General features: G+C 42.2%; 5 protein-coding genes across 10 annotated transcripts in view; 2 read left to right on the forward strand and 3 right to left on the reverse strand.

The window, feature by feature from the left end:
* The window catches only part of LOC116311536, a 39,456-nt gene extending 20,613 nt beyond the window's left edge, over positions 1–18,843 (forward strand). The window contains exons 14-18 of the mRNA XM_039610929.1: positions 16,225–16,322; positions 17,264–17,335; positions 17,619–17,743; positions 17,830–17,998; positions 18,417–18,843. Of these exons, the coding sequence (XP_039466863.1) occupies positions 16,225–16,322; positions 17,264–17,335; positions 17,619–17,657 (209 nt within the window). The 3' untranslated portion in view covers positions 17,658–17,743; positions 17,830–17,998; positions 18,417–18,843. The remainder of the gene's footprint in view (positions 1–16,224; positions 16,323–17,263; positions 17,336–17,618; positions 17,744–17,829; positions 17,999–18,416) is intronic.
* A 3,989-nt stretch (positions 18,844–22,832) lies between these two features.
* LOC120439759 (jupiter microtubule associated homolog 2-like) lies at positions 22,833–28,516 on the reverse strand. Its single transcript, XM_039610770.1, has 2 exons — positions 28,303–28,516; positions 22,833–24,986 (listed from the first exon to the last, which is right to left on the reverse strand). The coding sequence occupies exons 1-2, from the start codon at positions 28,328–28,330 to the stop codon at positions 24,733–24,735; spliced, it is 282 nt and encodes a 93-aa protein (XP_039466704.1). The 5' UTR covers positions 28,331–28,516; the 3' UTR covers positions 22,833–24,732.
* Positions 28,517–43,296: 14,780 nt separating this feature from the next.
* LOC116327144 (RNA binding protein fox-1 homolog 2-like) lies at positions 43,297–96,599 on the forward strand. Of its 6 annotated transcripts, XM_031748644.2 has the most exons (14): positions 43,297–44,091; positions 44,194–44,404; positions 55,376–55,426; positions 69,829–70,032; positions 72,307–72,480; positions 72,878–72,931; positions 73,180–73,272; positions 83,540–83,627; positions 85,138–85,194; positions 85,515–85,662; positions 86,762–86,804; positions 90,944–91,044; positions 91,987–92,062; positions 93,118–96,599. In XM_031748644.2, the coding sequence occupies exons 2-14, from the start codon at positions 44,204–44,206 to the stop codon at positions 93,160–93,162; spliced, it is 1,335 nt and encodes a 444-aa protein (XP_031604504.2). In that variant the 5' UTR covers positions 43,297–44,091; positions 44,194–44,203; the 3' UTR covers positions 93,163–96,599. The 6 variants fall into 6 exon arrangements, 5 of the variants coding, with proteins under 5 accessions (XP_031604504.2, XP_031604503.2, XP_039466868.1 ...); XR_005612786.1 differs by lacking the exon at positions 93,118–96,599 and adding an exon at positions 87,245–87,287 and having other exon boundaries at positions 43,297–44,404; positions 91,987–92,014; XM_031748643.2 differs by having other exon boundaries at positions 43,297–44,404.
* A 2,520-nt stretch (positions 96,600–99,119) lies between these two features.
* On the reverse strand, positions 99,120–103,764 carry LOC116327147 (retinoic acid-induced protein 3). The gene is made up of 4 exons (XM_031748649.2): positions 103,444–103,764; positions 101,578–102,778; positions 100,560–100,615; positions 99,120–100,417 (listed from the first exon to the last, which is right to left on the reverse strand). Exons 2-4 carry the CDS (start codon positions 102,707–102,709, stop codon positions 100,328–100,330), a joined length of 1,278 nt encoding a protein of 425 aa, XP_031604509.2. The 5' UTR covers positions 102,710–102,778; positions 103,444–103,764; the 3' UTR covers positions 99,120–100,327.
* A 3,753-nt stretch (positions 103,765–107,517) lies between these two features.
* Positions 107,518–109,814, reverse strand: LOC116327151 (retinal cone rhodopsin-sensitive cGMP 3',5'-cyclic phosphodiesterase subunit gamma-like). Its single transcript, XM_031748655.2, has 3 exons — positions 109,743–109,814; positions 108,527–108,684; positions 107,518–108,435 (listed from the first exon to the last, which is right to left on the reverse strand). Exons 2-3 carry the CDS (start codon positions 108,667–108,669, stop codon positions 108,318–108,320), a joined length of 261 nt encoding a protein of 86 aa, XP_031604515.1. The 5' UTR covers positions 108,670–108,684; positions 109,743–109,814; the 3' UTR covers positions 107,518–108,317.
* Positions 109,815–114,086: the final 4,272 nt, after the last annotated feature.

A 114,086-nucleotide genomic window follows, 5' to 3' on the forward strand; every position in this document is an offset into this window, starting at 1 on the left:
GACACATGCTGTGACCTATGAGAAGGTGCAGTAACGGATCTTTTTTAGGAAAAGAAGAAAGCGGGGGAAAAGAAACTTAAGGAGAAACGAGAGCTAAAAAGACAGTGATAGTGTGATTTACGCATACCAGCAGACAGACGGTGACTGTTTGCGTCATTTAAAATGTTCTAATTTTGCATAAACATAAAAAACGAAGAATAGGGATCTAAGCTTTTTTGTCTATTACAGTTATAATCTTTCTTGTTTCTTTCTTTCTTTCTTTTGTTGTTTTTTTTGTTTTTGGTTTGGGGGGTTTGAGGGGAGGAGGAGGAGTTGTTTTTACTTTTTTGCTTTTTTGTAAGCTTCAAACAGGAAATGAGGAAATGTAAGAAGACAAAGTATTATTTCTTTGAACAGAAAGTGATCCATGCTGCACACGTGTGGTTTCCGTTCTGTGCGCACAGCAAAATACAAAAGTAATACCGAATATTTGACAATTGTGTACTCCAGATTTTATTGCTCTGTGCCTCCCGTGTCAGTTCGCAGTTATCCAGTAACAAAGCTTGGCATATGGCTCTGTTACATTTGTCCTAGTCTAAAGAAATCTCAACCTGCTTCATTAAAGAGGACATGAAAGGCTACACATATAAAGCACTTTATAAATGAGGACTGTGAGGAGGAGAGCCTGTTTGAGACAGGTGGTTCATTGTGTGGAGGAGTCCTCCACACAATGAACTTCATACAATGTAAGTCTATTACCCACAACCAACCAACCACATGACATATCAGTGACTACATCGGTGCCAGTTTATGAGAGGAGGTCTCCATGATGTAAATTAGCCTTTATATGTGTAGCATTTCATGTTCTCTTCTTCTGAACCACTTTGATGCCATCTGATATGTTCTGTGCTGGTTTGAGCACATTAAGCAAGCCTTTCTAAACTCTAGGACCAGGTCAATCAGGTCTTTGTTTTTTTTTTTTTTGCCTGTCCCATTTGGATCTTTAGCCATCACAACTGTTGTCTGAAGGCCAAGAAAGATGCCAAGCGGCTTTACTTTACCAATTGGATCATCATGGCCTTGCCATATTGGTCCATTTGATTGACCTTTATTATAATTATGTATTTATTTGATTTGATTTTTCGGTTGTTACAGACAGGACAGAGATGACTGGGGGATAGGACAGGGAGAAAAAATGAAAGAAAGAGAGGGAGAGAAAGAAAAATAGAGGGGAGAAGAGATGGTGAGAAAGGGGAGAAGAGAGGGAAAAAAGAAAGAAAAACAAACAAAACACCTGGATCACCTGTATGGGGATAAGAAAAAACAGATGAGAAAACAAACAAAACAGAGCAACATAATAAATACAACACCATCACAATAAACTAGCTAACAGTAGATAACAGTAGATACTAAATATTACATGTTATTGTGCAGTAAGCAAGATCGACAGCGCACAATGTGCTTTTGAGGTAGCAGCCAAGAAAGGTGTAGCTTGTGTCTGTGAACACCTGTGTGTACACCTGTGGATCAGCACGCTTGTATTCAAAAGGTTTCTCCATGTAATGATCTGCTAGGGAGTGTGGGGAGCCATAGCCCCGTCCCCCAGGGCATGAAGCAGGTATGGAGGAGATCCAGGCCCCAGACATCCAGAGGCCCCAGAATATGAGGACCCAAGGAGGACCACCGGCGGGCAACCGTGCCACCCTCCTGGGAAGAGCTGAGGAGAGCCGCAAACGAGAGGTCACCCAGCAGCCATGGAGCAGAGGCCAGAGGGGGTTGTAGTGATGTGCCCGCGGGCTCTGCCGGCAGCCAGCTGTGCCAGAGAGGACCAGGCCTCAGGCCCAGAGGCCAGACGCCTGAGGGCACCCCACACCCCGGAAGGGGCCCAGCTGGGCCACAGGTGCCAGGCCCCGCCAATCGGCCACCGCGAGTGAGCCGGTACATACATGAGCGCCCAGCCCCAGAGACACCAAGAACCACCAACACACCAACGTCTGAGGCCATCAGCCACCGGCAGGGAGTGTGGTGAGGGGAGACAGGCCTCCATACCTTGGAGAGCCTGAGATGTTCCCAGAGAGGTGAAGTCTAAGACCCAAGCTGACATATAGACACAGACGAACAGGTGCACGGAGACACAAACGTGCATTCCCACCCCCATATACACAAACAAATACTCGGCACTCACCTGGCATGGAGACAGACACAAATAGACACTGTACACACATTCACACTCCCCAAACATACTCTATATCCCAGGTCCGGGTACCCCTGCCTCCAGAGGGGCAAACCGTACCCGGACCCAGGAGATGTAACCCTTCTCTCTGGGGTGGAGGAAAGCAGACCACCTCATTATCTGCAGTAGCAGGGAGGCCCCGCATCCCAGACCCCAATCCGATCAATCAGGTCTTTTAGAGAAGCCCAGAGGTTCTAGACTTGAGCCTATCCTTTGTTTACCTACCTGAGAGCCACATACTGTAGCAGCTAGCTCTGTGGAGGTTGTACAGACATTCGGGGATCAGTACGCCCATGTAGACTTTCTCAGTTCAGAATCCACAACAAATGGCCCTCTAAGACAGTCAGATCACAGGGTCCTCTTACTGCCAAGTGGCAGTCAGTGATCTGGTTTTCCACTCTTCTCTGTCTGCTGAATGGAGACCCAGAGAAGAATGGACTTTTTGTACTAGCTGGCTGGAAAAGTATCACAGCTGTTACTGACTGATTTTAATACCCTGTAAAATGCAAGGACTTTGAAGTCCTTGAAGCTGTTGAGCTTGATTCCCTTCATGGTACAGGGGAAGTCTCTTCCCCTTCGCATGACATACTGTGGCATTTGAGGGAACCCTGTTGAGGCCAGCCGAGCAACTTCAACACTAAAGATGTATGTGATAGCTGTATTTGTATTTTTACCAAACTGATGACAAGTTAGTCAATGCACATTTCTTGGTGACACAGATTGTATGAGGCTCAGGGTGAGGCGTGCTGCAACATGTGGCCTCCCATTGGTTTAGCAAGCCTTAGAAAAGCCACCCTTTGAGACCAGGACAGGAATGCCCCAGAGAGAGAGGTCCAAGCATAGTGCTTTTCTTTTAGCAGTTATGGATAAAAGCTGGTGAATGAGCTGTGTGTCGTCTTTGTCAGCCGTATGTGGACAAAAGTTGTTTTCCCCAAGGCCTTGTCGGGAAATGAGCCCATAGAGCATCCGTTTCAATCAGAGTGGTACAAAAGGGCTCATTTGCTGGTCGGATCACTGCGGCTGCACATAACGGCAATACAGAGCTTCAGGCGCTCAGAGCAGCTCCTTGGGTAGAACAAGGGAAACGCTCTCCAAACAACAGCGTCCTCTCTGAATTGTTGACACGATAATACTAATGTATGAAACAGCAGCTGTGCCCGCACCCTCAGATATTATTTGTCCCTCTGTCGGGGCTGTGGCCACATCCTGGGTGGGAATGAGGGCTGTCCCACCATGGGTAACCTGTGCAGTGGCATCCTGGTCAGTCAGTCAGTCACTCTGGTCAATCAGAACATCTCAGTGTAAGAAGATTCTGGGATGGATGGATGGATGGATGGATGGATGGATGGATGGATGGATATAGGCAAATATATCACACATGTGAGTTTATTTATGCAAGATCTCAACCTCTGCAGAGCGCAAGGAGACACGTGCACTTTATTTGCTGCTGCTGGAAGTCATCCAGATATTTACAGAACTGATAGTTATCTTCAAAATGTCAGAAAACAGGGGGGAGGACGATCCTCTCCTTCCTTCTGTTTTCCTGCACCTGTGTTTAGCTTTTTAGAATGACTTTTCTGCCGTGAGAATGGCACTAAAATGATCAAGACAAACTGGAAGGAGTTTTTTTCATCTGTCCTGGGTGGGGAAGGAGATACAGATGAAAAAAAACTCTTTCCAGTTTGTCTTGATCATTTTAGTGCCATTCTCACAGCAGAAAAGCCATTCTCACTACTCTTAAGTTCTCGAATCAGTCACACATTTCCCACCCTGCACTTCTCAGCTGAATGTGAAAACTCAGAAAAACAGTTTGTACTTTTATCAAACACAACTCTTAACCAGCCCCCTTGCTGAATAGTGTCCAACATTGCATTTGTGTTTTAAATCAAATCACTTCAAACTTTTTTCAAATATGGATGAAAGAGTAAATACATTAACATGCTGTCAGAGGTTTATTATTTTTGACAATGTCTATCCTGTAATGCTTTGAGTTTCTGACTCATGATTGGCTAATTTAATATTTGCATTACTGTAGCGAGCAGTGGAAAAGGCTGTGCCTAATAAAGTGGTTACTGAATGTATACATGCGACTATACTGGACTATACAGTAGGTGGTGCTATGGTCTCAGACTGTATGCAGTTTTGTTGTCTGTTTTCTGATGCGTAGTGTTTCACAAGTATCATTTCACTTTCTCCATTAAGGAAATTTTGTAAAGTTTCCAAAAAATTCCTTCACATTTCATTTTTGTGTCTGAACACTTTTTAATCTACATTAGGTCTTCATTTTTTCAAGAACTCTTTCCCAAGTCAGTAAGTTTTTGAGAAAAACACTAAATATTTTGATGACTCCACGAGTCTTTAAAGGGTGCTGAAAAGTTTCTATTCATTCATCCCAGAGTTGAATTATTGACTGACTACTCATGTTTTGCCAAATGTGAAAAAGGCTTTGATTGTTGTTGTGTCTTTTGCACAAGTGAGTCTGTGTTAACTGATTCGAGAACTGCATTAAGTGCGGTGAGAGTGACTTTTCTGCTGTAAGAAGTGTGCCAAAGTGATTAAAAAAACAACTTAAAAGTTCAATTCAATTTTATTTATATAGCGCCAAATCACAACAACAGTCGCCTCAAGGCGCTTTATATTGTAAGGTAGACCCTACAATAATACATACAGAGAAAAACCCAACAATCATATGACCCCTATGAGCAAGCACTCTGGCGACAGTGGGAGGGAAAAACTCCCTTTTAACAGGAAGAAACCTCCAGCAGAACCCGGCTCAGGGACGGGCGGGGCCATCTGCTGCGAGCGGGGCAGATCAAATCAAAAGCCTGCCAGCTGAAAGGGCCACCGTGTGTAGCGACCTGTACGACAATAAGGTGACAGGTGAAGAAGTCACCAAGGTCGCAGCGTCCTACAAAGAGGAACTTGATAAGTTCAGAGCAATGAAAGAAACTGAATAGTGAAAGAAGGATATTAGAAGTGCAGCAAAGATGGAAATCCAAAAAGCACTGGTAGAAGATTAAAACAAACAGCTGGAAAAGAAGGAAAGTGAAATTGCAAAGAAGGAAGGGAGCACTGCAGGAGGAGAAGGCGGAAGAGGAGAAAACAAAGGCAGAAAAGGGAAGATCCTGAGCAGACAGGAAGAGTGTAAAAAAAAAGGAAAGAAGAGGAAGTGGAAAAGCAAGAAGAGGAAGCAAAGAAGTCATGGGAGGAGGAGAAGAAAGCAAAGAAGAAGAGAGAAAAATGTGCCAGTGACAGAGGAGGAGGAGACATCTGCTTCAGCTCAGGCTGAGCACTAATCTCCTCTTCCTCCCCACTCTCCCCACTTTTTTTTCCATCACTGCCTTCATCATCCATTTATATCTCCTGCCCTGCCTTTCCTTAATAAACCACTCCTTAAAAATCCAAATATTAATAAAAAAAAACCCTATCCCTGCCTCTGTGATGCTCTGCATTGTTGCTGATGGTTGCAGTGTAAACACCAGTGGTTATGACTTAAAAAGGACTAAAACAACAAAGGATAATTATTACTTTAATTATTTCTGTTTCATATTCAAATGCTAACATTAAATGGTGATTTTAAAGTTTAAAAATGAAAAAGCTATTTATTTAAATCTTGAAGACATCTTCACGGCACGCAGGGCTCGATTAAAAGACCAACAGGTCCAAGCTCCTCTAATAAAGGTTGGCGTCTGGGCTGTTGTGGAAAATTTTGAATACAACTGCAACCAGGTGAGCGTGTCTTTTGAAGTGAAGTTTATCAAAAATAGTGCAGAGGAGAAAACATTCAGGTCAAACACCAAAATGGTTTCCTGAGGAAGGACACCGCCCTGAACTCCTTTATACTCCCACAAACCCTCTCAAACAGAGAACATTCCACAGCACATCATATATCCCTATACCTTCAGTCCTGCTCATCTTTGACCCCCTCCCACTCTAAGAAAAGTTACGACCACCTGTCACCTCTCTTGAACGGGCTGCCCTGATGTCAACTCTACAATAGGCCTTCTGTGAAAGTGCAATAAACATGGGGCCCACTTGTGATAACATTCATGCATACTACTAAGTGAGAAAGTGATATATTACTCATGTGACATGGTTAAAATATGTGATTAATACATCAGAAAAGAAATCTGCCAGTACAGCTTTCATTCTTGTAGATGAGCTCAGAGTGCTGCTGCTAGGCGACTGAAGGCACCTCCCCTTTGAGGTCATCTGGGCACGCCCAGTTAGAAGGAGACCCAGAACTCGCTGCAGATTATACAGTCGCACACAAAAAAGAAAGTTTTATATGTAGTTTATATGCTGTGAAAAACTAAGTACACCTCCTGATTGGAGAACCACCTTTGTTAGCTGTAACTTCAAGTAAGCATTCTGTCTCTCACATTGTTGTGGAGGAATTTGGACCCACTCTTCTGCACAGGTACACAGTTACCTTGAGCTCCAATAAGAAGCCCCAAGGAGTACATGTAAAGTGAACCTTTTCACTATACCGTAGGGCAGGGGTCTCAAACTCCACTCCTCAAGGGCCGGTGTCCTGCAGCTTTTCCATGTGTCCGTGTTGCAACACAACTGAATAAAATGAGTAGGTAGGTCATTAGCAAGAGTACAGAACTTGACTGCATGCTGAAGTGGCAACCCATAACCCTACTCAAGTAAGTTTAAGTAAATGTAAGTGTTTGGAAAAATTTACTTCTGAAAGTACTTTTATTGCACCATGTTCATTCAGTCATGAGCTGCTGTAGCATGAATTAAATGGCTGAATTGTCACCTCAGCATGCAGTCAAGTTCTAGAGAGTCTTGCTAATTACCTACTAATTGTATTCAGGTGTGTTGCAAAAAGGACAACATCGTTTGAAGGTTGACTCACTGAGTTATGTTAAATCATTGGGAAATTCCATCCATCCATCCATTTTCTTCCACTTATCCAGTTATTTATTTTTTATTCATCTATTTTTTAATCTTAATGATTGTAGGTTAACAAGAACTGATGAAGAATAACACTGAGCCTCAGCTGGGGTAAAAGGCCTTAGAAAAAGGCTCATCATAGAGATCAGTGTTTTCTGGTCTTATCAAAACTTCTGAATTATCAGCACCGAGTTGTAAAAACTATTTATTGTAGTCCACTCCCTAATGACACTGATAACATATAACATTCTTATGTTTTAAATAACAAGCATGCACTGCCACTTTATCAGGTATCCCTTGCTGTGTTAGAACCCCATATTTTAGATTAATTTGAGTCTCATTAGTGTTGTTTTTTATATTTCTGTGTTCAGCTGATGTAATAAAATATAACTGTAAGGCTTTTACATGAGCAGTGTTCAAGTCAAATGAGCACCGCAGTCAAGTGAGCCCTCACATACGAAGTCACAGTCAAGCTGGCCGCACCTAAAACTGCACTATTCTAACGCATATTAAGGTTCGGATGCCGAATGGCTTAGAAACACGAGTCCTCTGTAAACAGGATTTCCCTATTTTACTACTCAATCCACTTCGAGTTTTGAAATATTAGCTGTTGATATATAACATATTAATTTATGATTCTCACACTACACATTGAAAATAACACAAAAATGTTACATATTCTGTAACAGTTGATCATATGTTTTCAAGATTTTTATTTGCCATTTGCGCACAGGACCAAATTCTTGGAATTCTTGTGCACAGCTCTCCAGGTCAAGTTACACTTTTTCCAAGATAAAAACAAAACAACTTAAAAAAGGAAAATAGGAATAAAGCAAGGAATGGAGCAATCATAGTATTTACTATATACAAAAACACTGTAGAGAGAGGGTGGTAATACACTTCCTAGTATTGCACGCATAATATTACACATTAGTCAGTGATTTATCACATTGTGCATGCGAAGCAAGGTGAGGTAGTGCTGTGTTAATTTAAGTGTTTTTGTGTTTTGCCATCAGTCTGACAGTTGCGGGGAAGAAGCTGTTGAAAAACTTTGTTCTGTGTGTGATGATGCTGTCCGCTCTGTTGTGTCTCAGGTTGTATGTGCAGTTTTTGTGTCTGAGCAGAGGGTGAGCTGGGTGGTGTGAGTCCCTGATAATTCTCTCTGCTCTTTTTCGGCAGCGGTGTGCGTACAGAGAGTCCATGGAAGGAAGTTTTGTTGCTATGATCCTCTCCAGAGACTTTATGACTCTTTGCAGAGCCTTCCTCTCTGCCTGTGTGGTGTTTCCATACCAGACAGTAATGCCTGCAGTGAGGATGCTCTCTATCAGTCCTCTGTAGGCCTGGGTGAGAGGGAGGTGGTTCATGCCGGCTTTCCTGAGCAGTCAAATGAAATAAAGCCTTTTCTGGGCTTTTTTCACTGTTGCTGTGGTGTTAAGAGTCCAGCTCAGGTCTGATCCCCATCTTATCTTAATGACCTTGTAGTACCACATCACCCTATTAGAGCACTTCGCTCTCGCACTGCAGGCCTACTTGTTGTTCCTAGAGTATTTAAAAGTAGAATGGGAGGGAGAGCCTTCAGGTTTCAGGCCCCTCTTCTGTGGAACCAGCTCACAGTTATGATTCGGGAGACAGACACTATCTCTACTTTCAAGATTAGGCTGAAAACTTTCCTTTTTGGTAAAGCATATAGTTAGGGCTGGACCAGGTGACCCTGAATCCTCCCTTAGTTATGCTGCAATAGACGTAGGCTGCCGGGGGATTCCCATGATGCATTGAGTTTTCCTTTCCAGTCACCTTTCTCACTCACTATGTGTTAACAGACCTCTCTGCATTCAATCATACCTCTTATTAATCTCTGGCTCTCTTCCACAGCATGTCTTTATCCTGTCTTCCTTCTCTCACCCCAACCGGTCGCAGCAGATGGCCGTTAAAAGGGAGTTTTTCCTTCCCGCTGTCGCCAAAGTGCTTGCTCATTTTTTTTCTGTTTTTTTTTCCCGATCACTTTTTCCTGTTGTGCCAAAAAGCGATTGTCTGCCAGAAAGTGATTGCCGTCCGCGGGAGCGCGTGCAGCTGCTTAACTCTGTAGCGCCCAGATTACTTACTAGTCAGCTACTTCCGTGCAACTGATATAAGATGCGGTAAGCTGAAGACAGCTTCAACTGTCTGTTTGTTGAAAAATAGTAACGCGACCGCACTGCATTTTCATGTTAGTAACGGTAGCGGCGTTGTAACGATAGGAATAGTAATTAGTTTACTCGTTACTGAAAAAAGTAACGCCATTAGTTACGCCGTTACTTGTAACGCCGTTATTCCCATCACTGGTAAGTAATGCACACAGCCATCATATTTTAAAAAAGGTGAGCTCAACAGTGAAGGTACGGTCCCCCATACAGTCCATACACACTTTGTCATAGATGTAAGAGCACTGAAAAAAGGTGTAATAATAAATAAAACCTTAAATGTTAATTGAGTCATTTTATTTTTTTCTAAATTCAAAAATTACTTTCTGTCCACCATTTGTGTGACTAACGGTCTCACTACCATGTGACTGTTGTTGTAATTTGGTGATGTATAGATAAAAGTGAATTGAGACTTCTGCTGTACAGGGGTCCTGTGATGGGCCATGTGCAATCACACAAAAGAACAACTTAAATTTCACCATAACCCTGACTGGAGAAAAGGGCAGTTTGGAATTCTAATTGACATTACAACTGTTGCACATTGCTCTAAAATCAGTGCTGTGAGAGTGACTTTAAGATCACAACCTGATTTTAAACAGTATCTAACATCAACATTCTTGCCCCTGGAAATAGCTCTAAGATATTAAGAGAATATGGCAAATGATATCACAGGATGGCCAAAAAATGGACTTTAAAATGAGATCTTCTTGTTTCATTGGAACAGTAAAGTACTGTAACAAAGAATAAGTGCACCTATGTAAGAACAAATATCACTGCTATGGAGTTTCCATGCTTTACATACAGACTCAGGGCTGCTAGTCTCCTCTTAGCATTTTCTTATTTAAATGTTGGTGACTTAGAACCTCAAAGTTTAGCAGCACAACACTTGTTTCCATTTTCCATCAAACATTTATTTTAGGCATCTGTGTTTATCTGTGCAATATGTCACCAATTTTTTATTCAATAACCACAAAGTAAACAAATACAAGATTAAATATTTTATTTATCAAAGATACATAATTACACATTAATACAATGAACAACCTTCTATAAAAATTACACACGGTGTAAGAAAAACATTATAACATACAAATAAGTGTTTTATGAAAATCTGACATACTTTCAAAGCACAAGAATAAAAAATTTTTAAAAATCATGTTCTATGATGATCACATTGCATGTATCACATTTTCAAAGCATAATATAGGCAGCAAATTGTTCACAAAAACAGCTGTAGAGAACTTACACACCTTTACTTTTTTCCACAGTGCCTGTATGCCTCTTCCAAAACTTGGTGCTTGTCATCAGCAGACACAATAACTCACAATTATCTAAGACGTGCAAATGTCCGTCGCTTCTTCACAATCATTTATCCCCGTTGCTCTCCTCAGATCCAGATGCAGAGTCTTCTGAACTGGGAGGTAAAATGGTTCTGGTGGTTCATCAAAAATATCTCAAAAAGCGATGTTTTAAGTGAAAAAAAGCCTGAATGTGGTGAGGGGACTAGAAACACTGGGTTGCAGAGCAGTTGGTAAGGACTTGTGTATTTCTGGAGAGTCTGCAAAGTCCACAAAACTGTCTTGGTTGATTTCAAAAACTTCCCTCGTGGGAAGGCTGTAAATTCGACTCATTGGTCAGATCAAAGCCATCCCCCTATGTTTCAGTGGTCGAAGCCAGAGCCTGCCTCTCTGAAATTGGTTTATTGATCCGTGTTTTTTCTTATTGGTAAAATCTAGGGCCACCTCTATTTTAAGTAATATGTCTCGAGTAAGACAGATTGTCATTTTACCCACACTGGCTGCTGTGTCAAGAAGCATTTTTAAATTTCTAGGGGATCATGAATCCTGTAAGACCGTATCTGTAGGAGTTTGGAGAATCTGGGCTACATCTATTTATAATTGGTTAATCTAGAGTCGCACTGACTGCCATAAACTTATTTCCGTTATTACTTCCTGGGTCATAAATCATTTTACTGGGGGTCATAAACCACTCATTTTGACATAAGGTGTGTAATCTGTCTACAACATTAACAACCAGCAGCTGAAACCAGCGAAGTCATATGTGTGTGTGTGTGTGTGTGTGTGTGTGTGTGTGTCGGTCGCAGTTGACACAGTGTCACTAGTTAGGTCATCATGTTTATGCTGATTGAGTCCAAAATTATTTAGGCCAAATATTTAAAGCAGTGAAATTGCATACACATTTTCAATTTATTTCAGTCACACAAATGCAGAAAATGCAGAAATATTTATTTGCAGCATTTTCTCTAATTTATTATGAGAATGCCTGATCACTTATGTTTGGTGCTTAACTTAAATATATCAGAAGTGATAATATGTTTTCTCTATCCACATTCACTCTGACCCACATACTCAATACATAAAAGTGATGAGCAAACTGTATGCCTCGACACATTTACATTTACACGTTTAATTCAGTTAGCTGGAAGGCTCAGATGAGCACAGACCTTTTAGATATTACATTCCTATTACTTGAGTACTATATTCGGGCACAGCTTCCACCTGGGCAGCCTGCATCTCTATTTTCTGTAGTTCTATAATATGACAACCTGTCCAAGTATCTTTGTCACCAGTTTGCTTGCAGTTATTTTAATTCATTCAATCAAACAAAAAAGGTTGTTTTCTTCACCCTTCATTTTATATCCTTTTTTGATTTTATATCCATTCAGATGGAGCCAGCCAGGGCAGAGGATCTGCCAGCCGATCCTCTGCCCCGCTTTCTGGTGTTTTCAGCTCTTCTTTGACTGGTGATGTAAGCTACCCGCTGTCCTTTCCCCCTGTTGGATGTGTCAGCAAGTCGCTCTCCTCTGCCCTGGCTGGTGATTTCAGTTTTGGCCTGACTGGTGATGTCATCAAGCCACTCTCCTCTGCCCTGACAAGTGATGTCAGCAAGTCGCTCTCCTCTGCCCTTTCTGGTGATGTTAGCAAGCCACTGTACCTTTGCCCTGGTTGGTTATGTCAGCAAGTCGCTCCCCTCTGGCTTGGCTGGTGATGTCAGCAAGTCGCTTTCCGCTGCGCTTTCTGGTGTTTTCTGCTTTTCCTTGACTGATGATTTCAACAAGCCACTCTCCTCTGACCCACTCGTGATGTCAGCAAGTTGCTCTCCTCTGTTTGGCTGGTGATATCAGCAAACCAGTGTCCTCAACCTTGGTTGGTGATTTCAGTTTTGGTCTTACTGGCTACTATCCTCTGCCCTGGCTCAGGCAATTCAAACTTTATGATGTTTTTATGAAATTAAATGTGTTTTACTAATACACAGACTTTTACATAATCGCTGCTCAGTGACTTCGTGGTTCCTCTTACATGTCAGGTTCAGTAGCGGGTGGAGGATCTATTGGAAATCCTCTCCCCAGCCCTCTGCATGACCTCTTTCACTACATCCATGAATCTTCTCTGAGGTCTTCCTCTTTCCCTCCAGCCTGGCAGCTCCATCATTCACCACATCATTGGCCAATGTGTCCACTATAACTGAGTACAATATTTCATCTCCAGGTGGCAACAGACTGAAGAAAACGCTCAAACTTTATCTAAAATAACAAACATAAAATACTCACTTCAGAAAACAGTAATATGAAGATCAGTCATCAAATCATCAAAAAGGTTTCACCCTCTAATTGTCCTGTGAGCGGTCCAGATGACAAACGCGCCTCGTTTGCTTTGACAGGGACCTCCGCGGCCACCGTACAGAGGACGTGAACAAAGATGGTGCTGGACAGGGGCGATTTTAGCCCAATGAATCAAAGCACCCCCAAAGATTTCTTACTTTTTTTGGACAATATTTGCTGTCTGTGTGACACACTGCTAAAAATATAAAAACCATACAGTACAGTACTTGGTTGAGACATAACATTTTAACAACAAAAGTATAGATAACACCCCCCCCCCCCAAAAATGGTTTGTTCCAGCTCGGCTCTCCCCTACTCTGGCTCAAGCTCCATTGCTGCCAGAGCGGCAGCAGACGCAGCAGAGCGGTACCTGGCTTAAAACGGGACATGTTAGCTGCATTTAACCTTCAGTTACTCTTTATAAAGTTAGGTAGGAGTCATAACATGTTTCTTTTTAGCTGAAAAACATTACACCAGGTAACCTGCAGTGTTGAAAACATGTTTTCCGACGATGTTTGCTACCCTACAATCGGTCCTGCTCTGTAGTAAAATCAGCGACATTTGACCGTCCTGTTGCTCCCACTGAAATGTATACAGCCAATTTAAAATCTAAAACTTAAAATTGTCCGTAGCCTGCTGTTGTTACCACTGTCCTGTTTGAAGTGGATACTAACTAGCTAACTGACTGAATGCCCATAAACCTTAAAACTCCGGTTGTGTGTGTGTTTGTGTACAGAGAAACAGCCAGGTTCATAAGGGATATAAGGAAGTTTTTTCAAAAAAAGGAGCCACATTCAGGTAAAAGTGTAAAATCAAATGATCCGTCAATCAAAAATAATGTTGGATCAGTGTTTCAATATTTATATCTTTTATTAGATGTTCATGTGGTTTGGTTATTTGCCTTTTGGTTGAAAGTAGACTGAGAGTGGACTTTTTGTTAGTGATCTTAATGTTATTATTACTGTTTTTATAGAGCTGCAGGGTTTTATTCTAACATATACATGTTAAAAAGAAATACAGTGGCTTGCAAAAGTATTCGGCCCCCTTGAACTTTTCCACATTTTGTCACATTACAGCCACAAACATGAATCAATTTTATTGGAATATGTCTCTACCAGCTTTGCACATCTAGAGACTGAAATCCTTGCCCATTCTTCTTTGCAAAACAGCTCCAGCTCAGTCAGATTAGATGGACAGCGTTTGTGAACAGCAGTTTTCAGATCTTGCCACAGATTCTTGATTGGATTTAGATCTGGACTTTGACTGGGCCATTCTAACACATGGATATGTTTTGTTTTAAACCATTCCAGTGTTGCCCTGGCTTTATGTTTAGGGTCGTCGTCCTGCTGGAAGGTGAACCTCCGCCCCAGTCTCAAGTCTTTTGCAGACTCCAAGAGGTTTTCTTCCAAGATTGCCCTGTATTTGGCTCCATCCATCTTCCCATCAACTCTGACCAGCTTCCCTGTCCCTGCTGAAGAGAAGCACCCCCAGAGCATGATGCTGCCACCACCATATTTGACAGTGGGGATGGTGTGTTCAGAGTGATGAGCAGTGTGTTTTCCGCCACACATAGCGTTTTGCATTTTAGCCAAAAAGTTCCATTTTGGTCTCATCTGACCAGAGCACCTTCTTCCACATGTTTGCTGTGTCCCCCACATGGCTTGTGGCAAACTGCAAACGGGACTTCTTATGGTTTTCTGTTAACAATGGCTTTCTTCTTGCCACTCTTCCATAAAGGCCAACTTTGTGCAGTGCACGACTAATAGTTGTCCGATGGACAGATTCCCCCACCTGAGCTGTAGATCTCTGCAGCTCGTCCAGAGTCACCATGGGCCTCTTGGCTGCATTTCTGATCAGCGCTCTCCTTGTTCGGCCTGTGAGTTTAGGTGGACGGCCTTGTCTTGGTAGGTTTACAGTTGTGCCATACTCCTTCCATTTCTGAATGATCGCTTGAACAGTGCTCCGTGGGATGTTCAAGGCTTGGGAAATCTTTTTGTAGCCTAAGCCTGCTTTAAATTTCTCAATAACTTTATCCCTGACCTGCCTGGTGTCTAAATCCAATCGAGAATCTGTGGCAAGATCTGAAAACTGCTGTTCACAAACGCTGTCCATCTAATCTGACTGAGCTGGAGCTGTTTTGCAAAGAAGAATGGGCAAGGATTTCAGTCTCTAGATGTGCAAAGCTGGTAGAGACATTCCCTAAAAGACTGGCAGCTGTAATTGCAGCAAAAGGTGGTTCTACAAAGTATTGACTCAGGGGGCTGAATAATTACGCACACCCCACTTTTCAGTTATTTATTTGTAAAAAATGTTTGGAATCATGTATGATTTTGGTTCCACTTCTCACGTGTACACCACTTTGTATTGGTCTTTCACGTGGAATTCCAATAAAATTGATTCATGTTTGTGGCTGTAATGTGACAAAATGTGGAAAAGTTCAAGGGGGCCGAATACTTTTGCAAGCCACTGTAGTCCAGTTATTAAAAAAAAAATCCAACTTAAAGGAGAGGATCGACCGTAGGTGATGTTACTTTGTGGTTTATTTAACCAGGACCACCTGAAGGATTTTGGGTGTTTTACTGAAGTAAAAGATGTTTTTTTGGCTCCAGCTGTGAAGCGAATTTAAGTTAAGTATTTAGCTGGTTCAGATCCTGTTTGATGATCTTTCAGACAATAATACGAGAACAGAATGAGATAAATTTAATGTTTTCACAGCGTGATTTGGTTTGATTGAAAGGAAACACTAAAACTACTATTAAAGGCCAATTCAGGGACACAACATCCAACTTTTTCCAGGCCTAAATTGATAGCAGGCTTTTCTGCTACTTTCTCCTTTCCCTGCTCTCTGTCTCACTGTGAGTGGACCCCCTCACACATGGAGAGGAGCAGAGAGATATTGTGAACATTATGTTGTTGTAAGTGCATCGAAAGCTTCCTCCCAGGAGTCCCACTGAGCATGAAGAGACAATGAAGCCGACAGGGAAAACATCACCATCAGTGGAGCTTTTCATGGTCACACTCTGTGTTTAAAACTTTTGCAGACCTGTAAGCTGTTACTGTGGCAGGTTTGAAATCCCTTAAACTGCTGAGCCTTTGAGCTTTCAGCTGTTTTCTCCTGCTCAGAATGAACCTCTGTGAGGCGACTGTGTGCTGAATCACGATTAGCAGTCCTGATGATTTCCCTTTGGTTTACATGCTGGAAAAACTACACAGAACTTTATAGAAATTAGCTGAGTCCATGGGACTTTTGTCACTGATACCAACTGTTGACCGACTGATGGAAACTGTGTGTTTGTATCCAACAGCTCGGGTGGAGGCCGGTCAGCGCAGAGTTTTGGATGAAGCCACCAGACAGAGGAGGCTGGCCCGTCAGCTGGAGGCTCTGGAAAAAGACAACTTCCAGGTCCGTGTCTGTGATTTAAGTTGACTGACAGCTTTTCTGCTCTCACTGAACTCTAACATCCACACAGAGCTTCACTCTGTACACTGGGTTCACTTCATCCATCTCACATTCACATAGAAACAAGCACAGGTGGAGATTTTAAGCGGGACTTCTTTAGAAATCCTCTAACATTGAATTGTGCAGTTCAGGCGACTAATCAGAAGAAAGCTTAGAGCTCTCTCTGTGTATGTCACACATTACAGTAACCTGTAAGGCGCATGAGCTGCTAGATCACTGATGTTCTGCTTCTGTCAGGGTCAGAGGTCACGACCCTCTAACCCTCTTTCACCATCTCCAGCTGCTCCCTGTGGTCTTACAGAAACTAGAAGTGGTGAATGAATATACATAAACGTGCTGTTGGTATAATGAAATACAAAGATTTTAAATATGTCCACCTGTTAGTGATGCTGATTGGCTCATGTATGTCTGACGGGCTGCTCCACAGACGGCTCTTCAATAGTGAAGATTTCATTTCTGTTGATCTCTAATCTGAAACTTAACCTGGTCCGCAGCACATTAAGTTCAGAGCATAAGTTATAAGTTGCCATGGTGATTTACCCGGGGAAGTAGTGACCCACCTTCATAGTACAAAAAACCCAGGATTATCCCTGAAGTCACCTGGATAAGATGAAAGCCTGCTTCACTGGAGGTCTCTGGAAATAATAACTTCTTCACTCATGTTGACTTTTAGTGAGTTACTGCCAGCTTTGGTGCGCTGGGATTTAACAGGAAGTGAACAAGCTCTCTGTTGTTTAGAAACAGGAAGTGACAAAGGTGAAATCCTCTCCTTCCCCAGCCCCCTGCTGGTCATGACAAAGAATGAAGATTTACAACACTGCCCCCATCTTTAATAAACAGTCTGTAATGTTGCTCAGCGATGACATCTTGTTTTGTGTTTCCAGGATGACCCTCTGTCCTCCCTCCCCCAGGTCCTACTGCCTGCCTACCTGCCTTCAGTAAGTCTGAAGAACCAGGTGAGTTTTTCACCCTCTGATCTGCACATGAAACCTACACTTTTGACAAAAGGGCATCTTCCTGACCATCCCTTTCACAATAAAAGCTCTTTAGATATCTCTACTGTGTTCTTGTACTAGCAGAAAGTCTTACAGAGGTACACGGTAGCAGCTGAAATCATTATTCCTTGAAACTTGAGTAGCTGTATATAGGCTGGTACTTATAAAGTACTTTTCTACTCTAATTAAGTATTCAAAGAACTTTTCACATTGTTCACACAGCTTTGACATTTCTTGTATTCAGAGGCATCTGGAGCAATTCGGGTTTCATCATCCTTCCTAATGATACTTTGGTATTCAAACTGGAGGAGCTGAGACCACTTCAAGCAGAGTTTCAGGAAGAACTTCACCACACTGCTGGAGGAGGTGGTGAGTCACACGCCCTCTCTCCTCTCTCTGATTGGCTGAAAGATGGTCGTCAGCTGACCCACTGTCCCCTCTCCTTTGATTGGTAGAATCTCTCAGAGAAGCCGGAGCCTAACTACCTGTCAGTGGCAGCCCGCCATTCTCGCTAACTGCACATCACTTCTGCTGCGTCTGCGGGTTCCCGTCGCACTACACCTGCACCACCTGCGGGGGGCGGTACTGCAGCACCAAGTGTCTGTGCACACACAGAGAGACGAGGTAAACATACCACATGTTTGTAAGAGATCTGGTTGCTCAGGTTAGATAGATGTTCAGCACCAGTTACCATGACGATGTACCAGGTCAGAAGTTTACCTCATGTCAGCGAGCAACTTCTCCAAAAAGGGCCGCCTCTTGTGACTGGATGGACACTTTGGCGGTCTTGGTTCAGTTTTGCAGGGTCGCTGTAAGAACTTGAACCACTACAAGCAGAACGAGGACCACCATCTCTAAGAGTCGGAGGTTATCTGCAGGATCAGGCTCACTGAAAAGGGAGCTGCAGGTCTAAACAGACTTTAAACGCTCTCTGACCTCACAGCTGGAGGTGCTGTGATGTCACCATCTAAAGAAACTGGAAAATCTCCTGACCAGAGTTCATGCTTAACAACATCTTTTTTTCTCCTGTGTGTCTCTGCAGGTGTTTGAAGTGGACGCTCTAACTCCCACCACCTTGTTGCCATGGTGATGGAGGTGAGGGTTGCATATGGGATGCATGAAGCTGCATCATAAAGAGAGTTTGAACCCTTTCTGGCTCCGCTGGCTGCTGTGAGAGCAGCTGGACAGAGACTCACCTGTGCAGGTGGACAGGAGGCTGCTTGTGATGTCACAGGACTGCAGATTCACTCAGGAGTTTTGGCTGCTTCAGTATTTCTGTATATTTTTCTTTACACTGTCAGTTCTTTGTTTACCTGTCAAAACTTAGCTCAGGGTGCAAATGAAGAGACATGCCTGGGTTTGTTGCATCATCATCATCATCTGAGTGGACAGAATCAGATTAATTGTAAATATCTGTGTATCTGTAACTTTAATGTTTTCTTTATATTTCAATAAATCAGATCTGACTTCACACAAAGTCTCCTGATCCAGGACTGGAAATATCAGCGACTCGATCTACTGCATCCATCTGCAGTCATGTTTCTGTCTCTACGAGCCGCTCACATCACTTGAGATTTTTCTAAGTACAAGTCATTCCACATTATTTCATCAAACACCTCCCACCTGACCATCAAACATCTGACTGAAAAAATTCCAGCAGAAAGTTTTAAACATTTCTTACAAACTCAAATTGATTATACTTTGCTTCAGAGAATAAAGAGGCGGACTTAAAGTCAAAGGTTAAATTCCATCTAAGCTGTTGTTTGTGTCAGAGTTTGATGCTGGTGTTGGTCTGATGGAAGAGTTACAGTAACAGGGGGTGGGCAACTCCAGGCCTCAAGGGCGGTGTCCTGCAGGTTTTAGATGTGTCCTTGATCCAACACAGCTGATTTAAACGGATAAATTACCTCCTCAACATGTCCTGAAGTTCTCCAGAGGCCTGGTAATGAACTAGTCATTTGATTCAGGTGTGTTGACCCAGGGAGATGTCTAAAACCTGCAGGACACCAGTCCTTGAGGCCTGGAGTTGCCCAGCCCTGCAGTAACTGCTGGTTGTTTAGTGAGAGGAGCCAAAAACACACGTTTACAATCTATTTCACTTTTATAGATCTGTAACAAAGTGAATCCATCTAAACACCACCTGTTTTTGCGTGACTGGATAACACTCCCACTATTGGGGAAACTGACAAATAACCAGAACAAAGTCTGAAACAAAAGCTGCCCAACAGCTGCAACACTGAGTCACACTTTATGTTCTGAGCTTCAGGAAAGGTTTTTTGACCTGCAACAAACATCTGCACTCTGCTGTGACACTCACACATTTTTGGAGATAAAATATCTTAATTTCAGGAGCAGGCGCACTCCTCCAAACATGCCCTTTCCGGTTCTTATCTATGTATATGATCCCTCAGTTCTACAAGCTGTTCATTCTCGTTTTCCTGGCTTTAAAGAACCTGTGTGAGTCGTTCTTACAGGAGAAAGATCAGAGAGCTTCAGAGGCTCTCTGCAGTCTGCACTTTGAGAAACTCAAACTGTTCTGTCTGGACCATCAGCAGCCAGTGTGTCTCGTCTGCAGAGACTCAGAAAAACACACCAAGCACAGATTCAGACCCATCGATGAAGCTGCACAACAACACAAGAAGGAACTTCAGGAAACTCTGGAGGCCTTAAAGAAGAAGTTAAAGGTTTGTGAAGAAGTTCAAGTGAAGTTTGATCAAACAGCAGAACACATTAAGGTCCAGGCCCAGCACACAGAGAAGCAGATTAAGGAGCAGTTTAAGAAGCTTCACCAGTTTCTAGCAGAGGAAGAGGAGGCCAGGCTGGCCGCACTGAGGGAGGAAGAGGAGCAGAAGAGTGGGATGATGAAGGAGAAGATGGAGTCTCTGGACAGAGAGATAGCAGCTCTTTCAGACACAGTCAGAGCCACAGAAGAGGAGCTGAGAGCTGAAGGAGTCTCATTCCTGCACAACTACAAGGCTGCAGTGACAAAAGTCCAGCGCTGCCCCCTGCTGGATGATCCACAGCTGCCCTCAGGAGCTCTGATAGACTGAGCCAAACACCTGGGCAACCTGACCTTCAACATCTGGAACAACATGAAGGACATGGTCTCCTACACTCCTCTCATTCTGGACCCAAACACTGCTCATCCAGACCTTATCCTGTCTGAAGATCTGACCAGCGTGAGAGAAGGAGAGAGGCAGCGGCTTCCTGATAATCCAGAGAGGTTTGATTGGTTCTATTCTGTCCTGGGCTCTGAGGGCTTTAACTCAGGGACTCACAGCTGGATGTCGAGGTTGGAGACGGTACAAGCTGGATGCTTGGTGTGTAAGAGTCTATCAAGAGGAAGGGAAACACAGAGTCTGGATTTTGGGGAGTAATGTTCTGTTTAGGTAAATACTCAACACGCTCACCATCAGCTGGATTCACTGCTCTCTCAGTTCAGAAGAAGCTCCAGAGGATCAGAGTTAATCTGGACTGGAACAGAGGAAAGCTGTCGTTCTCTGATCCCGACACTAACACACACATACACACCTTCACACACACTTTCGCTCACAGGATGTTTCCATTTATTCAAACTGGGGATGATGTGAAGGTGTTGCCATTGAAGGTGTCAGTGTCAGTGGAGCAGATGAGTTGAGGATGATGATATTTCTCATGTTGTTTCCTGTCAGTGAATTGAAGCTGTTAAACTGCAGCTGTCCTTCTGCTGCCTCGTGGTTCCAAAGCCCTTTGTTTCTTTTTTAGTTCTCACTGTTCCTGCTGTCCACCTTTTCACATTGAAAATCATTTCACTGTTTCTCACTGAATGACTCCCCAAACCAGATTTAAAATTCTGTCAAGTTTTTAATCATTACAAGTGGCTCATGTTTCGATTTGATGTGTGTAAATGGAGATGATTTAGTTTGCTGGGATATGGACTGACATGTGTTGAATGGGAGGAGCAGATTGTTGTTGTCTTTTGTCTGTTTATGAAAACAATAGATATATTGTTGAAACAATGATTCATTTTTAACTCAACATATGAAATGTTTCTGATATTTGAATTCTGTTTGATTAAAGACTTTTATCATAACACAAATGAGATTTTAGTGTTTTACAGTTTTTCTCGATTGCTTAAACACATTTCTTGAAACTATGCCTCATATTCTCAAAACAATAAACAGAAATCCACCCAGTCTCACCCAACATCGTATTCATCCGTTCACTTCCGCTTATCCTTTTCAGGGTCGCGGGGGGTGCTGGAGCCTATCCCAGCTGTCATAGGGCGAGGGGTACACCCTGGACAGGTCACCAGTCTGTCGCAGGGCTAACACATAGAGACAGACAACCATTCGCACTCACACCTATGGGCAATTTAGATTTTTCAATTAACCTAAAAAATCTTGCATTAACTTTGCATTAAAGTTTGCAAATTTGCATTAAATTATTAGCAGCAAATGACTGCTTCTTACCCATTTAATTCCTTTGGAAACAGTAAGAGTATAGTTTTTCACATACTGCTTCTGCTTTTTGACTCAACTTTTGCTAAATAAACTTAGATGTAGTGCAATATGTGATAATCTGAGGCGGTATTTACTCATTTTACAACCAGATCACTGATACTAACTCCAGAGCTGACTGTATATCAACATGCGCCACAAATAAGGGTCATATCTGGATTTAAAACAATCAACGAGAAGCTTCCACTGAATGCTACTTTCCCCTGCGTGACACTGAAATCATTAACACATACTAACCCTCCATACCCTGTAGGAAACTCACTTCCTTGGAATAACATTTCAACAGGGAAAGAGTTGAGAGCAAATGTCCTTCTCTTGAACCTTCTGTCAGTCAGACAAGTGTAGCTTGGGCTTTTGTTTGCACAGGAGAGGATTAACAATGCAGACAAAAACAAGCTAACGAAGCATAGAAACTGCAGAAAGGGCGTATGGCTCCTGTGTCAAGTGAATCCAAACTACCTCTATATTTGAACAAATCCAGTTACACAGCTCAAGAAAATATTACTCTAACGCAGGGACGTCGAACTCCAGGCCTCGAGGACCGGTGTCCTGCAGGTTTTAGATGCATCCTTGATCCAACACAGCTGATTCAAATGGCTAAATGACCTCCTCAACATGTCTTGAAGTTCTCCAGAGGCCTGGTAATGAACTAATCATTTGATTCAGGTGTGTTGGCCCAGGATGAGATCTAAAACCTGCGGGACACCGGCCCTCAAGGCCTGGAGTTCGACACCCCTGCTCTAACAGAAGAAAAAGGTAGTAATTAATTAACGATATGTGTATCAGTAGTACTAAAAAGCTATTATATCAAACTGTAAATGGAAAACAATCTGATGAGCTGTATGGTGAACTGAAACTGAAACAAAACGAAGCCTATCATTAGGAATACTGACTTTGTTGTAATGTCTGTTTGCTTTTTACAGCTTCAGTTCTTTTTTCACCCAGTAGGTGGAAGCAAACAACAAACAATGGTTGCATTTTACACTCATCCGTTTTCATTAGAGGTAGAACCCAGAAGCACATCCAGGTTTAGGTCTACTGCTTGGTGCTACACAAAAACAGGCTGAACAGACTGAAACTTACATGAATTTGGATAAATCCAAGTAAGAAGACACAATGTCACTTCTGCTCTTCAGTTTTCTCAGAAATGGATTAAACCTACACCTAAACCTACGGATATGTTCACTGACTTTTTCTCTTAGTTTGGAAATAGACTTAGTCAGCCCATTACTCAGTTGAATTGATTATTATGACCCTCACTAATAGCCACTTAATAAGTTAAGAGTAATGTGCAAAACCCATTAGCCAAAGCAGTATAAATATTTTAACTTTTAGCAAATCCAGCAGATTAATTGATTTCACATCATATGTTCAAACAGCTTGTCAGTTTTTAATATATCCCACATAGAAGAAGAGCAGTCATGGAGTTATTGCTCCTCATGTTTTTTTTAACAAGTCCAATGACCTGATAGATGTTTGCTGAACATTGTGGTTTACATCAGCACTTACATTAAAACATAAAGACCCTGTTTTGTGTGGGCTGCTCGATACCATGAAGCAAGACCTCTGAACATCTGTTTTTACACACACACACACACACACACAGTTTTATGTGCTGTCATCTAAAATATTATAAAATAAAATTGCCTAAAATAGAAATGTTTAAAACTTCCATACAGATCCTGTGTGGCTGCAAAGCAAAAATAAAAAACTCCCTCCAGGCAGAAGCGGCCATTTTTGTATGTGGGGGGAAAAAAAACAAACAAAAAACCCCCACAAAAAACGGAGGGGACAGGCTGGCACCAGAACACCACGGATGTGCCCCGAGAGGAGTGTGAAAATGTGATTATCATCCAGCCCACCTGGACATCAGGTAGGCCGCACGCTTGTCCAGAGTTCACTTTGTCTTCAAGCATTTTAATTTAAAACATAAACTGAGGCCTACCTGAAGCTAAAAGAAGGCAGATGTTCTCAGATAAAGCAAGCAGTGAGGGCAAAGCAGAGAAAGTACCTGCACAATACATTCACATAAATCAAAATGGAATTTCTTTGAGGACACAGAAACATCTGGGGAGTAAACAGCTGTTTCAATTCCTAATCACAGATTGTGCTCTCTGTTGTACACGTTTTTAGTAAGGCATAATTAACTAAAAGGCTAGAGAGATGAAAGGATGCCAAGCTGATGGATTGTTTCTTAAATTCTGAAATTAAGTGGACATGCAATAAAGATCTGGCACTTCATATATTAAACTGATGAGAAGCTGTGTTGACCCCAGAAAGCTCCCAGAAATTTGGGCAAATGTCTACTGTGAAGTTTTTAGCCAAACCAAATTGCAGCTCAGTTTAAAGCGGAAAATTGTGCAAGTAGTCCAAACTCTAAACCGTTCTTGAGATGCAGAACATTTCTGCATCTCAAGAACGGTTTAATGTTTAATGTTCTCACACACGCAAAAATCAGACGATTCTGCCTCCAAACAAATTGCACTTACAAATGCTTGTAACATAAATGATGAAAACGGTAACTGCAAAGTTGAGACTGAACAGTGTTACAGTTAAAGTGATAAGCTAGCCATTCAGCTGACTCATCGGTGATTGTAATGAATGCAGGTTTCATTATAGAAGAATTTCAAGGAGAAGACAGACGGGAGGGAGTCAGAAACGGGGGATGAAAATGCAAGATGTTGAGGACAACTTATGAGCCCAGGCATCAGGTGTGAACAACAACAATAACTGGGCTGCATTTAGGTGTACAGATCACATGACCATCAAAAAAGCAGTGTAGGAATGAGAGAAGATTAACAGGGGAGCAGACAAAGAGGTTAATGGACACAAACTGGGAGAGGTGGCACGCTCAGCAGATCAGTAGAACACCACACTAGACTTTCCTCCAGGAGGGTTGAGGACCCTGTTGTGGGTGCGAGGCTTGGGTCCCAGATGAGGCTCGTGGTTCTTCAGCGAAGTGTCATCAGGAAATGAGGAAGGCGTGGGCTCAGGCTCCGAGGGTGCCGAGACGGCAGTGGCAGCGGGTGGCTCTTCCTTGGCTGGTGTATCGGCTGGGGGTGTTTGTTCTTTCGCCTCAGGCTGGCTGGCTTTGGCTTCAGGAGCTTGAGGAACTGAAACAAACACGCTGACATGTGATATCAAATTGGACACAGCCACTGTGACCTCACCCCCTGGTTATTGCACTCTGTGTTGTGTGTAGTGTGATGGACACTACCATGTTGATTTTTTTGGATCCAGAAGTGATCATAATTAGACAAGAGCATGGAGTAGCCATTTATCATCTAAAGCTAGAAAGCTTGAGTTTATGTAAGACACCACAAGCCCTGCCATTTTCAAGTCCAGTTCACTAACTGGAGGAGGGTTAAATCACGTATTTGTTACATTTGAGATCTAAGTGGAACTAATAAGCATTTTAAAAAAAAAATGCAGAGATGGGGGACAATTTATAGAGACTATCTCACATTTTCATTGTTTGCATGGAGCTATATGCAGTAAAGCAGAGGAAATGCACAACTGTGAACATAAATAGACCGAAAATTTGTTTTTTTTCTCTCATTAACTGACTCATTAACTAACTTCCTAAACAACTAAATGCCATGTTGTCATATCATTTTTTGATTGGTCGACATTGTACATTTTTCCACCAATAGGAAAGGGTGGGGTTTTTTTGGTTTTGTTTTTGCTAAACAACGATAGTATTCAGGAAAAAAAACAAACACTGCATATATTTTTTATCATAACTCTGGATTTACGTGGCCTATCAACACAATTTAAAAACTGCTATAAAGTCCACACGTTTTCCGTCAATTGTTCCGTCTGTCCTGCTCACATCTCCAATGGTTGTACACGTCGTCATTGACGTGGCTTCTCTCCCCATCAGCCACGCCGCTTTGCTAGCTAAAACACCGGTGTCGGCAAATAAGGACGCTGTCATAGCCTGTCAACGACGTTGATTAGCTGCGTTTATACGAATGTGAATCGCATCATTGGCTGGAGCAGCCAGTCATCGGTCACTTACTGACTCACGCTGCAAAACAGAATAAATTGGTAACGTATTTATTTTAATTTCAATTCAGGTTAGATTTTTTTTCGTGCGCAACGCAGATTTTCTGTGCCCGCAGCTTAGAGCAGCGGTCCCCAACCTTTTTTGCGCCACGGACCGGTTTATGCCCGACAAGGTGTCGCGGATAAATACAACAAAATAAAACTAGTGCCGGTACCAAAAAAAAGAAGATTTATTCATAACACACGTGAAAAGACCCAGGAAAACCGAGTTCACGATAAAAACGATAACAAAATAACGCTGAAAACCGATAAAAACCCTGAAAACCATACATTTCACACCTGAGCCTCAACTCTCGCGGCCCGGTACCAAACGACTCACGGACCGGTACCGGTCCGAGGCACGGGGGTTGGGGACCGCTGGCTTAGAGGGAACATTGTTTATCAACCAACCTTGAGGAAGCAGGCAGAGTTGTTGGTCGAATCTGTTGTTTAAAAAAACGCAAGAAATCGATTACGTCACGGAACGTGGTGACGTTTAATGACAGTCCTTTGATCCTTTGATCCTTTGATATTCAAAAACCCTTAAATAGGGGGCAACTATGAAAGTTTAGTGAACATTCATGGTGGTTATTGTTAGTGTTAGAGAGATACAGCAGTTAAAAAGCAGAAATGAGCTCAAACCCTAAGAAAGGCAGAGATGCTAATATCTGGAACAAAATGGTTAACCGTTATCAAGGCAAAAGTCAAAAAGAAGAAGAAACACATGCCAGCCAGGTCGACCAAGTTCGACCAGCCAGTTCGACCAAACTCCATCCAATGACTAGTGAAGTTGAAAAGCTTAAAAGAGAGCTTGAACACTGCAAAAAACAACTTGAACACTGCAAAAAACAACTTACAATCAATAAGAGACGGGTCGAGGATCTAACTCAAGAAAACAAGGACGTTTGGCAGAATAATAAGATGCTGTCTTTGGTCATGGACGACAGGACAGTTATCGCTGACAGGTTAAACTCCATAACCGATGACCAGGAAGCTCTCATAAAGTTCCGCGCAGAGACGGAGAAAACTCTGGCTGAACTTAAACAGAAACATGAAGAAGAGGTGGAGGTACTGCAAGGACTGCTCGAAACTGAAAGAGAAAAGTTTGCGCGTCAGGAATTTCACAACAGCCAAGTTGTTGAATTACTATTGAAACGCCACAAAGAGCAGAAAGATGAGATGCAGCAATTGTATGACGAAAACACACAAAAACTCGAACACAAAGCTTATGCTGCAGAAACAAAGTTAAAAACGGTCATTGGAATTTATGATCACTACATAGAAAAGCTTGAAAGTAAGATAGACGTTAGTAAAGGTGTGACTGTCAGTGCAGTTAAAGACCGCGAGGACGAACATAAATCCTCGCAGTATTGGATCGAGGGCCTTTATGAACAAAATACAAACCTAAGGGACGAAAACAAACTAAAGGATGAAACTGTGAAAGAGTTAACAGACGAGAAAGATGAAATGAGCAAAGTCATAGACGAACAAAGGGCCCAGCATATGGAGATGAAACGCAAATGTCAGAGAAATATTAGGGCTCTTGCATTTGAAAAGAAAATGAAGGCTGTGGTCGAAGATGAACTTGTTTCTTTGAAAAAGAAAAATGAAGACCTAAAAAAGGCCCTAAGCAAAGAAAAGGAAGAACACAGAAAGACAGCAATGGACAGGCATAAAGTGAAAACGGCACACAATCAGGCACTGAGTGAAAAGGTGGTGCTGGAGGACAAAATGCGCAACATAATAAAACAAAGGGAAAAATTTATACACAAGACGAATTGGCTGGAGAAGAAAGAGCGCTACTTCCAAGAGGAGTTGTACCAGTGCGTTTTGTCCTTTGGAAAGGCATTTCCGCATGCAACTCACTTCCGAGAAAAAGAAAAGGTGGAATTTAGGCATATGTTCCTCAACATGAAAAAGAAATACGTAGACGGTGTGGAAGGCATCCCCTTTGTTGGAATAACGAAGGAGATTCTTGAGAAAGAGCTGAGCGGTCTACGTACCAGATGCAAGGGTCTAGAGACAGCTTTACTAGATAAAAAACGGGAGCTGGAATCGTTTGAAAAGAAGTACAATGATATGGTAAAGACTTTCGAACACGCTTTATTCAAAGAAAGACAGGAGCTCATTGGACCAATGAACGAGATTATCAAAAAGGCTTACGATGGAGAAAAAGAGATAGGTCATCTAAAATCTATAGTGAAAGACGTTCAACTCAAGCTTAAATTAGAAAAACAGAAAGGAGAAAAGCTCGCATTGTTGGTCCGTAGAAGTGAGATGGGGAGATGTTGTGGGGAGACTAAACCTCGTCCACCTCCAGTGCAAACTAAATCTACTCAAGTGCTTCCAAAACACCCTGGCAGACATGTAGGAATGTCTTACCCAGTGTATCCCCCTGTAGAGTCTCCATCAACACCACGATTCATCAGTTCTGACGATGGATTACCACCAGTTGATTGTTAAAAATTAACTGCTAAAAATTCAAAAGGGGGTATTTAATAATTTAATCAAAAATAATCTAACAGGCCAGGGGTGGCCAACTCCAGGCCTCGAGAGCCGATGTCCTGCAGGCTTTAGATAACACCCTGGGTCAACACACCTGAATCAAATGATCAGTTCATTACCAGGCCTCTGGAGAACTTCAAGAAATGTTGAGGGGGTAATTTAGTCATTTAAATCAGCTGTGTTGGATCAAGGACGCATCTAAAACTTGCAGGACAACGGGTCTTGAGGCCTGGAGTTGGCCACCCCTGTAACAGGCCATTAGAAGTATACTTCATCTTGTCTCCCTATATTCTCTTTCCATCACCCCCAACCGGTCGCAGCAGATGGCTGCCCCTTCTTGAGCCTGGTTCTGCTGGAGGTTTCTTCCTAAAGGGAGTTTTTCCTCCCCACTGTCGCCTAGTGCTTGCTCAAAGGGGATCATTGTATTGTTGGGGTTTTCTGGCTTTTACTGTAGTATTTTCACCTTACAGTATAAAGCAGCTTGAGGAGACTGTTGTTTTGCCATGATGCTATATAATATTAAATATAACTGAATTTTAAAAACATCTATTATAGCATCAAAGTAAAACAAAAAAAACTAAAGTATACTTCAATGAAATTAATCAAAATGTCTAACCTGACAAAAAAAGAAAAGAAAAAAAGGATTCACCTTTAAATAAAAATCCAAATCACAAACACATTCTGATTTTTGTTGTGTGGTTTTTTTTGTGTTGTCAAGTATAAAATTTTTGCACTCTGTCATGGTCCCGGTGTCTGGCCGGCTCCCCAAGGCTACATATGTTTATTGTTTTGCTGCTTTCTTCCGCTCATCATTCTGCCTGGGCGGAGCTCAGGCCCATGCACCTGTCTGCAATTACGCTGCAACGTGTCCTGTCTGTATGGAGACTGAGAGCTGCCAGATTAATAATGTAGAACATGTATGTTCAGTGTGAGACAAAGGTATCTTTACGAAAACAGCAATGCACATATTGTACAAGCTGCTTATGTTCGACATTTTTAATAATTTTAGCTAGTTTTGATTAGTGTTTAGATGAAGTCGTTTATCTGTGCATTAAATTAATTAATTATAAATGTGCAGTTTACACGAAATAAAAACACACACATACACACACACACACATAGGATGACCATATTTTGATTTCCAAAAAGAGAGGACACTCGGCCCAGTCATGATAAACTTTAATAATACTGTTTTCGTAAAGAAAATAAGAAAATTTTAAACATTTAAACGATGCCTTCTCTGTGCGGTTAATAGATGGTGAAACGTGCAGAGAGCTGTGCTACAGATCAGAGGTTTAGTGAGATATCCTGAGGGTTAATCTGGATTTACAGGTTTGCAGAGGGGTTTCACATCAACACGGTTATGTGCCCCACACCTAATCTGTCTTTCAGCAGGTTATGGTTAGGATAAGTAATGATGTGTACAAAACTGCTACCTACCTACTGGCCAGTCATTTGCATGGAAAAAAGTATCACCAATTATTATTGTGTCCCTTTAAGTTGTGTGCATATAACAGGTTACATGAATACATTTGTTGTTTTATTGGTGTCAATAGAACAAAAATTTTCTGTGTCACTTTAATCTGTGTCACTAGTTGAAATTCCAATGATGACCAGGAGATGGAGACATTACAACAGGAATACTGTTTGCTCAGAGTCAGATCATATGTCTCCTTTTATTGCAGAATAAGAAGAACAAATTGTTACCCTTGTACTCGTTAGTGTGAGCTCCCCCGTTAATGTAGTGCAAGTCAGTCTGTTTATCAGTGGCGTGTTTTGTGTGTCTCTTCACAGTGGAGAAGTACAAAAACTGGCAGCCCCTGGCAGCTTCCAGTAACAGTGATAAAGCCGTGGACCCTCTGGTTAACCTCGACAGTAAGTAAAACTTTGACTTGAGCTTCCTCCGTTCTGCCATTCTTTCTTCTTTCCCTCTTTAAATCTTCGCAGGATAAGAGTTAAAACCGCAATGTGTTTGTTTTTCCAGGTTTCTCCAGATTTCAAAGCAGGAGTTACAGCTTTGTCAAACATTCTCAAGATACAGCGGCATGACGACTACCTGGTTATGCTTAAGGTGAGAGCGCTCTTAAGGGCGCTTTAATACTGTAGCAAAGCTCAGCTTGGCACAGAGAAAGAAAAGGTTGGTCAATAATCGGTATGGTTGGTGAAGTTTGTGTTTGCGTCACGATAAACGCCCTTAAAATGCGTTTTATGTGAGCTGGCAACACGAGTAAAGCCCTAATTTGTTCTTTGAATGCAGATTAATGGTCAGATTGATAACAGAGACAAAAGTTGGTATTCTGATCCAAGAGAGACTTTCTCCAGAAGCCATCGCTAAAGTCAGCAACAATAGAGAGGTAAACTGAAAACATCCATCCATCCATCTTCTTCCGCTTATCCAGGACCGGGTCGCAGGGGCAGCAGCCTAAGCAGAGAAGCCCAGACCTCCCTCTCCCCAGCCACCTCCACCAAGGTGTTTCCAGGCCAGCCTAGAGATATAGGCCGTTTCTCAATATGCGTACTTGTGCATACTTGCGTTCTCGTGTACTCGTGATACGTCATCAGTCGGAGACCAAGTACTGTTCCAATTCGAAGTACGCATCAAACCGAGAACGCGAAAAAGTCCCGGATGTGTTCTTGCTCCGCCCGTTTTATCGAGCATGCATCGGTGGTGACTTGTGTGGACTTGGTACAGCTAAATATCCCAGAATGCATTTCGTCCGAAACTCAGAAAGGCCGTTTCTCAATTCTCAAGCACGTGAGTACGCACTCGCGTTCTCGGCGAGTCCGTACTCCCGTGCGTTCTCGGCCAGTACGTACTCGCCGAGAATGCGAGTACGTACTCACGTACTTGAGAATTGAGAAACGGCAATAATCTCTCCAGCGTGTCCTTAAATACACTGGGAAATATCGAGGGGAATGAGACACAGAAGGGGAGCACAGGTGGGAGCAATCAGAGATAACGAGAGCCAAGGGAAGCGAAACACAATATATTCACGTAGGACACAGACCTTTAAAGTAAAACAGGAAATGTAACACAGAGACGTGGACTGCACTAGGAGATACAGCTGACAGGGGAGACAGAGCAACAAAGAAACACAGAGATCAACATAAAGGAGGCACAGAGGGCAGCTACTAATTACTCAGAAAACTAAACAGAATACAAGAAACCCAAGACACTAGACTATAGAATAAACTGGGGCAACAAAGAGAACTTAGAACATACATCATAGCACAAAAACACTGAGACACAAGAAACTCAACACTGGGTCAGACCCAGGATCCTGACACTTCAAAGTGAATAATACTAAGCGATCACTCTTCATGACACCATTTAAACAATTAGAATTCCAACTGTGCGTCTAAGAGGGCACTGCCAAATGTGGGTGTGCTTTGTTGAACATCAAAACACATGTTTACCACGTCGTCCTATGCTGAAAGCTTTGTTAATCAAACGTGACATGTTTCTTGTGATCGGTTCAGTGGAAAATTTCATTTTTCCTTCTGTGATCCATCCATTTAGAGTTAAACTGTTCTAGTAAGCCTGTTGCATTTGTCAGAAATCAGCAGCTGTCATGAGGCATCTAACTGGTGAATAATTTGAGGCATACTGCTAGAATGTATGTACATCTGCCCCAGATAATGCAAAAAAATTCAAAGACTAGACAAAGATACTGGCAGAGTCAATACAAAATATGCTTTTTAAATGATGATTAATTTATTAATTAAGCAAAAAAAGATTTCCAAACCTGCCTGGCCCTGTGGGAAAATGTCATTGTCTGCTAAACCTAATAAGTTAATGACTGGTTATACCACCTTTGGCAGCATCAAGTATAATAAGGCATTTGTGATACCTGGCAGTGAGCCTTCAAGTTTCGTCTTTGCAGAATTGTTTTAATTCAGAAACAATGGAGGCTTTTCAAGCATGAGCATGAGTTGTTTAAGGTCATGCCAAAGAATTGCAATCTGATTTAAGTCCTAGGCCACTCTAAAACTTCCATTTCATGAACTCTGACCTTAAATGAGGCAAGTGGAACCTGAAATGTTGTTGTGGGGTTTTTTGCCACCTCCTGAATGAATCTTCAATGAAGTCTTGGAGAAACAGATTGGGCCTTAGCTCTATACTAAACAGTGGTGTTCACTGCTAACTTACTTGAGTACACCAGTTTGAATCCTTCTCCTGTGTTTTCTGCATCGCTGTAGAATTCCAACCAGAGGTGGTTTGAAGTGGAAATGAGCGTCAACCCCAACATGGATGAGCCAGTAAATGGGAAAATGGGCTGTGTTGTCTTTGCCGTCGTCAATCTGTAACAACAGCAAAATGCACACTGGGTGCATCACATGCAGCATGAACTGATTTAATTAATTTATTTTGCTGATCTGTGTTTGGCACTGATATCTGTCAAGGGCAAAGACCAAATGTGTGCATGTGTGAGCGAGTTTATCGCCCTGGGCAAGATGAAAGGTTCTTGCAGAGATGTTGATTCCTTTCCCAGCTTGAACCTGAGATCAAATCAAAATTAGCACTAATGACCCACATAGCAGGTGACAAGCCCTCACAAAGGTTTGAAGACATTTGACATCTCTTAAATACTTCCAATGATCAATACCATTATTTTTCTCAATAAAAACTCATGTCATGCATATTCTGAAGCGTTAAGATCTATGACCTTGATGCTGTAGATGCACTTGTGGTTGTTATAGTTCATTGGGTAGTTTGGAGAGAGCAGTATCCCTTCATTATTTATGACTGAAGAACCACACTCCGCTGGAGACAGAGGATAGAAAGGAGACAATTAAAAAATGCAGAATATTGAGACATTAGTTTAATTCTTAAGAGGCTTATAAGGATGTGGAGTGGTCATGTGAACCGGTTTTTGTTGTGCCACAAATTGACCTGCATTTAAAGCTTTGATGATAAACAAAAGCTATGTTTTGCAGCTTACTAAAGAGGCTTGTGGCTTTTTAAAGTTGTTTGGTCCTACCAGATAAAAGTTTTTGCCCATTTTCTGTGCAGCTAGGGGGAACGCAGGCTGTCCTCAGAGTAATAATCAGTAAAATTCATTTGTTATTAATATGAATACAAAAATATTTTAACTAAAGGCTTCTGCTAGAGGAATTTAATTTGGAAAAAAACCCTCTTATATCAGTTGATGCGAATGATAAGATTGCAAACGTCACCTGAAGTTATCTATTCTTTGTACTTCTTACGCGTGCCCTCCATGTACAGCAGGGGTGTCGAAGTCCAGGCCTCGAGGGCCAGTGTCCTGCAGGTTTTAGATAACACCCTGGGTGAACACACCTGAATCAAATGAGTAGTTCATTACCAGGCCTCTGGAGAACTACAAGACATGTTGAGGAGGTCATTTAGCCATTTGAATCAGCTGTGTTGGATCAAGGTCACATCCAAAACCTGCAGGACACCGGCCCTCGAGGCCTGGAGTTCGACACCTGTGATGTACAGTATCCATGTCCCTTTCCTCTCCTTTTCATTCGCTCTCCCTAATGTTCTCCCCCTCTCTGTGTCTCCACTGGTGTAATGGTTGTATTACAGCTGCCATATAGTCAATAAATCACACCGCTATAGTTTCCACTTAGAAAATTACCTCTTCACCCTCTGGTCCGTCTGGAGACAATAACCCGATGGACCACTTGCAGGAACCATAATAAGCCAAGAATTGCCCTGGGAGACACTTAACAGAAGTGGAGGATCTATTGGTTTTGTGAGCAAAGAAAAGATGAGCGGTAAGTGTCTTAGCCTAACTATTAGCCTAAAAATCCGCCATCAGTATTATATGAATCTTGATAAAACACACCTACCCTGTTTTGGCTTCCTGCAACTGGTCGGTCGGGTTATTTTCTCCCCAGAAACACTTCCCTTGTGCCTTTGAAAATCTGTTTTTTTCCTATTTCCGTTGTCGTTTTTCCTATTTCCGTTGTGTTTTGTGTGCTTTTGCAGCGTTTTTCTTAGGTTGCAGTCCGTTTGGCCTCTTAGGGCCACCCTACGACCCTATCCTTTTTTTTAATCGACTTCTCGTTCTGCATGATATCATTGATGTAGGATGTTCCTAATATTGCGCCTATCGCACTCTTAAGTAATTTAGATTTGAGCACACCAGTTCCTTTGGTTGAGTTACTCATATGTGGCCCAAGAAGACACATTTTCTTTAAAAAGTCAATAACAACAGATTATGCTTTGTCACTGTACATGTTACTTGACTGAGTATATGTAGTCTGTAGTTTAAAGGTACTATGTGAGTTTGAACCACTGATAAAAGAAGGCTCATTATTCTCAATATTAAACTTGTGGCCAGAAAAAGCTGTCATTTAGCATGGTACAATGTTTGACATGGGCTGGAGTAGCACATGCAGGAATGATGCTGTCTTTACAGTTATGGACTGCCAGGACTGCCAAAATGAATTAATTAAATACACAATTAAAAAATTAATTAAATGGGTCAATTAATTAATTAAATACATATTTATGCTGTAAATAATTAATTATTGACACATCTAATTAATTATTTATTTATTTCACATTTTAATTAAACATTGACATAATGAATTAATTAAATACTGTCACGGCTGGGGCAGCAGTCGTGTGGTGTAGTGAGAAAAGGGTCCAAAATGCAGGTACTGGCTGGGGTGCGACTGAGTGTTTATTTGTAACGAAAGTGAAGTACAAAACAGGAAATAAGGAACAGGGAGCAACTAAAGCCTAAACTGGGAAAGCTAATAAACAAACCTGAAAACATGAGGACATGCAGGGAAAGGACAGTAGAGAGACACGAGGAATACCAAAATACACAGAGTAAAGCAGACGACGCGACAAGGAACATAGGCAGACACGCACTATAAATACACACAAGGTAATGAGGGGAAATGAGACGCAGGGGTGGACATAGCTGGAGCGGCCATCTGCTGGGAACAATGCAGATCAAATCAAAAGCCTGCCAGCTGAAAGGGCCACCGTGTGCGGCAACCTGTACGACAATAAGGTGACAGGTGAAGAACTCACCAAGGTTGCAGCGTCCTACAAAGAGGAACTTGGTAAGTTCAGAGCAATGAAAGAAACTGAATAGTGAAAGAAGGATATTAGAAGTGCAGCAAAGCTGATGGAAATCCAGAAAGCACTGGTAGAAGATTAAAACAAACAGCTGGAAAAGAAGGAAAGTGAAATTGCAAAGAAGGAAGGGAGCACTGCAGGAGGAGAAGGCGGAAGAGGAGAAAACAAAGGCAGAAAAGGGAAGATCCTGAGCAGACAGGAAGAGTGTAAAAAAAAAAAAAAAAAAGCAAAAAAAAGAGGAAGCAGAAAGGCCGGTGTCCTGCAACTTTTCCATGTGTCCGTGTTGCAACACAACTGAATAAAATTAGTAGGTCATTAGCAAGAGTACAGAACTTGACTGCATGCTGAAGTGACAACCCACAACCCTACTCAAGTGAGTGACTCACTGAGTTATGTTAAATCCTTGGGAAATTCCATCCATACATTTTCTTCCACTTATCCAATTATTTATTCTTTTATTAATCTATTTTATAATCTTAATGATTGTAGGTTAACAAGAACTGATGAAGAATAACACTGAGCCTCAGCTGGGGTAAAAGGCCTTAGAAAAAGGCTCATCATAGAGATCAGTGTTTTCTGGTCTTATCAAAACTTCTGAATTATCAGCACCGAGTTGTAAAAACTATTTATTGTAGTCAACTGCCTAATGACACTGATAACATATAACATTCTTATGTTTTAAATAACAAGCATGCACTCACCTGCCACTTTATCAGGTATCCCTTGCTGTGTTAGAACCCCATTTTTTAGATTAAGTTGAGCCTCAGTAGGGTTGGTTTTGAAAATTGAAAATAACAAAAAATGTTACATATTCTGTAACAGTTGATCATATGTTTTCAAGATTTTTATTTGCCATTTGTGCACAGGACCAAATTCTTGGAATTCTTGTGCACAGCTCTCCAGGTCAAGTTACATTTTTTCCAAGATAAAAACAAAACAACTTAAAAAAGGAAAATAGGAATAAAGCAAGGAATGGAGCAATCATAGTATTTACTATATACAAAAACACTGTAGAGAGAGGGTGGTAATACACTTCCTAGTATTGCACGCATAATATTACACATTAGTCAGTGATTTATCACATTGCACATGCGAAGCAAGGTGAGGTAGTGCTGTGTTAATTTAAGTGTTTTTGTGTTTTGCCATCAGTCTGACAGTTGCGGGGAAGAAGCTGTTGAAAAACCTTGTTCTGTGTGTGATGATGCTGTCCGCTCTGTTGTGTCTCAGGTTGTATGTGCAGTTTTTGTGTCTGAGCAGAGGGTGAGCTGGGTGGTGTGAGTCCCTGATAATTCTCTCTGCTCTTTTTCGGCAGCGGTGTGCGTACAGAGAGTCCATGGAAGGAAGTTTTGTTGCTATGATCCTCTCCAGAGACTTTATGACTCTTTACAGAGCCTTCCTCTCTGCCTGTGTGGTGTTTCCATACCAGACAGTAATGCCTGCAGTGAGGATGCTCTCTATCAGTCCTCTGTGGGCCTGGGTGAGAGGGAGGTGGTTCATGCCCGCTTTCCTGAGCAGTCAAATGAAATAAAGCCTTTTCTGGGCTTTTTTCACTGTTGCTGTGGTGTTAAGAGTCCAGCTCAGGTCTGATCCCCATCTTATCTTAATGACCTTGTAGTACCACATCACCCTATTAGAGCACTTCGCTCTCGCTCTGCAGGCCTACTTGTTGTTCCTAGAGTATTTAAAAGTAGAATGGGAGGGAGAGCCTTCAGTTTTCAGGCCCCTCTTCTGTGGAACCAGCTCACAGTTATGATTTGGGAGACAGACACTATCTCTACTTTTAAGATTAGGCTGAAAACTTTCCTTTTTGCTAAAGCATATAGTTAGGGCTGGACCAGGTGACCCTGAATCCTCCCTTAGTTATGCTGCAATAGGTATAGGCTGCCGGGGGATTCCCATGATGCATTGAGTTTTCCTTTCCAGTCACCTTTCTCACTCACTATGTGTTAATAGACCTCTCTGCATTGAATCATATCTGTTATTAATCTCTGGCTCTCTTCCACAGCAAGTCTTTATCCTGTCTTCCTTCTCTCACCCCAACCGGTCGCAGCAGATGGCCGTTAAAAGGGAGTTTTTCCTTCCCGCTGTCGCCAAAGTGCTTGCTCATAGGGGGTCATATGATTGTTGGGTTTTTCTCTGTATCTATTATTGTACGATCTACTGTACAATATAAAGCGCCTTGAGGCGACTGTTGTTGTGATTTGGCGCTATATAAATAAAACTGAATTGAATTGAATTGAATTGAATTGAATTGAATTGAATTGAATTGATGTAACCTGCAGTCCCAGGAATCTGTGGCCTTTGGCCCTCTCCACCTCCGTCCCTTTGATGATAATAGGCTGCAGGGGAGGGGGGTTCTTCCTGACGTCCAGTATTAATTCCTTGGTCTTGTCCGTGTTGATGGATGAGGTCGTTTTCCTCGCCATAGACTAAAACGTTCTCTACCAAAGCATTGTCTTCTCACTATACTGTACATTTCTGTTCAACCTGACCTTATCCCCAAGTAAAAATAAAATTGCTGTACTGTATTTTTGAAATTGTGTATTTTTAAGATTTTATTACAAGAAAATTGTTTCAGGTGATGCTAATATTTCACTGGATTCTTACTCTGGGTTACCTCCACTCAGTCAGAATGTGAGGTTACATTCTGACTGTGACAGCTTAGGACACTACCTCTGCTCAATAATCAGACACAATAACAGTACTTTCATTGCAGTAAATATATATGGTTACAATAATAAAACTGAAAATGATAAATTACTTGACTCCTTAGAAGAAAGAATTACTTTCTGGCTCTCCAAATACCCAAATTCAGTTCTCTTAAATGGTGGAGACTTTAACATTGCTTTAGATAATACGGTTGATAGGTGGCCTCCAGGGCAGCAGTCTTCATACAGTACAAACTTTAAAAAATTTATGGGAAAATTTGATGTTGTGGATATTTGGAGAGAAAAATTTCCAGACGATAGACTCTTTACTTGGAGCAATAAGACAGGATCCAGGCAATCACGTATTGACTTTTGGCTTGTTTCTGACTGTATTGATAAAGATAATATTAGTGTTAATATACTTGCCACCCCCCTCACTGATCATAGAGCAATTCACATTAGCGTCCAAATGTTTACACTGGATAATATACCTCATAAATTCTCTTATTGGAAGTTAAATAATTCTTTACTAAAAGATAAGATGGTTAACATGCAGATTAATAAATTAATTGTTTATTATTGGAATAAAGCTAACAGAGAGAAGTCCTTTTGTACCAATTGGGAACTTTTTAAATTTGAAGCATGCAAATTCTTGAGAAGATATGGGAGTCAAATGACTAAATTAAGGTACATTATTTTGATATGGAGCCTGAAGACACTGATACAGAAATGCATCTTCTCAGAGTAACTGTGATATGATGGTATCACAGCTAAAAAAAAGATTTTTGTTGTCGATGCTTTGTTAAAATTTGTATATACAGTATATGCAGTATAATTGATAATAATTACAGGGATATAGAAGATCTTAAAACTGAGAGATTCAATTGTTTTGTTTGTTTTAAAAGGAAAAAAAATATATTTAATTATCTGAGCATTTTATTTTTCCATGTCAATTATTTTCATGCTCCTTACATGCTTTTTAATATATTATATGTTTGAAATAAATATATACATAAATATCATTGTCAGTATTTGGATTACTTTGCATTACTTTCAGCTATACAGTATATAGGCTTAGCAATGATTTGCATTCCAGGAGTTATGTATCTGTTTGGTGTGATAATGAAAGTTTATATTCTTAATAAGGTGTACTTTCTTGTGTCGGTGACTGAAATGAGACATTTCAGTCTCATTGTAAAGAAATTCAGATGAAATAATCTGGATCTGATTCGACAGACTTTCCTGTCGTTTGGTCATAAACTCAGAATTGAAGTTGAAGATCAGAACTTCTTGAAATTACAGTCGCATGTTTCTATCTCAGTACTGATAAAGACATCAACCGTAGTTTAATTTTTGTAAATATTTTTATTGCACCTCTGCAGATATGAAAGCCACAATTCTTCACATAGCAAGATCAAAATAGCAAATGCATCAAACAAAATGAAAAACTGGGATTCTAAAATAATCAATGCTGAAAAGATACATAGAAAAATAATGAAAAATAAATACCAGAGATTAAAAATGATAAAAGACAATTCCTAACAATAAAGTATGAAAGTTATTAAATATTTATCCAATTAAAAATGTGCAACGTAAAATGAATGACAGCGTGTTATTCTGATATAAGAATCATTGGTTTCCAGTTTTGTAGTCTATTCCTTGTACCTACTAAGAAAGCTCAATGCTCAAATACTGTATCGAATCATTGGTTTACTTTGTGGGCTATACGTAGCTGCTATGATACTGGGCTACAACTGTGCAAATGAATGCAAAATGAGTGCTGATGTTGGTATGATGCCACATCTCTCTTTGTCTCTTTGTCCTCTGCTATAAGAGAGAACAGTGAATGTTTGATGAAAAAATTGGGCATCTGTTAACTCCAAATGTTTAAAAAGTTAATTTACCTGTAATATTTTGTGTTGTTAGCATACATTTGTCACTTCAAGTTTACAGTACACAATAACTTTATTTCAGTTTTCCCCATGAACTCAAATCATTAAAGTACACAATGTCATGTGCACCAGTCAGATGTGCACAAGCTTACTCTTTGCTGCAGTCAAGCGAGGTGGCCATGTTTGTTGTTTTTGCTGTTGCTAGACAGAGACAAGTGCTTCTGAACATTGTGGTTAAATTTTGTTAGTTATTTGGTATTTACCGTTTGAAAATCCTTGTGAGGGAGCGCATTCTTGTTGGTGAGTGGTGCTACTTCTTTGCCAGACACTTTAGTGTATTTCCCACTTTTTAGCATGATGCTTGACAAAAAAGATACTTAAAGGTTCTGTCACCTTTGTTGAAAGAGTTAACAGACAGATACTGGTATACGCATTGTGTCAACAACAAAAAAAAAAGGTACATGAGATGGTTCCCATCATTTAAGCAAGCCTTGAGCGGAACCTCGAATGTTAAAGTCCACTTCCTGTCTGTGTGCTGATTGTATTTTTATTACCTGAGCTAATGCTGCTGTAAAAGCACCCTGCCTTAAAAAGAAGTATATGTAAATTTGGAGAAACTGGGCTGAAACTTCACATATTGTGAAATTTTCTGTCTTTTCTTTGAGAAAAGAAAAACAGATAAGTCATAAATTCCTTTCTATGCTGACATTATATAAGTAATGCACACAGACATCATATGTAAAAAAGGTGAGCTTAACAGTTAAGGTACGGTCCTCCATACAGCCTGTCCACACTTTGTGATAGATGTAAGAGGACTGAAAAAAGAAGGTGTAATAGTAAATAAAACCATAAATGTTAATTGAGTCATTTGATTTATTCTAAACTGGCAAATTACTTTCTGCACACACTTTGTGTGACTAACAGTCTCACTTCCAGGTGACTGTTGTTGTAATCTGGTGATGTATTGATAAAACTGAATTGAAACTTCTGCTGAACATCTTACTAGGAGGTCCTCACGTGGCCGGTGTGCAATCACACAAAAGAACAACTTAAATTTCACCGTAACCCTTACTGGAGAAAAGGTAGTTTTAAAATTGAAATGACGTTACAATTGTTGCACATTACGTGTCCAGGCATCAACTGGTCTTTCCATCCACTGGCTGGACCCTCAGCTTCTTCTGGGATCTGCCACACAACCTCACACTGACCCCAGGGTTAGGGTTAGGGTTGTTATTGTCTCTAAACATTAAGATCCATAAAATATTCAGTTTCATTAACAGAGGACATAAAACGAGCAAAGCTGACAGTTGCACGCTCTCAGCTCACAAGTTGGCCTGCGTTTTCCCAGAAAAACAGAAAGGCCACACAGTTAAAACCTGTAAAAATTATGATTTTAAGAAAATAGTCGCACTATGTTTAACCAAGTTAAAAACAAATCCAACAAAGCTGCTCCTAACACACACGTTTACCTTTTAGATCAGTGTCTAAAAACAAGTAGGTCTTTCTATAAGGCTTAATTCTCCAAAGTGTTAGGATAAAACAAAAAGTATAAAAGATGAAAGTGATTCCTTGCTTATACAAGTTCACACTGAAAATCAAAATACAGACCAAGGTTTGATAAACCTAATTAAACCTAATTAATTATTGAGAAAACAAACTTTTTGTTACACGGTCAAAAGAAAGAAGTGTAGAAGATGAAAGCTGTGCTCCTTTCTGTGTGGTAGGAAATTTGTGGCGGCAATTGGTCACGCTTCTCACACCTGACAAGCTTCCAGAAAGGTCAAAAGGTCAAAGGGAAAGTCCCGAGATCAAAGGTCACCATCAATCAAACTCACATTCTTGAGTGACATAATGTACTCACCTGTTTAAATGTTTAAATGCATTGAAATGCTGCCATGTGACTGGCTGCGCAGGTACTCGTGTTAACAAACAGTTGAACAGATGTACCTAATAAAGTGGCCAGTAAGTGTAGCTGGAAATCTGCAAAAAATTATGCCTACTGCTACCCTCAGCAAGTGACATCAATATAAAATAAATAGCAGTAGGCAGGAATCAGACAAACTCAAACAAAAAACTCTTATCTGTTAAATGAGTAACGAATCCTCCTCCTGAAATGCCCTGTGATCTCTTAACCAGCTGGAGGTCACAGGGCAGAGAAAATCAAAAGATCAAGAAGAATGATTTCAGGAAAGTGTCATTTCCCGTAACAGATATTTTGGTCTATTTTTCCACAACCCGTGAGGTCTCTGTCGGTAGTAATAGCTGAGTAATGGCTCCCTCTGCCTCTGATAGGAAACAAGCAGCAGGGAGGAGTGATGTGACCTCACTGCCGTCAATCACTGCAGGTTCAGTAGGTGGCAGGGAGACAGGTAGAGACAAAGGTGTCGTTAGAGTGAGTCACAGAGATGAAGGGAAACACACACACACATAAACATACAATACCTCCATCATGACACACATTTAGACACAGACAGCTGGGCAGAAAGTGACTGCGATCATCTGATTTAAGGCAGTCAGGTGAAGTGAGGAGCTAGTGCAGGATTTATGGCTCAAGTATTTTTATTTATTTTTTCTGTTGGTTGGTCACTGTAAACATTTCCTCACATCAGCAACTGTATTTGATAAGTGTTACATTTTGTCTGAATTATATAACATCAAAGCCCAGGAGTCAGGATGAAAGCTGTTTCCCTTCGGACGCTGTGTGACTGAAGACCCACAAGGGGGCGCAACAACATTAAGAAACACGACTGTGCTGTGAAGCGTTGCTTAAAAACAGAAAGTGGAAAGGCCGGTTTTGGGCTCCTTTGATTGATTGATTTGTTTAATCTTTTTTTTCCCATTTTATTTAAGTACTTTAGGCCTTTGGCTATTAGCTGCGTGTTTTCATTTATGTGGTTATGCAGGTTTCCTTTCTGCAAATATTGGAGGCGTATTTTGCTACAAAACTGTTACAATGGAAGTAGCTGACTCCCAATAACAATAAATAAATAAATAAATGAATAAATAATATTAATAATGCGTTCTTCAATAGTAAAATGTGGCTTTTGTGTTTTTGAGATATTTCATTATTATTTATATATTTTATTATTATTCATTATTATTATGATTATTTATTTTCTGCTTAACATTTTAGGTAATTTTAGGCGCAAAAAAAAAATAGTTTTTTGGCATCGTCACGACCTGCAAAATAGTGCAATTTTCATATTAACTGGGAAAAAAATAAATAAATAACTGAGGGCAGAGGAGGAGGGAGCTGTGAGGTGGTGGGATCAGGAGGGAAAAAAGGAGGAGAAGGAGACCGAGGAAAGGCAGACCTCAGACCAGCCCGCCTTACCTCACTCCCCCCTGTCCGCGAGCCCGGTGTTCACGGGCAAATCTGACCGCAGATCAGCGCACTCGCGCTCCCTCCACACTACGAGTTACACCAACTGGGACTGAGACCAGAGGAAATCGTGTTCGTCGGTAGCCAAGGTACGCACGCCAAGACTCATCCACAGCAGACCGAGGCGAGGGAACGGACAAGAAGGGAGAGAATTCAAGGGGAAAGCTGGTAGGAACCACAGAGGAGTTCACTGCAAAAGAAAAAACCCCACACGTTTAGGGGCGAGAGGAGAGGGTGACTGGCTGGCCCCGCAGAAGGAGTAGTATTACTCGAAGCTAATTTCCAACATTTTCTATTCTTGGCAGCGAGAGTGTGCTCTCCGAGCCACATTTATAAAGAGAGCTAGCGGAATGTAATGCTAGCAGGCTAGCCGATGTTAGCTAGCTAATTAGCTTGTCAGGCATCCGAGAGTCGGACGTGTGATCTTTATTAAAATAGGACACTGTCGTCGTTTTTCTTTTTTCAGGGGGGAAAAAGAGAGGGACAACTGTACTTAATGTCCTTTTTGCTTGATTCTGCCATGGTTTTAAAGGTTTGTCTCGCATAGCTAAGGCTAAGTTAGACAATAAACAGTGTAAGCTTGTGTATATTGATGAAAATCCGTTCAATATTATCCGTCTGGGAAAAGCCAAATCCATTGTGAATATCGAGCCGTTGACAAACCCAAAGGAGAAGGCAAAGGTAACAAAAGAAAAGAAAAAGCCAAAGAGACTTTTGACTGGTGACTGTCTCCCGTCCAATGTTAATGTCGACCGACGTTGCATCTATTATGCTACCCGTTAGTCGGGGAATAATGGACCGGGAAAGGGACATTGATACAGCAGCCGGACCCCATGCAAACGCGGCCGGGGGTCCAGCCGTGGTCCGAGGGATGAAGAGAGGCGATCCGGAGCCCGACGCTCAGACTGCCGCTGCCCTCACTGACTTGTCCGGGGCGGAGTGCAAAAGACCAAGGATAGACGGGACCGGGAGTGTTGTTGGTGACATTGGCCAGGTATGAATGCAGTGTAAACACAAAGGATATGTTTCTCACATCTGTGTCGTTTTGTTTCCATCTGTTACAAATGCTGCTCACTGAACTCAGTATCATCCGCCCTCCTTTTCCTTCTTCGCTGTTTTTTCTGTTTGTTTCTAAGCATCAGCTAGGAAGGATGATGATGTTTTTGACAGCCCCCCCCCCCCACGCATTTCCCCCTCTAGATAATCATGCATGGGTGCAACAGCAAATCCTTTAATTAAAACAAGCCAAACGCAGGAAAAGTGTCTCAGTAGTAAACGCGTTGCTTGCTGTGATTATCGAGGCTTGCTGTTTGTTCCTCTTGGTGCTGCTCTGACCAAACCAGACAAAGGTAATATGATCCAGGCTCCATTGCTATGACAGTCCCAGACACCACGGCAAAGATCAGAGCCATTCATCATGCCTGCCTCACAGAAGGTAAACCAATGCTTTGTCACATGTTGCGAGGGATTTTGTATTTTTATACTTATGTGGATGAAATTACTTTGAAATGTGCGGATAATTTGTCAGTGAGTCCTGACACACACATGGAGGGCATTTAATGGCTCCGTGTCCCCCCCCCCAGATTGTCGCTAGGTGTTAAAAGAGAGAGGCAGACAAGGATTGGGGGAGGGGTCACCACAGAGAAAGACAAAGAACAGAGCCTTTTTTTGAGCTTGAAGGAGCGAAGGGTCTCTGGGGGGCCTCCTTAACACGGGTCTTCCCTTGCTTTTATGACTCAAATGCTGAGACAGCAAAGCATCAGCGACCGTTCCTGCCTCCCCGGACCAACCTGTGTACGTTACAGTAAACTAAAGAACTGCCGAGGCGAAGGGTGCACCTCTCACTTGTTCTGCCTGGATCTCTTGCTATTTATTTCTCTCTTGCAAACACACAGCACGCATCATTCCTACACCTACACACACATGCTTTGAAGTGCCCCCGTAATGCAATAGTACAAGAGAAAAATTTCAGCTGATGTCTGTTTTTTTTTTTTTTTTTTTTTTTTTTAAAGACCAGGAAAACTGCTCTAACGGTAGTCGAAGGGCAGGCGGAAACGACTTGAGGTCGTCTGCAGGTAATTGAATCCCGGGGAAACTGGTAAAATGCTTCAATGGGCTGTGCAGCTGACCCACTGCAAAGACAGAAAGGTCCAAGTGTGATGCTGTGATGCTCAGTGAGCCTCACAGAGGATGGATGTTGATGATGGCAAAAGGTTATAGCCCGCTGGCAAAGATGATGTGACAATGAGCAGGGCGGCATGTTGTGGATTCTCGCTGCCCATCGGTTGTATTGATTGTTGGGGTCGGGGTGGGGTCGTGTAAATGGAATAAAAGGGAGGATGAGGCTACAGCAAGAGAAAGAGAGTGCACCGAAGGTTGCACGTGGAGGATAAAGAGAGGAAAGCAAGGATCGTGGTTTAATTGGGCATAGTGTGCGAGTGGATTAGAGGAGAGGGAAAGAGGTGTGACTGGGGACTGATAGATGGATAGATGTGGGGATTTTGGGGTGGGGGTGTGGAGGTGGGATAAAGGAGACGGAGGGCAGAGTGAAAATCTGAGCCGTTAGTTTGCATCCATCAGGCGGCATGATAAAGTATGCGAGGGAAGTGATGGATGGCAGGCATGACACCATCAGTTGTGGAAGAGATAAGCATGAGGACAGGGCCTGAATGATGATAATCAGCCCAGTGACACTTTATGCAAAGGATAAATAAATCGGAAAATGACATTGAGGGGATGTATCGAGTAGCTCTCGGGCGCTGCATGGCTGCTCGCGATGGAGATGATGACTCCAGTGGATGTCCCTTGAACTAAATGCACCCAGCAATTACTGTAGGGCTCCCGCAGTGAGCTCGAGCTGGTATACTTCTGACCTTCCAGGCTGACTGTAAATCAGGACTGTAATAATAAATGAGAGTGCAGCCTCCTCTCTTTTGTTGTTGCTGCTCTCCTCCCCCGCTCCACCTCATACAAACTGCACCCCTTCCCACCCCCACCCTTATCTGTCCTCTGATTTGTCCCCCTCCTGCCTCCCCCCAGGCATATTTCCAGATTGCTAATTGACTCCTGGTTCGCAGGCTTTCAGCGTGCCAGTGAGGCAAGCAAACCCCCCCACCCCCGATTCACTCTTTCCTCTGCGCTACCCCATCTATCTCCCCCGCTGCCATCTTTGATAATGTCTTCATTTCTCAGCCTGTCTCCCATCACTCAAATCGGTGGAATATCCATTTCTTTTTCCCAGCTGTGTTGTCTTATTTTCCTCTCTCCCCTTTCCCTTTTCCCCCTTTCCCCTCAGCTTCATCTCCACCTGTACGCTCTTTCTTTGTATTTTTGGTACGCTCTGTTGGTCTTATTGATGCTTCCCCTTGAGGCAGCACTGTGGTCTGCGCTGAGGTAGTGGGAGTACAGTATCCAACTCTCCCTCTTTCCGCGTTTCTCGGAGAGCCGATTTGTCCTATCGTTGGCAGTAAAGAGGCTTTGTGTCGCGCTAACGAGATCAAAGCTCATTTAGGAGAGGGCATTAACCAGAGCGATCGCTTTAATGGGGCCAGGGTGGAGTTGGGGTGGGGGGTGTGGGCGGTATGTATGAACAGATCACTGAAAAAGATTATAACTGATAGCACACGGTTTTTTGCTTCATAATGTTCACCACAAGCAGCATCCAAAGCACTGAGAATCATTACTTCCTGTGGAACAAGTGAAGGTAAAGTTAAGTCTGCTGAGCAGCTGCGAACATGAGAGCTGATGGTTGCCTGAGAAAAGAGACATTAAGGAATACCCTCGCAGCCCAGGCAAGAAAGTAAATTGCAACAAGAACTTTAAAGTCTCATGAACCTTGGATATCACGACAATATTACATATACCCACTGTTATTGCACCTCCTTTTTTTTCCCCTTAGGCCCTCAAAGCCACAGGACAAAAACAATAAAAATGCATAAATATCTTAAAAATATGTAAACCTGAGCATTTAACAATTTGTTTAAGTAGTTTAATAAGCCCTTGTTTCATTTTAGCGCAGTGTAAAATTTTGCTGCATCTGTTATTTCTGCCGGCGGTAGTTTCTGTGCTTCTCTCTGCATGTGTGAGGAGTTTTGATCAGAGCTTACTGTAAGGCCTGCTTTAGACTGCCGCGGGGGGTCTTTGTCAAGTCTGCAACGTAAATCATGTAAGTGGCTAACGTTGTTGCTCGCATTTATGCTTGTGTTGGTTCATTATGTGTTAATTAAAGTGTGGTTGTGGACTTTATTCGCTCCTGGGTCCCCGTGCTTGTTGTTGTTGGGTTTTTTTTTTCTTTCTTTTTTTTTTTGTGTATCATGGGCAAAAATATTGGTCTTTGTGTATTTCCCTCATGTCCATTCCAATAGTTTCGGTGATCTTCTCTCCTTTGCTGACATTTGTGAGTCCATATATTATGATGTGCTATGATTATTATTTCTTATAGTGAGACGATGATTGTTATTTTCTCACTGAAAAATTCATAAACTGCATTGAAAGACTAGCTGAAAATGCACAAGATGAATCAATTGTGCTGAACAGGCCAATCACAATAATGGGCCGATCCAATCTGTAGTGACATTTCTGGGCAGGTACGCTTCAGATTGCGCTGTAGGTTATGGAGGGGTTTGTGGTTGTGACGTAGCTACAGCAAAATCTTCCGGCTGAAGCTTTCCCCAGCGAGTCGAGTAAAAGCTGATCAACCCCAAATCTTTTAGCTATTAAAATCTATTAAAAGTGCTGCCAAGTTACATGTGTGTTGCATGTATCCAAAGGTCTGCCTGTGTCCATGTGATTACATTGTTGTCATAATGTGGTAAACACGAGGCTCCATGTGCACATCTGCGTGCCCTCAAATTTGTCGCATACACGCTGCAGGCACTACTAAGACACCCTCTGTGCATGCATCCCCAAAGTGTGCAATAAGAACAACTATTCATCCCTGCGTGTTTGCACGTGAGCATAATCCCAGGATTTAACACTGACTTCGTTTGACTGGCACACCTAGACTTATTAGTGGTTAGTAAAAGTGATGAAAAAAGAAATGCAAAGACAGGGAACAGTGTCAGTGAGCCAATAGGAAACCCTGTATGGAAGAAACAAAATGATTAGTTGGCAAGTAATAAGCAAAGAGAAGATTAATCTGCGTTTTTGTTTGATCATGATTTATCAGTAGTTTCCTCTTTTTTCCATCCTTCCAATTGGGTTGATTTGCTGCCTTTCTCTGCCATGCATTATTGTAAACTGAAAGGGACTGAGTGTTTTTGTTAAATTGCGATGCACATTTTTCAATTTTAAGACTATTAAAGCCTTAAAAGATGACTTGAGATAACAATAACACTCAGATTCAATGATAATGAAAAAAATCATTAGTCACAAGCAGCCAGAAGTCAGCAGCTGCCATTATGCTAAGAAGAAATATCCCCAGAAGTGGAAAGTGTTAGGAGGACGGGGAGGTGTGGGACCAGTTGTGTGTTCGGCACATACTAATGTGCTAACATGTGTTGCGGAGGGTCACACACAGTCCTAACCTGGTCTCGCATTAGGCGCTGTGCAGCTGTTAATGATTGCTGCTAAACTTTGAGCCACAGCACAGCACAGTGGACTCACCCTTGACTTTTGAACCAGCCATGATAAGCTAAAATTCCCCATACGCAGTTGCTCAACTCCTCTTTTCTCCCTCCCTTCTTGTGTTCAGCTCAGCTCACTACGCAACAGCATTATTACCCAAGCATCGACAGCAGACAAAAGAAGGACGCCACCATTCATAAAAAGATCAGAATAGGTTTGAGATCCCTTTCTCTCTCACTTGATTTCCTGATTTCAGCTCCTTCACATGGCACTTTCATGCTAGTGCTCCCTTTATAGTCATCATGCCACTGCTCCCCCACCCAGCATAACTCCTCCCCAAGGCTGCCCCCAAACTGTCACATGTGCTCCCATCTCCTCCCACACATACAGCCAAATGTCAATTCAGTGCTTCCCTTACATGGGGGTCATGTGCGATGTGCTGCCACAATACCCATCACAGCTGTCTATGAATGATACCCTAGTTTGCTATGTGAGCTTTCCCAACTTCAGCTGAATGCACTGCAATAGTTTTGTATTTCTTTGATTTTTATTTAATTCTTTTAAAGCTTTTATTAATGAGGCCTTACAGCATAAAGCATGTCCACAGTGCACTAAAAGCTCTGCCTCGGCAGACTGAAACAATAATTAGATCTGACAGAGAAGAGTGAAGCAACCTGTGCAGGTTATTGGTGGAATTTATGGTGCGAAACATAATTGATCACTTTTCAGATAAATTATTTGCATTTAGGTACTTTTACTCACAGTAAAAGATGCTTATGCATGATTAAAAGTATATGCATGTAATGGTCAAATACAGGTGCTACTGTTTGCTTAAAGACATTTTTAATATTTTCCACATTCCATATGAATAAAAGTTGAAGAGCTCAGATGGAGGTGCTCTGTAAAATGGACTGACTGCATGTATGAGAATTCTGTTTGGCGTTTTTTTTGTTTATATGGACTTTGGTTTTGCTAGAATTGCGTTTAACTTGGTGGCTTAGTCCAGTACCAGTTAATTCACAGTTTGACCTTTGAAGTTGTGCCACATTAACAGTTGGATCCTTTTGCTATTGTGTTATGTTATTTACAACATTCATAAAGTCTTTTTTAAATTCTCGGCTTTACTTTGTGATAAAGGCAACAAGGAGTTCACATCTGTTAAATCACTAACTGGAGGACATTTGTCCAGCAAACACTTTTGGCACTTGCAATATTTAGATAGTTACACAACTGCCTTGTCTGTCCAAACTTGACATTTGACCTTTCAAATAAATTGTAAATGCCTTTAGAAGGTTATTTTAAACACCACCATTTTGTCCCAATAGATGTTTGATTGTAATCTCATCATAATTTGGAATGAATGGATAAACAGTTGTGAGGTAGAGGAGTGTAGGACCATTGAGCAGTAAAATCAAATCAGTTCATTCTTGAGTTCAAAGGTGACGCTTGTTCCAGATGTAGTGAAATTTCCTTCACGTGTTCTTGATGCTGTGCAAAAGTCTTGAGCCATTTCTTTATATTTCGCTTCCAAAGGGCCAGACTTTTTTGTAATTTAAAAAAAAAAGGTAGTCTTGAGTAGTTAGCATGGGTCTATACACTTACATGACAAGTCCTGAGCCAAATCCAAAAAAAGAAAAGTTGAAGAGGAAAATGGAGAATTTAACAGTATGTGCACAGATTTGTTTGTTTTCACCGCCAACGCTGCACCGGTATACTCGAGCTGCGGCTGGTCTTTAGCCAAAATTAAACTGAAACTGGCCTCTCTCACTTTTTTTTTTTTTTTAACTTTTGCTATTCTTAAAACTTTGAGGCTCCTAAATGTTTTGTTTATTATCAAGGTAGCCCACTTTTTTGATTCATTTGCATAAAAACAGGATAATGAATCATACGTTCTCAGTGTGGTTTTTAAAGCGGACTCAAAGCTGGCCTGCAGAGCTTTAGAGCTACTCTGTTTCAAAGGAGGCTTAAACATGCTAATGGAATTTTTCTTCCTCCACTTTGTAGTAGTTTTATAAGTGAAACAAGGCCAGTATTCTTTGTAGTATTGTAATGAGCACCAAATAATGATAAGATTTTTCTTTGGTCAAAAATGATCTCCTATGGTGGTAAAGTTTGCAGATCCTTTCTTAACCTTTAACCACCCAAATCTGACTGGTTTCTCCCCGAGTTTAAACGTGCAGGTGTGCCAGCGTTTAAGAGAGATCACGTTTACAAGATTAGGACTGTTTTATCGACAGATGGGCAAACAGATAATATAACTCAGTGAAATAACAATGTGGTCCAGCTATAGATGAGTGTTTTCTTGTGCAGGAACCTTCATGTGGAGACTTACAGGGACCTGCATAATTCCTAACTCCAGGTCATCTGTTTTTATTAGCAATCCACACAGTCGGTACAGAGGAAACAGTCATCAATAAATCCACCCAGTAAAGTGCCCTCAAGCTTTGTATTTTATTAAAGTCGGAACCACCAAAAAACAAAAAACAAAAACGTGTCCAGTTCACATCAGAGGTGTCGAAGACTCCTACTCTTTTAGAAAATACATCGCTTAAAAGAGAGAAACTCGGGTAGTTGTAGCGGTGCCATTGTGTGGGCACATTTTGGTCTGTAAAGTGAAAAAGATGCCGTTGTGATAAATGAGCCTTCAGTTCTTGGGAAAGCTTGTGTTTCATCTTGTCTTTCTGCGCTTCCTCTCGGTCTTTGTCCTTATGTCCTCACATATTGACTACCTCCAATGCATTTGTCATTCTGAGCTTCGTCTCTCAGCTTTAATATACCCGTCTCGAGTCCAACATATCCATCACTTTGTGCGCTTTTCTCCACATCATCTTCTGTGTGTTCCTTCTTTTTCAGTTTCTATATTACAGTATGCTGGTGTCTCCGTTTCCTCCTCCACGGTTGGGTTTTGTTGACTTGATAGAGCTGGTTGTGGAGCTGATCAGATGTTAGCATAGCTCTGACATTTGAGCAATGTCAAATCACCCGTCCTAGATTATTTTGCCACACCTTCTACAAAGGACTGTGTCAGACCATAGGCATGCAGCAGCAGATATATCAGAAAAGTCTTTTTCATGATGATTTAGAGGGAGCAGGTGTTTTTGTTTTTTTTTTTCCCTTACATTTGGTGATATGAGACCACAAAGCCACCTCCTCGGGCTGTTCTGTTTGGGACCGCTGGAAGCCTGCAGCGGACTGCCTAATTACCCCTCTCCCCTCAGTCTCCCTCCCCTCTCACCATCTGTTGACCTCATGTCATTTTGTCTTCCTTCACCACTGCTGCTCCTTTTTTTTCCCCTTCCTCCCTTGCTCCTACCCATTTGCTCCAGCAACTTCCCAACTTCTTTCCTTCTCTTAAAATAGCAAGTCAGAGACAGAGAGAGAGAAAATAAACAAGAGAGACGCCCTTTAGTTTTTACCCTCTGTCGAGTCAGTGTTTATGAGCGTGTGACTGGTTTTTCTGTGCTTTTGCTGATCCCTGCCAGCGCAGACTGAAGCCCTCCACAGTCAGCCGGCCGGCGCCTTCAAAGGCTCCTCCTCGCTCGCAAACTATATGGAATTAACTTAATGGAAAGTTACAGAAGTGAGGCATGAAAGCACAACTCTGAACCTACACGGGCTCAGACCGAGCGAAGCAACACAGCTGCGTTCATTTTTATTTATTTCATAAAAAGCTGTCGGGAATAAACTTTTGTATACCTTTCAGCAGCCACGTGATGTAAAGCCATATGGCAAAGGCAGTGTGTGTTTGTGTGTGCCTGGGTTTGTGTGGGGGTAGTTAACGAGTCTGTAAAAACTAGGTATCAAATTCAACCCCTCGAGCTCCTTCCCCCACCCCGCTTTAAGAAAATATAAATCACATGGCATTCTTCACTTATGACTCATTGTCTCCATTTTGCGAATGCTTTACTGCTTTATTTCTCTCCCCTTTCTTGGCTTTGGCTCTCTTATTACCCACATTCCTCTTTCTCCTGTGTGTCTGTCCTTATTTTCATCTGGTTCTTTTCTTCTTCTGCTGCTTCTTTCTTTCCTCCCCATCCGTCTCTTCCAGTCCCTCCTCTCTTGCAGACAGATTGATTCCAGATGTTGCTAAACTTCCTCCCCCTCTTCTCCCCTCCTTCTGTTCTTCTACGTAAACTCCTCCTCCTCTTTCTCTTTCTCTCTCGCTTTTTTTTTCTTCCCAAAGTAGAACCAGCAGCAACTCTGCAATTTGATGGTCACGGGTAATTTTGGTTTGGATTTCAGTGACATTCCAGTTGTCCTCCTTGGTAGTGCAGTGCCTACACCCTTACTTTGACTGGGAGTGTGATGAGAATGCACATTTACGTCATTAGTCACCAGTAGTTGGGTGTTTTTTTTTTTTTTGTTTTTTTGTTTTTTTTTTTTCTCTTATGGCTAAATTACCACCATTTAAAGAATAAATAAGCAATGCAGCTCCAGTTTTGTAAACCGCATCGTCACTTCAGGCCTTTTTTGAAACACACTGCAGTGTGGGTTGTTTTTTTTTGTTTTTTTTATTTAATTCAAAAAAGGAAAGAGTTTTGTCATTCCCACCGACATCGCCTGGGGCTTTGTGGACTTTAAATTCTGCTCTGAACGGCCCTCCTTTACTGCATTTCCATGTGCGCTGCATTGAGCAGCAACAGCTCGCCACGCAGTCAGTATGTCTTTCGATGTAAGCCTGCCCATTCCCACTGTAAGCGCGGCGCACCAAGGAGAGTGATCCCCCTGGGGACGAGGCACGAGGGGGAAATTGGTTCCAGATGAAACAGGAAGTGGGGAGAGGAGACAAAGAAAGGGCTGTTTCAAGCAAGGGGGGGGACGGGCCCCGAGTCTGGACAGACCCGCCCAGAGTTAAGAGTTTACAGCTCATGCATCAAAAGAAAAAAAGAAATGGTTTCTTATTTCCATTCTTTACATCTGGTCCATATTTATTTATTTATTTTTTTTTAACCAAAACATCATACTCTCTTTTCCCCATTTGGCTTCCCTCTATCCCCCTCTCTGTCTAGACACTACTTCTTTCCGTTTCTTCATTCTCTCATGTATCATCATCATCACATCTGTGTTTTGGTCCTAGCCTTCATATCTCTAACCTCTCCAGATTAAAAGCCGTTTGTCTTTCTGTTTACGCAAAACGCTGCTGTCCTACCGGCCCCTTCTTCCTCACGCAGGCTTGCCCTCGATTGGCCGAATGAACGTTTGAAGTAATGGAGCGATTCCCGCGGCAGGCAGCATCAGGGTCAGGGCCGGGGGGTTAACTCTGTTGACACTCTTCAGAAGCCAAATCTGCCCCTTCTCATTGCTGCGGCATTACGGGGCCCACCCTCGAACTGCCGGCCGAACTGAGGGGTGCGTTCGTGCCAGAGTGTAGGGGGGTGATGACCAGCACATGGATTTGGAATATTTTGCTGATTAAATGTAATGAAAACATCAGCAGTTCTAAAAAAGACTTCAAACTCACCCCCACCCTCTAACATGTACACACACACACATCTTTCTTTCTTTTTCCCCCTCTCAGGCCTTTCCCCTTATCCTCCTCCCTTCCCGCTTTCTCCCTCCAGTGAGACTCATGCCTCAGCTCCTTATCGAGAGCAGAGGCATGAGTCTCGCTAGGCGGTCATGTTTTCTCTTCGAGGCATGCCAGCAGGCTAGACTGTACCGGAGTGATCTCTCTCACTGCTGTCAAAATATCATCGTTTAGTTAACTTTCCCCATTGTTCCAGTCCTCCCCCATCTCCCCCCTCCTTTTTGTCTTTTCATTTTTGCCCCCTCCTCTTCACCTAGCTCTGTAGCAAACAATGGCTCCTCTTGCCGGGGCAAAATGACACAGAGGGGGGAAAATAATAGTCACAGAGAAAATAGAGCGAAAGAGACAGAAATAATCTAATTAAAAGTAATTACAGAGCAATTAACCACAACACTGGTTTCTGAACAGGGGCAATGAGGGATGGGCTCGATGGATTTTGATTGGTTGGTGGGACTGGATAGAAAAGTTTGCTAAGCTGCAGTGATGGTTCATCAGTCACGGCATCTACAAGACTGTTAACTGTTAACTTCATTCACTCATCAGTTGTTTTCCCACAGGGGAACGTCGTCTTTGCTCGTTTGAACTTTAGTCCGTAACAACAAGCACTGCAAAATAGTTCCCCTGCTAGTGTTCGGGTGTCATTTAAGGTCTCATAAAATGCTTGAAGTACTTTGACTTGTGCTTTTAGATTACAGAAAAGGGTTGTGACAGTATAAATCCTCCTGCTTTCACAAGTTAGGTTGAGATTTTTTGTCCAAGAACGCATCTCATCTAAAACGCACAAGTTTTTTTGGAGCGCCATTGCTGCATCCACTCACTTCTCAAAAGCACAGCCACTTACGCTGCTCTCATCCCTCCTGTTGTCTCTTGCAGAACAATGAGCCTTTAAATCCCGGTTTCCATGGATACCAACCTCACAGTCAGGTAAGAGACGAGTGACTGCTCGCAAATCTCTGTTACAGTAAATTGCAAAAAAAAAAAATGAATGAAATACAAAATCCTTGACTTACTCAACAGTACGTCTGCTTTCAGTCGTCTGATGGTAAAAAGCTGGAAGTGAGTTTGTGATGTCCACTTGAATCAAACACTGTTTGTTCATAGGATAAATAAAGCATTTTGGTATTCTTTAAATGGGACCTGTTATGTTTATGTTGACCTCCATGTTCTTGTTCACTGTTAAAATAGTTTTGCATGATTTACAGTTTAAACTGATCTCTGATTATCTTAGACGCTCGACTCGGTGCAGCCCCTTTAAAACAAGCTGATCTCCATTTTAAGCCAGCTTTATTCTGATTGGCTGCACCTCACAGGCACAAGGTTGGACACAACTGTGTCCCTATGAGCGATAGCCGCTCTCACTGACGTCACACAGAGCAAGAGTTGAAAACACTGTCTGAGCCTGATCTTTAGAGTAGGATGAGGCCTGATCTTACTTGTAAACTGGGATATGATAAGGATAGACGGATTTGCCCACTCCCATTTTAAATTGAAAGTTACACTCGTGATAGTCCACTGTCATGTCATTCTTCTTGCCCAGTAAAAACTAGTGGTGTTGTCCTCACCATACTCACGTATGTAGCAGGATTCAGTCTGTTTTTACTACCACATTATTATCTAGACGGTAATGAAAGCCTTCGCTCACCTTTGGTAGCTCATAAATCGTGTCTCTTCGAGGAATCGATGGAAGAGAAACCAGTGATGACTGAGCTTCTCTTTCAAAGACTTGATTCTTAGCATAATTTCTCCACTTTCTATCACCTTCTTCGGGCTAAGCCTTGCACGCTCTGTATGCGGGGCTTTTCTCACAACGCCGTTCACATCCCCTTCGCACTTCTCTCTCTCTCTCTCTCTCTCTGTCTTTATGCCTCTCTCTCATATTCTCCGTTTCGTTCTCATTCTGAGTGTCTCACCATGCATATTGCTGTCAGTAATGAGTGCCTTATATGTGCAGCGGCAGGGTTGCTGACTATTTTCTTATCTACCTCCAAGCAGCAGAGCGCATTGAGCAGCTCAAACCAGCTCAGTGCCCGTGTGTGTGAGCGCACACGTGCCATTTGAGTGTGTTTATGAGTGCGTGTGTGTGTGCGCTTTTTGTCTTCGTGCGCGCATCTGTGCATCTGAGGGCTGTGTTTTGGGACGTGCAGCTCTCTGGCAGTGCCACAGGAGGGAAGTGTTGGCCTGTGAGCTTTCTCGCCCCCCAGCCTCCCTCCTCGCATCACAATATGGAGATTCTCACAGACCTCATCCTCTCATTTAGTCTCCTCTCCCTCCTCTGCTCCCTGCACTCCACTCCTGCTCTACCCCTGGTAACATCTCTCGTGGGAGTGCAGCTCTCGGAGAACGCGAGGGGAGACACCACAAGAATTTCAGGCTTTCGGGCTTCAAACCAAATTTATTACAATTTCTGGATGGATGTCAACCTGACGATTAAAAACAAATGTTGTGCAAGAGATTAAAGGTGAGACAGGAAGATGAGAAATAAAGCAGGGAAGTGGCACAGAGCTAAAACTGAAATGGAAGCAAGTTATTTAAGATGGCTTGCCCGCAGGGGCACACAATCATTTTCTTAGTTAGAGCAAGCTTGCATTCCAGTCTCGGCTCTCCTCTGCCCGAGTCCATCTGTTTGTAAGACAAACACCTGGGCAGAGAGATCACTTCTGATCTGCAGCGTGTGTGAACTCCTCTCGCCCGGTGTTAAATTCAGAGCCACGGCATACCTCTGCATTTGTTTTATAAATGATTTAAAAAGTCGTCCCTGTCAATGTATTCTGCCCTTGAGCACACACATTAGGAGTCTCCAGCACACTGCTGGTTATCATGCAAATGGAGTTAGCCAAGCCTAGCTTAGCAAGATTGGCTTGTTCACCGCTGCAGTGCATTTGTCTCTGTAATGCGTCTGTCTTATGTTATTCATGCACATTTGAACTGCCCGCAGGTCTGCCCGCGTCAACACGAACACGTTTAACTGGGGACGCCACTGCCATACGTCTCCTGTACTGTAAAGGGTGGGGTGGGGGGGGGTCCGCAGTCCTCTGGGGCCCGGGTTTCCTGATGTTTAGATCACAGCAGTGATCAGTTAAAAACACACATACAAACCAGCACACCTAAGCGTTTCTTTGGCCTTTATCAGTAGAAGTAATAACCTACACTCACGGGGTGCAGTTGTTCTGAAAATGTCCTGCAGAGTAGTTGAGCAGGGCTGCTGATCATCTGTAGATACTGTGTTTGGAGAACAGGCCTTTGTTTGGACGAGCTGGTGAGCGCTGGATGGATATAGCCCTTTGTTTGAATCCATGTGTGTCTGTTTTCCAGCCAAGGTGCAGCAGCATGGATATGATCAGAGCGCATCTGTGTGTGTATGCTCTGTGCATGTGTTTGTGTGTGACTGCATGTGTTTATCGCAGTGTTTCAGCCTGTGTACTTAATCCCAGGATCATCCCCTATTCATCCTCTCATCCTCCTCACTTACAGCCCTAATCCTGTCATCCCTCGCTCTTTTTTTTTTCCCCTCCACCCAACGTTTTTATCCATTTATCTCTCAATCCTGTTATCTCTCGCTCACATCCATTGCCCCCTTCTGTCCCTGTCCCCCTCTACTTCATCCCAGCTCCTTTTCCGTCTCACCCCCTCTCTCTGCCATCACCACCACCACCTCTGTCCATTCACTTTATCTTTCCTTCCCAACATCCCTCCATCCCTCCGGACCCAGTTCTAGCCAGACTCAGCAGATGTCTGAATGCTTGGCATCAGGGCTTTTGTTTTTTTTTTTGTTTTTTTTTCCCCCTGCAGAGTTCAGTCCCTCCCATTTGAAAATGCAGCGCAAGGAACTGCACTCTCATCCCTGCAAATTAAACGCCTCCTAACAATACAGTGTTGGAAAGTGACGGAACTGAGCCAAGAAGAAAAAGGTGCAATGCAGCGTAATGTTCAGGTTGAGGTTTAGGTAGTGGAATCGGGGCTGGCGCTCGCTCAGTTTTGTGAGACTTCCATCTGTGTGAGGAAGACAGCTGCAGCAGAGAGATGGTGATCTAGGAGCCTACCCACGCAGCTAGCTACCTAGCTGTCTACCGGCTGGCCTACCTACCACTGCTTTTTTGGAGCTGACAGGCTGCCACGCAATAAATAAATCATCAAAAAAAAGCTGCAATGCAGTGGGGGTCGCATTCGTGTTCTGTACTCTCAGGCAGCCAGTGCGTGGATAGAAGGCAGCATCTTCTTCCTTTCCCGTTTCTTGTCTCTCTCCGGGGGCTTTAAGAGACGGGAACAACAGCAGCTTTCTGACTCCATCCAGACACAGGGTTAGATTGCTATATGGAAGGATGGATGCTTTGATGGATAGGAGGGATTGAGACTGAAAGGGAGGGAAAGTTTTAAAAAAGAGGGGCGGGAACAAGAGGAAGCAAAGGGGGGGAGAAGAGCAGGAGGACGTGTAAGGCGAGTGTGTGAATGACAGACGCAGAGCAAAGAGAGAAGAAGAGAAGAGACTCGGGCTGGCAGGAGGAGAGAGACGGAAAGGCCCGAGGGGGATCAGAGCAGCAGGGCCGAAGAGACGAGCAAAAGCGAGGCAGAGAGTGACAGGCTGACGAGGCTCGCGTGCTGGAGAAGTAGAAGAAGGGACACCGGCAGGAGGAGGAGGAGGAAGAGGGAGTGAACGAGGGAGAATTTGAATGTGTGAGGCAGACGTGGACTGAAGCCATCGTCAGCTCATGGTCCTGGAGCACAGACACGGGAGAGGAGGAATAGGAGGAGAACGAGAGACACAGACGGAAAAGGAGAGGAGAAGGAACGGGAAAGTGGAAAGCTGGTCAGCAGTTGTTCCTTTAGATCAGACAATGATGGGGCTGTACTACCAAGCTATGCTACCGGTGAGTTCGCATCTCAAGCAAGAGCTTCTTTCTCTGAGGTGGCTTTTTAGTATCGCGAGGGCCAAACTAGCAAAACAAGATAGATTGTAAATGATTTTTTTGTTGTTATTTATTTATTTATTTATTTTAATTTGCCGTGATGAAGCAGTAATTGCTTTGCTGTTCACGGTGTGGCCTGCTCTGGTTAGCGGTGTCTTGGCCCAGGTAAGGCCTTTTTCAGATAGTTGGCAGAGCATCAGGCTGACAGCAGGGCTTGTCCCTGCAGCTCTGCTCATTTCACTTTTTTTTAACTCTTTGCACCCATCTGTGATTGTTTTGATAGAAACGAATCATTTTAGTTTTGCTTTTTTTTTTCTGTTAACCATACAGCATTTTGTCCTGGTGGCACTGAAGTGCCGACGATACACAGGAGCAAAGCGTGTGCTTGCAGGGTATCAGCGCAGTTGCATTAATAGTTACTTAACACCAAAGATTATAATGTTTATACAGTTGATGTGTTGTGCGCAAGGCTGCTCTTAACATATGGTGGGCGTGTCTGTGCTACTTTAGCTCAAAGACAGCCTGAGGATGAGAGCTGTTCTCTGGCTCTGTTCTAGCATGTCCTGCTCTCTGGTCTTGGGTTCCTTTGGGCCTCGAGGCGGGTGTCGGGAATTGGGGGAGATGTCTGTGAGGCACACGCGTGCAGACGCAAAGTAGCAACTGCTGCTTGGATTGCCTGTGCTGACATGTATGTACATTGGGCACTGCGAGCCTTCTCTATGCTGACTGCACACAGTGTCAGATTATATTCCATATGGATGTGTGTGTGTGCGTTGTGTGGTGTCGTGTCGTGTCATGTCACTTGCAGAGGGGTGGAGGCTGAGATTTTCTTCAAGCTGTCCATGTGGTTTAAACTTCATCTTTGGATTGAGGAAGACAGGTGCTAAAGCACAGTTGTTACTTTATATACACACACACACACACACACACACACACACACACACACACACACACACACACACACACACTGCAGTTCCTGGAGTACTTTACTAGCACCCCCTCCTTTTCTAATGGCAAAACTCAACTCTATCCATTTTAACCCTTCATAGGTCCACGGCATAATCTGTATAGTCTTAATAGCTACAGTAATAGTAGCTACTCCAGAGTTAATACTGAAAACTTTACAGAGCAGGACGACATTTGTAGTGTGGGAAAAAGCAGCGTATTTTTTTTGTTTTTAATCACAGAGGAAGTCGTTTTGCATTTTGAGAATAACATGGAAATGTTAAGAATGAGGTCAACTTGTCTGAGGTGACTTTAGTCGGAAAATGTCAACTTTATTTTTGACATTTCTTCTTTCTGTTGTTTCAAAATGCAAAAAAACCTCCTTTAGTAATTTTTTTTCAGTTCAACTTCAGTCTGCAAATGTCAAATTAAATTTTTGACATTTCAACTTAATTCTCAAAATTCAAAATAAAGATAAACTCCTTCCTGAACTTCCTTCCCTTGCTTTTCTCCCGACCTTTTCTCAGTTAATATGTCATTTGTACTCCTGTAAAATTCAGTACTGGCGTTGTAGTTTTTTATATTTATTTTTCAAAATTTGTTCAGTGACTGCAAGGTTGTGCTAACCTATACATTTTTCTTTAAAAGCTCTTAAAAAAAGCATTACAGTAAAGACGCTACTACTAACCCTGCTGCTGTTCACACTAAAGCAGTGCGAGAGCCAACCTTTTATGGTCATTGAGGCTGAATGTAAATACAGACCTCTGCTGTGTTACTGTGCACATATGATGACACAGTGATTGCATATAAGACTCCCAAAAACTGGTGAAGGTACTTCTCCCTCCAGACCTCCAAAGCGTCATGATCAACTCTCATTTTCCCACACTAGCCGTCTCTTTCTCCCCCCGTGTTTCTGCTGTTTTTCTCTTTCCCCCCTCCTCTGTAATTCTTTGCTTTGCAAGCTTGCGCAGCTGCGAGGCAAACACGTTATTCGTCTTTTAAAGAGAGTAGCACCAAATGGAGGATTGAGGTAATGACTTGAAGGGTGTGAGAGCAGGGGGGGCCGTGCCTTAGTCCCATGGGGGAATGCACTTTGGAGGTGACACATCACCAGGCACACCGGCTTCTGCAAAATTTATGGCACTGCTCTCTATTTTGGGTGACACGTCTCTATAGCATACTGTGGATAAACATCAGCTAGTGACCGCAGTGCAGTTGATGGAATACTAAAGGTTTGCCATAGCGAGAGTTAGCTTCAGTTAGAAATTGTCACTGACTGGATCTGACTAGCTGGACGGTGCATTTGGTGGAAAATGCGCTTCATTTCTCGGATTCTGTTTTGCCAGCGGGGCACCTTATCTGGTGATGGTGGTTCGAGCCACGAGGGTCAACTGATCAGCGTGTGGATTAGACTTTGTTCAGTCTGTTCGTTCCCTACCCGCTGGGCAGCTAACGCGAGCTAGCCAGCAGGTATCTGCAGATATGAGGCTGATGTCAACAAACACAAACAGCAGGAGCAGATGAATTAGGCAGCAGACTTTGTTCTTACTGTGTCAAAACTAGACTGGTCTATAGTTGTATGAGCCTGCATTTGAAAAATATGCAAAATGATGAAAAGCTTCCAAGCTCTCCAGCTGTTTTGCTCATGTAGGCCCAAAAATATGTTTATGTCTTAGTTTATTGAGCATGGGGGGAAAAAAAGATCAAACTTGAATCAAAATTTAAATTCGATGGTGATTTGTTTGCAGCTGCATTGCCCGGCCATGCGTCGTGTTAGTCGAGGCATTTAATTGGCAGCCCGTTTTTGTGTTGCACACTGGACACGATCATGTGACTCTGCAGCGGCACAGCAGCGCATAGTCCTCCAACTCGGCTGCTTATGTGCCAGTCCTAAAACGTCTTCTGTTTGCAAGAGAGTACTCGGTTAGTGCCATGCAGCGACAGATCTTCAGGGAAATTGCAGGGGATTCACACCCAAGTCTTTAATCCTCAGGGTTCTGTGTGCATGTTTGTCTGTGGGAGACAGCTGCCTGTGTGTTTGTGCTGAGAGTATCACAGTACACCAGCAGACAGTTTATTCTAGGTAGCTGCATGCTTAGCTTTATTCATTATTGTTATCCTTTTTGGATTATGGGTGTTTCTTTGTGTTTTGCAAGTCTCAAAATAGAAACTTCCAGAGAAAACTAATTTTCCAATTTTACAGAGGGACACACATCGTGCATGTTACCAAAATAAACACCGAGCCAGAGTCCTCCATATTGATGGTCTAATGCACTGTGTGAAACTGCTCCACCTGAGGGTTAACTGTTCTCCCACCGCCTGTAAAAGCCACCGTGATGCTGTCCGACACTAATGCTGCTGCTCTAAATGCCATTGCCCGAGGCCTGTGCGATGCGGGTTGAGGTGTGAAAGCACTCCGCATGTTACCTCACAGCAAATACGTGCACACAGAACACCACGAGTGTCGTTGTGCAGAAGAAGCCGAAATGTATGCGGTACTGTATCTCCTAGGTTACCTTCCCCTGCATGATAAACAGCAGTGTAACACTGGGTGTCTGCACACACACCATACCCTAGCTTACACTGCAGCAGTAAGTCAGTGCTGCTGGGCTTTTACATTTCATCATCTTCTGCAAAAGGTATGGCAGCAGGGAACGAATGGTCCATCTTGTAGCATTTTTCAGTACTGGCAAGCTAAGATTTACCCAAGAGTAGATTAAGATTTTCGATTTCTGAACTTGACGAATGGTGATTTTTAGATTTTTATTGGTCCTTTTATTGTTTGCAAATTGTCAGTAATCGAGGTTTAACAGATGATTTTACTGCTGAATGCTCTGTAAATCGGTTGGAATGAACGATTCGGGAAGCTTTAATTGTTTAAGTGTTAAGTGCAGTGATGAGCTGAGTGCCATAATGACGTAAATGTCAGCATACTTCCTCGCAATATTATTATTATGATTTGGAAATTGGTGAAATGCATAATGCAGCAGATCAAATGTCAGGCTGAGAAATGGGCAGATTAAGTGTGTTTGGACTGAATTATCATGCAGTAGAACGATTGCAGACAGTGTTTTAGCTAAAGATTGTGCACCGAATTTGGACACATTAACCTGAAATTTGCATCCAAGTTCCTCACTGAAATACATCAGTGTTCTTCATTTTTGGCTGCTTCCTTAAGGGTCCACACAGTAAATCATCTGCCTCCGTCTCATCCTGTTCTTCCACCCTTTGTCTTTTCCCAACAGTGGCATATTTTCCACTGACCTGCCGCTCAGCCTAAGCTTCAACCGATTTGATACGGAAAGGTCATTCTTCACGATCCGCATTTTTGATCTGGCACAGATTTTTAAGCTGGACGCCCGCCCTGATACAACCCTCCCAATTTATCTGAGCTTGGGACCAACACTGGCTCGAGGCCTCCATGGCTGGGTTTCACTGGAATATCTCAGTGAGGGATTTAATGAAATTTTATGGTTTATATTTTAATTTAAACTGCCCTTGAAATTGCTCATAATATTAAATATTTTTGGAAAAATATTATTAAATCGTTATAAAATCATATTATAGCCTCAGTCACTGCTGTGGGAGTTTAACATAGCTTTCATTATTAATTATTCTGCAGTTCAGTTGATGCTTTGTTTTTAAAAGAAAATGAAATCCCAGTTATGATTTCATCCGAGCCAAAAGTTGTTTTGCAAATATATTTTTTTCTGATCAATAGTCCAAACCCTTAAATATCAACTCACTGTCATTATTGACAATTAAAGCATCAAATCCAGTCATCTAAATAAATGGAACCTAATAACGTGTTATTATTATTGAAGACTAATTGATTATCACGATAGTTATTGTGATTCATTTTTCGCCCATCATATAATTGACTAATTATTCAGATGGTGATCATTTTTACCTCAGCACAGCGATGGCGGTCCTGCTGCTCTTTATCAACAGCTGTCATAAAAACACTGACAGTCTTGCACATGATGCATTATTGTATGCGCAGGCCAACTTACTGCACAATACACAAGCCGATGTTTGTTTTAAACTTTTAATTTCTGTTTGCGTGACTGTTGCAGTTTTTCTAAAGGAAAACAATTTTGGTTGGTTATTTTTAGGACACATCGCCCAAGGTGAGTGCGAGTGTTTGAGAGAAGTCTGTGTGATTATGGTAATGATACTGATGGTGATGTTGATCAGAGCTGTCAAAAACCGACAGGCTGCATGTCATAGATCTCAGCAGAGCTGTGGAGCCGCTGACACTGACAGACAGCGTGGGGTTAGTCTGTAGTTCATACAGCAGGTTTGGTATTTGGATTTGGCTTATGTTAATTTTTTATTTTAAACGAGTGGAAATCAACACCACCTCAGCTTGGATATCTCCCTGATCCCCAACCGTGATCGTTACTCAGTTACTTAGCTCACCTAGTTTTTCCAAACTTGACAACTCTTTGGAGTTTGTTTTTTCCTCCTTAGCAACAACTCTAGCTGTCGAGCATGGGGTCACTCTCTCCTGCCACGGTGCACCTCTCTGTTAGTCATCTCTGTGCAGTTTTTGGCAGAGGAAAGCAAAAAGGCAGACTTGTGAATGAACCGTTTGCACATGTGCAATGTTGTTCTAGTAGTTTGTTACCAAAATGGAGGCAGTGCAGTGTGTGATATTAATAAAAAATAAAAGACTCTTTTTTTAGGTTGTTTCTAATTTTAAATCAGTCGTAAAAATAGCAAAGCTGCGTGTGGTCATTTTTGTCAGACGACGTTGTGGTTATAAAACCAGAGTCCTTAAGAGAAAATGCCTTTTAATTAAATATAAAGTTGCGTGTCCTGCTTTCATCGTCTTCAGCAGCACCCCACCCACTGCTCTCCCACTCAAGAGCTCCAACCAAAGCATTAAATATTCGCCGTTGATTACTCCGGAAGCTCCTGACAGCCTTAACAGGAGTCGGTGGTTACGTCTAAGCTACGAGCTGCTTCTGATTACAGTTATGGCTGCAGCATATGGAACAGGAGCTTCGACTTAAGGTTCTGTGTTGAGGCACTTTTGTTGCCAGATATCTATCTATGTGTCCTCTGGATGTGAGCCAGTGCACTATGGATGTACCTCTAAATGACAACTGGCACACATTCAAGAGAGAGCAGCGTCTGCATAGAGGCAGCTGTATAAGGAGATGGGGCTGTGGCCTGCACTTTGATGGACATATCAGTGCAGTTGGGGCTTTGAGTGACTGGAGAGGAGAGAGAGCCAGTGGGTTTGAAAGAAGGCGAAAAAATATGGCCCTCTTGCTTTCATCAAGCGTGGCAGTCAAGAATGAAGGGAGGGAAGAGAGAGAAGGGTGGGTGGACGGGGGAGATAAACACAGGCACACTGACTTCAGCTGAAGGGAAAGGAAAAATAGATGGACTGCAGTTGGAAAACAGTCTGTGAGTAGTATTTCTGCCTTCAGCCAGACAACTTAGTAGATAGTTGCAATAGACAAATTGTCATGAATTTTTCAGCATCATCACAATTAGGGTGTTGACTTTGTGGCTGGTGCAGGTGGTTACAAGGTGACCCCCCCGTCCCCCCTGCCATAATTCTCTGTGTGTATGTAAAAACACAGCCTCGGGTCTCTCGAGTAAATCGCCCACTGTGTGTTTTGGGATGAATAGGTCATGGTTTTCGTTCTTATTTGCGATATCAGATTTTAATTTTAAAAAGGCCTTGCGAGCTTTTCAGCTGATACTTGAAGCTACTCTGTTTTCACCTTTGCTCAGATTGCTTTTCATGACACTTTAATAAGAAGCGTATCCTGTTTAATCTTATCTTACAGCGTCAAAATTCTTCCTTTGGAAAGTTTTTCTTGAAACCAGACGTAACTCTAATGCCGTGTCTCATTATTTCCTATAATTCCTCTCTCCCCGCTAAGTCCCCCTTTCATTTTTCCACTGTTTTCTTTTTCCTTCCCCCCCCCCTCTCCTTTTTTCAATATGTGACGCTGCCATGTAGGGCAGCACTGCTTCCTAGTCAGCGGGTCGGGAATGCCTGTGTCACCCTAACACTGTAGTCTTATCCAGTCTGATCTGGATCCACTGACAGCTTTATTCCTTGTCCTGTTTATTAGTCCAGTTCATTTATTTATCCAATAATTCATTTAAAAAAAACTGTATCTTTTAATTTGGTGTCTGAGTCCACAAACATGGTCATAAGCACTCTGTTTGTTTTGTTAAGCCTCAGCAGCAGGATGATGAATGGTACAATACTTCAAGATGCTTTTTTCGTATGACTAATTATGCTACAAGCAGGCGGGGGCATTAGAAGAGGTCAGCTGGTCCATTGTTTGGTTGATATGCTCTCATCCGACCAAATTAATATTGGTCTGCCATTACTGTGGATTTATGCTTCAGCCTGAAGTCTACGCCATAGCTACTGCGTAGCCTTCCTACAAATATAACTAGACGTGGGGTCGACGTCATCCGGAGATACTGTGATTGACCCGTTCAATACCGGTAATTCCTCCTGTGCATTTCTGGCTACTTTTTCACCACATATTTGTTGAATTTATCAGTGAGAGAATCATCATCTCAATATGTGAAAAAATAATCATTTAAATACTCAGAAATGTCAGCAAATTCCTGTTGAATTCAATTTTTTAAATGTATATAGATATTTATTGCCGATAGCAACAGTCTCAACAGCCTCAAGTCGCTGGGAGAAAATCCTGAAAATTAGATGACCCCCTGTTATCGGTACTTGGTGACAGTTGGAATGAAAAACTCCCTTTTAACAGGAAGAAACCACCAACAGAACCAGGCTCATGGAGGGGCTCCGACCAGTTGGGGGAGGAGATGAGGGAGACAACTCCCCTGGACACAGGAGGGAAAAAATCCCAGTTTCGTTTGTTTCTGTCGTGGCTGGCACCGCGTATAAAACAGTGGGACACGACCACACTGTAATTAACACATAATGCAGAACAAGCATAAATCCAGGCAACAGCGTTGCTCATAGGTTACGTCACACAAACATTTTCCTACAACTCTTTCCCTCGCAACTCTTAAGCTTGGCACAGCCTAACAGTGACTGCTACTTTAATTCATTTTTACATCTACAGACCTTTCGCTCGAAACTGTTTGCAAACTAACTGACACCACGTTAAAGGAAATAGTCAGTGTGGCTGTGTTTTGTGAGAACAGATGACCAAAAAGTCAAGTGTAAACTTTTGCACATCACAGCTCAGCAAACAACAAAACCTATCATGCAAAAGCACTCTGCTAACCTGTCAGTGTTGTTCTACAAATGTTTGTGTGAAACGCTCAAGGCTTTCAGGATTGGTTTGTTTGAATGTGTTTGGACACTCGCATGCAGCCACAGCTTCACCGAGCCCCGCAGGCAGTAGCAGCAGGTCCACAGCAGCCCAAACTGGATGTGAAACTTGCTTTCTCAGCAACATGGAAAAATAGTTAGGGATTCCCTTTAAAATAACAATAGCTTTTATGAGTATTTATAGTAATGTAGACTAAAAAAAATACTCCCCCTATCACAAAAGCAGTTCATTGGTTGCCGAGTAGGTGTGACTGTCTTTGGCTGACTACGGCAGCTTGAGTTGTTAGCATTGCATAAATGCACGTAGTCCAGTTTTTTTCAGGCCCGATCTAATTCCCCTTTCCTCTTCGCTATGTTGTCACTCTTTCCTTTCTTCACTCAGTCTTCCTCCTTTCTGCCCAGCACTATGAGTGTGTTTTTGTGACTCAGCCATGGGTCGGGATATGCCTGAAGAACACACCCTTTGGTGGCTTAACACAGGCTACTGCACGTTTATGAGCTCACATGCCCTAACAAGAACACTTATGCTTTGATTTAACATAGCCAGGCTAAGGCCCAGCTAATAAATTTTAATGGTGCGCTGTCTCTTTTTGAACAGGTTTTTGATGGCCCGTCTTTATCACAAGGTGACGAAGACCATAGTTGGATGCAAAACACACTGTTTTTTTTTTTTTTTCTTTTCCCCCTAACGTGCATTTCCTGCAGTCAGAACGGTAGTGGATGAGTTCCCCAGATTTTTCCAGCCTGTTTGTGGAATACGCAGTCTTCTCTGATTCCTCCACTATCAGCTGGGCTCAGACTCCAGGAAGCTGCTTGTGTTGCAGATGGGCCTTTTAGCCTCAGTTGACTGTTTACAGCCACTGCGGCTGTCACTGCAGAAGAACAGTAAGCAGTCAGGCTATAGGATTAGAGAAAGGGAAAGAGCCCATTTGCTTTGCGGCATCTTAGTTACTCTGCCTAATTAAAAAGGCTGTCTGGAGACAGAGTGTCTCTAGGCGTCACCCAGCCCAGATACAGCCCATGGCAGAGACCAGACCAGTGGTTAATGGTGTTGGATGCGGTGTGTCATCCTGCCTAGCTTGGTAGAGAAAAACCAGCCCTGACCCCAAACTTGATGGCCTTTTTTTAAAAAAATAAAAAAATAAATCCATCTTTTCTTTCAGCCTACCTACTCATTCTGCGTCTCCCTGTCCATCCCCTACCTTTCTTTTACTCTGGCTTTGCTGTAAATGCCCTTGAGTGTGTGAAATGATTGAAGCAAGCAATAGTGCAGAGTCACCACACACCCAAACACACAAGATAAAGGTATATGTGTGTGTGTGTGTGTGAGTCTGTGTGTGTGTGTGTGTGTGTGTGTATTTCTGAGCGTGCCGGAGCAGCAGCAGCTATAAAGAATCTGTAGGTGATCCTGCTGCTGATACAGAGCCGTAGGCAGTGAAGCTCCTGCTTACACACATCTAATCTGAAGTACAGCTTATCCTCCCAAGTAGTCACACAATGCAGCAGTGTATGTAAATATGTCACAGTTTACATGCCGCTGTTGGTATTTATCTACCGACTCGTCCATCCATCCTAGAAGCATCTTTGTATCTCAAACCTTGTATCAAATTTCGCGACTTAATAATAGATGATCCCCTCCTTATCGGGGTCGCTGGGGGGGCTGGAGCCTATCCCAGCTGGGATAGGGCGAGAGGCAGGTCACCAGTCTATCGGGGAGACAACCATTCGCACTCACGTTCACACCTGGATTAATCTAACCCCAGTAATAATGACTTTGTACTGTGGAAGGAAGCAGGGCTACCCACAGTCCACATAGAAAGGCCGCAGGTAGATGTTGGGAGTCAAACACAGGACCTTGTTGCTGTGAGGCAGCAGTGCTAACCACTGCGCCACCATACTGCCCTAATAATAGATGTGTTTGCTGTAAATATTTCATGGTCGGCTGACTGAAAACACATGCCTGTCAGAGATATGGAGGTAAAGCGAGGCAGGGAATGAAGCAGTGACTGCGTGGTAAAGGAGAGAGAGAGGAAGAGAGAGAGTGAAATTTGATAGGCAGGATTTTAACCCCTTCATTCTCTCTCCGTCAGGGAGCTGCAGTCGCTGTAAAAAGCTCACTGAGAATATATGTTAAGCTGTCTCTGTCTCCCCCCCTCCCCCTCCTTCCCCCGCTCCCGCAGGGCTCTCAGGATTCGACAGGAGGACAGGAGGGTTTGGTGGCCCCACCCTTTACAGCATTCCCTCCTCCACCCCCTCCTCAAAACGGTCTACCGGGAACAGAGTTTGGCCCTGGGGCCATGTTTGGTGCTGGAGGCCAAGGTACAGCAGAGGTAGGGGCTGGTGCAAATGGAGCCCCCACCTCCACCAACAACAACAGCAGCAATGTAAGCACCACAATTTCATTCCCTATATATATACACACACACACACACATACATACATACATACATACATACATACATACATACATACATACATACATACATACATACATACATACATACATACATACATATATATACACCTTGTAGAGGTGGGCGGAGTGATTCAAATATGGATAGTTTCTATAGCAAAAACTGGTATCAGATCGAGTGATACTATCCTCTAAGTTCAGTGTGTAGTCCACTGAACTGTATTACAACATTTTTGGAAATGAAACCGTATACCTTAAATATCCACTATGGAAAATGTCTGAACCTGTTTTTTCTATGTTGTCTTTTTGCACATTTATACTTCATGTCTCCAAAAACCCCAGATTCAAAATACATGAATACATGAAAAGCTGAGAGGTGTGTTTTGTTGACTAATTATTATAGAAAATAAAAACCACAGTGATTTAATGGTCATTAAAATGTGTTCAGAATTTACAAGTTGATAATGATTCATCTCATAAACCACGACACGCTGTGCTGCTAAAATAATATTAACTCTCTCAAATCTGAGGTAACAGTAGCTGCCTGCTCAGTTTTTGGCATTCCTCAGCAGACTTCATTACCGACACTGTTACAGTCATACACCTTTATTTGTTTGTGCTCACTTTAGTTAGCTGACTTTTCTCCAGCACCAGTAACATCATCATCAGGTGATTTTAGTTTTAATAGCAAGGACCTACGGATCTAAATTCCCATGTTGTGTTTATATTAGCTTAGCAAGCATTTGAATGTTAACAGCCAAATCTAATAAAATAAAAACGGCTCACTGCATTTGCTAAATGTCAATATGATCACATTGCCTCCCTAAAGATACTGGCATGAAATGAGCATTTATCTCATCTTCATCTGATCAAACTGGGACATTTCTGTTTTAATCTTTTTCGCTTTATATGCAGATGCAAAAAACTGTCCTTTTGCTTTGAGTCTAAACTTTTAGACTGCAGGATAGGTGAATTTGGGTGACTGCTTTCTACAAACATTTAATTACGTACAAACCTGAACACATCCTGTGTAGACAGGCATAAGAGCGAGGCTGCCGGCAAAACTGTGTGGACGCACCTCTTCTCATTTCTCAGCTTGTTTCATTGTTGATTTCATTCCTAGTCCCTCCCATCTGGGTTACTAGCTGAGGCCAAAAACCCCAAACGCTTGATCAAAACGAGAAACCGCCAGTCAAGTTGGACTCACGATCCCCACGGGCTTTTACTTTTTTGCGTGTATCTTATCAGAAAACAGGCATAAAATGCAACGGGCGCTCTTTGTTATTTTCACATAGTTGACTTTGTCCATGTTATTTTAAGAAACTTTGATCAGATATTTTGTTTCTTCTTATTATTTTTTTTAGAAGTAGGAGGAGCTTTTCCCACTGATAACATCAGTGCCTCTGAACATGGCCGCTGCCTCTTTGAGGAACACGCTTTCTTATGATGATGTCTGACATTTTGACCTCTCAGTTAAATTTAACTTTAAATACATAATGTTAAGTACACTTATTGATATGATGATCAAATAACAACAATCTAACATGTTGCTACTGAGCTAATGAGTAGATTTTCATCTAAATATAAGAATGTATCAAGACTCACATTGAATCTTTATTTCATTATTCAAATTCATGTCTTCTTTTTTGTTTACCAATATGTTAAAAACCCTTTTGCACAGTTATATAATTGAATATTATATAAATAAAAAAGCTCAACTCACCATGCAGCTCACACCTGGATAGGAGGGCAGTATTTTCTGGTTACCACAGCTTGACCAGATATGTAGCGTCATATTTGTATTTTATGTTTTTGTAACTTTTGAATTCTTTGACTTGCCATACTGAAGAGGAAAGGAGAGAGGAGTTGATGCAACAGGCATTTAAATAAAATAAAAATAAATTGCTTGTCTTTTTTTCCCTTTTGGTTTATTCTCCATTGTTTCTTCTTCTGCTGCTGCTGCTTCTGCATTCTCTGCATGTTCTGTTTCTCTACATCCATAAATCTTCTCTGATGTGTCCAAACCGTCTCAGCCTTGTCTTCTTAACCTTGTCTCCATACTGCTCATTTATGATCCAGTTATGTATTTTGAATATAAATATAAATGTTTAATTATTTAAAATATTATCTTATACATAATGATATCGAGTCTGTAAACAGATGGAGTTCTGCATCTTCTTTCCAATCTATACGGCGCTATAACTTGACTCCATCTGTCTCGCTCTCCTCTTCTTCCCACAAACAGGTAAAGACAGAGGAGACGTCTCAGGGTGAGGCGGGTGTACAGTGCGGCGCAGGAGGCACAGGAGCGGGAGGCTCAGCAGGAGACTCGACAGAGGCCAAAGGGACCCCCAAACGCCTCCATGTCTCAAACATCCCCTTCCGCTTCCGGGACCCAGACCTCAGGCAGATGTTCGGGGTAAGAACTGTTGGAGCCTCATTTTTAAGGCGGGGATCAATAAATCAGTCATGACACCCTGCGACCTCCATATAAGGGGCTGCCTCAGAGCGACAGACAAAAGAGTGAAACGGTCATAAAGAAAGGAGACTGATGGGTGTTCTCTTATCTGTGTCATCGTGTTTGTATGAGTGTCAAAGTAGGAGGAAAGAAATGGAGCAGAGTTCAACGCAAAGAAATGCACATTAAAATGCAAATGTTGTCTTTTGTGTAACAGTGACCCCTAGTGTAAAGTAGCTTTAATTCAGATGGCTTTACATGGCCCTGAATGACTTTTATTAATTAAGAACAGAATCGTGAGATCCCTCATTGATTTAAGTTTGTTGGCTAATATTTCTTTCCTCAAATTTCTTCGCAGCAATTTGGGAAGATCCTGGATGTTGAGATTATTTTCAATGAGAGGGGTTCAAAGGTAAGTGCGCATCAAGCAACGATACTCGATACTGTGACTGGCTTACTGCTGAATGATTTCCTGTGTAGCTGTGACTATTTGTCATGTGGTATTAGCAGTCCGCGTGAGAAATCGCTGTTCCAGAACTAAAGTCATCTGTTTAACAGTGTCAGAATGCGTCCCGCAGATTCTCCTCTACCGGTCGGCAATCCCTTCTGACATGCCCCTCACTCACCATCAACCTCTCTAACCTCTGCTGCGTACCACAGGGTTTTGGCTTTGTGACATTTGAGAACAGCGCAGACGCAGAGAAAGCCAGGGAAAAGCTCCACGGCACACTGGTGGAAGGTCGTAAGATTGAGGTAATTTTCCTCTCTCCCTTTCTCTTCCTTCTTTTCTTGTCTCCTCTCTCTACTCCCACCATAATTCTGCTTGATCACTGACGTGCTAGCTAGCTCCCGTCCTCCCTTTAGTGATATGCTCTGATGCAGCCCAGTGGTATCCCACACCGGTCCTCTGCAATATGTTTCTTGTTTTTAAAACCCAAAAGACTTGATTTATTATTTTGATGTTTTGTTTTTGTGGTGGGAATGATTAGGGGTGCAAGAACACTACACTAAGGCATGCTGGGTACTTTTCCTCTGAAGTGTTTCCTCCCCTGCCTTCTGTATATTAACCTGTTGTCTTTTTACCTGCCCCCCTCAACTGATGCACAACTTGCAGCCACGCTAACGTTACAATTTCTCGTGCAACAATTGGAATGAGATTTGTGTATTTTGCACCGGAGGGCACAAGTGGAACGCAGTGAAAGGACGATGCATGGCAGATTGCTGTCAGATGCTCTTATTTTTCTCCCCCAGCATAGAGAAATCCTTCTGTGTTCCCCTCTCCCGGTGCTGTGGCTAAGTGGTTGTGACAGCTTTTGGCTCCTGATGCAACAGCAGCATGCTGGGAATCACAGCAACACTGACGCATGCTCACTTTATGGAAGTCTGGGTTCTTTCTGATGAAATGTACACTTGATTTTATTTATTTTTTGGTTTTTGTGGTTTGAGGTTGTGTGTTTTTTGCGTGACATCTTTCCCATGTTTTACCTGAAGCATGTGCTTAGTTTTTTAATTGAGTTCTTCTTTTTTTCCCCCTCCCTCTTTTTTTTTAATTGGGGTTTCAATCAGCCAGTTATCCATATTGGATCACTTGACTTGTGCCATTGTAAGCCAGGATTTGTGCATGGGCTTACTGTGGTGATTTCCTTGTGACGAGTATGTGTGTGTGTGTGTGTTTGTCTGTGTGTGGGTGTGTGCAAGGCAGTTCCTGCATGATGGATGAGGCTGGAACCTTTTTAGTTATGTACTCTCAGTTCTGCTGCAGTGTGGTGGAGAATGAGAAACAGCCACCTGCATCCACTGGTACAACATTATATTCCCCTCCGCCACCTCCACCTTCAGTCAGTCAGCAAGCTGAATGGATACTGATGGAGCCAGTTTACCATGCATCAGTTTTTCCTTTTGTATATCAACAACCTGTGTCGTTCCTGGCATCGCTTTAACCCGATTCTGTGACTCTTCCCAGATTTTTGCATGATGTAAGTCACTTTTGTCAAACAGCAAGACATCTTTGTTTTCAGTCGTCACTTTGCATGTGTTTTGTTGAACTCCAGTAGCAGCGATGGCCTCGTAGTGAGTCACGTATCAGCCGCATGGTGGGTCAGCAGCAGGAGTCTGTAGAGCAGCCTCTCTCTTTCTGTCTGTTTATGGTGCATGGGCTTGAAGAGACAAAAGGCTGGCGCAGGACAAACAGTGGATTTGTGTTTATACATTCTTCCAGCCAAGGAGAAACGGCCGGACATTTCTATTTCAGGCAATGCTCTCTGGCAGTTCTCCTTTCTCGCAGATGTCGCTGCAGTAACTCACGCTTCAACCGGTCGTATGATTTCAGAGTTTGTTGAAGTTTGTTTTCAGAGACAAATATGGTAAAAGAGCAACAGTGAAATCTCACGTTTCTTTTATAATTCAGAAACTCTGAAATATAGGCCTGTGCGACTGTTTAGACATAACTATTTCACTATTACGTGTGTGACTAGAGTTTACTGCTATCCAGTGGCCTGGGTTTAGCTGATGTAGATTTAGTTGTGCATGATTTATATTTTAATCTGGAAATCTGGAGCCTCGCTGAGGCAGTACTGCTGACAGCTGGATGTTTATTCTTGCATGTTTATTATGTATGGCTATTTTGTTGAATTAGTTTTGGTGACGGGCTGTTAATTTACTTGTTCGGTTGGCATGAACTGAGTTACACCTGAGTGCTTATAGCTTGTTTCACTTACTGGGGGAGAAAGGCTTGATTAGCTGAATTGTTAGACTGATTTTTGACTAAATGATTGATAAAGGAATGCTGTACTGTAGTCGAGTGCTGGCTTGTTTTTATTCTTGGTGCATGCAAGTGGAATTGGGTAGTCTTATTTTATTTCTTTTTTGTTTTCCTTCATAGCTCCCCATAGAGTGCATGTATGTGGATTAAATGAAAGAGAGTAGAAACAGAATTGTTGTACTTAAAGTTACACTGTACTTCTCTTTGTCTGGAATAAAACTCTGCGCTTTGAAGAAGTCAGTTTCCTGTATGCTTCCAATGTATCCATGTAAGTGGCCCAACTACAGTTCACTTTGTCTATACCTGCTTCTTCCCATCTCATCACCATTTACTCTATATATAGACCACTGAGTGCTATAGGCCTATATATAGTTGTGACAATGTGGATCTTGTACACACTTGCAAACATGCACATCTTTATCTATCCATGGCTGTCTTTCTGATTGTGTGTATGCCCTGACATAAAGCAGTCCACACTCCAAGCATCTGTCTGACTGTACCATTTTGGCTGTCATTAACGTGTTGTTTCATCTACATTTTAGTCACATGTTGTACGTGCTATCACGGATTTATTCTACTTGTAGTTAGTGGCTGTAAGCGGAGTTGATTTGGGTCCAATCATAGTCTCAGTTCCAGTTACAGAATAATTAAAGGGGGCCTATTATTCTTTTTCTTATTTTCTGTCTCTAAAGGTGGATGCTTATGTTAAACATAGCTAAAGTTTCAAATAATAAGGTTTAGTGTCATCCCTGTGCATCAAAGTCCTCTCAATGCTCACTGTTCAGATATTTGTTTTTTTTTTTTGTTTTTTTATTTGTCTTTGATTTGTATGTTGTCAGCCAGAAGCTTGTATCCTTATATGGTCATCTCAAGCAGACCACTGCTGTTTGGGAGGGGCAGCCAATCAGAAGAAAGTCAGCTTAGAGGGATAGGATGAATAAGGATAGGGCTGGAATAAAATAAATAAAAATATATTTTTTAATGTAAATCACACAGCCACTCTGGTAGAGCTTGGAATGAACATAATGGGTCCACTTTATTTTTAGGCTGGTGTACACATCTGGTGTGCGCCTCGCACATTTTGAAACAATGCAGCTGTCCTAAATGTGCTTCTGGCTGATGATTGGATTCTGCTCTGTGTGAATAACAGCTGCTGGTCGCACAGAGCAATTTTCTTTTGTTCAGGGAGCTAATTTTTAATGTTTCCTTCTTTGTTTATTTACATGGGACCGTCTTAGGGTGAAGATGTTTGATGCTAGGCTGTTAACTTTTTGATTAATCCTAATAATCATGATCAAAGCACACTTTGATCAAACACAAAATTAAGTTGTTGCAAGTTTGGCTCATTTTATTGTGAGATTTGGAGAAAATACAAATTGGGGGGGGGGGGGGACATATCTTACAGGTCCTCACCCATCCATAGAAGAAATGGTATTGAGACGGAGACCATGTTGGACCCTGCAAACTCCCATTCACTAACCCTCGCTCTAGAATTGTGCGTTTGCGATCGATCTGTGTTGCTGGAGTGTTATGGGAAGTGAAGGCTCCTCCGCGGCGCAGAGTTTTAGTCAGATATAACACAAGAGCACAGAATGGCTGACACGTGTGTCTCTCTGTGCCACGAACGGTGCAGCTTTGCATGCAAAGTAGGGATTTGAGTCGGGGGTGCAAGCGAGCCCGAGGAGTGTCGTCATCACTGCATGGATGTGTGCGGGTGAAAAGGGACGAGAAGCAGTTGTGTCTGTGTTTCTGCATGCCTGACAACGCATATTCTCACCAAACGGTGCTGCTGCCACACGCTCCTCTAACAGACACAGTTGGGCCTTCAATCAGTCGTTTCCCCGTGAGAGTTTCATTTGAATGAACTCGAATGCAAGTTACAGGATCAGCCACGGTCTGATTCGAAGGCTCACCTGTCATAGATGACCACGGCCCCCCACCCCGCACGTACCCACACACAACACACACACACAGTATTTGATCTGTTATTTGAGCTTTCTGTTACTGCATGAGTCACCGCGGCCAAGATTAATGAATGAAATGTGAGCGTGTCCATGTGTGTGTTTACGAAGAAAGCGGTTGAAAGAAACAGGGAAAGAGAGTTTGCACTTTGCCCTTTTCAACCCTTGATCTGTCGCTGTGTGTCTGCTCTGTTCTTTCTCTTCAATATCCCTTCATTCTCTTTTCGCCAGTCACGTTTGTCTTCCTGTCATTTTGTATTGATTAGTTTGGAATAGACGAAAAGATGTTTGGTCGGTTTTCTTTGTTTTTTGCCTTATTTTATTTTCATCCATCTAGTTTTTCTTGTTTGACTGTCCTTCAGTGTGCTCTTTTGTGGTGACTGGATAAAAGTGGAAATTATAGTCACTCAGTGTCCAAACACACATTTTTTCCTTCTGTGGCGTAACTTTGCCACACAAGAATCAGTCCATTTCTATCCAAAAATGTCCCCGCTTGCCCTTTTGACTGGAATAGACCCAGGCAGCGATAAACTGACTTTTGCTATTCTGCTCTAACGATGGAGGGTGGTGTTATTTGGTGTCTGCTTTTCTTTTCCTTGGAGGTGTTCCATTTGCTCCTTAGTTGTGGCTAAGGTCCCCCTCCCCAGTTACCTCCATTTTTCTGGACCATGTTCTCTAGAGCACTGAACACCTTTCTGCCATATGTTTGTTGTTACAATGGTGAGAGCATCGAGAGCTAGCATCCTCTCTCCTTTCCCTTCCTCTTTCTCTCGTACTCTGAGCTCTAACTATGCTGCTATCAGGTTTGGGGCAAAATGAGGTGGTGGTTGGTGGGGAGGGCGGGGAGGGGCATTTAGGTTTCTTTTGTTCCTGGGATTATTTGTTCCTTTATTTATTATATTTTTTCTGTTTCCCTGACGACTTCTGTGTGTTGTTGTCAGTCTCCACGGTAACCACTCGCTGTTTCTACGGCAACGGTAAGTTGTGTACAAACATCTATCACTAAAATTGATCCCCTTTCCCACCCACCCTTCAAATGGGTATTTATCTATTGTTACATTAACACTATTAATCTTTACATTTCTCTATACCGATGCTTTTAATGCGATAGGCCCATGCAGTGTGAGGCCTTATTGGTATTGTGTCATTTTCCAGTGCACACTGCAGTATCACAAACACACACACTCTCACACAAACAGACTGACACAGCATCTTCCAACAGACCTGATCCTTTTTAGCAGTAATATTTCCTCCACATGGCCGTCCCCCACCCCCTCGCTCCCTCCTCCACCACGTCATTAACACCTCACTGGGAATGACCGAATGTAATCACCCTCCTCTTTTATTGCAATGACACGGCTATCTACAATCCCATCTTATTAATTCTCCATTGGACTCAATGCATATAGCATCCATTTTCTTGATTAATAAAAAAAAATCAGCAGAAATGAAACAAAGCTTTGCTCCCTGTGCTGCCTACGATCGCTTTGACTGAATGCAGAACTTGCAGGGCAATTTAAGGCTACCCTGGTTTTCAAGTTTTTGTTCTTCTTTTTTTTTTTTTCTTTTCTTTTTTTTTCTTTAATTTCACCGGTCTGTCTGCTTTTCGGGGAGAGCACATTTATCAGATATTTGCCAATTGGACGCAGTGTTTTGAAAAATGATTTGACGTTCACACAGGCTGAGGCCTAATGCTGAACATGTGGCGAGGCAGGATCTTGGCATATCATACTGCAGACAGTCGCTATGCCAGGAGAGCCCTTTCTGTGTTTACTGCCAAGGCAAAGATTTCACAAATGTACATACCGAGGCTAGCACACTGGCTTTGCCTTGACGTTAAAAAACCAATTGGAACAATATACATATATATTGGGATGTTTTCCTTAATTGATGTACAAGTAAAACCATTAGGAACCATCCAGACACAGTCGCACCAGTTTTTCATACAAGTTTTGCTGGAAAGTTTCTTATTTTCAGTCCGGCAGTTAACTAAAATGGGTTGCACCATTAAAACTTGTTACAAAGCTATCCAATTAAGACCTGTTAGCCTTTTTTTAACAGGAACTTCACAGATGTTTGTGGTATACCTTTTAAAGTTACATGTTTTTCATGTAAACAGTTCACACACGAGATAGCTGGAAGGGGTTTTGGCAGTTAAACTATATATAACAGATGAAAACAGCAGCAACTGGATCAGACTGAAAAACGGAGGACATTGCACACCATTCTGCATAAACCCTAGAGATGCTTGGGTTGTAAAATCCCAGTAGATCAGCAGTTTCTGTGAAATACTCAGCCTGCCTGGCACTAACAAGCATGCCACATTTAAAGACACTTATATCACATTTCTACCTCATTGTGACGCTCAGTTTGAACCAGCAGGTAACCGTGACTATGCCTAAATACATTAAGTGCTGGTTAGATTTTCCATTAAGTCCAAATAGGACCATAAGTGAACATCATATTTAGTATTCCTAAATGTAAATATATACTAAATATGTTATATAGTACTTAGTATTTCTTAATAATTAAGTAAGCTTAATTTCCTCATATTAAATTCTGACCAGAGGCATCGCCCCCTGCTGGCCACTGGAAAGATGCACTTGGTTTCACTCTGTTACATGCAGTCAATGGTTGGTTCTCTTACACAACAGCAACGTCTGGGAGTGTTTAGCTGTGAATTTAGTATTTTATTCTATTTAGATTTTAAATGTTTCATTTAAAAAAGAGGTAGTTTATTTGGTGCAACTCATTTTAAAGTGACTGCCTACAATAAACTAACAATAACAAGTTTGAGTGAATGAAAAGCTGATGCAGCCGTCCAGCTTGTTATCACTTACTGAATCAGCGAGTTTTGTGTAACCATATGCATCTCTAAACCGATATGGGGTTTACCTTGCTGTTTTTTGGGTCTCTATTATGCTGCCTTTTCGTTTACTTTTCTTTTTTGTTCCTTTGGTTTGGTTTTCTTGTAGTGGACTGTCTGTGTGTTAGTAGTTGTAGTAGTAGTCGTAGTGTACTGGTCTTTCAGTTTGTGACACACAGTTTTAATGCCTGGCATAGTGTCTCGTGTTTATTTTATTTCTCTCCTTTTTTGGGAATGAGGATTGCTCTCTCACTCTCCTCCTCTCTCTCACTCTCTCTCTCTCTCTCTCCTTCTCTCCCCTCTCTCGCTCTCCTCCCTCCATCCTTTGGTGCTCTGTTTCTCAACCCACCACATACAGTGAGATTTTCAGGAGAATGGTCACCAAAATTGATTGCTTTATTTGAATGATGCACCTTGGTATATATATATATGTTTTATTTTAAACAGTAATTGTTATTAGTTTTTGTTTTTTTTCTGTGTGTGTGTGTTGCTCATGTAAAAATTTCTCCCTTGTTCTGGTTTTTCTTCACTCCATCTTTACGTTCTCCTGTTTATTTTGTACATGGACTGGCTCTGTCTCTTTACTTCTCACTTTTGCATCCCGTACTCTTAACCTTCCCGTCCCATCCTCGTCTCGTACGTGTTTGGTGTGGGAGTGCTGCGATTGTTTTGATTGGTCTCTATGCTGCATCCGACGCTTGCTGATTGGCTGAAATTTTCCTTTTTTAAAATGTTTTTTTAAATTTTGTTCGTTCTTTTCTTTTTTAGTTTGTTACTCACTCTTGGTCATGTGATGCGCCCGTATTTGGCTGCGTGTAATTTCTGTGTTATATGATTATTAATTTTGTCGAACAAATGTTTTTGCACCCCACTCTTTCTCCCCCTCTTTTTTGAATTTTATTTTTAAAACAATTTTCTTTTTAGGTACGTAAACCCCACAAGTTTGGTTTCATATGGAAATGTGACATTGTTTTTGTCTGGTTTTACTGTCCGGGTCCGACTGGGAGGGCAAAAGTGGGCTGAGAAAGGATGAATGTTTAATTAATCATTAACACTTAAGATTTGCCTTCCATATTGGTCTCTGCTGATTTGCATGTGTTTCTGCCGACCGTTTACCCAGTTTCATTAATTGCGCATGACACAAATCACACACAAACACACACACACAAAATAACTATATATTTAGATTTCTTATGCAATGTCATGCACATATTGGAAAAATGAAGATTTGTCCGCCCTTTTGGATGTGATACAACCGGCATTTGCTAAAGAAACATGTATTCCCCGACTGATTTGGCTGTGGTTCATGGAGGTTTCAGATGCAAACACCTTGTGATTGCTTTGGTTGCTAGGAGATTGACGCATTTCTCTGCAGGTTTTCATGGTTGTCTGCAAATACTGGCTAACGTGGTAGTTAAACTTGAAAAAGTGCTAATCCGAAATGGCAAAGTTTTTGCCTTCATGCAGCAACAAACATGTTTCAAAAGGTGCAACATTTTGAACTGGGGAATGCTCATTTGTTTCCTGTGACTTGTGGCTGTGAGATGGTTGTGGATCTAACTCTAGGCCTTATTGGCCTGATCCTACACTGCCACCGTGATTGTCACATGTCCAAAATGGCGGACAAGCTAACATCACATGGTTAGAGGTCACGTTTCTTGCAAAACTTCAGTAAACAAATAGATTATTAGCATAGCTTAAATGTTCCGTTGCTACAGGGTAAAGGCCTTTCCACACAGCATATCCATCCAAATATATTGTGTGCTAAAAATCTTTTAGAGTCATCTATTCATAATTGAGATGTTCACACTGACTGCGTGATTTCACTGGATGAATTTGAAGCATTTTGCCTAACAAGCCCGATTTTTCACATTTTTCAGATGCGAATAAACAGATCTGACCAATCAGATCACTGTATTTGGCAAAAAGAGCACTGTAGCTCAAAAAACACACTGATACTGAATATACATATAGTAAAAAGTTTTGTGTCGTTTTTTTTGCAGTGCGCTCGCTGTGTGATGGCCTTAAGTGTAGTGTTACCTTCAAGCTTAAAGCCTCTGGGAAATTTCCCCTCTTGTAACACAAACGTTTGCATAAATTTGATTCATTGACTAAACTGAGATTTCAGAGTGTTTCCACTCAGACACCAGCACACAGTTGTGTCAGATAGGTAGCCGGGCCTGGCTAATTGAATCATTTGCCACTGACCTTGTCATTTGCAATGAGGGAAAAATGAGGTAAACCTCATTTCCATTTGAATGAAGCTCTGCAGATAAAGAACATGACTCACTGAGAGGGGCGATGCGAAAGGCAGCCTTAATGGTCTTATAAATTGGAGTGAAGCGTGCATGCGCACACAAGCACTCTCATTCCTCAAGCTCTCTCGCTCTCTCTCTCTCACACACACAAGCAGAGGCTCTTCGCTAGGCAAAAGGTCATTAATCTTTAGCTTGCCACACAGTCAAATGTGCAACTTCAACAGCACACTTGGACAGTATGGGTTATTACAGAGAGCTACAATCTCCCTCCCTTAAAGCCCATCAAAGGAAGATGAGGATAGATCAAGGGACCGGAGTAGGAGCCTTTGAAGCTCAGAGAGGAGATTATCAGCCGTCTTGGATTGAAAGGCCGGAGCATTAGTCTGAAATGTCAGCGAGCATGCACAGAACACGCACACCCCTTTAAAAAAAAAAAGAAAAAGCCACAGTACTTGCCAAAAAATAAGTACAGCTCAGTTTCCTTTGCTGTATCCCCACCCCTGTTTATGCGCACATCAGCAATACAACCAGTGTCACCAGTGGCACTCCTTGTATCTGTCCATAGCGAATCACTAAATCTCTACTGGGCAACCTGCTTTTTATTGCATGATGACTAAAAAGTCCCCTAACAATCTCCATCCAGTTATACACACAGACATACACGCGCTACATAAACAAGAGTTAGCAGCCTCGTCGCTGATGAAATGCAGCACCACTCACTTTTATTTTCCAGCCTGTGATGTTGTGTTTCATTATTCTGCAGAGGCAGATTTCTCTATAGTGTGCACAATATTTAACATGTGGTGCCAGCAGAAGAAAGTATTGTTTGACCTTCAAGGGTGCATTTTGATGATAATTATTATAATAAAGAAATGTGGCAGACTAGGAAAGGCTGATTGGGGGAAGAAGATAAGCTACAATGTTGGCACAACTAAATTGCTTAACCATAATCCCGAATGACACCGCTATTTCCTTTTTAATAACAAAGTCAGCCACACGATGAGCAGAGACTATTATAATACCTCATCACAGCAGCAGGCTTTCTAAATCTACTGTATAAAACACCAAGCATATCAGCCCTGGCCTTGAGATTTACATTTGAGACTATGTGCTACTTTTCCTCTGCTGAGCTGTTGTGTCTGTGCCTCTGACTGTCGGCTCCTCCATCCCCCAGGTGAATAACGCCACCGCCAGAGTGATGACTAACAAGAAGATGGTCAGCCCTTATCCTAATGGAGAAGCTCTCAGCACACTACCCTATGGTAACACACACAGTAATGTGCACAAACAGTGAACCTAAGCCTGTCTAATAATCCAAACATCATAGGTACATGCGGAGAATAGAGAATTCATCTTCTGCGTTGCCGTGTGTCCGGCTAATTACAGGAAAAGGCTTCACAGTACATTAAGTTCATTTCCAGCTCTGCGTTCTTATTCATGTTCATACTGTGGTTTTTAGTCCGTTTGAATCGGACTCTGGCACCGTTTTCTTACTTGTTGCGGGGTCGTTTGAGCAGATGCGAACAAATTGGCACTCAGGTGTAGACCAAAACAACTGCACCGAGATGCATCAGAGGCGGTGGACTGTATGGTTTGTTTACAGTGTGAATGTGAGCTGAACCAATAACCTGCAAGTTTGAGTGATAGCGAGGTATGCTTTGCATTCTGGGATGCAGCAGCTACCATAAATGCACAGAGTGTACAAACGGTCACAGTGCGAGCTAGCAACAAGCTGTAAGATGAATCTATATTCCCCATGTTTACTTTTGTTGCTCCTGCCTCAGACACACCTGACCGTCCCACTGAACGTCGTTTGTAAGTGATGTATTTTTTGAAACGAAACCAAACTACAGGAAAAGGCTACAAACTTACAAACTCATGAACTGATTCAGACCAAAGTAAACAAATTACAGGTGTGAAAACACTCAAACAAATCAAATTTATTTGAATAGCACATTTAAAGACCAAAGTACACCAAAGTAAAACCATGATACAGATAAAATTACAATATAAAATATAAATTATAGATATAAAATAATTGCATAATATAAATGCAGAGCCAGATGAAAATCACACTAATTAGCCTTAAATACCAGGTTAAACAAGTACGTTTTTAGACGTGATTTAAAAGGTTGAAGAGAATCTGATGTGCGAATGTCAAGAGGAAGATTATTCCATAATTTGGGTGCGGCAATGGCAAAGGCACCGTCTCCTCTGGACTTCAGCCAAGACCTAGGTTTGACCCGATGATCTTAGTGCTCTCTTAGGGCTATACAGACAGAGATCTGCTAAGTAATCAGGTGCCATATTATTTAGGATTTTATAAGATCATTCACAGTTCACAAAAGAAACTTTAATAATCAAAATCTATTTTATAATCGGTCCTGGTGCAGTCGATCAGTTCATCCACTCTCTCTTTAAGAAAAACAAAACGCACAAGAATTGTATTCTTTATCTTTTGATTGGTTGCCCGTTGCAAACAGGAGGTTTGAATAGCAGCTTCTTCTTGTAGATTTACCAGCAACTGATCTTTATAGCAAGCAGCTGATGACAGCAGTAAAAGTGAATATCAGAACATGTCCACAGTTTACACCATATGTGATATACTGGATAACCCATTTTTACTGTAAAAACAGATGGGGTACTGTTATCATACCATAGGTGCTTCTACAAGGAAGCTGAGGGGTAGCACTTTACATGGGACAGGCATGAACACTTTAAAGACGGCCCCTGTTTATTATTTGCCCTTTCCCTTCTCTGTGTGACTATTAGCAGGGTGGAAGTTGAGTCCAGTGGTGGGAGCTATGTATGGACCAGAGATCTACGCAGGTAAGGCCCATCTCTGTCTCTACAGCCACACTAAAAATGGTCTGTCTGGCTGTAGAGAGTGACAGCCCTACTTTACATTTTAGTCACACTGTGATCGTTAATCTGTATTAATGCACTGCTCACCCAGCATTTTTCCTCACTGACAGTTTTATTGATACAGTCCTCTGTGTTATAGTTGGAATGTTCCTCTGCCTTTCTTTCAATTCATTCCGAGTGTCACCTCATTTTATATACTGTCATCCCATTTCCTACCTGCGTTGTCATCTTTCCCCCTTTAATCCTCTCCTGTCACCCCTCCTTATCTGCTTCCTTGCCTACAGTTCCAGGGTTTCCCTACCCTACAGCAGCAGCAGCAGCCACAACAGCGGCGGCGGCATTTCGCGGTGCCCACCTCCGGGGCCGAGGCCGGCCCGTCTACAGTGCTGTGCGGGCCGCTGTGCCGCAGCCCGCCATCCCTGCCTATCCTGGGTGAGGATAACCTGCCTCTTTATAAACAAGAGCTGTTGGTGTTGAAGCTCATTCTGGGTATAGAAAAAAAATCAGGATCTGTTTTGTTTAGTGCTTCGGTAAATCCACCGAGCATCACCTCATGAGTCATTTTCCAAATTCTATTTGACCAGGTCTCTGCTTAACGCAGCTGTGCTCATTCACTCCTCATGCTCAAACATTATTCACACTTCACTCTCTTCAGCAGTCCAACTGGCACATTGTCAGTCCGTTTACAAGCTATTCAGTGGAGTGTGACACACTGATGGGATTGCACCATTGAAGCTTCATTTGAATAAACACATAGATCCTACCGTCAGCAGATTTGCATAAACACACACAGACCACATGCAGACATTATACAGCAGCAGTCACCTTGTGCACAGATTTGCTTTAGATTATTCACGTTTACCATGATTTGTTTTTGTGTTTTTTGTTCCCTCGGTGTGCGTGCACTGTGCATGTCGTTGCTGTGCTGCGATGATTGGCTAATGGGGGTTGCGACTGCGATCGTATTCAGTTCAAAGCCAAATTGACCGGTGGCTTGTCAGTACATGACATTTAAATAAAGCGAAACAAGATGAAATTGTGCGTGGGGTGGGTGGGGATGCAGGAAATACCTTCTCCATACGTGCTCCACTGAAAACTACACCTCCCAGACATCGTTTCCTCATGAAACGATCTATTCATAGTGGCCTTTATTGGCCAGGTTTTCTACTATCTGGGGAGCAATAGCCGTTTATGGTCTCATTTCAGTTCAATAACCTTTATGTATTAGCCCCACGAGTGTATCGTTTAATGTTTTTGAGATGCAGTTGTGGAGCTTAAATGGAACTTGTATTTCCTCTGCATGCTGCATGGGTGTGAAATAACTACTTTTCTCTCTCTCTCCCTCTTTCTTTCTTTTTCTCCCTCTCTCTTCCTGGTCCCTCTTTTTCTCTATTTTGCTGTGTTGTGACCTCCATCCACCCTGGGTTTCTGGGACCGTGCACCACTCTGTTCGCACTGCACCCTCCACTTCCTGCTCTTCTTCCACTCTGTTTCCCTCTCTCCCCCTCCCATGTTCTCCTCCTCCTCTCAGCGTGGTGTATCAGGATGGGTTTTACGGAGCCGCAGACTTATATGTAAGTAAATTCACCTCCAACCGACACACCATCTCTGTCCCTCCCTCACGGCTTTCTCCTGCTCTTTTTTTTTTTTTTCCCTCTTGGGGTGATTCTGCATGTGTGTCCGGTCATGCGCTGCACAGAGCTGCCTCCATAATGGTGAATGGTGAAGAACTCTTTAGAAGCACGACATGCCACATACCTGCACAAGATCCTTTGTCTTTTGTGCATGAGCGTTATTTTTCGTCGACAAAAGTGCTGGTTATCACACAACTGAGCACCAGCTGTGTTCATTTAAAAATGAAATAAAACTGAATAAATGACATCGTGCGATGGGATCCACAACACCACTACAAAGGCTGCTCTGTAGGCGGATGCGGCAGCGTGCGTCAGTGAATGTGTGTGTGCGTGCGTGTGTGTATCCAGGTTGACAACGGTTGTTTCTGTTCTCTCTATAGACTAGTGTTTCAGGACTCAGTCCTTAGTCCCAGATTGCCTCAGGTAGGGTCAACTCAACACCAAACCCTGAGTGTGCATTGTTTTACTGTACTACCTCCTCTGATCTTATGAATCATCTTCTGATCTGATCTGGAACATGTTGTCTTTTAGTTGTTTTAAAAATTACCGCTGCTTTGAATTTTGCTTTGTTCTTTTACTAACTCACTGATTTTTCTTTTTTGTTCTTGTTTTTCCAATTGTGGGAAAGAGCTTTGTTTTGTTTTGTTTTTGAACTAAAAGTACTAAATTGTATGGAGTGCTTTTTTTCCTGCTCAAAAGAGAACCTGGTCTCTTTTGTCTGGTTGGCTAGTTTTGGTGGAAAATGACACTTGCTCTTACTTTGTTCTCTTGTTGGAAAAGATGACAGTATGCATACAGTTGTAAAAGTTGTGGTCAAATGTTTGCATTCACTTGTCAGACACACTTATATCACTGCAGTTTGGGCTCGTCAATTATTTCTACAGCTGCTTTTTATTTAAGATGGCAGGAAATCGACTTTTTATGTCACTTGAAAAACAAGTGAGGGTTTTTTTTTTAATGTTCTTTTTTAGATCCCTCAGTAGATACAAGGAAAACTCAGACTGGTCAAAAATAAACTACAAAAGCTGACTGTATTTTTAGTAAGTATCAGTGGCCTACAGTCATGTAGAAAAGAGAAGTTTTCATTCGGTCAGTCCTGTGAAGAAATCCGCCTGATTCAGTGGCTTACAGAACCAACTTTAGCAATAACTTGTGTGCCCTCAGCTGTTTACTGAGATCAGGCTCTCAGATCGTCGTGGAGGAATTTTGGCCTGTTTTTCTTCACAACGTCGCTTTTATTCATTTAGATTTGCAGGCGTTTTGCTCATAGTTTTCTTTTTTCAGCCATTCTGCTGATTTGCTCCTTGTCCTGCTCCATGATCCGTTTGAGCCAAGCTTTAGCAGTCAGATGGCCTCTCATTTGACTCTAGAATACTTTGGTTTACAGAGGAGTTGATGAGTGCTTCGGGGACTCCACGGTGCCCGAGAAACCCAATTCACAAAACGTGGTGCTGTGGATTATGGCCAAAAATCTATATGGAGAGAAATATGCCTCAAAAGGTTTACAAACGTGCACAAACGAGTGATTTGTGTTTAACTTTTGAGGACTCACAAGCACATGTTTCAGTCCACACAAAAACAAATATAACTGGGATGTAACATTATTTCACAAATGCATAGACCCAAACTTGAATATCATCACATGATTAGCGTGAGGACCTGTGCAGACTCGTCCGTGGATAATTTACATCACAACACACCAACGACACGTGCGCCCAGGCAGCGCACTTGCAAGAAGCATAACCGGTATGACTACTTGGCCAGCAGCTCATAATCCAGGCTTTAATGGAAGCACTACAGTGAACATTTCGCAGCACTGTTTAGAGTCCAGTAAAAACTTTGCTTTTCACATGACTGTACAATACAGGTTAGCCCGAGTCAGTCTCATGAGGTTGTTTTGAAACCACAGGGATGAGGTGAGGACTGAGCATGCTCATATGGTAGCAATGTCCCTTTATTTATTGTTTATTTTAATCTACTGAGGCCTCTAATTTACTCAGTGAAAATTATGCTGAATCTAGAGATTGAGATCATAACTCAGCAGGAAGTGGTTTGCTGAGATTTCCCCCCTCCACATCACCACCAAGCAGAAATCTGGTTGTCCTTGCTTCTGTTTTTTGACCTGTCACCACTCGTTTTTTTTAGAACGTTTGACCTAAAATGTGAATAAAAACAGAATGCAATGATTTGTAAATGATTTAACGTTTATGCTTAAAAGGAAACAGAGAAATGTAGTTTGAAAAATTTATAGTTTTGAATTTTAGGCACCAAACTTTTCTGTTTTGTGTTGGAGCAGGTACAACAAATGATTGGGAAAATTGTGTAACCCTAGAAAACCAACTAAAGGAATATCTCACAGCTAACGAGGTAGATTAGTGGCTTAGTAAGTACAACATCTGTCAAGTAATTACTCAGTATATGGTGCAGAATGTAGTTTAAAGCATACTCGAAGCTCGACATGGCCCACTAAGCCACTAATCATGGTTCATAGTGCACCCCTCTGGTGCTAAACTGACCTCCCTGCAGTCCAGACACAAAACAGTTTTTTTTACAGGACAAGGTGATGCAACATGGTGCAACATTCCTCGTTTCAGTAATTCATTTTTTATATCGAAAATAAGCCGTAAATGATTTACAAATCATTGTATTTTGCACCTTTTTCATAAGGCGGTGAATGCAGATACTCTAGTGCTACTTTTTTCAGAAAGGTTGTTTTAATATATGCATTCACGTAATCAGCTTTATTTAAAAACGTTTATTTAAACTTGGCTGCAGAAATAATTGCCCCAGTACTGCTTTAATATACCATAGATGTCTTTTACAAGTATGTCTAAACCTTTGACTGTACTGCGTTTTCCAAAAACTAAAACACAAACTATATTTCCAATTGGATGCCACCATATTGGATTATCATAAACTAGAAGTCCCTTGTTTTGTAATCTTTTCTTTTTGTTTCTAAATCTGAGCCTGTGATTTCACAGCAGTGTCCCGTGAACGTTAGTCAGTGGTATGAAATGCCCTGAAAGCCTTCTGCCCAGAGGGGGCTCAAGCTGAAATGGAGAACATGGTCTCTTCCTGAATTAACTGCACACCCCCAGGATGATTATTGAAGCATGTGCTGATCAGCTGCTGCATGCCGGCGTGCTGTTTTACTGCTCCTTCTTTCCCTCCGCTTACCCAGAAAGCCTTGCTCTCTCCCACTAATAAACATTTTGTACCCCACCTGCCTCCCTCTGCTCCGTGTCTCGTAGCCATCACAGAGAATGCTGGGATGTTTCTGTTGTGCTTGGATATTCTCCATTCTGATCAGGTCCAAATGCAGTGGGATTGTTTTGTTTCTTTTTTTTTGTTTTTCTTTTTTTAAGGAGGTCTGGATTGTAATTTTGGGTCATGCATGCAGTCTCAGTGCAAGGAGATGATTTTAGTGTCAGTCTAGGCTTGTGTGGGTGTGTCAGTGTGTGTGACCTTTTTGTTTCCTTCTTTTTTCAGTCTTTCTCTCTGTTGTCTTTGTTCTAAATCCATGCAAAAGAAACACCTCTAATAACAAATATTGTTTTTGTCATAAGCAAATACTCTCCATCACCACTGGAAATGCAACACTAGCATCCGTTAGTGTCCTTAAAACTGTAGGAGTCCTCTTGATGTATCTGTTCATTACTTTAATCTTCCCAAGACACTGAGGTTCTATATGGCCTCAGCTGTGTGAGCATTTTGTCTTCCACTACTTTTTTTTTTTACCTCCCCCTCTCCCGTAGCGGTAATAATACAATCTAACTCGACTTCGACAGTCCAATTTCCTCTCCCTGTCTCACTGATAAAACACTTCCTCCATCACGCCCCACCACCTCCTCCTTTTCCCCCTATGCATATGCAATATACTGACACAAACTGTATGTTTATCTATCGTACACGCTAAGAAAGTAATTGTGTTCTGAATACACAGAAGAAAGTATTTGTAACTTCTGAACCAAATGTCAGTTTGTTGCATCTCTCCCGCCCCCCTCCTTGACACACCGTAGCTCAGGTATCTTCCTCCTCAGAGGCGTGCGAGTTAGTTCTGCTGTATGTGTCTCTCTCAGGGAGGCTACCCGGCTGCTGCCGCCGCCGCCGCCGCCTATCGCTACGCCCAGCCTGCGGCTGTAACCGGGGCAACCGCTGCAGCTGCTGCCTACAGTGACAGGTGAGGTCAAGGCAGGACACACAAATATACACACAGACACGCTAAACTCTACGGCAGAGCTCCCGAGGTGAAGCGTTGATATTCTGAAAGGCTCTGATCCTTCATTGTGTTTTGGGGGCTTTTTTATTTATTTATTTTTTTGGGATAAGAGAGAAAACTTTTAATAGAGTTTGGGGATTTAAGGTTCACTTATGTTGGATAACAGTTTGATAAGATAACAGTGAGAGCCGGCAAGAGTTGTATGTAATGTTGTATCTGAGGGTTTTTGTCATTGGGACGCGGTGGGGGGAGCATTTGCACTTTAAAGCCAATGTTTGCACAATGTGTGGCTCCTTATGTGCACAGGACAGGCAGAACAGATGAAGGAGGGTAAAGAACAAAATGTTGACATGAAGAATTATCATTTGACTGTGCTAGGACTTTCCCCTCATCCGCTTTTCATTCATTTAATTTTATTAGAGTTAATCGAATTCTGCTGGCTGGTTAATGTCAGGCAGCGCACAGGTATTGCATGGCAGGACGTTGATTTGCATTAGCTGACGTGCTGTTGGCCTATGCGAAGCTTTTAGCTGGATAGAAATAAAATAGATTTTAAAGTGTTTGATGGATTAATGCTGCAATTGCCTGGTTTTTAGCACAATGAGGAAATAACTTTGATAAATGACTGAAAATGGGCTCTTCTACAGATGCTCATCAACCAGTTTTATTTTTGTGCATAAAAAAGTCATCATCCACTTCTGTTTGTGTTGAAGCAACTGCAAAAGGTGCATTTAATCTTTCTTTGGATTTTAAACCTGTGTGTTTAAGTTTCAAAATTAAGGGCGCCTCTAAGGGTTCAAAGGGGGATTAGAAAGGAAGCTCTCCAAAACAGGACAACAGACAAGTTCATAGTTGCCACACGTTTTTTGACCTTGTTAAGTAATCTTGTGTTTTTGTTGCTAGTTATGGCCGGGTGTACACTACAGATCCATACCACGCTTTAGCTCCGGCGGCTGCTGCTTACGGCGTGGGAGCCATGGTGAGTAAACGGACACAAGCTCTACAACATAAGTAGAATAGTAGGGAGGGAATAATGGAATAACTCAGTGCCACATTATGTTCAGTTCAGTTCAGTTTTGTTTATGTAGCACCAGCTCATAACAACCTATTGATGAGGTGACTGTTGGAACGAAGAACTCCCTGTTTAAAGGAAGTGGAGGGAGCATGAAGGTGACGTCAGTCAGCCAGCAGTCTGAGCCTACAGCGACATGACTGAGGGATGGTTCAGGGTCACCTGATCCAACCATGGCTGAAAGTTTGAAGACTAATCTTAACAATAGAGAGGGTCACTGTCTACCAACTCCACACTGGGAGCTGGTTCAGCAGCAGAGGGGCCTGAAAGCTGGAGGCTTTGCCTCAAATTCTACTTTTAGAAACTCTAGAAACACCAAGTTAGCCTGCAGTATGAAAGCAAAGAGCTCCACTGGGAAAATGTGATAGTATGACGTCTTTAAAATGAGATGGGGCCTGACTGTTCAAGACTTTGTGTGTCAGGAGAAGGACAAATACTATGTGTCTTTTCTCGTCACTGCAGTGTTTTGGATCAACTGAAGGGTTTTGGATAAGATAACGAAGTTATCACGATGCAGTGATTCTGTGATATTTGACAAACATCTGTGTAAGTGAACAAGAAAATGGGTTTTATTTTTAAAGAGAGGATCAACATATGTTAGTGTTGACAGTACTTGAGTGATATATTCTAGTTTTGATGATAGTATTGTGGGGGTTTTTTGACCGTGTTAATCATGAATTGAAAATCCTACGTCGTGACCTCACTCGACTTTTTCTCGTCCATCTTTTTGCAAGATGTTGCGCCACATTTATGCCACTGATTTTTTTTTTTTTTTTTTTTGAAGAACAAATAAATGGAGGCGTTTGTGGTCTTGGGTGAATTCTAGTTCAGTCAGTAGGTTTCTTGTAAACGGTGTAATAGCAGCTTTTTATAGATGCATTCAGCATTCCTTTTCTTTTTCTTCTTAAATTATGTGTATAGGTCTACTTTCATGACTCTGCTGTCCCTTCTGTGTCTTTCAGGCCAGTTTATACCGGGCGGGATACAGTAGGTTTGCTCCTTACTAAAACCACAAATCACATCCAAGGAATTTCACTTTGGTCCAAAACCCTTTTTCAGGCTCTTTGCTTGGCAGGAGCTCCCCTCCATTTTTTTTCTGCAGGCAGATTATAGCAACAACCCCTTTTATTATTTTCTTTTCCTTTTTTTTTGTCTTGTGGCGAGAGAAGTCATTGCCACATCATCAACTCAAACTCAGTTCCTGTACTTTTGTGTCCATCACTGACATGGAAACGATGACAAAAACCCCCAAAACAACAAAACTGCCAGGAGTGTATCCCGTGTATAAAGAGCTGGAGCTGGAGCAACAGGACACAGTTTGGGATGCTTTTTTTGTTTGTTTTGTTTTTGTTTTTTTAAGAAAAAACACTACAGGATGTGGAAGGAGACAGACTGCTGTTGTTCCTATGAGATCCTGCACACTACAAAATCATTTTTAATTTTTTTTGTCCCTAAAAATATCCGAACTTCCAGTTTATCCACTGCCCTGTCAGACCTAACCACACACACACTCTTACATTTAACACCAAGTATAGATTCCTCTACACTTTCCTTTAGTGTCAGACTTCACTAAATGATACTAGAAAAAGGTACTTCTGTTTTTAAACACTACATTGATATAGAGCTGCTCCCCCCTACATCCTTCTGATGTTAGCATCGTGTAATACTGAAAAAAAGAGTCAAATGCAGAGGATGTAGGAGCTATTCTTGTTTTTGCCACGCTGGAACATTCAACTTTCAGCTGGAGGAAACTTCTGACAGAAACCACTTTTTTGTTCTCTTAATAACTTCGAACTTATGTCTTTTTTTTGGGGGGGGGGGGGTCATTTTTGTAACGTTTAAAACGTCCCGGCCAAATGTAAAAGGAAACACAAAGAAACTGTTTAAAAAAGACAAGGAAAAAAAGTCAATCTTTTTTTTTCTGCAGCACCTCGTTTGTTTTGCCTGCCACAGACGTGTCATCATGGGGGAAAAAACAAACAAAAAACACCACGTGGCTCAGTGAGTTTCAGTTTGTTTGTCCTTAATGCTCGCCTGCACATACTCCAGTCATTACTGCAAGTGCGACTCATGACCGTCTTTTTAAAGGCCTCGTCCTCAAGTCTGCTTCTTCCAAAAGGAGAAATAAAGGACTCGTTTCTATCTCCTAAACCGTCAGACGTTCCTGCCGATCACATCGAAAAGATCCACAGGACACGAGTGAAACTAGCTTCAGCACCCGCGCACCACCCGCGTTGGGAAACTAATAACCTGTCAGTCGAACGGACGCCGATCCCTCCTGACCATCGTTCGGGAAATGGTGTCTGATCTCGACTCAGCAGAACAGAGAGAGTGCAGGGAAGCACAGAGACGGGATTCATTATCGGTTTTGTCTCTATTTATATGCAGTGTTTTCACTAGGTTTCCACATCATTATGTAACTCTTAAGTCCCTCATCATGCTCTCTGGGATGGTTCACTCTGAATAGTTTCAAAGCTTTCCTGGTGCACCTGAAGGCACAGCAGGACCTGTATGTGTTGCATCTGCATTTACTCTCACGTGGTTGTTGTCGTTATTGCTATTATTTGCCTTTTTTTCGGTTCCAAAGATTTTCAGAGGAAAGCACATTTCTTTTTTTTGTGTGTCCTTGTGTATTTTGTTTTTATTTTTTGTGTTTTTCTGCCTTTACTTTAGCCTTTAGCTGTATTTTTATGTTTTTTTAAATGTGTGGGTTGAAGCTGTACAGCGTTGTAGCAGCACCCCTGGGAAATGTCATAAAAGCAATGTCTGCAAGACAGGGAATACACCTTTAATCCAACCTGCAGAATATAATGACGCTGCTGGGTTTAATTTGGTCTTAAGTGTCATTTATTAGCTTTTTTTTTTTTGCACTAACACATGAGCACACGGTGCAGATGCAGAGGTGTTTGCTGCAGACAAGGGAAATCAGAGCAGATGGAGTCATGAGGGATGCACAGAGAGGCAGGTAGACCGAGAGGATATTTCAAAGTGCATTTTCCTGCAGGGCCAAATTACAAAGTAAATTAGGAGGGGAGGGTGGGGTGGGCGGCACGATGTCAAAAGGGGTCCAGAGACCCAGCAGTGTCCACCTTTTTTTTTTTTTTTTTTTTTCCCCAACAATGAAACAATGTGTGGGCGGTCAGTGAAGGGACTTTGTGGCAGTGATGGTGAAGGTGAGAAGCTGAGCCATTAATCATCAGCTGACAGAATCACAGCGTCCCCCACTGTCTCTCCCTCTCACTCTGTTCCTTTCTTTGGGGGAAGGGGGGGTGGTGGTACAGTGCAAGGACAGGGTGGGTGGGGGGGTTATTTTGTTTTTGTATGATTGTGAAACTGTGTGCAGTGGGTCCAATGAGTATTTTTGATGAGCATTACCTCCTTGTTTTTCTTATTATTCCTTACAAGTATTACCACAAGTGTTGCTATGCATGCATGCTTTTTGCAAGAGAGGAAGGGTGTCGAGGCTTTCTTTTCTTTTTTTTGTGCATGAACTCAAATCGCAGTGCTGGAGGAGGAAGACGAGGTGGAGCGTGGCGCGTTTACACAGCGGGGGGAGTAAGAAAGAGAGAGAAACCTGGAATGATGTGTGATGCGGGGTGACAGGAGTGACGGCTGCTCTCGGTTCAGGCTCTGCACAGTGTCTGGATTGTGGGGGAGGGTGGGGGGGTCAATCCAGTCCACTTCAGTAAATCTGGGTTATCTATGCTCTCTGCTGTGTGGTCCTCGTGGTAATCACCTGTCTGTCCCCCCCCGGTGGTTTTTTTTTTTAAAAGATTAAAACCCTTAAAATGTTAAGAATAACAGCATTAGTCCACCCCGGTGAAAAGCTTCTGCACAGAGCCGTGTTAGTGTTATTATTATGAACCTGCCCACAGAGATGCTCATTTAGAAAGCTCTCCGCCTCGCTCATCCAGCTGGCAACAAGCTGCAGTCACGGCGCCGTTGTTGAACAGCGACCGCGGCGCAGCTGCTTTCGCTCGCTCTTTTTTTTTTGTTGGTTTGTTTGTTTGTTGTTGTTGTTTTGGTTTTTTGCCTCCTCTAATTGGGAGTTAATCTTATTTTGAAAAGCTGCGAAGTAACCGCACAGGTGCGCTCGAGGGACACGGACTGAAAAAAAAAGTCATCCTCAGCTGCTGGCTGCCGATGCCCCCCTACCCCACACCCCACACCCCGACTCCCTGCACTGCACTCAAGAAGTCAACCCAGTGGGAGTTTTTGTACAGCAGTTTAATAAATGGGTTTAAATTGCATGTGAAGTTTTTTCCCTTTCCTCCTCCCCGTCACATGCTCTCAAAGGCTCATTTATCCAAGTGATTTTTTTTAAAAATTAAGTAAGTGACATGTATTTTCTCACAATGTTTTATTTTGCCATTCTTGTGTCTGCCTTCTGTTTATTCTCTTCATTATTATTGAATGTATATAATAATAAACTGTTTGGTTTTTATACCCGTCTTTGATTTGTTATTAGCTTTTCTGGCCTTTAGTGTCGCAGGCCCCCGCACTCATACCTGCCTCTCGCTCCGTATACGATCACCCAGTTCTGCTCCCACATGACCTCCAGTAAATTTAGTGTATTTAATGAAACTACGCAAATCATGAACAATTTCTGAGCTGCAGTTCCTTAAAGTACACAGAGGTGGGTTGGAAACTGGAGATGCTTGCTGTGCACTATTTCTGAAGTGCAGGAGAGAGCTCCGTGAAGCTGAGGGTTGAAAAACACATTTAAGCTCTGTTTAAAAACTGCAACCGAATCAACTTTACATCCACTCTGCATCACAATCTGAAGCCAGGAGCTTTTTTCTTCCCCAAACAACCAAATTTGAGAATTGCATACAGTACTGTGCAAAAGTTTTGAGCTGTCCTTCATTCCTTTTTTTAAATATTTTGCTAGGAAATGCGAAATAGGTGCAGTGATTTGTGAAAACATACATTTAACTACAGTCTATAAGGCAAAAACGGAGTTTGTACGATTCTAACAAGCTTGAAAGTCGATATTTGGTGTGAGCACCTTTATTCAACACAGTCTGATCTCTCTCAGGCAGCTTTTCTTGTCATTTCTTTAAGTAGCCTTCAGGAATAGTTCTCCAGGCTTCTTGAAGGACGTTCAAAGGTCGTCTTTGGATGTTGGCTTTGTTCTGTTCTCTGTCAACATGACCCCACACTGCTTCAGTAATGTTGAGGTCCGGGCTCTGGGGGAGGCCAATCCATGACTGACGGTGCTCCACTGTGTTTTTCTCTATCCAGGTCTGCTTTTACTGCATTGGCAGTCTGTTTGGGATCATTGTCATGCTTTAAAATGAAGCCGTTGCCAATCAGACATTTTGATCTAAAGCTCGTGGCACTTTTCTGCATCCACAGTTTCCTTCAGCTTTGATAAGCTCCAACACCGCTGGCTGACCATGTCAGAGCCACGGCCAGCTGTAGACACTCTGTGTTATACATTTGTCCTGACGACTTCTCTGGATATTAACAATTTGGACCAGTAATGTCAAATTTGGATCCATCACTCCATCAGACCTGTTGTGGAAAAGGCAGGCATTGTCTAAAGAAACACTTTGAAAGATCCTCAGAAAGCTTGAACTATTTGCTCAAGAGCACTTTAATAAATGACAAAGTCTGGCTCCAAGGATCAAAATATAAAGAGGAGATGGCAAAGACTTTTGCACAGCACTCTATATACTAAAGTTATTATAGAAAAAAGCCAGCTTATTCTAGGGGGGGGGGTCAGATTAAAGGCACTCACTGACTCCCGTTTTTTCTTCTTGATGCAGTGACCCTCGTACCTCACGGTTATCAGGAGGTGATAGAGCACATTCTCAGATAGGGTTCTGGATTTGTTGAGCTGGCAGCCATTATGTTATTTCCTTCCCATGATTGTGTCAGTCTTATCATTTTCTTTGCAGTGTTTGTCTAAAGTGAAGTTGTCCAATCAGGAGCGAGCTTTCTTTAAATAGAACAAAAACCCTATACCAAGCAGAGATAAGGGAGTTTCTCATTAGACATGAGAAGTTGGGGAGTCAACTGAATGCTGCAATATTTAGATAACAAGCTTACAAAGAATCCCTCCTCAGACCGTCCAGAAACGTGGCCTCCTCTGCGGGGCGTGAGCCGGATGATTGATGGAGGCGCCACATGCCCACCGTTTAACGCAGCTCAGCTGTGCTGCGTTGCAGTTAACTCGACTTTTCTTTTTGTTTTTGCTCCTCCAGACCAAATTTACTGTGTGATAAGCTCTTCCACCACCTCCAAACTTGCTCATCACTGCCAAGGGGGAAACAAACTGGAACAATCTTTAATTGCATCTAGAGTTAATGGCCGTAAATGGGTTGGATGTGGCAGGAAACCTCATATCCCTGCTAATTGCACTAATGCACAAGAGGCCAATTGCCAATTTGATGGCATGCTCTCGCTGAGTAATTGAAGTTGGGCTAATTGGAAGAATAGGCAGAAGCCTGTCTGACAGAGGAGGAGGTGTGTGAGAGATTGCATCTTTTGAAGTGGGGGACTGACCTTTTGTGGATGGCAAATCACTGCAGGCCATCGGAGGGAGGAAGGGAGGGGGCAAAAAAACAAATGGCACACTGAATCATCTTCTCTCCCGTGTATTACAGTGGGATGAATTTCTTATTGCACATTCTGCCTCTTGTAAATGAAACAGTGACTATGATAGTATGTTGCTACTAAAAAGGTTTTACATCTACCTAGTCATCTACTATGACTTGGTACGACGTTGCCCCCTGGTGGCGGCTCCCTGAACACGTTTGTTTACTGCAAGAAGGCATTCAAATTATTAAGTGGACATTAAAAAAATGACCTCTGAAAGTACAAAGGGCTTTATGTAGAAGTCTTTTTTTATTGAACACATTATGCAAGCATTTGTAAAATGAAAAAGGTTACACTTTATAATATGCGACTAAGAGCGTAATTCTCCTGGAATTAAATGGAATTTTAGTGCATTTTTTTAAAAAGTTACAATGTAGTTACATTTAGCTACAAATACTTAGAGGTAGGCACACTAGAATAAGGTGAGAACAAGTTAGGTTTTTACAGAAAACAAACAAAAACAATCATACGTCATAAACACGCTGTAGTTTTCAGCACAGGCTGTATTATGGAGTGGATTAATCTTGCCTTTCTTGCCTGTTTATTTAATATTCATTATGTTGATTTGCACGGTGGATGTTCTGTTATTCGATTGTGCTTTTCTTTTACCAACATAAATGTGTTAAGGACTGTTCTGCCTTACAAGAAAAACAAATACCATCACATTTGCAGAATCTGTGCACGACTCATAATGCCTTGTGCACTGCTTACATTTACTAAAATTACTTACAGACTACTAGCTTTACTCGCAGTATAAGTTTTTCTTTGTTTCCTGTAAAACCCTGCTTTGTTACCCCCTTATTCTTGTGTGTCCACCTTTAAGTATTTGTAGGTAAATATAATTGCGTCATAATTTCAAATAAAGTATTGACATTCCGTTTAATCACAGAGGAATTACGCACTTGGCCTCAGGCCGTATTCTAAAGTGTTATGGAAAAAAAGATGCTTATGTTGTATCTTTCTACATCACTCCAGTTGTTTTGCAGAAACGTGTAACTGTGACGTAACTTTGAATATGAAGATGCTGATCAGTGATGGCACGAGCCCTCCCACAGCGCTGACAGGTCTCCTGTCCTATCTCCTCCTGTCTTGTCTCATTTCGTCTGATCCCACCTTCCTTTCCTTTCTCACCTCGTTCTCTCTTCTCGTTCCTCTCAGTTGTCCTCTCGTTCCTTCGTGGATGTCTCTGCTCCGCTCAGCAGTTTGGCACCTTCAGAGCGACACTTTCACGCCTCCTGTCACCTCAGGGCTATTATCTGCCATCTCCGAGTAGCAACACACACACCGTGACTGAGACGCCCCACTGTAGAGAATTCGTCCCGTGGGTTTGCCAGAACAAAGCTGGACTATCTGAACCCGTCCAGCCTCGATGATGAAACTCAAGCAGATTAGTCATGCTGCCGAGCCTGCTCTTTTTTGGGGGGGCACATTATTTTAAATCCTACTAACAAATTTAAAACACAATTTCTTATAATACTAAAAATATTTACATTTTGCACGTTAAAGTACAAATTAGGCCATGAGGTGGGCTACGCGAGTGTGTGTGTAAGGCGTTATTCAGATAAGGTTTTATTCACGTCCATAATATTCATCGTAGGGTTCATTGTAGTTGGTGGTCTGAGGGCGAGGAATGGTGTAATCTTTGTCAGTGTCGATTTCCTGAAACACACAACGTCGCTGCAATTAATACCCTCGATAAAGCCCAATTAATCCTACAATATAGCTCAGTCACGTAGTTAAAAGGTCACACTGTTGAATGTTGGACTAGCAGGAGTCGGATGGTTTATCCTTCAGTACTCACCGTCATGGAGAATCCCGACTCGTAGGGCGATCGCAGCGATTGCTCCGCTCTCCGGCCTGAAGGGAGACGCGTTACACAGTCAGCTAATTATAGAGCCATTATATGCGTTCATCATAAAGGCGCACAGTGAGAGCTGAGCTGACAGATAGCAGAAGTCATTTTCTAAGGTTGGGTTCTTTTTTACCTCATGTTTGAGGAAAGCCATTTGGTTAATGTGTCCTTATCGATCATATTTAGTCTATTGTGTTTTTTCCTGAATTTTACGCTTTTAAAATGAGACCAGGGAGGAGACGAAACAACATCCTTTATGGACCTGTGGTGCACGCAAACTTTAGTTAGATGATGTTGATTTGGCTCCTAATCTAAGGAGTAGTAGTAAACTAATGAGGAAGTTATAAGGAACCACTGAGATTTTGATTAGGACACATCACGTTACTTAAGGAGACATAAAGAAGTACTTACACCTAACACTAAGTAATGAGTAATGCTGACTGGTGCAATTGATTTTAAATGAGTAGTTCCTGCTTTGTGGCCCTTTGTGTTATGATCAGAGGAAGCCTGATGAGGAGTGACTCATGCAAAAAAGTGGGGCATTAAATTGATTAAAAAGAAATAATCATTGCCGATTCGAGTGGATCCCAGGTGGCCTGTTATTAAATCATCATCATATCCTATAAAATCCTGAGAATAATAGGCTTGTACTGATGAGCATCTTTTAAGCTGTCAGGTCGATCCTGAATTCTTCCATACACATCACTTAGTATAAATCCTTAAATGCTAAAATTCTAGTTTACCAGCTCTTTTGTACATATATGAATATTTACTGGTATTTTTAGGTCTTTGTCAAAGAAAATGAGATATCTCTTGGATTGCTAGTCAACCAGACATGGCTAACAATGTGCTGAGAATTTAAATAATCGATTTCAAAAGATAATTTCAATAATCATATTATCTTTATATGTCCCTAATCATCTAACCGTAATTCACACTTTTTTTAATCAACACAACAGCATCTCACCTCTCTTGTTCTCCAAGTCATTCTCAAAGCTTCCATTGTCTTTCCCCTCCTTCTGGCTTGCTAGTCCTGGCATATCAGCATTGGGGCTGGTCCATCCTGCAAAGCTCAAAGGGAGATTCTTGGACTTCACCTCCCCATTGCAGAAGAAGGCGACCTGGGACAACCCATGCCCAATCAGTAACACCCAGCCATTTGCTACCAAGGCAATGCTAATTACTGGGTCGTCCCAATTTGGCCGACGGCCCAGCTCGGGGTTCCCCCTGGTGAGCATAGTGATCCACACCACCCAGATGCAGGCAGAGAGAAGCAGTGTGACGAAGACCAGCCCACTGTGCAGCTTCCCTTGCTGGTTGATGGGACCTGTGTAGCTGTAGCTGTAAGTGCAATAATTGCGGCACAGGAGGTGCAGGGAAAGGATCAAGCTGATAGCCAGCAGGCACAGGACGTAGATCAGTAGCATAACGAATTCCTCCTGGCTGTACTCGCAGCGCTTGTTATCCCGGACCAACACGATGATCAGCCATTCTGTGGCGATGATAACTTGCACAGTGAAGAGCCCCAGAGCCACAGCAGGCTCTCCCCAGCCTCGAGCTGCTGCGAAGCCCAACAGAGCAAGGCAGCGAGCCAGCAGGCAGGAGAAGGCCAGTGAGAAGAGCACGCCAAAGAGGAACAGCCTAGTGGGGCACGTCTGGGGGGTGAGACTGATGATGAAAGAGAAGGTGATGCCGAAGATCCCCGCCGTGGCCAACAGGAACAGGGACATGGAGGCCACCATGCCTCCGATGTTGCTGTTGCGATTATGGCGGGATGAGATGCAGGCACACATTGACCAGATCAGCAGGGTTAAGAGGAGCCCTATACTTAGCAGGAAGCCCGCAGTGGCCAGGGTCTCAAGCACAATCCCCCATGCTGCCCGGCGGTCACACAGATACCTGTACATGGGATGCAGCCCGTCGCGGCAGCCTGGGACTCCGATCAGGGATGTAACATTTGAGGAAATGGTTGTGGTGGTGGTTGTGGTACTGGTTGAGGTGCTGTTGGCTGACTGGCACAGACAGGTGAGAGGGGCATAAAAGAGGAACAGGATTGGGGAAAGGGATTTCAGGTTCTTGGATGAAAGGGCCATATTCATTATAGTAATCCACACGAGGATTCGGTCCTCCTTTGTTTAACTGTCCTTTGATGTGGCAGGTCTTTAATCCTGAAACAAAAAAGAGTAAAATAAATTTCACGCATGTTTGACTGCAAAACTGTCAGTCGGGAGGAGAAGTTTGTCTGAAACGCATTAAAAGTCTGCAAATCAAGCATGGAGAAATGGAAGCTAATATGACAGAGGTCACAACGTGGAAGAGACAAAAGGGAGAAGAGGTTTGACAGCAGCTCGAGTGAAGAGAACAGGAGGAGAAGGGAGTGTATAAACATGCCAGAACAAAGCAGGGAAGTGAGTGAGCCGTGGCAAAGCTTGGAGGTAAAACCAGCTGCAACATGGAGGCGAGGCCGGGACGGAAAAGGAGACGGAGCGAGCGCCGTCACACAACACGATTGCCGGTTATAACCAGTTAAGATTAGAGGTGAGAGACAGTCAGATAGTCACTTGTGATAGCTGAGGAGCACTTCCCGCATTACACAGTGGAGTCTTTGTTCCAGCACCAGAGATTTAAATATGACCTTTTCGGCAGTTTTAGCACAGGATAAAAAGGCCTCGGGTCCTCAACTTTGCCCCATCACTTGCCCACATGTGAGCAAGTGATGGGGGGCTAGAGAGGTTTTTACCACTTCCGAACATTATTTTGTCTATTATTAGACATCAAATCGAAATGTAAATAGATTCACAAGCCTGACCCAACCTTTATCGAATGCACTTACCTTTTATCCTCTGGGATGCAAGTATGAGCAGTTCCACCTCCTCCGAATTACACTCAACAAGTCTCAGTCTGACGTTCAAGCTGCGGTAAACTCTTGTTGATGTTGTGCACCTCTTATCTTGATGATGTGCTCATTTCTCTGCCAGCAAGAAATGAGCACAAGGGAGAAGGGGGGAAAAAAAGGACGAGGTCCAAAAGCACCACTAGAGAGGATTGTTTTCAACTTGCTTAGAAGGTTGGAAACCTGTACCTCCACAAATTTGTGGCTTTTAGATCCCTCCCGTCTGCTGTGCTTCGCTGCGTCCCTCCCTGTGATTAAGGTGGGGCTCCCGCACACCTGGAAGCGATGAGAAGTCGCACCTCCCAGATTTATGAATCTCATTTCCCATAAGAATTTGCATCCCATTTGTTGATAACGTGGTCATGTGTTTCACCTGAGGTGCAGGGTCACAGCTCAGCAGGGGTAAGAATCGAGGGCGTTAGGGCGAGCCCGCCTGACTCATCCCGCCATCACCTGGATACAGAACAGGAGCAGCAGTCTCCTTGGTTACTAGTAAATCAACGCCATAACACTTGAAATTGGCGAGTTTGCCACAGGTAGGGTTGCATCAGGAACAGAGAACGCTTTTCACTGTTACAAGCCCATACGTAACACCTCCACTCATGCCTGCACACGCACATTGTTTAAGGGTGTGTTCAGCTGAAGCTTAAGCCACTCTTCAACTAAACTTTGCTCTAAAGCCCAGAAGGGCTTTTTCCATTTGTAAGCTGGTTTGTCGCAGGAGCAGGGTGTGTGCACACGGGTGTTGGCCAATGTAAACGTCTCCTTCAAATAAACGTTTCAAAGGCACCAATATGTTGTACATGGAGTGTCTGTGTGCATATTAGACACTCGGCAACCCCGCTGTCTGGGAAGAGCGACATTGTTGAAGGATGCTGACAGAAACTGTGTTTTTAAGACTTTTTGGGGCCTTTCTTGATACATTGAGAAGGTAACCTGGTATTTTAGGTTCTACACCAACTTGAATCTGATTAAACTCTCTCGCATTGGATGGAGAGCAATGATGGAGCATATTCCCAGTTTTATTAGTCCAAGGAATCCGAATCCAAGTTTAGTGACCCAAAGGTTTCCTTGTACTGCGACCTTGTCGAGGTTTACAGTGAGACTCTACACAACATCCTCAACGGTGTTTGTTTTGAGCGCAGTTGTGTTTCGGTTGTTTGCGAGTTTCACTTTAGAGTCTGTTGGGTGTAGCATTTTGATGTCTAATGTTTGCCAGGAGCAAGTTTGAAGACGTTTGGAGTGGTTATTACAATTCAAACACAGTCAGTCACACTGTGAAAGAGCTGACTCACTGTCATGTAGTCATACCAGTCTCAATAAACATATTCACCAAAGCCTAAAAAGTCTTCTAGTGTAGATAATTTTAATTTATTTTGATTAGTTTCTCTGTTTTTTTTAATGTTTCATTTAGTTTTTTTTATCTAAATACAGTGAGATTTTGTGATGGGTGGTGGATTTGTACCCCAGTTTTTTGTAATCTACAGACTTTGATACGGCTGTAACACCAGATTCAAAAATCTTCCTAGCTGTGCTAATGAGCACATAAAAACTCTGCCTGGCAAACACAAATAAAATAACCATTTTTCATGTGAGAGCACAAATATTTGCTTTTAACTCGGGACTTGCTGTCTGTAAGCAAAACATCATCAAGTGTTTTTAATAGCCTGCAAATAAGTTTCATTAGTTATACAATGTATTTTGTATACTGTATAATGTTTAGCATGTAAGTTGCTTTAAAGGACACCAAGTGTTTAAAGGGATCTCTAAAATAGTCTAATGAGTATTGTGATCATGTTCTCTAGCAAGGAGAGAAAATGAAGCGAGACGAAGATTTTACAATAACTTATTTTTCATCAATACATTTTCTTCATTTTATTTTTCTTTAACTTATATTAATTATTTATATAGCACCAACTCAAAGCAACAGTTGCATCGGGGTGCTTTACATTGTAAGGTTAAGATCCTACAATATTAGAGCAAAAACCACAATGTGCAGAAGATCCCTATGGGCAAACATTTGGAGACACCGAGAAGAAAAAACTCCCTTTTAACAGGAAAAAACCTCCGGCAGAACCAGGCTCAGGGAGGGGGAGGGGCAGCCATCTGCTCCAACCAGATGAAGGGATGAAAAAGGAGAGCAGAGAGAGGCAGGAACAAACAGAAACTACCGCATCAGTACTTCAATATTCTGGATCAACTAGAGGCTTTTTAGCGAGCTTTTAGAACAGCCTGAAAATAAGGAAACAAATAGTCCAGCCTAGAAGAAACGGGTGGACTAGCTTTTCAGCATCACTCTGAGACAAGATGTTTCTAATCTTAGAGATACTGCAAAGATAAAAGAAAACAGTCCTACATACCTGTTTATATGCACATTGTTGGGCATATCCTGATTAAAAATGACCCCAAGATTCCTCGCAGTGTTACTGCAGGCCGAGGTAATGCCATCCAGAGTAAGTATCTGGTTAGACATCATTAGATTCTTAGAGCTGAGTAGAAAAACCTCAGTTTTGTCAGAATTTAGAAGCAGGGATTTCGAGGTAATCCAGGCCTTTGTATCTTTAAGACATTCCTGTAGTTTAACTAATTAATTTGTGTAATCTGTATAGCAATAAAAATGTAAGCAGCATTTCCTAATAATATTGTCTAAACAAAGCATGTATAATGTTTAAAAAAAAGAAGAGGTGCCAGCACAGAAGCCGGACTCCTTATTTACATGAAAAAACTGGAATCTATCAGATAGGTCTGATTCAGATTGTATACCAACAGTGTACTCTAGTTACTGTTGTAAAATGATGTGCTCGACAGTGTTTGATAAGGTTTGATATCTATATTAAGAATACATAACAAAATTTAAGTAATACAGTGGTCCCTCATTTATCGCGGGAGTTACGTTCTAAAAATAACCCCTGATAGGTGAAATCAGTGAAGTAGCCAGCTTTATTTTTTACAACTATTACTATTATTATTGTTATACACTACACACTTCATACACTCAGACAGGCATCGACATTTTCACATTTTTCTCTCTTGTTTAAACACTGTCAAAGTTCAAACCTTCGTAGAAAAATAAGCCCAGTATTATAGAATGAAACCAAAGGCACCCGCGGTCGCCTTTGATGGTGCAAAATGTTTAATCGACATTGTTGTGTTTGTTGGGGAGAAAACTTACAAACATACAGTGCAGCACTTCAGACTGCTAGCGATCGAAGATTTATGTAAGTTTGACAAGCTGAACGCATTCTACACTGTGCAGGAGACACGGCACGGAGGAGATTGATTGACAGTGGTCTACAGCCAATCAGGACGCAGAACACAATGCACTTGCAAAAAATAAAAATAAAAAAAGCATGCAAAATTGCACAAAAAAAATCTGCGAAATAGCGAGGCCGCGAAAGGTGAACCGTGTTATAGCGAGGGACCACCGTAACCACTTTAAACTGTTTAGCAGGAAGACATCTCATTGACCTGTCAATCAGAAATCATCAGCCAATGGGTGCATGGTGTTTATAGTCAGAGCCACCATTCCTGTTTACCAATATGGTGACAAAGAAATGTTCATCTCGAGGCTTCAAAGCAGGATGTCTCATTATTTATGTCCTCCTTTTGTAGTATTTTAAATTGATGTAGCATTCTTTCTTATTGGCTGATAAAAAGAAGTCTGATTACCAGGTATAAAAGAGAAAAAAATCCCACTCCTCAATTGATCTCTTCAATAAATGCTTGTTTAAACCTTGTTTTATACAATATGTCATTCATTTTATAAATTGTTGCTCCCATTCAGCAGGTGATAACGCAAGATACGCTTTAGGTTGCAGTCAAAGTGGTTAGATCGAGGCTATATTGCAGTAGTTCTCAAAACAGTGGGTGATGTCATGCTGCCAGGTCCATCATTTATGTACAGTCTATGATTTATTAGTGATTTGATATTATTTTTCCAATTTTTCTTTTACTGATTTTAAAAAAATGCCATGTTACTCTGTCTTTCAGAAAAAAAGACGAGGGTAGTAAAAGTAGTGAAAATAAACTGATTTTTATTTCAGCTATTACGACATACCAGTTCACAATACATCTTCCGTAATATTGTGTTTGCAAACACAAACATATATGCCTTTAACTTCTCTAAGGAGGGAAGTGCAGGTAGCAGCAAGGAGAGAAAGAGATGGAGAGCAGGACAAAAAGGAATTCCTCCTCAATGATCGCGTGAAAGAGCATTGTAGTTTTTCACCATCACAGCATGTTGCACACTCTCACTGCATCCCTTGGTGTTTACAACAACCTTGTGCACAAGGAGTAGAAAATACAATGCAAAACAAAAGAGGGAGGAAGTACAAAAGGTAAGATGGAAGATAAGGTAAAAAGGTTTAACGCTTAGAACAAATTATTTACATTTCAACAGGCAGCTAGAAGCAAATACAAGCTAGCGTTGACTAGTGCTTGCATCCATTGCCGTGGGTCGGGAGTGGCACAGGGAGGCAGGGAAGTCCACATGAGGAGGGGTGAGGAGTCAGGAGGAGACTACGCTAGGTGGATGAAGGGTAAAGGAAAAAGGTAGGTGGAGATGGTTTTCTCGTCTTTTCATTTCAAGTATATATACTGTAAACAGTATCATATAATAATATAAAAATAAGAACATCATTATGCTTTCCATCCACTTAGTGGCGCAAAGCAAGAGGTAGATAGACGAGAGGGCATTAGGGGGTTTGCTGGCAGCCTTATCACGACGTGCCAAGCTGAGGTGGAGAGAAGGCCAGGTGGAAAGGATTAGACAGAGGAGAGGTGCAGGCAGGCGAGGAAGGCTGGAGGCAGCGGGTTTAAATGATGCCGTATTTGGCCAAGTCGCTGAGCTCCATGTCGCCGAAGGCTTCCCATGGGCACACCACTGTGAAGTCTGTGCCAAGACCCTCCATGCCAGGGATATCATCACCAAAGCTGGAGAAAGAGGAAACAAAGAGGTGAGCGTCCAAAGTCCTGATCTGTTCCCTAATCTATACATTTAAATATAATAAAAACTGTATTTTACCCCTTCTGGCCTGGCCTGGGGGCCTTGCTCTTGAATGTGCGTGTCTGCCTCTGCTTGAACTTGGGTGGCCCCTTCTTGGGCGTAGTGGGGCCTGTGGCTCCACTGGGGGCCAGGGCGCTTCCTGCTGGGGGGCTGGCGTTCATTTCTACTGTGGATCTCTGAAGGCAGAAAGACATTTACGATAAAGCCTCGCAAACAGTTCACTGCCTCCTGCTGCCCTCGTGCTAATCCTGTTTGCTTCCAGTGCTCAGTGCCAAGCCATGGAGATTACACAGATTAGCTTTACAGACAGATTAGCTCTAATCCCACTGTAATCCACAGTGGACTAATTGCCCTTCTTGGACAGCAAGAATGACATGTGCAATAAGGGGAAGACCTTCATTCTTGACCTTCAACTCTTCCATTTGCTCTTTCATCCATCTGACAGACTTGAAAATAAGTTTGTCTTAACTTTGATAATCTTGTTGTTGTTTTGGCCGAATAAGTGAGGCTGCTATTGTCAGATCACATCATGCTGTTGTCTTCACTGCATCTTCTTGAAAACCCCTTGCACAAAACATCCCTGCCTGTTCCCTTTGCTCTCATCTTAAGCCGTGTCCTTTCTGAGCCCCCCTTTCCTCTGATTGCTAACACTGTTAAGGCATTCTGACAGAGGTGGAAGAACACCCTGACTTGTGATGTTATGTAACTCGAAGTTATGCACCACCTGCATCAGGACCAGCAGATACAGACAGCCTGTGGATGCAGAGGCTCTCCTGATCTTTCAGCTGAACGGTGATGTAGAGACGCTGCCCAGCAGGCTCACGACCATCTGTTTGCTTTGATTGTTGCCCCTGAAGTCAATCCTCTTTTAACTGGGCTTTAGAAATTGCAAACGCGTGTCCTCCCCATCAAGTTTCACGTCTTTAAAGACTTGCTTTTATAAAAGACTTTTTGCAAATCCAGTGTGTCTTTGTTAGCACAGAATAGATGTAGATTTTATTTTTTCATTGCCTTGTTGTCTTACCGTCCATTTCTTCCTGCTTTCCTTGTATTCGTTTACAATTTTAGCAGAGACATTATCATCACACTAAATTATCATTTCCAGCTGTCAGTTATCCATGTACAATCTCTACTGCTACTTTTGTGCTTATAATATGTCACATTATAGCGCCATCCTGGCAGTTTGATCACTAAACAAAGTCAATAAAGTTGCAGCAGCAGAGTTTGCACTTACCTGCAGTCACAGATATCCCAGTCGCTGCTCTGAGCTGCTTCTCTCTGCTTCTCTCTGCTCCTTGGGTAAGTGAAGTGTGTCGTCTGTGTCGCACTTTTATACCATTAATTCTAATCCCCACATCAGCCTTTTTCCAGTCACATGGTCACCAGAGAAGGTCAGCCAAACTTCTCCACCCATCCAGGATCTTCTGCTCCCCACCCTCCCCGCCTCTGTCCCCGATTCTCAGAGCCCTTGTTCCCATTGGCCCCGCCCCACTGCTGTCCTACCTGCCATGGGATGGAGGTGGTGCAGCCTGCTGGGACAGACAGTCAAAGATCAATCTGGAAGGATCTTTATCTCACTTATCCCTCTAAACCCCAGCACGCCTGCATTTAGCTTTGTCGTGAGAAGACAGCCGGTCGCGTTTCAGGCCCATGTGAGACGTTGTTTTCACATGTGGGTCTGCGCAGCTACACCAGTAAACAAAGAGCAACACGACCTTGAGGAAATTTAACCATACCAACAGCTCAAATACACTAAAACCAACTTTAATATGAGAGGTATGAAATTTGAAAAAACAACAAATGACTACTACATAAGCAGCTTTTTTCTTTACACTGTTTAAAACCACTTATTGAATCAGGCCCAAAGTCAAAGATCCAGCCTTTCTAGACTATCCAATGATGCTTCTATCATACCAAGAAGTATCATAGTAAACTCAACTATTTACCTTTAATTACACATGATATGTCAAACAGCATAACGGCATTAAGATTTAAGCAAAAGAAGTGCCTTTCAGTTTTATTGTGGGAATTTGATAATGTCAGCGTGGAAAATGACAGCATGTTTACACATTAAGTTTCTGTAGCCATGTTTGGTTTAACAGGTTTTCCTGGAATCAGAGTAAACTACACAACCGTTTCGGTCCTAACCTTCACAGCGTGGGTTTGGCAGCTTCACTCTCAGAGACCTGCAGCAGCGTGGGAGGTCCACTTGAACAGTAAATGAACTCATTAACACCAATAAAAAGCAAAAGACCTCCGTCCTGCCAGTTCTTTTCTATTTAATGAACATAAAAAAAATCTAGAACTCGATAAAGAGCAAGATGAGCAACCTTCGACTTCATGCTTCTGAATATTTTTTTCTACAGAGTGGAGATGAAATAAGAGGAAATGTTAAACTGAGCCTCGCTGGGTGGCTACCTGATATCTTTTTTTTATTATTCCAATATCCCGAGGGAGGAAAATGACAGGAAAAACTGCAATTCTTAATCTACACTTCTCTAAGCTATTAACATTTAAATGGCCCGCTTTATTAATTCAGCCTCACTCATCTGGAAAAGAACGTCCACAGTGGATTTAATACTTTAGATTTGCTCATGAAAACTTTCACATAAGAAAAAACTTGCATGAATAAATCATAACACAAGATGTGTAAGTCTTGAGAGACTTATATATGTAACATATAAATATTTACTGTTTGAGGGAGAGAGAAACTTTCTCTCTCTTATACGGGCTGTGTGTGGAAAGTGTTGATCTAAAGGTTGGATCCCAGATAAGAGTGCTTGGAAGTGGGATAAAATAAGAGAAAGGCACAACACAACCACATCTCAAAACATAGGAAGACATCGTCTAATTTCTGCAAATTTAACTTAAAATCAAGAGGTATGGAACCACACAGACATACACTCCTATATTTATCCAAAAACAAGTAAAAATCTGATTGAAATTGAAAATCTTTTCATTAAATAAAAGGGGAAAAAATCAGAGAGACCTGGAAAAGAGCAGCTACACACAATACAAGACAGTGAACACAACATCCAGATCATTAGCAGTCATCGAGATGTGTTTAAGAGCAGTCGCACTGATCAGGAGAACTACTTTGTTGATTCTTTAAAATGGACTTTAATTATCTTGTACTAAGCAGTTCTGACGAGTTCAGGTCTTTCTATAGATTATTACAGGAATATGCCTTGGTGTTCCCCTGGACAAGCTGGAGGAGGTGTCTGGGGAGAGGGAGGTCTGTGCTTCTCTGCTTGGGCTGCTGCCCCCTCAACCTGGCCCCGGATTAGCGGAAGAAGATGGATGGATGGATATTTCAAATATTTCTGATTCTGTTCATCAGAACAAACATGACATGGGAAAAATGTCCAAGCTTCACACAACTGAGCCAAAATGGCACCATTTAGGCTGCACAAATACACATAAAGCTGAAGGTTTATAAGGTGAATAACAAGCACACAGTTCTGAGGTGACTGGGTTGTGAAGCAGGTATGTTTACTAGTTTAAGCTATCAGTGGAGTAACATTAGCATAAATATTAAAAATAGGCGAGGTTGTCACCAGTTTTTGACAAGCTCAGAAGGTCAAGGAGTCGTCTCAGTCTGAAGGGGACAATCTTCACCATGATCCATTCAACAGCTGTTGAAACAAAGTCACAAATATGAACCTCACAGGGCTGATGGCAGGAAAAAAAAAAGTATATTTTAACATGTAAACTGAGAGCCGGCTCAGCAGATCAGACTTTCATCCTGTGCACTTACAGAGGAACCAGGGGAGCTCTCAATAAGAAATGAGAACATGATTGATGAAGTCTTGAGGCATGCTAAAATATTGACCATATGTTCTTTTGTATGGATTACCTCAAATCAGCAATTAATTGAATTTTATGCAAGCAGTGGCGCTCGCTCATTCTCTCACTATCCATCACTCTTTGCTGACGCCTTCATCTTTTATCATATGCCTGTTATTAATAACACTAGTCATTTACATGCTAATCCTACAGTGTTGTTTGTCCTGTTGAATGCTATTAGCAAACTGTTAAGCTTACTCACCCTGAAAACAGTTTAAAAAATCATAGGCCTTATGGTTTACTTGTACATATTAATAACATGCACCTCACAAAAATGCTGGAAAAAAGCAGATTTTTGTGGTCTGGACTGATTCACATGGTTTGAAATCCAAATACTTATGCGCATATGCAGTTATACAGTTTTTTAATTATTTTGTCTGACATTAAACTTTTGAAAAACTCACAATGTAATGTAATATGGATACTGTAAACCTGGTGTGTAAATTTGTACATTAAAAATAAGTCTATCCAACACTTTAAACCAGATGTTATTGTGGGGAAATTAAACTAATATGAGGCTTTTAGAAACTTTTGCAGTCGCAGAAACTACAAATGGGTCATTTTAGTCTCTATTAGGTGGTTGCTCTGCAACATTATTACATCATAATATCTTCTCTAATAAGAACCAGGGGGGTGAGGTGTATTGGTGTGCCAAGTTTGATTGCTCATCGTTGAGCAACAACTCATCAGGGATTTGATGAGTTAACTGACAGACAGACAGAGATTTCATGTATTAAAAGATTATAGATTACACTGTGCCTTATTTGTAAATATAGAGCTCAGGGACAATGAAGAGAAAAGCTCGCAATAATTGCTGTAACGCTGCCTGTTATAACCTGATACATGTAACCAGTGCAAGTCTGAAGATCTGGCTGTTTCCACATTTCTGCATAAAAAACATCACAGTGACACAAAGAAGAAAGATTACATGCTGAGGTTGTCTGAGGCACACACACACACACACACACACACACACACACACACACACACACACACGTTTAGCTATCTTAGTGAGGACATCTAATTGACATAATGCTTTCCCTAGCTGCTTACCCTAACCCTAACCATCAAAAATGAATGTCTAACCATAACCCTTACCCTAAACCTAACCATAACCTAATTGTAACCCTGACATTAAAACCACATTTTGAGCCTCAAAAATGCCTTCAAACTCGTGGACCGGCGTGTGTGTCCTCACTGTTGGTCCCCACAGGTATGCCAGTTTCTGGTCCTCACAAAGATATCTAAACAGGTAAACACACATACACACACACATACACACACACACAGACCTGATTGTGTTTTTCCTTTGGAAAATGTATTTCCTCTCATTTTCACAACATCCATTTGATATGTCTCCAGAGGGATGGTTTTCCCACTATAACACATGTAACACAACACAGCTAACTTCATTAATTACTCATAAATTTAGTTATTTCAAGGAGCATCTATGTCTGTGTAAAAACACACACACAAAAATAAATAAATATTGGACATGATGCTTTTTGTTGTGTTCAATTTAATAAAACACAACCTCAAAATGTTTCCATGCCCTCTTAGGGTCTCAAAAAATGACCAGTGTCAGTTGAATGAATCATTTGGGGACCGTAAACAGCGATCGATCCAGTGATGACGAATGATGAGCTGATGACTAACAACACAGCCTCCTCTAATACAGCCTGCTGGCATGACTAAAAAGAAAAACAAAACATAACAGCGAATTGTCATTGAA

The sequence above is a fragment of the Oreochromis aureus genome, linkage group 4 (assembly GCF_013358895.1).
Source record: "Oreochromis aureus strain Israel breed Guangdong linkage group 4, ZZ_aureus, whole genome shotgun sequence".
NCBI classification, from domain to species: domain Eukaryota; kingdom Metazoa; phylum Chordata; class Actinopteri; order Cichliformes; family Cichlidae; genus Oreochromis; species Oreochromis aureus.

Bases quoted from the DNA above. Each gene is read 5' to 3' on its own strand.
- LOC116327147 (XM_031748649.2), bottom strand. From the start codon at position 102,709: ATGAATATGGCCCTTTCATCCAAGAACCTGAAATCCCTTTCCCCAATC. The intron at 100,616-101,577 runs GTGAGATGCTGT...GTCTCCCTTCAG, and splicing joins TGACTTGGAGAACAAGAGAG to GCCGGAGAGCGGAGCAATCG. The intron at 100,418-100,559 runs GTGAGTACTGAA...TGTGTGTTTCAG, and splicing joins AGTCGGGATTCTCCATGACG to GAAATCGACACTGACAAAGA.
- LOC116327144 (XM_031748643.2), top strand. From the start codon at position 44,150: ATGTTAATGTCGACCGACGTTGCATCTATTATGCTACCCGTTAGTCGG. The intron at 70,033-72,306 runs GTAAGCACCACA...TCCCACAAACAG, and splicing joins CCAACAACAACAGCAGCAAT to GTAAAGACAGAGGAGACGTC. The intron at 85,663-86,761 runs GTGAGGATAACC...TCCTCCTCTCAG, and splicing joins GCCATCCCTGCCTATCCTGG to CGTGGTGTATCAGGATGGGT.
- LOC120439759 (XM_039610770.1), bottom strand. From the start codon at position 28,330: ATGGAGACTCTACAGGGGGATACACTGG. The intron at 24,987-28,302 runs GTAAGACATTCC...TGTTTGTTTCAG, and splicing joins TCTACAGGGGGATACACTGG to TTCCTCAAGCTCCTGAAGCC.
- LOC116327151 (XM_031748655.2), bottom strand. From the start codon at position 108,669: ATGAACGCCAGCCCCCCAGCAGGAAGCGCCCTGGCCCCCAGTGGAGCC. The intron at 108,436-108,526 runs GTAAAATACAGT...CTCTTTCTCCAG, and splicing joins CCCAGGCCAGGCCAGAAGGG to CTTTGGTGATGATATCCCTG.